Source organism: Mytilus californianus, unplaced genomic scaffold (genome assembly GCF_021869535.1).
Source record: "Mytilus californianus isolate M0D057914Y unplaced genomic scaffold, xbMytCali1.0.p SCAF_12, whole genome shotgun sequence".
In the NCBI taxonomy this organism is placed as follows: domain Eukaryota; kingdom Metazoa; phylum Mollusca; class Bivalvia; order Mytilida; family Mytilidae; genus Mytilus; species Mytilus californianus.
In genome coordinates this window covers 65,811,709-65,955,887 of record NW_026262604.1, presented here as the reverse complement: position 1 = coordinate 65,955,887, position 144,179 = coordinate 65,811,709, and the positions used below count along the sequence as shown (strand labels likewise).

The 144,179-nt window shown below is 31.8% G+C and overlaps 2 long non-coding RNA genes across 4 annotated transcripts; both read left to right on the top strand.

Moving 5' to 3' along the window:
- The first annotated feature begins 56,030 nt into the window (after window positions 1-56,030).
- On the top strand, window positions 56,031-123,539 carry LOC127722221 (uncharacterized). 2 transcript variants are annotated; one of them, XR_007991701.1, is made up of 5 exons: window positions 56,031-56,103; window positions 59,478-59,679; window positions 61,176-61,273; window positions 63,556-63,636; window positions 64,108-64,119. It is a non-coding gene; the product is annotated as an uncharacterized LOC127722221 (long non-coding RNA). The 2 variants fall into 2 exon arrangements; XR_007991702.1 differs by lacking the exons at window positions 63,556-63,636; window positions 64,108-64,119 and adding an exon at window positions 123,491-123,539.
- LOC127722220 (uncharacterized) lies at window positions 76,924-82,581 on the top strand. Of its 2 annotated transcripts, XR_007991700.1 has the most exons (3): window positions 76,924-77,304; window positions 81,422-81,499; window positions 82,118-82,581. It is a non-coding gene; the product is annotated as an uncharacterized LOC127722220 (long non-coding RNA). The 2 variants fall into 2 exon arrangements; XR_007991699.1 differs by lacking the exon at window positions 76,924-77,304 and having other exon boundaries at window positions 80,759-81,499.
- Window positions 123,540-144,179: the final 20,640 nt, after the last annotated feature.

Sequence of the window (144,179 nt, the reverse complement as noted above, 5' to 3'; positions counted from 1 at the left end):
CGCAATGAATCAGGAGGTCGTGCATATTGAATTTTGATAAGCGGTGGTTGGTGGTGGCTGTTTCCCAATATGGAATGGTTATTTTGTATCATAGTCCTTGTATTGAACTATTTAATGTGATGTTTTCATCGCTGAGTTGTTAGCAATTACTCGTTGTCTTTCGTCTTTTTCATCGACTTGTGAGTTTTGAATGTTTCCATGTTATCGTCCGCCTTTGTTTTAAAAGTGTAAGAACGGACCTTGTTATTTTTTACTGTTCGAGCATTGTCATTTCCCCCTTAAGCTCGACTAATTCTAAGATGATGAATCAAATTTAAACTGTGTTGCTCCTTCTACATTTAGGTGATCTCCCTGCCATTTTCTACCATGACGCATGTGCAAATTTGTATAAAAAAACTATCCGTGTTATTACTTCACTGGAGTTTATATCACATTCAGTGTGTTGCTTTTATACAAAATTGTACAGCATGACATCTTAAAATGATAGCCTTGTAATAAATACAGAAAAACTAAATCATTTTTATGTCCCCAACCGTAGGCGACGGGGGCACTAAGTGTTACCCTAGACCGTCCATCTTTCCGGCTTCCGTCTTTTTGTCTTTCTGTCCGTTTCCGTCCCATTTTAGTTTCCGTGCTTAAGTTTGCCTCGTGCAAATTTTATTAAACTCATACCCATTGCTGAAAACCACAACACACATTGTTCGAATATGGGGAGCGAGTTGCTTACCGTTCTAGAGTTATGCTCCTTTTTAACGTTTTAAGCTTGAGTGGGGACATTTGTGTCCTCAGACACATTCTTCTTTAATCAAAATGTATAATACCAATATATTTCAATGCTACTTATATACTATTGAATTATCCTAGGTGGTATGTTGTAACATATATACCCGTTGTATGGTTTTTATTGTATGTAAGGGTTAAAGACTAATTCTTTCATGTTATGCTCTATGCTCATTTAAACATTGAAAATCATTAAATTTGTCACTTTCTTTATACTTAGCAATAGCATGGGATAATATTTTTTTTTAATCAAATGGTAAGATTTAGAACTTTTAAACTCAAAGCGGACATGTAAAACACTTTCGAAAGGCAGTCATATTGACTTGTTGATCCCAAAACATAATAGAAAATCAACCATTTCATGATCTTAGAACAGGTACATGTAAATTTACTTTAATTTTTTTCCTAGCGAGCAACACCATCACAAATATCCAAGTGGATCTCCGGCATTATTCAAAACTCAATAGGTGTTTCAATCTTAATTGTGATGTTAATCACGGAGATCAATAGAACATGGATTTGTTTTGAAAGCAAACGAAGATACAAGTCTTAAAACACGATTTGTCTTAATTCCTCATTTAATTCTGTGCGCTGCCATTTAATTTGTGGACAAGGAAGTAATTTATAAATAATATTGAGGGTTGTAAAATGTAATACAGTCATAATGATATTGTGTAATATTACACATTTATTTCCCGTGCCTGCGGGAGATACGCAGATTTGGTCACCCAAGGAAATTCCCATTTCTCGAGGGCATCGCTCGAGGGAAATAGGACTTTTCGAGGGCGAACAAATCTTGAAAAATGCCGGAGCCAAGGGAAATGAATGTTTTATTTCACTGCCTATACTTTGCATACTTTTTTTTCTTATTTTTTTTTCGCTTGTTGTTATAACTAAACAAAGTAAAACTATTAATAAACAGTACAGATCAAAAGTTCATTACTTATTTTTTTTTTACGTCTGAATTAATTATCGTTATTTAAATCTTTCCAAATGTTATGTTCATTAACTGCGAGTAACGTCGCACGAGGCAATCCCGAAGTCCAGAGGGGAATATAATACTCAGAGTGGAATTTGAATTTTTTGTTTTAAGTCACGTGGAATGGTCCGAATCAATCAAAAGTGGATGTTATAATCAATATTTACATACTGTAGGATAATGTAATATATCAATATATCAATTACCAGAGATAACTGCTCAATTCTTGTTCACTAAGCTATCGTTGAAATCTACAGTCAGATCATCTATTCGAGATGTATGGACAAATTAAAATCCGATATGCCACAAAAGTCTTCTTTAAAACATTTAATTCAAAACTGCCTAACCTTTGGATCCACCCACCCATCCTTGAGCTGTCTAAATTCAACTATCTCAGATATAAAGAAAGGCACTGTAAAAGCACGTCTAATTCCTGGAACATATCTCTTACAAAGTTTAAAATATAAATATTCCGGAGGAAAGGAAGCACCTACTTGTACATGGTGTGGATTGAGCGATGGAGATGAGATTCATTTCTTGCTATACTGGCCGGCTCTATTTAAGCAAAGAAAAGAAGCCTTTCAAGAAATGAAAATGTATACAATAAACATAAATTTATTTACAACAATATTTATATAAAGTACTTTTGATTGCAACATAATAAGATAAGACCACATTATTTATCTCGTGGTCAGAGATTAACAACTGGACACTTGGTGTAAACAGATGATTAAGGTTAGCTCCTCCCATATGCTCTTATATGTAAAGTATTTACCATGTGCTTTTATTTACATATTTTAGTTATAAGTTAATTCCCTATTATGACATGATAATGACTCTGGGATTTTTACAAACTGTTCAGATGGATAAATACATTAAAATAATTTGATAAAAAAAAATCATTAAAAATCATTACAAGACTGTAATGTTACCTTAAATGGATAAAAAAAAGTTACTATTATAAGAATCCATAGCTATAGCCTGTAATTAAATCACAAAAAAGTGACAAGGGAGGTTACAATGTTAAATCAGGGTTAACAAATCAGGACACCATCCATCCGAGGATTTAACCATACTCTGCCACATAAGTGTTACTCCCGTCATACTTGATTAGAAGTTACTACGTTTAAGGTTGGAAATGATTATGATTAAGCTCCATTGTTTTTCTTTGTTATGAATGTTATCAGTAGGACTTAAGTAAGCCATAAAAAAAAAACAAATGGAAAGATTCAGACAATATTCAAACAATAACTACAAACTATTTAAAAATGAGGGGTCATTGCTTAATTGATTTGATAGATTGACTGATTCATTGCTTGCTGCATTAATGTATTAATTATTTAAAAAATTGTCTTGATTATGTCATCCCGCTGTGTGTTTTCATTATTATCATCATCAAAAGAAGTAGAAGTAGTAGTATGTTACCGATTTTGTCGTATCAATTTCTGAGAGATCTAAGCTCATGAAATTAACCTAAACGGAAATGTTTGCTATGTGGAAATGTTTAAACTCCACTTTGAGTTTCAAAATGGCAGCAATCAACAAGAAACCATAAGACTGTGTGAAATTAAATGTTTTTTCCTTCAATATCTTGAGGTCGATTTTTACAACCTTGAACAACTACTTTACATCGAAAATAATTGAGAATAGACTGGCAAAGAAAGTCTTTTAGGAGAAAAAAACATAAGCAGCATAATCTTTTGAAAATGATTGAAATCCAATGATATTATTTAGGTTTCTTGAATCTGTTTGCTCAGTCAAGATAGAAAAATTTAGAAGATTTAAATATTGCTACCGTTGCCATGGAATCAGCAAAAAGGGGCAAACAATTTTTTCCAAACTAGATATATAACTAAAAAGTTGTGACTGAGAAAATTGCGAAATGACTACACTTAATTTGGAAACTAAGTTCGGGGTTATTTTTTTTAAATTTTGAAGAGTTTGTTCTTCTTTTTTTTTCTTTTACCTGATCTTGTTTTGCGCAGACATCAAACAACACAAGATATCACGAAAGAATATTTGACTTATGCGTAATTTGTTACAACAACTAAGAAAAGTGCAAAACACATGTTTATGTACAAAAAGTAAGATAACAAACCTCTAAAAATATAGTCCTTAAAAGTCGAGCTATGTATTGTAGTTGTGTATCGGGGTCTTTAGAATGATACTTTAATGGGCATAAAATTATGAATGCATGGAACAAAAGTCTTGTCATAGTTTACTATTTCCGAAAATAAAAATTGTTAAATAAACTTTACGAAACTTCAAAAACCGACTAAACGTGTCAATTTTTGAAGTATTGATAAGTATGTATTTACATAATTATAGAACATTTATCAAATATCTTCATCAAGATCGAGTAGTATTGGTCACTGGACGTTATTCATCAGTTCTTATCATCTTAGATTTCAATCAAATTCTAAAGTTAACAAATCCTGCTCCCTGATGGTTTAGATTATAGATCCTTACATTAACAAACATTGAACAAAAAACTTGTAATAGAATGAATAAGTACATTTTGGGAATGAATTTATTTTGTGTAAATCCTGGGTTATTGATAGATTGCTCAGGTTTGTTTGTTAGCGTCAGGTTTCATGAGTAAATAAACAATATTCCTGTGGATTTAATTTTGATATATGAGAATTCGGAATTTCGGTCTTCAATGCTCTTCAACTTGTACTTGATCTTGCCTTTTTAACATTCTTTTATTCGGAATTCGGAATTCGAGCGTCACTAATTAGTCTTTTGAAGACGAAACGCTTGTCTGGCGTATAAAATTTTAATCCTGTCATCTGAGATGAGTTTATATTAACGCATTCGTTTTTTTTTTGAAAATTAAATCATTTAAGTGAAGTACTTTCAAACACTAAGAAAAATTAAATACACAATAATTGCATCAAACGAGTTTGATAATTTAGATATTTCATCAATAATAACGTTCATTAGTTCAGACAGAAAGCACAAAATTAAGGTTTTATATACTATTTTGATATCAGGAATACTATTAGCATAAGTCCATAAAAATTGAGAAAATTAACAGCAACAATAAAAGAACTTGAAGTAATATATCCAGTTTTGATATTGATTTTCAATAATAGTCAAACTCAGAAATGAATTTAACAAGATTATCATGGCGTGTGTCACTATTGTAACATGAAATGCTGTTTTTTAAATTTTGTTTCCTGCACCTGCTTGCTGATTGATTAAAGATGTCTTGTATCCTTTCATCGGCCAAACATCCTTTTTAAATACCTACATAACTGGGCGAGGTGTATTTACCTGATTACATAATAACTTGGGCAATCATTAACATGATGATTAAAACTGAATTACTGGAAAATTAAGCCCCGATGTGCCTTAGGGGTAGGTTTTGTTTTTGATATATATAGATAATATAGCTGATTATTTGTCTGGATTCGGAAGACTTTTTGCAATGATACGTCTATAGATTGTACTGCATCTGTTGAATCCACAGTTACACACTCATAAAAATTCTTTTCTTTTTAAGTAAGTTGTGAGAAAGAGGGTTAATGAAGTTTATTCAAATAAAACATAATAATGATATTCAGTATGACAACTTTACAATTAAGATGGTCTTACATTAGAGCCAGTTCATACGCATAAAAAAATGATGTGTCATATTTAGTAGTAATTGACAAGGGAGTAAGCATGATGATCAAATGAAAGAAAAATTTTGAAGAAGCTAAATGTTTTACTATAACTAAAATTTTGATTTAAAAAATAATATTTGGAAAACAAATTATATGACTTGTATTCTTCCAATTCCTAAGTTTTCATCAGTAGTCTGAGGTAACTGCGGGCAAGTAAATTTTGATTGGGTGGAAATATCATAATTCAGGCTGCTAGATTAACAAGTTATGATAGCCGGAACAGTATCCATACAGAGACGGGTACGGAAATTAAACGATAGGATTTTGTATCAGATACTTATTATCATACGTATGTCCAAAAAATTCCGCAATGTACTCGATGATGGAAAATAAGACTGTAGATACATTTGTCATTTTGAAAAGTAAAATATGTTTTAACTAAACTGAATTACCTTAGACATTAGAGGATTAGAGGAGATATATTTGATGGCATGTTTGTTTCACTCGTAGACAACCAGGTATACCATTGCAAAAGTGGACCAGTTCACCGGAAAATACACATTCCCAAACGGACAATGTACTTTATCGTCTATTTTTCATACTGCAAAATTATTCATCAAATAAAACACATTATAAAAATATCGAAAATTTTTTAATGTAAATAATAATTCAATTATGCGTGAATAAACATGTCGGCTCGTGAATCCTTGATGTTTTAGGTTGCACTTCTGTAAATATAGACAATGCAATTTTCCATAGGAACCCCTTTTTCGGCTAAAGCTGTGCCACTTCTACTATGAAGTTTCGTAAAAAATTATATCCTAGAACGGAAAGTTGATATGCACTATTTTTTAATCAAAGGTCAAAACGTAGGACTGTGCGGCATATTTTCAACATTTATATGCCCCGAATTTCTAAGAGTTTAAACTTATACTAAAATTCTGAACTATTCATACCTCCACTTTGGGTGTCCCTCAGAATTCAATTATCGCCGCTACCAACTGTTTTTATATTGATTAACATTCCCAAGTTATTTCTCTATGAGATGAAACATAGAGATCATATCTGGGAACCAGTACGTAAACAAAATTAAATATCTATGAATATTATATATCTCCCCAAAAGAGGCGTGGCTTGTGAAACAGCTGTATTTACAAAGTGCAACCTATACAAACATTTATTCAAATAGAAAATTCTTGGAAAACACTTTTTCTCACAACAATACTTATGTATTAGAATTATAGCCTAAAGGAAATCACTGCATATACTCTAACTTTTCTTTAACAGTACATTTTATACACCCCACCACTGTTTCAATTTTTAAAGAATGTGAAAACAACACATTAATTATTGTCAGCTTACCCTATGTGCATGTTTGCTGACATGACATGGCTAGAACCTGTTTGAAATTATTCTGATAACAAGTTGAAAGCATTTCAGAATACTATAAATGTAAAGTTTAGTAGTTAATCATTCCAACATTCAAGATTATATAAAGTATCCAATCCTGCCTCTGTGTCCAGTCCACATCTTACTGTATACCTATTTGTCAATAAAAGTTCACAATTTCTGCCTCAAATGGTCAGTTTAGAAATCTTGTCACAACAATATCATCTCTAAGGATATATATAACATAATTTAGCTAATATATGAACTATAAGTGTTTAAACAAAGCCATATTTGCAAAAAAATATTAAACCAAAGAGTTCCAAATGATGAAGTTGAAGTTATCCCTTCGTAAATTTTACGGACGCCATCACGAGTTGGTTGACCGTTATGGAATAACCGTTTCACAGATGATATCGGATATGTTCCTTATGTCGTAACTACAATACCTTCCCTTTTCACGAATGTGACCTACCGAATTAGACTATTTACGGGATTTGTAATAACATAAGCAACACGACGGGTGCCACATGTGGAGGAGGATCTGATTACCCTTCCGTAGCACCTGAGATCACCCCCAGTTTTTGTTGGGGTTCGTGTTGCTTAGTCTTTGGATTTCTATGTTGTGTCATCTGTACTAGTATTTGTTTGTTTGTCTTTTTGTTTTTGGCCATGGCGTTGTCAGTTTGTTTTCGATCTATGAGTTTGACTGTCCCTTTTGTATCTTTCGTCCCTCTTTTGTATGTATGAAGATACCAGAAGTTTTATAGAACTGACTCCTCACATCAGCTTTTTGCATAACTTCCAAGCACAGTTATTATTTTCTATACAAAAAACCTTTAAAATAGTAAAATCATAGCATTTACAGGTTAATTTTTTTTTTTATGACCCAGGGGTAGGCATTTTTCTCTGTTTTTTGCCACGGCTCAAATTTGCTAAATTATTCTGCTATTGTTGTGCATATGAAATATTTAGTACATATTTAGGTGAGAACACACTCTTGTTAGTTTTATTGACGTATTTTTGTATTTCTAGCTTGTATTTTTTTTTTGCCGCGGTCACAAAAAAACAAATTCAGGTGTTACGGCTTACTTTTGGGTTATCGACAGGAAAAAAACACCCCAACAACAATATTCATCAAGAATCTATGAGTTTTAATGACTGCGAAGAGTAAATATAAGCACTTCTAAACAATTTAAATTACATATATGGATATATTATGAATTTATTTTGCATTCAGGGCTTTAAGTACACTATGCATACTGTAAACTGTGAATTTATGCTGAGTCATCATAATTGAGGCCCAGGATTTTCTAAATATTCATGAAATATTTAAAAAAAACTTTATATTTGAGTTAATATTATTAAAATCTCTGAGATAAACCAGATTTTGGTGAAATTCTATATGTTCTCATTTTTCACCCAATATAGTGCATGCTGATGATTAAATATATAACCGCACGGATTTAAGTAGTACATAGATTTTGCCCCTCGAATGAACAAAAACATATATTTTATTGATTTCCATTTCGGGGTATTTTGTTTATTAGAAGCAACATCTAAATGTAATTTTGTAAAACGTGTATTTAATCATCTTTATTGATATTATTTTGTTAATCAACATGTTTTTATCCATTTAGTGCTAATATTTATCGATGTTTTTTTTTCTGATAACGGCCGTGGCTTATATCTAGATATGCTTGACAAGATCTCAAAATGGGGCTATTTTTACAGTTTCTGTAGTTTTACGCTTAATTGGAGGGTCTTTCAACGTGGTTTTAAGATAACGTCGTCTTTAATGGCATATATCATGAATGTTTTAACTACTTTTGTATCATTCTACACAAGAAACTTTCTAACGGAAAGACAAGACATTATTTATTTGGACCATATAAGCATTTATAAACATTCCATACGGACGTTTGACAGACCGATCAAGGTAAGGATTTTCAATGAAGCTGAAGTATTTTCTCGAGTTCCCTTAAAAAGGATTTGTTTTCTAATGAGCATTTTCACTGGATATTGATACTGAAAAGGAGAAACATGTAGACTTTTTGGCCTTTCGCTCGTTGTTTTATGTTTTTCTTTTGATTTACTTTCAAAAACATGCCATAGTAGCATGTAAGGACGATACGTTTTCATCTGTTAACCCTTTCCCTTTCAGGCATTTTAGACCTTTACTTATCGAAAAGACACTATCAAAGTTCAAATGAATACTGCATTCGCACCAATGGTCATGCACATGCCATGTTGGGCTCATATGAAAGATAATTGGTCAAATATTTCAGAAAATTACGTTTAAAAATAATTCGTCCTTTTTTGGTCACGTGGGATGTTTCGAAAAGTCACGTGACTTTTGGAGAAAATGTGGAAAAATACGAAATCCTTGGGACAAAAGTCGTGTAGAGACATATTGTTGCGCTAATAGGGTAAGGTTTTGGTGGAAACACAATGCCCCAAGTCTGTTAAAGACATACAAGTTATCAAATTGGTATTAAAAGAGGAAATACGTGCTATATGCCTTGAAATCTTGATGTCCGTAACATTCAAAATAACTGATTTCAGACGCTCTTTTCGTCCAATTACAAACTCAGACACTAGTTTTTTGTCTAAATCGTTTTCAGTCAAGCAGTAACCTAAATTTTGTTTTTCTTAGTGAAAATTCATTGTATTACGAATGATAACTTGAAGTGGCGCATCCTGGACCAAACCCGATGAAGCCAATGGGAAAAAAAAGGGGGAGGGGCAATTTGGCACACAAATTCTTTTAAAAACAAACATAAGTATTTCGTTGGTTTTTCTTTTTGAAATTGAAAGTAAAGTTAAGTTAAGTTACATTTAATATAGGAAATAATTTTTCCACCTCCGGCAGTGAGAATCGAACACGCGATCTTTCTGCCTTTGGTTTGTTCAGCATATCCCTGCACCACTGGCATCGTTAGGAATATTTTGAAATTTAAGTACTTAAGTCTACTTCTCAAGACGTGAAAAAAAAACATATGAATATCCTCACCCAGCTTGTTTTCTTTTAGAAATTATGTGTTCAGATGATATATTGTTGATGCCAAATGGCCAAATGCATGATTTTTGCGCAAATATAGCAGGAATCCAGTTCTTAGTCTGTCTTGTTTCCATTGACATATACATTTTCCTTCATTTAAACAAAAGTGTTTTCAACTTTATAATACCTAAACACTTACGAAACCATGTTTTGTTACATCTATTTCAACTTTGCTAAAAAAAAATCAGGACATTTCAGTGGTTTTTGTCTCTTTTACGAAACAATCTTTAAGAAATGACTACGGAGTTTCAGCGCATTTCAAGTTTGTGATTGCGCTGGTACACTAAAAATTACATTTTTAACTAGTGTACAAATTATAACTATTATTTTAATACCATTCCTCAAAAACTCACTGCACAGTTATTGAAAAAAATCATAATTCCCCCAAAAAGGACAGTTTTCTATGCACTTCTTTTTGAAAATATTCTTTAAAATTCGAAGAAAAAAAAGGGTTTTTACAGAAAAAATACATGTCACCGGTGTGAAAGGGAATTCCGCGAAAGGGTTAAGGTATTGGTATTTTTTTCTTTTACTCAATTTCTACATACAAAAGTGTAACACAAGAGCAACATTAACCAACGTTAGCGTAGTGGTTAAATTCAAAACATCACTTAATTTTCCTCTTTGAAACGTTATCTTATATTTTAGGAAGAAATCACTGAAATAATAAGAATGGTACTTATAGGAAGGACAGGATCAGGGAAAAGTTCAACTGGAAATACAATTATGATGGAAAAGAATTTTAAATCAGAATTTTCAGGATCGTCCATCACAAAATCATGCGAAGAAAGAAAAACACGCCGAAATGGCAATTTCGTTCAAGTTGTTGATACACCAGGGTTTTTCGATACACATTTGTCAAATGAAAGAGTTAAATTGGAAATTTTAAAATGTTTTGCCATGTTAGCACCTGGTCCACATGCAATTTTATACGTCATGAGAATGGGAAGATACACAGATGAAGAGATAGAGTCAGTTAATCATTTCCTTCATGTCTTCGGAGGGGATCCATACAAGTATACAACGATAGTGTTTACCGGCTGCGATGCTTTAAAATTTAGCAACACAACAGCTGCAGATTATTTGAAGAATATGCCAGATTCTTTCCACAGTCTGTTCAGTAAATGTGGCATGCGCGTAGCATTTCTTAATAACGTATTAGAAGAAAGGAAAGACATCGAACTTCAGCGGGATGATCTATTTGATGTTATCAACAGTTTGCTGGAGCAAAATGCTTACTCTTTTTACTCAAATGAAATTCTTGAGGAGCTGAAAGGGGATATTTTAAAATCGATTCTTAATAATTTAAAAAATAAACCAACCTATAAAACAGTATTAAAGTATGTAAAGACAGCGGGTTATTATATCATAGTATTGAGTGGAGGCGTTCTAACAGAACAGAAAGTCATTGCAATTCTCCTCTTTGGACTGGGTTGTGTGTTAGCAAATAGAAAAACAGAAACGGTAGCCGAAACCAAGGCTTCAAAAGTGGTTTCAAAGTTGCAAAAAGAAACTTCTTCTTGTTGTCTCCAATAATTTTTTAGAACGGATCAATCTTAATCACAGATATTTCACACATTTGTACACACTTGTGTTGACTAAAATGATGTGAATTTTACTGGTTCTGTAGAATAAAACAAATGTTTCAAGATTATATAACTTTATACTACATTGTACATGATAAATAAAACTGTTAATTGAGCTGTTTGCTGCCATGACAAAATTGATGGTATAGGTATTCTATCTAGTTTTTTCCTGTAGCTCGGTGAATGTGATGAACATTTTCAGCTCTACTTCTCGACGTAAACGCAGTCATGGTCATCGTCATTATACATCACCTACTCTCCATGATATCTCTATAAATGACCTGCTGCCATCTATACAAAAGCCGTTAGGTAATCATCACATTCGCTTATTGTGAGCCTAAATCCATCAATTGGAAACCCACCTCCAAATACTGACGGATTCAGACAAAGATTTTGCTAGGCAATGGGTCAAACACGGGAAAGAAGACGTAGATACTCTTTTCGAATGGATTAAGGCTGTGAGGTCGTTGATACAAATCAGAATTAAAAAACTGAATGGGACTATGAATATCCACTTTAATCTTTAAAGAACCTTTTGTTGCAAAACACATGTCCTACCTCAATGACTAAGATAGTTTTTGTGTGTAAATCACATTACAGAAAATGCTTGATAATGAACATGATGAATTAGTTATTGACAATTCACTATCAAACTCAACATGTACCCCCAGGACACTTACCAAGGAGGAAATCCTGAATAATCATAGGCCTGTTCAATGTTACTTTGGAATTTTTACCAAGGATGACAAACTGGATCCTTCTTCACTGTATTGGATACCTAAACTACAAAAGTGTCCTTCAAAACAACCTTCTATTGCTTGGTCTTCCAAGAGCTCCATGAAACCTCTTTCTAAATAATTAACATCAATTTTATCAGCAATCAAAGCCGGGTTTCAAAGTTATTGTAAAACTACCTATTCTAGAGGTGGCTTGAATCAGATGTGGATACTTAAAAATTCTAAAGAACTTCAGGAGTATATACAGTCTTGCAATTTATTAAAACTTTTGACTTGTCTACACAAGTATTCCCCATTCCAAACTAAAAAACAAATTGAGGGAGTTAGTCCTGCTTTGTTTCATAAAAAGGAATGGCTAACGTAGATACAAATATCTTGTCTAAGGGAGGGGTAAATCGTACATTGTTATAAAATTACTGATTTAAACAAAAAATTCTTTGAAAATGACATTATTCTTGTCGACTTGTTCCTTCATTCATAAGAGAATGACTCCATACAGGAACGTCTTAGCTATATAGATGATGTTCTCTTACTAAATAATTCAAAATTTGGTAACTATGTTGAACGCATCTATCCCATCAAACTTGAGATAAAGTATACAACAGATACAGTTAGGTCTGCCTCATATCTTACAATTAGAAAATGAAAATGAAGGTCGGTTGAAAACAAAACTTTACGATAAAAGGGTAGTTTCAGTTTCCCAATTGTGATCTATGTAGCAACATTCCAACAGCGCCTGCATACGGAGTATATATCTCTCAGTTGATACGAAATCTAGGGCTTGTATTTCCTATCATGATTTCCTTGATAGAGGATTGTTGCTCACAAGGATGCTATTAAATCAAGAGTTTCAAGTGGTGTACTTGAAATCATTTGTTCGTAAATTTTATGGACGCCATCACGAGTTGGTTGATCGTTCTGGAATATCTGTTTCACAGATGACGAAGGATATGTTCCAATTTTCGTTACTACAATTCCGTCCCCTTATTTAGTCAGAAATGGTGATCTATATTGCAATTTTGTAGTATCTTTTAGAAATTAGATGTTTGTTATTATTGAGTGTTTTTTCATTACAATGTAGAATAAAAAAAATAGACAACAATTTGACTAACTGGTTATTTTTTTGTTAGAAAGAAAGAACATTTTAATCGAAACATATGTTTATGTTAGTTGGCAAAAGAAAAATTGAAAGTGGTGAAACATATATTGTTTCGGCGAAAGAGGAGGCAAAAAAGAAAATTGATCCCGGGGAAACCCTGCATTCAACACTTGCGTAGATGTGTATTGTGTTATAAAAAAAGCAAATTTTTGATTTGTTAGAGTTCTTTGTTATGTTATTGAATTGAAACTGTAAATTTTTAGAACCTTAATGGGCAATTGCCTCCTCAGAAAAATATTTAATGATGAGGTAAATCTAGTGAACATGTTAGATATTGTCTCATGTCAGGTGTGATTCAATTTATACATAAGGAAAGAAAACTGGAAGACCTGGTTACTTAAACAAAGAATAGACAAACGGCCTTTTTAGAGCTTCCATGTTCTGATTTAAATCAACATATATATATGAATGCTACTTTTAAACTTAAGGAAGAGACTGTGGTTATTGTGTTTAGGATCATTCACCGGGTTTGTACTTACATGACCAACATGACGGGTGCCAATATTGGAACAGGATCTACTTACCCTTCCGGAGCACCTGACATCACACCCAGTTTTGTTGGGGTTCGTGTTGCTCAGTCTTTACTTTTTTCTATGTTGTGTCGTTTGTCTGTTTGTTTGTTGGTCTTTTTTTTTCTTTTTTAGTCATGGCGTTGTCAGTCTATTTTCGACTTATGAGTTTGAATGTCCTTTTGGTATCTGAAGCATCTCATTTGATTATTTGATAAATTGAAAATAGAACGAAACAGATACCACGAACAGAAGTCTTTGAGTATGAAATGAAACCTCAAACAATGTCAATTTAATGGCAAAGCGAGCATTTTGAACAATGTTGAAGGAGAGCATTGACGAGAGCTGGAAGCATAATTCGAAGAACAATGTGTTACTTCAAAAACCCTCTATGTATGACATGTTGAGCGCTGTCCCAGCACATGCCAAACAAAAGGTAGCTCAAGTATACCTAATCTTCAATTTATTAATTCATCGGCATGTTGAGCACTGGCACAGCCAATGCTTCCAGTGAGCTCATTTTGCAACCTGAGACGGCTAATCTTGAGCGAAGAAACCATTTGCACACTAAACCTGTATCCAAAAAGAACTTTCAAATAGACAAACAAATGATTTATTCACATCTGAAAAGGACTACCTAGATAGCCGCTTTATTCAGGACTGCCTGAGAATTTGATGCGACTGTCATACAAGTGAGAGGTTTAGCTAGCTATAAAACCAGATTCAATCCACCATTTTCTACATAAGAAAATGCCTGTACCAAGTCAGGAATATGACAGTTGTTATCCACTCGTTTGATGTGTTTGAGCTTTTGATTTTGTCATTTGATTATGACTTATATCTAGAAATTGACTATGAGGCTCGGTTGAAAACAAAACGAGTATATATATAGGTATACGACAAAAGAGATGATTTCAGATTCCCAATTGTGAATTTTCATTTTAAAACCAAGAGTTCTAAATGGTGAAGTTGAAATCATCACTTTGTAAATTTTACGGACGCCATCACGAGTTGGTTGACCGTTATGGAATACCCGTTTCACAGATGATATCGGATATGTTCCTTATGTCGTAACTATAATCCCGTTCCCTTTTCACGAATGTGACCTACCGAATTAGACTATTTACCCCTATTTGTGACATATTTTCCTAATGTTTTTGTTTGTTTTGTTCACACATCGTTGTCAATATAATGGAATTTGATGCGACTATCATACAAGTGAGAGGTTTAGCTTGCTTTAAAACCAGGTTCAATCCACCATTTTCTACATAAGAAAATGCCTGTACCAAGTCAGGAATATGACAGTTGTTATCCATTCGTTTGATGTGTTTGTTTTTTTTATTGTTATTTGATTGGGGACTTTCCTTTTTGAATTTTCCTCGGAGTTCAGTATTTTTGTGATTTTACTTTTTGAGAATGCAGATAATAATTTTGTGACAATAAAGAATGGGTAAAATCTATTATTACATGCCCGAACAAAATTATTTTAGTTACACATGATGCCCTTGTAATGCATTGAGTGTCCCCAAAATTATCACGAGATAGTGAAAGTGCGGGCAAAAATAATAATAATAAAAACAAATATATGTTTCACTGGTGATCCGATAGATAACATCTTTGGTAGAGTTGTCCCTGGTTTAGACGTACTTATAATATGATTAATTCTGTAACTGCATCCTACATTAATTTGTAAGAGCCTCTACGATAGATAATTCAGCTGATCTTTAATTTTCCATCTTCATGCCTTATATATCATGTGTTGTGTTACGACGCTAGATAAAAACTGACGACGAAAGGTAACACCCGGCCACCGAAAGCTTGATTTTTGTCGAGCCTAGGTGGTCGAGTGGTCTAGGGCGTGGGGCATAGTGCAAGGCGATTTGGTGCCACGAATCACGGCCAAGGAAGAACCCCAAATATTTTTCCGCAAAAATTCAGATCTAACATTGTTAGGCTGTTATTTAGACAAATTATGTATACAGAATGTGTTTTCAGCCTTGTATCACCATCACTGGTTATCCGATGGATAAAATCTGTTCCAGAGTTGTCACTGGTTCAGACGTACGTATAACAGAATTATTTCTGTGACTGCATCCTACATTGATTTGTAAGATCCTCTACAAAAGATAATTCAGCTGATCTGTAATATTCCATCTTCATGCCTTATATATCATGTACTGTGTTACGACGCTAGATAAAAACTGACGACGAAAGGTAACACCCGGCCACCAAAAGCTTGATTTTTGTCAAGCCTAGGTGGTCGAGTGGTCTAGCGCGTCGGGCATAGTGCAAGGCGATTCTCGAATCCCGGCCAGGATTCAACAAAAAACAGACTAAACAGTAAAAGTAATATTAATAAAGACAAACAAAAGAACACTTTAACACGTTATTAAGATGATAAACAGCGTCAGTACGCAGAATCTATATTTCAAGACCATCATGTATTATTTGTGAAGTTGAAAAGGAATATTTATCAACAAGGTCTTGGTACCTTCCGATGAACTTTTTTAGAAAAAGGCCGAGACGTTCTTTGACATACTCCTGGTTCATCAACTTTATGCTCAGACACTGGTGACGTTTTACAAAGTCTGAGTAGGAGCTGCAAGCTCTTGCATACCAAATAAGTTCGGAAATGTATATCCCATATGCAGGTGAAGTTGGTATATTGCTGCTAAGGTGGGGGAAATTAAAGTTACAATCGTCTCGTTTGTCATAGATTCTGGTACTGAGATGACTGTGTATGTCAAATTCGAGGTATAAGTCTAAAAATGAGGCGGAGGAAGCCGTGTATGTTGTTTCTTTAATTTTTAGTTCGGATTGTTAATGGAAAGACCATCATCAATATATCTGAAAGTGAAATTAAATAATCTGACTTCTTTGATCTTCTTGTTTTTGACAAGTGTCTGAAGGAACTCTGATTCATATGAAAATAAGAAGAGGCCAGCAAGGAGAGGCGCACAGTTCGTTCCCATAGGAATGCCGACAATTTGTTGAAAAAGTCTACCTCCAAATTCAACAAAAATGTTGTCGATAAGAAACTCCAGCATACTGATCACTTATTCCTCTGTGTAGCATGTTTTACCCTTTTGTTCGCTATCAACAAAATATGCCTCATGGTATCCCAAAGTAATAAATTTATAGCGTATGCTACCATTTTTATGTTGAAAGGCATAGTGGATTATTTCTTTTAGGCGATTTTTCAATTTCATATGGGGGATGGTTGTATACAGGGTTGAAAAATCAAAAGTTTTGATAGAACTAATTTCAGAAAGAGACCGAGATTTAAAATTATCCAGAAGTTCTTTAGAATTCTTAAGAATCCCCATATGATTAATACCACTACGCGAGTAAACAGTTTCACCGTATTTCTGAAGACCCTCTTTCACTGCGGACAGTATTTTAGTCAATCTAATGGACAATTCTTTGGTGGAACATGCAGATGAGCAGGAAATGTACCATTGTTTGAACGGAATTTTGTGAAGCTTAGGTATCCAATACAAACAAGGTAAGTCCTCTGATTTGTTGTTAAATGTAATGTTCATTATAGCCATGAAGGACTTACGATTCGCTAAAATCTCATCCTTGTCAAATGATATGTCTTTGTTTGTGGGATTACCTGAGTGCTCATTTATTTCTAATTCTTTTGCAAGACATTCGTAGTAATACGATTGACATACAAAGACACTATTATTTGAAGATTTGTCCGCAGGAACAACAACATACTTATCATGAAGAGATGATAGACTTTCACAACCTCTTTGTTTCTGAAAATGGACTTTGGTCGATCATTCACACAGTTTTTCAACTTATGAATGCGACGTTTTATCAGAGATGTAACTGTTTCAAAATTGGGTTGATATAAGAACCCTACACAATGGACCTTAATTCATCTTTTTCGTATTTGAATATTCAAAAAACAATCAAAGTCGCATACATGTTCATGTATACGTGCACTTGCATAAGGTCGATTTCTATCCGACGCAGCTCATTTTTTGAATAATAATTATTTTGATTTAACACTTTCTTTATTAAAAGTGTGAAAATCTAAAAAAACTGTAGATACTTTTGTTTCAAGGGTTTCTTCTTCCCTTTTAATGCCAACAGAAATGGTCTTTGTCGTCTTCAACTTAGTTTTGCATAGTACATACTTCAGCATTTTGAACACTTTGATGTTTTAAAATATTTATTATTCAAATAGATTATACTCTTTTAATTTTGTAAGATATGAATATCAACTAGTACGGAAAAAAACCCTACAACTTTACATGATACGAATACAGATCAACTAGTACGGAAAAAACCCTACAACTTTACATGATACGAATACAGATACTTCTGAGATTGTTAGTATAAAAAAAGATGTGGTATGATTGCCAATGGGACAACTCTCCACAAGAGACCAATTGACACAGAACTTAACAACTATAGGTCACACGGCCTTCAACAATGAGCAAAGCCCATACCGCATAGTCAGCTATAAAATGCCCCTAAATGATAAACGTAAAACAATTCAAACGACAAAACTAACGGCCTGATTTATGTACAAAACAATGAACGAAAAACAAATATGATATACAGCAACAAACGACAGCCACTGATTTGCAGGCTCCTGACTTGAGACAGGCACATACAGAATGTGGCGGGGTTTAACATGTTAACGGGCGCCCAACCCTCTTCCTAACCTGGCACAGTGGTGTAACAGTACGACATATGAACACACATATAAAAATCAGATGAATGTAGTGAAGCTTCGATCCACTTATAGCGATTCGCGAATCACATAAGTTAAAAGGACAAAATATAGGACAGTATGACATTTAATGTTCACACTATTACTAATATTCCGACTACATAAGTAAACTGCTTCATTTCTCTTTTAGAGAAAAATGAAGGTAAGTTGAATAGAATTTAACACTTATTGAACTAGAAAGGGAATACACTGACATTAAATAAACATATTTGATACCAGAATGGATCCTATGTCAAAATATATGTCTTCTTTCTCCTTTGAACTTCTTTGTGGTTGAATCTTTCTCCTTAAGTAATTTTAGCAACTGCTGGTCATTTTGCATTTTTGAATAATTACATTAGATGTATGTTTTTTTATTATAATACATTATTCTGATTGGCTAACTACAATCTCGCGTTATTCCTTAACCAACTTCATTACACAATGACATATATCATTCATGATGACACGAGGTCCCACAATAAAGTGCACAGGTAAATTAAATAAAAACTTGATAAAAATCGTGTTTTAATGATCCAACCTAAAAAATGTAATTATGAATATTGAATGCTTCTTTTTGTAACTTCATAGGGTTGTAAAAGCGTTGACCGTGCGCACATTTTTAGAATGAAGCGCAATACATTCAATACAAAACGTACTGCGGTCAACGCTTTTACACCCCAATGAAGTTACAAAAAGAAGCATTCAATTCTTAAATAAATATTTATATGATGGAAACCTGTTTTTTCGTAACAACAACTCGTATTTGAATTGGCATTCCAACTGTTTTAATTCGAGCGCCTCTAATGATTTTTTTTGTAGACGAAATGAACGTCTAGCGTACACAATTATAAGCTGATGAGTTTCGAGATACTAGCTCAAATATATAACCAAGATGATGTGTTTTTAATGATTTAACAGTAGGCTCCCAAGGCTTAACTCATCAGATAGATACAAAGCAAAAACAAATAATAAAGCACAGAGCGGAAATGGCAGGGTATTTATACAAGGCATTTATTAGTCAGAAATGCGGATATTTTCCTTAGTTTGCCTTAATCTTGTGGTAGTTTTCATTGAAAGTAGATACCACAACATAATTTGGATTTCAAATCAGATTATACATGTTATACAACCTCAATAATTTCTAGAACCTTTTACTAATTTGACTGTTTTCATACAATGTTTAAAGCGTTTTCTTTATAATGTTTTGTGGATTTTGTGTCTGTTTCTGTTCACACAGATGACGCTTTTAATGGATATCCTTAAGAGAATCAAGCTAAAAATAAGTAAAAGGTCAACCATTACTTTAATTATTTTGAAGTTGATTCGGACTTTTTATAATCATTCCTAATTACTATGTTACGGTCTGCAATGGATTTATAACACAATGTTGACTGCTGTACCTCTATTTTTGACATTTTTACCTATTATGTCTATTATGTTTTTTTCACATATTGTTGTCAATATAATGGAATTTTATGCGACTGTCATAATCCACTATTTTCTACATAGGAAAATGCCTGTACCAAGTCAGGAATTTGACATTTGTTTTCCATTTGTTCAATTTGTTCGAGCTTTTGATTTTACTTTAAAGGGACTTTCTGATTTGAATTTTCCTTGGAGTTCGGTATTTTTGTTATTTTACTTTTTACTTAATTTCTTATTAGCATGATTAGTAATGGTTTTCTGAGATATCAAAACATTAATTATAAAGGTATTGCCCCTTTAATACATTTGATATAGCCTATTGCGACTATTTTTGACAATATCTCACAGCTTATCACTGGATATCGGTACTGCAGATGCAATAGGTAAAATAGATCAAAAGCTAGTTGAAAATCTGCTATACACGTTAGCAAAAACAAGTGTTTTTGAGGGCAATCGAGATCAGGAATGCTATTTTATCTGTCGTCTGAGAGATAATAGGGTGTCTTTCTATGTTGTAATGTTACACTACTGTTTCAGGATAGGATAAAGGTTGGTGCCTGTAAACCCGCTGCATTTGTTTGCAACTGTCCTAAGTCAGGAGCCTGTTGTTCAGTGGTTGTCGTTTGTTGATGTGGTTCATAAGTGTTTCTCGTTTCTCGTTTTTTATACAAAAATTAGACCGTTGGTTTTTCTGTTTGAATTGTTTTACACTAATCATGTTGGGGCCCTTTATAGCTTGCTGTTCGGTGTGAGCCAAGGCTCCGTTTTGAAGACTGTACTTTGACTTATAATTGTTTACTTTTTAAACATTGTGACTTGAATGGAGAGTTGTCTCATTGTCACTCATACCACATCTTCTTATTTCTATGTTTATTAAATAATATCGTGTTTCCTAATATTATGCATTAATGCATGAATTAAACAAAACGGAATATAAAGAGAAGAAGATTTTCTTGGAAAATTTATGAACAAGTATGCGTCCACGAAGGTCTTTGGCTCTCTCCGAGAAGTCCGGATTCCTTCACAATTACAGAAAACTAGCCGCCATGCTATAGCCAAGTTTGCTAATATTTGCTTTAAACACCAGTAATCAAATAACAACAACACGCGTATGTGTTCATACCACTGATAAGTCTGAATTAAGTCTTTGAAGTTGTCCGACTCAATCAAAATGTAAATGTTATACATAAGTTCTTGCGAATTCAGAATATGTATATCTCTACTGCATTGATACCTTCTAAAATTTCCTATTCAAACTGAATACATGTAGAATTGTTCGAGTTTCTACTACCTTGTCTTTCTTTTACAGGTCTGTATCATTAGCCTGTCAACACTAAGGTTGTGAGTTCGAATCCTGCACGTGGTAATCTTTATTGACTATGAGAGTCAGGTTCTCTACAGGCACTCCGGCTTCCACTATCAATAAAAGCTGACCGCCACCAAATATCCAATTGTGCTGAAAATGGCGTAAACAGCAATCAATCAATCTTCCTTTTACATATAGTGGATTTCTTAAGCTCCAACGATATCATCGTTACGATGTAGTACATGTAGTAGCTAGACAAGTCCGAAGCATCTTATTCGTGCATTTTTTTACCTAACACATTTGTATTGCATTATATGGTATGCAATAAACCTGTTTAAAAGAAAATAATAGTATGACTCAAAAAGATTCTCCGGATTTGTTAAACAAAATTCTCATGAGACATGCCCCGATTGAAGGAAAACGATTGCAACTTGTTGTTTTGGTAGTTTGTAGAGTGTGATTGATGGAGTTCTTGTGACTTCCTCAGTTTTTGCTAATAAGAAAACTCTCAACCAGTGTCCAAATGACATAAAAGGTAACAATAATAGGTCACCGTACGACCTTTAATTTGTGAACTGCTGTATTGTTTTTCGTCGTTTTTCGTTTTTTGTTATTATATTGTCAGTTTATGTCGATTGATGAATTTGTATATCCAATTGGATACCTTTCGCATCTCTTTTACTCTATTATTTTAATGTTAGGATTTGGTTGTTTCAAAATATTATTATTTTAAAGATTTTGTATGTTGTTTTAGACTTTGGTCGATTTAGACATTGGTATATATTCTATAGCTACTTGTATATTGTTAGACTGTATCCTGTCTTTTATTAATGTCAGCGGTGTTATCTTTCATTAATGACAAATTGGTACAAAACGTTTTATTTATTCATATATTTAAATAAAATCATTATCTTCCGTTTTTTAAATAAATCATGCAAGTCCTTAAAAAAAGACTCAATTACTTTGGAATAAATGATTGACTTACTGATTTATTCTACGAACATATTATATTAAATAGGTACCAAATGTAAAAGTTATTGTACCAAATCAAAAGGTAATAGATAACTTCATATTTCTTTATCCTGTCCAGTGATCATAAACCTATACAGCAAAAGTCTTTTCGCTTCTTGTTTTTAATTATTAAATCCAATCACGTTAACTGTATACACAAACGATTACATTCATTTTAAAACCATTTATGATACTGCGTTTTTTTTTAAATTTTACATCCACGTCTTGAATTAAAGAATATAACAATGAACTATTTCTGTTTGTGATTATATATACGGTTTACTGTCTTTATACATTATCTTCCTTGTTTCCCATCAAAAGATCCATTAGGGTTTTTTATTATCTTACATGAAGAATTTATTCACAATTTTAAAATCAGAAATGAAATTATTTATTAATGTTACGTACTTTAGGCAAATTTGATTTGAATTGAACATATGTTTTTAACATCTATAAGTTCTTGTCAATCAGACAGATGTTATATATTATAGAAGGTAAAACAACAAAAATACCGAACTCCAAGGAAAATTAAAAACCGAAAATCCCTTATTAAATGGCAAAATCAAAAGCTCAAACACATCAAACGAGTGGAAAATAACTGTCATATTCCGGACTTGGTATAGGCATTAAACGATATTCATTATACCGCTTTTTATGCTTCAGTTATCATAGGTACACTAATTGTATTGATATGAAAACAAATATACAATATTTGAATGCATGCAAGATTTGATTTGTTTTTTTGTTTGTCTATTGGATAAAGTTTTAAAAACGTTGGTCCTCAATCCTTGGTTTTATGTTAAGTCTTTCGTGAATTATTGTGTGTGTGTTACTTTTGTTTGCGGTTTTGTCTCTCTCTCATTTTTCTTTTGACTTCGGTTTTGTCTCTTCTTCTCCTGTCTTCTGACTTCGGTTTTGTCTCTCGGTCTTTTGCCTTAATGATTGTGGTTTCGTCTCTTTTTTTCTTCTTTGAACAGCGGTTTTGCCTCTCCTTATGTCTTTGGCTGTGGTTTAAGTCTCTTCTTCTTTTGTCGTTTGACTGTTGTTTTGTCTCCTTTCTAACTTCTTTTGACTATGGTTTCGTCTTTCCTTCTTCGACTATGTGTTGGATTGTATCACCTTTGTCTTTTCTCCTGTTTCTCTTTAATTTCAAATTTCTACATTGTATATCCCTATCTTAAACGAAATCTGCAGAATGAGTACTTGATGAAATTAGGTGATCCTCTCCATATCTGAAGTTATCCGTCTCATATCAGGAAATAAGGGCTGATGATACCAAGGGGGTGGTCAAAAACCGGAAGTTGAAAAAAAATAATACTACGTCTAAAAACTACAACCACGAAAAGGCAAGCAACAGTCTAGTTTTGTACGCGGGTAAGCAGGTCCTGATTTTCTTTCTTTGAGGTTTAAATTATCGAGAAAAAAAATCTGTTATACATATATCAGTGCTGTTAAGTGCATTGATAAAAACAAATTACCAGTCTACAGTTTTTTACGCGGGTAAGCAGGTCCTGATTTACTTTTTTTGAGGTTTAAGCTATCGAAAAAAAAATCTGTTATACATATATTAGTGCTGTTAAGTGCATTGATTCAAACAAATTACCGATCTGTATTGCAATCGTTAATTGCGAATAATGGTAAAGAATGCCGACTTTGTTTTGGCAATTAGACCACATTAAATGCGTGTGCAACTACAAAAATAAATGCATCTGTCAAAAAGTAAAAACAAAAAAGACTTCAGTCCAATACAGAAAAGAAATGTCCTGTTCATAATAATCAATCGGAATATTTCAGTCATTCAAAAGTTTTGGAAATTTAACCCCTCCTGAATCCCTTTTTTAAAAACTTTTAATCAACACGTGATTGCCGATGATCTCAGTGGATGATTTGTTAAGTTAAAAGGTCAGAACCTTTATCAGCTCTTAGAATGAATCAAATGTGAGAGAAATTGACAACGTTCACTACCGGGAAATAGTTTCTCTTCAAAAAATGTTCATCAAGTCGTTTACTATTAGATATACATATATATTTCATTTAATGCATGTCTTGATTAAAACTGTTTTATTTACTAAGGATTTTTTTTTTTATTTTTTTTTTATGCAGATATGCTGAAAAAAGTGTTTTTGCATCAATTTCGTAAGTGGAAGAAAATTTGATTGATAATCATTAGAAAAACAGATGTTTACATAGTTACTCGTGAATTATCAGATTTCCAAAAAGTTGAAAGTTCAATTGGCAATGCTCTATCTCGATTAGATGAATCTGATAATCCACTTGTACATATGTAAGAAGCTATATTTATATGTATATAAACACAAGCTGGCTTCAAACTAAAGTTATTATATCCCATGCATATATTGAATTGGCTTTTTTTGCACAACGTTTAACAATTTTCGAATTTTATTGCTCTGCAACTTCGTATTTTGTCATTTAACTGCCACTGAGGAGTTTTTGTGCAAACGTACTGCGTCTCTTGTTCTCCATGGCATTTGTCAAGTAAATATTGGTCATGTTATTGACAAATTATAGCGCACATATCGTTCAAAGAAGGATATCATTTGCTATTGATACACAAACAATGTACCAAATTCACAAATGAATAAATGAAATACAAATAATCCTAGCTTGATTTGTATCTTGTCCTGTTATCATGTATATTGATATATAGATAATCATGAGGAAATCAGATGAAATGTTCAGACATGAATAATGTGTTGCTAAGAAAGTAGTACTGATAACTTCAACACGATATACGATATAGCGATAGACCATTTCGTTTAATGTGAACAAATCATGTAAGATCAAAGGGGTACAGAAAACCTAATGGAATTAACTTTTTAATTATCAACTGAACGTTTTAATCACAAACTTTAAGTAAAGAGAAATCAAGCTTCTCAATGATCAAATGTTTGTCTGTCAAACTGCTATATATGCAATTAAATTATTCCTGTAAATTGTGTGGTTTAAGATTCTTTAAGTTAAGTTTTTATATTTTTGTCAACAGGTCAACGTTAATATTTTGTCAATTTTTATGAAAATTAAAAGAGCCAAATCTATTGTAGTCAAAGTGTCTTGTAATTCTCAAGATAATTTATATATATACATCTTAAATAATCTTCTGACAGTTATTTCATATTCCGAACATTGTTTTCTCTAACTACAATTTCTTATTATTAGTAAATATTCATTTTTTCCCTTTCACTTTTATAAACAACAAAAAAAAAAAAGGGCAAAAATTCCTCTGCGCAAGTTTTTGTCTTTATATTGCTTTTATCTGCAAAACTATCACTTGGACTCAAACATGATTTGTTATTTATATCTCCATTGAAAAAGAAGTAATCAGTGGTGACCTTTTATCTAATGTCATGAATATAAGGGTTATTTTATTAGCAACATTTCTTTTTACTGTTTTATCGATACCCTGATCTGGTTAAAGAAATTGATTAATAAGTACCCTGATTTGGTTAAACAAATTGATTAATACATGTAATAAGCAGAAAAAAAATTTCCAAAGGAATTTAACAGAGTTACTTGATATTCGATTTAAATATCACCTCAAAGTGAGTTTAGCAAAAACTAAGTCTTTAACAAATAAAACATATAAAAAAGCAAACGAAAACAATGCTCATGATATAGAATGTTAAATCAATAATAGCTCATGATAGAGGTGCACACCGTTTGAAAGAATATTATACATATACAATTATGCATAATAAAAATATTATTTTTATTTTCAAATATATTCTTTTGGTTTGTATGTCAACATATTTTTGACTAGCCGCTTAATAAGTTTGCCTGCTATGACATTATCAACATAAGTTGAATTATAAAAAAAACTAAGGTTTCAACCCTCACAAGCAAAGTTGAACTTAGATGGATTAGGTTACTTTCATGTCTTTTTTCGTCATATAGCTCTTCAACTGTTTTGGTTCTGATACATCATTGGCTTTGATATATATGCGGTTTTGGAGCGTTTCTGATGAAGATAAATCCAGAAATGCGTTTCGGACTCATGAAATGTTTAACGTGTTGTTTTTATTTTTTTAGACTTAAATGATTGTCGAACATACTGGTTAGGGCAACAACACCTTAAGACATATGTAATTTTATATTCCTTCGTTGTTCTGTGAGGTGCCTTTACATATACAGTTCTCTCGTAACAGAGACACAAATTACTTACTTGTAAGCATCGTAGTCATGTCAATCATGCAAAAGATATATTTGCAAACAAATCCTTCCCAGGTTAGGAGAGGTTTGGCGCACCAGCAAGCATATTCAAACTCGTTCATTGTAGAAGGCCGTATGGTGACCTATAGATGTTAACTTCTACATCATTTGATTTCCGATGGAGAGTTGTTTAATTGGCAATCATATCATCTGATATTAAAATGACTGTCCTATTTAATGCATTTATTTGTTTTCATAATTTTCAATAATGTCTCTATCAATCTTTGAAACTCCATTTCATGTTGTATAATTTGATTACTAAGTCTATATTTCTAAAAATTTATCTTAGTTTAAAATCTTGTATGCTCATACTTCAAACGATGTAAAAAGCAATAGCATTTAATAATTTGAATAATTTGTTAAGATCGAATATCTTAATTAGTTGTAGCTTTTGTTGACTGGCATTTACATATCGATTAAGATTAAAGAAAATTTATCAAATAAAAAGGAAAATGAAAATAATTGTAGTGTTCTTTTCAGTCTTTGTATTTGTTTATTTTAATTTAATTTTAATTCTATTTAATTATGTATTTACTTGAACGATATGTAGCTATATATAGTAATTCGGTTTCCTCGATCTACATATTATGGGTTATACAAGTCATTTTATTTATTGGATCCGACAGAGTATGCAAATTATACATGATTCTTGGTATCTATCTAATTTGTCTTGAGTGTTAAAAATATCCCCTCTATCGATCTAATGTGATAGTGTTGTTTACTTACGAGTTACAAATTATGTCAGTCTACTATGTGTGCATTTCTCAACAGCAGTGGTCGAAAATTTAAAATTTAAAATTTGAAGTATAAGAGCAGTCAACAACAATTCAATAAAAATAAAAAGTTAAATACAAAATCAGCTGAGGAACATTTTTATTATTAGAAGAAATATAACTTTTATATTTTAAAAGTTTAGTCGTATTGAAATTATAAAGCAGCAGCAAATGTACCTGCTACCTGAGTTTTGTACAGGTGGCTGATCTTTGTGAAATCACGACCCGTGAATATTGAAAATCTAAAACAAATTCTATGTGTATTGGATTTTCCCCCAATATGAGATATGGTACTGACTGTCGATACACTGGTTTAAAAGGATGAATAACACATAACGTTTCGACTCTGATTCGGTTGATAATTATTTAGGCCTATTTAGGTTATTGCAGATAGAATTTGCTATGTAAACTGTACCTGTCCATACGTTTATGTAATGCCTGATCTGGAGCTGATTATCTGTATGTAATTCTATAATGATGACAAATTGAGTTGATATTTAGTTCTTGTTGACCTTATTTGTTCCATAAGACTTCAGTCGGAGACTATTTTTGTAGTACCCACATATTTACATTAATGTGCGATCAACCGCTTAATATAATGAGTTTAATGCTATATAACTTCAGAAAAGTCTTTATAATCTCAAACTAGCTGTTTATTTGTTATTCGTCAACCGTATGAATAAGAGGATCAAATTTTGTTTGAAACATCCTTTCATTATTGTAATACTTTGACGATGATAAGATCGCAGCTGCATATACATTTGAATTTAAAAAGTGTTTAATATTCCGTTACTTTAATAAGTACTTTAGAATCAGTTATTATAATTTGATGATTACAAGCCTTAAATCGTTTTGATCTTGATTCAGATTGGCAGTAAATGTCCTTTTATTATCAGTCAGCTTAAGTTTTGACATCGATCGAGTGTTTATTAAAAGATAATTACCTACCATATAGCCTTTTATTTTTTTTTCAGATGCAATCTCCTGTTAGTCTTTTAAAACTCTGACCCACGAATAACCCAGTCACAAAGAAAATTGACATAGTCTCTCGGGCCCAGGAGTTCATCCCCCTTCAACCGTCAGATTTTGCCAGATGCACCAAATACGCAATAAAATGTCCTGTATCATACATATGGATCCAGTAAAGCGATTACGACGTATGAGGTTTTTGTAGTGTTGTTTATATTTTAAATACGTTCGTAGAAGTATTTTACTTAATTTGTACATATTGTGTAAATGTAATTTCGTTTTACTATACTGTATATACTATCTACTGCAAACATTTTGTTTTATGTATGTGATGTATGTTGAAACAGTTTTGGCTACTGCATCCCAATAATAGTCAATTTAATTAAATATTTGTAGGGTCATTCACCAAAACGTGTCAATGTAACGGAACTAAAAATTAAAAATTTAATTAGCTATAAAACCAGGTTTAACCCATTGTTTATCATTTGTTCCGTTGGTTGATATAGTCGAGCGTTTGCTTTTGTGAGGTATTATGGAATTCCCCCTTTTCTACCTTGGGGTTCAGTTATTCTATTAGGCCCATCCGGAGCTAAGCCTGGGTCAACATATTACATAATTCTTTATGTTACATTTAACAGTCACATTTCCCCCTTTTGTGCACCATGCTCTTTCCAAGTTAATTTTATAACATTCGTTGCAAAAAATCATCTAGCTAGGAGTCTGAACTCTAGTAGATCCATTAGTTGCTGTCTTAGATGATTGTTTTTCGTTTGATTTTATTAGCTTTAAGATTGTCGTTAGTTTTCTTAAAATATACCTTTTCCCCGTGGCCATTTATACCGTATTGTAAGATATATTTTTTGCTCATTGGTGACGGTCATGCTATGCCTTTGTATTCGTAAAATTCATAATTTATAAGATTTATTGTCAACAAAATCAAATGTTAAACAAGAGCCTAAATGTAATATTCAGACATCAAGAAGCCAGTTAGGGTTGTTGTCTGAAATTTTTCCTCCGCGACAGTAATCAAAGGTTATCTTAGCTAGTTATGTTGACGTCAGCACATTTTGACCCTGACTTTAATATCTGATAGCTTTTTCATCTCTTTGTTCACTTAAGTTTTTTATTATTTAGGTCGCTGTACATGCATAAGTTATTGTTTGTTGTACTTCTACGACTTATGGTTTAGATATACAAAGAGGAAGATTTGTGTGCACGTAAAATTGATTTTAACCGAACACATTTTGTGCCAGAGACCAATTAAACTATCTGGCCTATGTATTGTTCGTTTCTTTTTGGTAAGTATTTTTTGGAGGTGTTTGTGTTAGTGGTTGGTGTGGTCCGTTATACTGTTTATTATCTTTAGTAATTCCTGTTATCTGTTCAATGTAATATACAACTCCATCCAAACTGTGGAATCTCAGTACAATATAGACACAAACTAAGATGGATTTCATACTGCTATAAATTAAAATTCTAACATAAAAGACTGCATGAATACTGTTATCCAAAGTTGGTTATATGCATGTCCTTGCATGGTCTGTGAAGGAAAAGTGTCTCATTGGCAATTATGCCAACTCTCCTTATTTTTCATTTTATATTAAAATGCAGGCATAATACAGAAATAAGCTGCAGTTGTTATCAAAGAGAGGCGAAAGATACCAAATGGACGTTCAAACTCGAACACTAACTGACAACGCCATAGCAAAACAGGAAAAAAAAAGACCAAAAGACAAACAAAAGTATACAAAACACAAAAGACTGAGCAACACAAACCGTACCAAAACCGAGATGGTCTCAGGTGCTCCGGAAGGGTAAGCAAATCCTCCAAATGTAGCATCCGTCGTGTTGGTCATGTAAGTATAAATGTCAGACAAAACAATAACAACAGAAAAATGCTGAAAGTGTATTCAATAGTTGTTAATTTTACTTCCACTTGAACTGATCCATTTAATCAAGTTGTACGTAATGCAGATTAAGTGCTGCAGCGTTGGCCATCGTCATTACCTTTGGAACTCTCACAGGCGTCACACTGTGTCTGGGTAACGTTGTTAGTTACTGGACATATAGTTGGTAGCGCACATCCACAGACTGAAAAATACAGCAAAGTGATTAAATGTAGCTGAACATGTTTGGACATGATAGAAGGAAAACATTACGAAAGATGAAAACAGATTTCCTACCTGACAAAGGCAATTACATTTTGAAATGATGCTAAAAGATTAAACTATTTACAGGATATAATTCAGACCTTTGTTATAATTGTATGATAATTTGAAAAAAAAGAAACATAAACAAAAACAAAAACACACATCAGAATATCCAATGTTTCATGACCTACATCTTTATTTAGTTCAGGAAGTATAAAAAAAATGTATAATGTATTGAAGGCAAAACAAATGTTAAGTCTTACAATTTGAACCTCACAAGAACAAAAAATATCAATAAAAACACTAGTAATAAAATTAATGAAAATAGTTAAAAATAAATTCAGGGAAGTAAAATTACAGCCGGATTCGAGGAGAACTGAAACATAACATATTTTATATTTTACCATATTTTAAAATCAGTGTCATTTTACTGACAACAGAAATTTAAAAGCAAGATGAAACATAACAAATTTGATTTTTATACTATATTGAAATGTGACTGTCATGTTACTAACCATCGACATTAAATAGCAACATACAACATTAATTTTTTTTTTTTACCATGCTGTAAAGTCAGTGCCATGTTACTAGCAAAAAAAAAAATAATAGCAACATAAAAGTTAATAGCTTTGGTTTTTTACGATATTGAAATGTCGGTTTTGATTTTAAACATATTTTATTCATTAAGATATGGAAAGGATTGAGCAACAGGCACAGCCTATCAAAGCTCTCTCCATATTACATGTACAAGGTATAATTCAGTTATAACAACTGTATTTAAAATAATTTAATATAGTGGAACATGCATGCTACTTATGAGCACACACGAGCAAATATATGTTTACAGTGTTACTTACTAAATGTAAAGTATAGTTAAGTATATAGGCAATTACTCATCATTTATTCAAGTACCTTGAAACATGCAAATATCCTTTATAAGTCATTAGAAATATATATGTATGGCTTGAAAGAGACACTAAGCTTACTTAGTGGAATACATGAATTACTGTTGAAGTGGAGGAGAAAAAAATAAAAAATAAAACTAAATAAAACATAAATTTCAAACAAAACGTTGAGTGTCACTGATATATTTTCTGAATAGATTTATAAATAGCAATATTCATATCATATGAAAATAATCTGTTTCCAAAAAGTAATAATTCAATATTTATGTCAACATTATCAGCAATCGAGTAAATGGAATCAAGTAGGATCTGTCTTACATCATTGTACTTAGGGCAAATAAAAAAGAAATGTTGGTTATCCTCAACAGGGTGATTACAGTTTGCACAAACAGTGTTCTCGGATAAGAACTGATTAAACAAATGAGATTTTAGGTTGCTAGCATTATTTCTGAGTTGACAATGACTTATATTAAGTTTCCTTATCCCATAGTTGAAAGGTTTAAATATATCATCAGTCATATAAAACTTGTCCAATCCACTTCTAAATATACCCAAACTTGGGGATTTTTGTAAACTCAGAAAGACTATTCCAAAGTCTTATAGTGGAAGGAATAAAACTATTAAAATAAGAGCTAGTTCTAGCAAGAGGCGGGTGAAAAGTGTTATTTTCATTCCTCAAAGTATAAGGGGTCTGTCTGGGAAGATATGGCTGGACTAACTCATATAAGTATACAGGTGTCATCCCATTTATCATTTTATAGAATACTATAAGCTTATGATTCTCCAGAGTTTCTAAACCTAATTCAATATACAGTTTTTGTCTTGAGGAATTACGTCGTAATCGTGTAAAAATTCTAGCTGCTTCTATTTGGATATTTTCAAGAAGCTCAGACTCGTGCTGGGAGCAATTGCCCCAAACAACATCACCAGACTCTAATATAGGTCTAATAAAAGCATAATAAATACGTATAAGTGAACTCCTATCTAATAAATGTTTAACTTGACGAAGCACAGATAGACGAGAGCATGCTTTATTATAAATAATATCAATATGTGTGTTCCATGAAGCTGATGACTGAAATGTTATCCCAAGATGACAGTGAATATTTATTTTCTAAACCTCTTCGCCATTTATCCCACAAAATACAGGTGGATGCTCCCTTTCCCTTCTAGTAAATACAATATTTTTAGTTTTCTGAGAGTTAAATTGAACAGCCCATGATTTTGCCCAACTTCAGATAACATCCAAGTCATCAGTCAAAGAAGCAGCTGCTACAGCATGATCATCATCTACTATAACAAATAAAGAGGTGTCATCTGCAAAAAGTCTAATATCATTAGCAATGTCATTTACTATATCATTTATATAAATAAGAAAAAGAAAGGGTCCCAAACTGATCCCTGAGGGACACCTGCATATATACTTCTTAGAGTTGACGAAAAGCCTTCTGAAACTACCTTTTGTTGACGATCTGAAAGATAACTTTCTATCTAAGATAAGAGCTGATCATTTAAGCCAGATTGTTCAAGTTTAAATTAAAGTCCTTTATGCCAAACTTTATCAAAAGCTCTAGATACATCACAAAATACAAACCTTACATCCCTCCTACTATCCATATTACTAATAATTTTATGATATATTTTAATTAACTGATTAACAGTAGAGTCACCTGAGTGGAATCCAGATTGAAACTTTGACAAAAGGTTATTACTCCTCATATAACTATACAAATGTTTAAATAGAATTTTTTCCATAATCGTACAAACAATACTAGTAACAGATATTGGACGATAGTTTAGAGCTGAATGTGGACTACCTTTCCCTTTAAAAATAGGATTAACATGTGCAATTTTCCATAACAATGGAACCTGTTTAACTGATAGAGACATATTAAATAACTTAGTTAATGGTTTAGAAATAAAGCTAGCAACCTCTTTTAAAATTCTAGGACTGATTCCATCAGGTCCAGCTGGTTTGTTAACATTCAAGATCTTTAACTGGTCTAAAATTTCTTTCTCAGTGATGACAAATTTGTTTAAATTACATGGAGGAGGCTCATTATCATCAGGACTTTCTGGTTACGTATCAATATTAGCTATATTAGCAAAATGATTGTTCAGGATCTCTGATCTGTCCAAAGGATGAATAGAAATTTGGCCATCATGTTCCAAAAAAGGGGGGGGGGGAATCTCTGTTTTTTGTAAAATTTTATACAGGCTTGGCAATGCGCCACCATTTACCAGGGGGAATATTTTTGTCAATAAGTTGTGATGTCAGTTTGCACTTATAGTCATCTTTTGCCTTTCTAACTAAACTGATAATTTCATTACGAATTTCTCTAAATTTTTTCCAGTGATCTGGATTATTTGAAGTTTTCGCTTTGTGGTGAATTCTATTACGATGTCTTATCTTGTTTCTTATCAAGTTGTTCATAAATGGTTTATCATTTGGTCTTACTGTAATAGTTTTAGTAGGTATATATCTATTGACAGTACTTTCAAATGTTTTAACAAAGTTCATATAAACATCATTTATATTATTTGAATTAAAAACAACATCATCCCAGTCAGTATCATTCAACTGGTTTTTAAGACCTTCATAATCTGCACGCTTAAAATCACGAATTTGTCTTTTAAACGAGTGTTGTTTAAAAGTTTTAAATGAAATTTCGACTGAAACAGGAGAATGAGAACTGCATATCGGTGTAAGTACAGTTACTGATTTGATTAAGTTTTTGCGATTAGTCACACATAAATCAATACAAGTTCCAGTTTGGGTTGTAAAGTTGATAGACTCTCAAACAACATTTTCTAAGTTTAAACGATTAAGTAACTTTTTAAAAGAGTTACTTGTGTTTGACATTATATCGCAATTAAAATCACCACAAAGGAAAATTGGCAAATTACAATCAAGTGCTTTATCTACTGACTCACTAAATAAGTCCCATATATTAGAATTTGAGTTTGGAGGCCGGTATAAAACACCAACTAAAAATTTTTCATTACTACAATTCCTCACTTCAACCCAAAGTAATTGAAATGTCGGTGCCATTTTACTTACAAATACACTTAATAGCAGCATAAAACATAACAGATTCAATTTTTTAACATATTGAAATGTTAGTGTCATGTTACTGACAAAAGAAATTTAATAGCAAGATGAAACAGAACATATTTTTATTATTACCATATTGAAATGTCAATGTCATGTTTCTCACCATAGACATTTAAAAGCAAAATAAAACATAACAGAATTGACTGTTTACCATATTGAAATGTCGGTGTCGTGTTACTGAGAAAGGAATTCTATAGCAACATAAAACGTAACATATTATATTTTTACTATATTGTAATGTCAGTGTCATGTTACTGAAAAAACAAATTTGATAGCAACATAAAACAGAAAAAAATTTGATGTTTTACTTTATTGAAATGTCAGTACCATGTTACTTACCAAAGACACTTAAAAGCTACATTGCATAATCTTTATTCTTAATTCTGTATGGATACAGATATTGTAGTGATCGATTAAATACATCCTTCGGATCTTAGTGTTTTCTAGCAGATGATCGAATAAGTTTTTAATTGATATGAAAATGCACGTCTATATACATCAAACCTCAAGTATTAAAACAAATTTATTAGTTTTATACCGAATGATTAATTTTACAAATTTGCGAAAATGACAAGACAATATCTTGTTTTCCTTTTTAAAGAAGTGAAATCCTTTAAAGCTAAACATGATAGCCTTAGGCTTGGGATTGATGGTATAGTAGCAAAGATGTACTTCAGACTCTTCTAAAATACATTATTCTATCAAAATCATCACTCACAGTTTTTGATGAATACACTTTATCCTGATAAATTTTGTTTACGGAAAATGATAAAGCACAAAGGCTCCGTGAAAAATATTGAAGAAAAGTATAACACAAAAACTGACCAATTAAAACGATATCAATCAACGGAATAAGTGAAAAACAACTACCATATTCCTGATTTTTATACAGAACATTTGAGTAGAAAAGGGAAAGCTACATAATGAACAAGTTATACTTACTAACTCCACATTCTACAAAATAACAATTTAATAAATCGTTTTTATATCTATGCAATAAATGATGGTCTAGATGTTATGGGGGTCATTTCTATCTTATTTATTTTATGGCATTTTTATCTTTTCTTCGGTTTATTTACTCATTATTTTTCATATTTTAGCGCAAGGTTATTGTCCAATCTTTTCGTTTGCGCATATTTTTCTTTCATTGCTTAGCCTATAATTCTCTATGCTGTAAATTTCATCGAGTTCTTTTTAATACATGCATATAACAGTTGTATGCTAGTATACACTACATGGGAGCCTACTGTTAAATCATTAAAAACACATTATCTTGGTTATATATTTGAGATAGTATCTCGAAACTCTTCAGCTTATAATTGTGTACGCTAGACGTTCGTTTCGTCTACATAAAACTCATTAGTGGCGCTCGAATTAAATCAGTTGGAATGCCAAATCAAATACGAATTGTTGTTACGAGAAAAACAGGTTTCCATCATGTAAATATTGTTAAGAATTGAATGCTTCTTTTTGTAACTTCATTGGGGTGTAAAAGCGTTGACCGAAGTACATTTTGTATTGAATGTATTGCGCTTCATTCTAAAAATGTGCGCACGGTCAACGCTTTTACAACCCTATGAAGTTACAAAAAGAAGCATTCAATACTCATAATTACATTTTTTAGGTAGGATCATGAAAACACGATTTGTATCAAGTTTTTATTTAATTTACCTGTGCACTTTATTGAGGGACCTCGTGTCATCATGAATGATATATGTCATTGTGTAATGAAGTTGGTTAAGGAATAACGCGAGATTGTAGTTAGCCAATCAGAATAACGTATTATAATGAAACATATATCTAATGTAATTATTCAAGAATGAAAAATGACCAGCAGTTGCTAAAATTACTTTAGGAGAAAGATTCAACCACAAAGAATTTCAAAGGAGAAAGAAGACATATATTTTGACATAGGATCCATTCTGGTATCAATTATGTTTATTTAATGTCAGTGTATTCCTTTTCTAGTTCAATAAGTGTTAAATTCTATTCAACTTACCTTCACTTTGCTCTAAAAGAGAAATGAAGCAGTTTACTTATGTAGTCGGAATATTAGTAATAGTGTGAACATTAAATGTCATACTGTCCTATTTTTTGTCCTTTTAACTTATGTGATTCGCGAATCGCTATAAGTGTATCGAAGCTACACTACATTCATGCGCTTATGACAGAATAGAGGAAATATATCATTTGCAATCATACAAGAGAGTCTTGATTTGTGGTCCTCCATTTCTATATTTTCTATATTTTATAATGTCTTAGACTATTGTTCTCTATTCTTAATTAATTTGGCCAATTATTCACTTTCTTTAATAATTTAGCACCCTATTTGTCTATTGTTTTCTATTCTTCTTACCTTTTCTGCCTACTTTTCTCTTTTTGTATTTTTTGTGTCCTCTATTTTGCACTTCTATAAACACTATCCTGACCCTTATTCACTATTTTCTTATTTTTATATTAACCTTTGATAATCAAACGCTTGTCCTGATCAAATGTCGATCCATCACAGACATCACACAGAGACGGATTACTTTCAAATGATGCTAAAAAAAAAACGCATAACATTTTAAAATCGTGTACAAATATACTTATACATTTTATCTCGAGCATAACGGGTTTCTTATTCTTTTCATTACGGTCGATGCTTTAGTTTGGAATGAGGTCTTTTGTTTTAGTGTCTCCAAATGTTGTTTGTATTATACATGATTGTGTGAACTGTTGTCAACCTTTCAAACATTAGAGCTTTTGTAATATGAATATAGTCTGAACAACAAAATTATTTTCATTTACCTGTGTTTAAAGTAATTGGAAATGGCTGATATTTTTGTTCAAGAATATTGTTTTTCTTAAATTGTTTAACATTTCACAGCTGTATAACATGTTACTTTTATTATTTTTCCTTTAGCTTATTTATTTTGTATTTACATTGTATCATAGATCAAATGTATGTGTTCAGTGTATGCTCACTGGTGTTAATATGTCTTTTGATTGAGTTAAGCCATTTCAATTGATATTTTATAGTGTGTCTTTCTATGTTGTGATGTTACACTATTGTTTCAGTTAAGGGTGAAGGTTTGGTACCATTAAAACGTTTAAACCCGCTGCTGCAATTGTTTGCACCTGTCCTAAGTCAGGAATCTGATGTTCAGTAGTTGTCGTTTGTTGATGTGGTTCATAAGTGTTACTCGTTTCTCGTTTTTTATATAGATTAGACCGTTGGTTTTCCCGTTTGAATGGTTTTACACTAGTAATTTTTTGGGCCCTTTATAGCTTGCTGTTCGGTGTGAGCCAAGGCTCCGTGTTAAAGACCGTACTTTGACCTATAATGGTTAACTTTTATAAATTTTGACTTGGATGGAGAGTTGTCTCATTGACTCCCATACCACATCTTCTTATATCTATTGAATATAAATGTTCAGATTTTAAAATTAAAGTACAGAATCAATTTGATTCATTTTTGATCTGCGATATTTAATGTTAAAAAAATCTATAAAAACAAGTAGGATATTTAAGTCTACGCATTCCGTTCAATTTCAATCAGAGTGCAAACGCCATGCCTAATTTTTTTTTTTATGTAACAACTTTATTGAATTCTGAGGCCACATTAATTTCGTGAATATTTTTGGAAGAATTGAGGGTTTAATGATAACAGAATGAAAGTTTGCACAATTGAAAACACATGTCTGGTTGTCAATTTAAACTATGGGCCCTACTCTGCAAAATTTGATATGGCGGCCAATTTCAAGATGGCGTCCAATCAGTCTAAATTACAAAACCATGTATAAAACAATTGAAATAATATTCAAACCGAATCTTTTTAACGCAAATAAAATGTAATTCAACGTATCTACTAAGTCAAGATGTATATTAGATTTTGAAATATTTTTCATGATGGCGGAAAATTTCAAAATGGCCGCCTAAAAAAGAAAACGATCAACACTGAGACACGACTTTTTTATATTTATTTTTTCTATTGAATCGCACTTTGAAGTTGATACGTTATTCTAGGGATTGCTAGTATATGATATACGGTTGCTGCTAACAAGAAAGCAATTATATCAAGGATTTCATGCCCGGATATTGGTTTATTTCGTGTTGCTTAGTCTAAAGTTTTTTATGTTGTGATTTGTAAAGTCTTGTATCTCTTTTCGTAGTTTTTCATTTTTTGCCATGGCGTTGTCAGTTTGTAGTCAACTTGTAAGTTTTTGATGAATACACTTTATCCTGATAAATTTTGTTTACGAAAAATGATAGAGCACAAAGGCTTCGTGAAGAATATTGAAGAAAAGTATAATACAAATACTGAACTCCGAGGCAAAGTTCATAAAACTGACCAATTAAAACGCTATCAATCAACGGAACAAGTGAAAAACAGCTGCCATATTCCTGATTTTGTACAGACATTTGAGTAGAAAAGGGAAAGCAGAATAATGAACAAGTTATACTTACTAATTCCACATTCTACAACATAACACATTTAATAAATCGTTTTTATAGCCATGCAATAAATGAGAGTCTAGATGTTGTTTCGGTTTATTTTCTCATTATTTTTCATATTTTAGCGCAAGGTTATTGTCCAATCCTTTCATTTGCGCATTTTTTTCTTTTCATTGCTTCATTAAGGGTGACTAGGGAAAAGAAATATGGTCACTACAGGTCTTCTGCCGACTGGCAGTAAAACCCTTGCAAAAGTGGGGCGTCCGTTTGGCTGTGCGGGATGTATCAAGTACGCAACCAAGTCCGGTCGGAATGGGGATGTTAAATCCGATGCCTCGTGTGGAGAGAATACCACGCTCTTTGCACGTTAAAAACCCTTGCATCAGATTTTAAAATTAAAGTACAAATTCAATCTGATTCGTTTTTGATCTGCGATACTTATTGTTCAAAAAATCTATAAAAACAAGTAGGACATTAAAGTCAACGTTTTCCATTCAATTTCAATCAGAGTGCAAACGCAATGCTGTGCTTTGAAAACGGCAATACTAACCCAGTGCATAACACATTTAAAATAAGACAGAATCATGTGCCTTATACAGATCTTTAGAAACCAATTAACCAAAATGTAATTGGCGATGTTAGTTTCACTCCATTAACGTAATGTTCAAACTTAATAAATTCAGTTAAATTATATCTTTACTTTGTTTTTTGTTGATTGTTGCTTTTAGGAAATAAAAATCCTAATTTAAAAAAAAAAAAAAAATTATATGACAACTATTTTGAATTCTGAGGCCACAGTAAATATTTTTGGAAGAATTGAGGGTTTGATGATAAAAGAATAAAAGTTTGCACAATTGAAAACATATGTCTTGTTGTCAATTTAAACTGTGGTCCCCGCTCCGGAAAATTCGATATGGCAGCCAATTTCAAGATGGCGTCCAATAGGTCTAAATTACAAAACCATGTATAAAAGAACGGAAATAATATTCAAACCGAATTTTTTTAAAGCAAATAAAATGTAATTCAACGTATCTACCAATTCAAGATGTATATTTGACTTTGAAATATTTTTCATAATGGCGGAAAATTTCAAAATGGCCGCCAAAAAAAAAAAAGAAAATGATCAACACTGATACACAACTTTTTTGATATTTATTTTTTCTATTGAATCGCACTTTGAAGTTGATACGTTAGGGATTGCTAGTATATGATATACGGTTGCTGCTTACAAGAAAGCAATTATATCAAGGATTTCATGACCGGATGTTGGTTTATTTCGTGTTGCTTAGTCTTAAGTTTTCATATTTTGTTGTTTGTAAAGTCTTGTATCTATTTTGGTGGTTTTTGCGATGGCGTTGTCAGTTTGTAGTCTAGATGTACGTTTGAATACCACTTTGGTATCTTCCGCCTGTCTTTTCCAAAGGATAAAAGTCATCCATTTCAGCATTTTAGTTTGTTGATGTTCAAATTCCCCACGCATATATAAATCCAGGTGAGAAAAAAACCCGAGGGATTCGTGTAAACTCTAGATGTGATCGTAGGGTAAGCATCTCCTTCTTTGCAAGCATCACCCACCTTACGAATTCATATTTAATAAAAATGTCAAGATCGGGAATGGAACAAAGTCCGTAAATTTTTGGATCAAATGGCATTTCTGGTATTTAAAGATCTTAGACCGCAAAAACATGCCGCTTTTGAGTTGTGACACAGACCCACCGTCATTGTGATGGTGACATTAAAACCGTAAAGACCGGAACAATATAGTGTCGACTGAAATCATTTTTTCTTATAACTCTTTTGGGCAGTTTTTGTGTTAGGAGCACACACCGAATGAAGTTTTAACTGAGATACGTGAAAGCTATACGACGGTGGAGAGGATTCCTACGGTTGCGAAACGGAAAGTTGAACCTCGGAATTTTGAAATAATCATGTTTTGAATAGATAGGCAAACCTTTGTTTAAGTAGTATTCTTAATCTCACTGGGATATGTGAATTGCAAGCACTCTATGAAATGTTTGTTATTGAGTGACATGCCATTATCAATATATATGAAGGTGAAATTAAGAAACCTAGCGACATGATTCTTTTTTGTCTTTAGTTAAGAAGATTTTGTATGAACTATGCTTCATATAAGCGTATCCTTTTATCTACTTAACAGGCAAAACAAAACCTTGATGAATGTTTTAATAATTGAACAATGTTGTTAAATTGATTATTCATCTGTATTAAGGTCGGTGTATTCTTTATTTTTTTAATTTTACATTTATGAAACAATTCTTTCATACATGACTCTATGCTTATTTTAACATGAACAGGCATTTAACCTGTCAATATCGTTACCCCGAACGTTATTTCGATTCTTATAAACAATTTTAGAACTTTTTGACTTCGAAACGAACATAAATAAACACATTAGAAAGGCGACCCTTTTGAAATCTAGAAAAAAAAAACAATCATTAAACGAATAAAATTGAACAGATACGTGTAAACTTACTTTACAATGAATTTATTTCAAAATCAACACAAATGTCATTTTTGATCTCTGGCGTTGTTCAGAAAACAACTAAAGTTACAATTTTGATTATGATGTCACGCACGCGCACCCCTCTTCTGTTGGAATTAGAACATGGCTTTGTTTACAAAGTGAAAGAAGAGCGTTATATTATAATTAATATTTAACACTTACCCAATTCTAATATACAATATACTCTTATATCTTTATTAGTATTGTACATTATATCCCTCATACAACGGTATTCGAATACATAATTAGTAACACGTTGTCTGAAAGTAGAATTAAAACATAGACTATCCGCGCAGTCATGTACATTCACCTGCTGATATTTTGCATATGATTTGAATATAATCAAATTTTTTAATGGGAATGGTCCGTTATATTGTTATTTTTTCGTAGTTCACCCCTGATGGTTCTGAAACAACTTTCGTAACCTATGTTAAAGGCATGTCGATTCCATTGTGATATATGCATGTGTGAAAAACATGAATTGAATCCTTGTGTTCTATGAAAGTTAAAATTGAAGGAAAACATAGCAAATACTTTGGCTGAAAGATTTAAGAATAAAAAACTTTTTTACTATAAGTTATGGATGTGAAAATACATAGAATGACTAACACACTGTAAAAAAAGTCCTTTTGGACTTGTATTCAATCTGAGGGTAAATCGAGAGAAAATACACATGATTAACCTCTTGAAAATATGTTTATGCCTTTAAGAAAATAATTTGATATATAGTGTCAATGCAGACTAGGCTTTTGAAGTGGTTACTTCTAAATTTGTAGGAACATTTAAAGTAATAATTCTATAAAAATAAAGACATGCATTCAACAAAAGAATCGAACTTCAATGTAAATTCAAAAAGGGGAAGTTCATAAAAACTAACAAAATCAAACGTAAGACTGAACGAATTGAAAACAGCTATCATATTCTTGACTTGGTACAGACAAATGAATAAATGTTTACTCACCGTACTACATAAAACCGTCCATTTCTAACATTCCCAATCCGTTTTCTTTTCACCACCGATATTTTCCGTAAACACAGTAGTATCACTACTTTCTACTCTTGTTTTTGGTTTACATTGTCTACGTCTCAAGAGCAAAGGTTATAGGTTTTATTATGAAGCGTACATGGAAAGCCGCAAAATCCGTGAGGACCGCTGTCTGTCAAATTCAGAAAGGTTTACCGAAGGTTATTGAAAAATGTTCAACGTTTGTCGAATTATGTAATTGTTTGAAAGAGCAATTGTTATAAAACTTGAAATGTTTTAAATGTTATAATTAACGTTTAAAATGAAAAATGTCCATTGCTTTTGAAATTTAAAAATATTTGTTCTTTCATATAATTTCATACTGCATCTCATAGTTACTAGGTCACGATGACCTATCTTGCTTAACTGAAAGGCAGTTTCATCTATCGAAAAGTAACTCAATAATCAGAACATTTTTACTGAGGCCTTTATTATTGTAATCAAGTAATGGAAAAAACATACGTGAAAGTTACATAGTCATTGTCTGTAACCTTGTAATCTTGTTTATTTATTAAACTTATTTTTTCAAAACGTTCTAAGTAAAATTAAAAGTAAAAAATTAATCGTAAACTAAATGATCAGCTATCTTTTCTAAGTGTTAACGACGGAGCTCTTGAAAAGGAAAATATTACTATTTACATTTGGTGCATATGAGCACATTTCTGGATTTATCGCCATAAAAAAAAAACCACTCACACCGTAATCAAATTCATGGGGTACCCACATACTTTGACTAAAATACAATTTGATCGTTTAATTGTCATACAATTTTCACGATTTATTAAAGAAGAGGGACAAGATACCAGAGGGACAGTCAAACTTTTAGATCGAAAACAAACTGACAACGCCATGGCCAAAAATAAAAAGACAAACAGACAAATATTAGTACAGATGACACAACATAGAAAACTAAAGACTAAGCAACACGAACCCCACCAAAAACTGGGGGTGATCTCAGGTTTTCCGGAAGGGTAACCAGATCCTGCTCCACATGTGGCACCCGTTGTGTTGCTAATGTTATTACAAATCCGGTAAATAGTCTAATTCGGTAAGTCACATTATGTTGACCTGTTGACAATGACATGAAAATTTCAAGAAATTTGAACTACACAATTAACAGGAATAATTTCATTGGATATATAGCAGTTTCATGAATTTGACAAACACTAATTTTGATCATTGAGAAGTTTGATTTCTTTTTACTAATAGTATGTGAGTTTTTAAGAGTTTACTTCTCTAGGTCTTCTGTACTCCCTCAAAAGCCAAGGATGTATAACTAAATATACTGGAAAAGAATAATCATACACACTTGAAAATTCCCTGAATTTGCTGTATTTACAACAATATTGGCGAAAGGATATTTCAATGTAGGTTAAATGAGTATACACTACAAACTTCGAACTTTGATAAACTATTTCAACTTTGAAACGGAATACAGTGGACACAATGACATTTTTCAATAAAACAAAATCCAAAAGCAATAAAAAATTACCCAATAGTTCGGGTATATAATGATCACATAAATTGTACTGGCAAATACATATGATTAAACAAATCCTCGTTATTAGTAGTATCTGATTCAATTGTGCAAAGAATTTGAGATTTTTTTTTTATTTCTTGGGTCTTATTCCTCTTAGCAAAATGTTCAAACGTGTCTAGAATTTTAGACGTAAAACTTATATATTGACTTGTTTCAAATTTAAAAAAAAAAGTTGTTTATGGCTAACTGTACGATATTTGTTTTTCCCTCATTTTTTATGACCATAGTCAACGATGATCTCCAGTTGGTTACATCATTTTACGGTATTGATTTATTCTTGATTATTAACATATCCTTATCTAATGTGTCGTAAAATAACAAATAATGTTTGTTTTTGGTATATGTTTAAGTCGTTGGGACATCAAACAAGCAATACAGACACTAAAAATACTTCTAGAAATACGGAAATTGGATTTCCTTAAACATTAAAATATTGTTTCATAGAAAAAAGGCAAAGTATTCATTCCCCCCCCCCCCTTTTTTCACCCTTTGTGCATATTGCACTAACTACACCATCTAAAATTGATCAGAAGACATTAAAATTCCCTACATGGAAGGCATTTTGGTTTCCAGATGCGATAGCTTGTGATAGGGACCCGTTAATATTGTTTCCGACACCCATAGACTAGACTTTTGTTGGATTGCCAACGCTTTTAGCGTCAGTTATAGCAAATCTATTGTCCACTGCACATGGTCGTCCTGCACCATTGTCCACAGTTCCATCCACGTTAAACAAGTTATTCTCTAAGTACTAACAAACAAAAAAATGTGAGAGACATAAATCAAAACAAACAAAGTTATCAGACATAAACATATATTATTCAAGCATATTCATTGTTGATAGTTTAAATAGATTATACCTTATGTAATGTTTCCTAAATGTTTTTACTAATGGTTAATTCAGAAAGAACGGCAATTATGCAAAATAGAGATGATCGTAATTGTCTTAGTATATGACTGCTATATTATGTAAAAATCCTTATTTCCGTTTTCAAAGACATCAACAGCCGCCAATAAACGTTTTTATATGATCGACTTAAGACTACGGAGTATATACTTTTTTGACAGGTTAACTTCTATCATGTGGTAGGACACACTGGTATGACATCCAGTAAAAGAAACTAATAGAGGTACAATCGGTGTAATTAATCCTGAACGCTCTTCAACTTAGTACCTTATTTGGCCGTTTTACCTTCTTTTTGAGCGTAATCATGAGTTTTTCGTAGACGAAACGCACGTCTAGTGTACAAATTTTTTATCTATGATGGGTTTATTTACTTCTTTTTGCTCGAACTCGAAAGAATACCAGAATGTCCTACCAAAGAATAGGTAACCTGTTCAAAAACTGTATGCGAGTACTTTGGAGTTGAAAGAAGGTAATATGAAAATAGTCAATTCATTACATGTTCAGTGAAAATAGTTCGAAATAGCAAATTTTTGAAGCAACTAATCCACACTTAATAACACCTAAAAACATGGTCAATAAACCCATCAAAAATACCAGGCTTATGACTTTGTAAGCTAGAAGCGCGTTTCGTCATCAAACAACTTATCCGTGACGCTTGAATGAAATAGTTAAAAGCTGAAATGATGCACGAATTTGAAAAACATCAAGGGCCCAAAATTCGAAAGATATTGCTAAATACAGTTAATGAAATATATGCTTAAGACTACCGATTTGATATATTGTTACATATTCCTTTTTTGAAGTATCTTTTTACAAAGCGTTTTTTGTCAGCACTATTTGCTATAACAATGATATTGTGTCCTAAAGATATCATCGTACAAATGGGTGTGTTTGTTACCACTTTTATCGTTTTACATGTTTTACCAAAACTTTATATGTGAAACAAAATTAAAGTGATATTTCCCTTTATCGAAGTCAACCACCTTATTTTTGAATATTTTACCTCAATTGCTGGTCGCAGATGACTTCCACCATTTGAAAGGAATCTATAGCATTAAGAATATCAGCAGCACTACTAATACAACGGTGGACATTCTGAATTCATAATTCGAAGACAAACTGACAACACACTGAAAAAGAAAGAAAAAACAACAAATAACGATGAGAAGAAAAAACAAATCACTATCCCTCAACAAACTACCCTGTTCAACCACGAGTTGAACAGCCATTACTATATAACTCGATAATTAATAGATGATATTTAAAAAAAAACTTTCTGATTATGTTTACGCATTATTTTGAAGATTCTTATCTGTAAATGGTTCACATTACACAATCTGAGTTATTCTGTTAACAACCAACTTTTGTCTGTGTTGTTCTAAATATTCAGTTGTCACGCTGAAAAATAACAACAACACGTTTTTACTTCTTTAATGTCCACAAGCTCATAAACTGTTTTTGTAATTTGCAAAACAAAAATTGCAATGCGTGTAGCTTTTAGATATTTCAGATGTGAGTTCTTTTAGAGATATCTAGATTTCATTCAAGAACATGCAATTGTATGTATATATCAATAAAATATGACCAGGCAGAAGGGACCAAATAACAAAAGCTAAAAACTTCTAAGGTCAATTTTTCCTGAGGGAGTTGAAACAATCGATTATAATTAACGTCTTAATTTATCAACGGTGAACTTATGCATTTAGTGCGCCCGAAACGGTTTATAATCAGAATCGCAACAGCCAAAACATATGAGTGCTCATTAAAGATACTAGGCTTGTAGTTTGGTACGCCAGATGAGCGTTTCTTCGAAAGCAGGAATGTATAAATACGTAGAAACTTTAAGAGCAATATGACAAAATGTGTCCTAGAATGAGAAGCCAGAATCATCTAAGGTCAACTTTGCCTGAAGGAGTTGACATAATCAATTATAATTAGAATAAATAAATTTCTTGCAATTTCATTTGTTTATTGTTTTAAAGTTAACATTCATAGATGTTGGAAGCCGCACTGTGACTTATATCTCTTCACATCCTCGTCTTTTCGTCTGTATGGATAGTTGTCTCATTTGCGGTCAAACATTACGTCCGTGTTATGGTATTACTTTGTCTTCAGAAAGAAAATTAAAGAATATTGATTAGGTCATAAAATGTTTATCCAAATGTTATCATGTTATAATTAGAAATCCTCACATTTATATTTAAATCTCAAAAATCTCTTATGAGACTGTTGTTATGATTATGCTTAATAAAGTGAAATGCGGAAGATATTAAAGGGATTCTCAAACTCATAGGTCGAGGACAAAATGAAAATGTCACGGTAAAACACGAAAAAAAGGTTTTAGTTTTTGATAAGAAATAGAATGCTTGTCAAAACGCTTATTAAACTTATTGCAATATGTATTTCACTAAGAGCTTTTCTTTTTGTAGGACTTGTATCACTTATTTCAAAGGAAAATGAAAGAATTTGCAAGAATAATAGCTTTTGGCAGCGTTCAGGTGGTATTTAATTTCTTTAGATAGATCTTTTGACGACAAAATTAAAGTTACCCTACATATGTTTTAAAACGGGAATATAGATCAATCAATCACTATGATCAGAAGAAAACTGTTTTCTCTTTTGTATTGTTTCGTATTTTGTGATGCTAAGGGTTGAAGAGCTTATTTTAAAGTTTTGGTTTTCCTTAATGTTGAAGCCGTACGGTGAATTATACTACTTTACAGTTGTTGTCCATTCGTTTGATGTGTTTTGTCATTTGATTTTGCCTTGTGATTAGGGACTTTCCGATTGAATTTTCCTCGGAGTTCAGTATTTTTGTGATTTTACTTTTTACATCCTAGTCTTTTTGTCTGTACGGATAGTTCTCTCATTGGAAATCATACAGTATGTCCTTTTATTATGTTACATTTGTCTTTGAAATAAAATACGGATTATTAATAAGGACGACATCAAATGACTGATTTTAAGCAGTATGCATAGAATAAATAGAAAACTTTACATTTATTTCAAAAACATGTGTTCCAAAAATAAAAAAACTGAACATGCATCTTAAATATACTAATAAAGAGAGACGTGCAAACACTAAAGGGTCGAGCCCAAACTGACAACGCCATGGCAAAACACAAAAAGAAAAAAACAGGTTTCGTTTTGATAAAAAAAAAAATGATGATCAGCACGCTTCATAAACTTATTCCAATCATGTATATTAATACAATCATGTTTTACTACTCCTGTTTGGCAATGCATTACCAGTTACACAGAATTAAACAAGAATATGCAATAAGAATAGCTGTTTGCAGCTTTCTGATGGGCGTAATTTTCTTTAAAAGATCAAGATTTAAGCCCAGAACGTGCAATTGGAGACACCAAGTGTTTCCTTACTGCATAATGTCACCATAACGGGAATAAGAATCAATTCATCACTTTTAAAGCTATTTCAACTCGAATAATAAAAATAACGTCACGGCTATAAACTGCACAAGCACGGTTATAATGTCAAATAAACTACAAAGAGACAGTGAGGCACTGCACGATTAACCAATTGAAGTTGATTATGCAAGTAAATACACATAATGCCAGTTCTTGTAATTCTTTCAGAATGACCTCAATGTCGCACTGCCTTATTTGTTAACGTTAACAAATCAAGAGTCTTTTAGTTTTCTTAATTAGGAAAGCTCGAACCTGTATATTTGAAAGCCAGACTTATTATAATCATATTATACATTTATTGCAATCATATATATTACAATGATTAGGCACGTTGTAGGAAAGGCATTCTTCTGATTGACCTCAAGTTTCCAGAGTTTGAGTTATTGAGGTTCATTCATCATGCATACGTTTGCTGATTTTTCTGAACATGCTCATGGCTGCAATCTGTGAATGTTTCATCTTACATAGCCTCTGCTATTTTCACTTATGGTATGTGCACAGATGTTGTGCAATAAAGATATTTAGAAAACTATTGCGGTCTTCTGTAGTGAGGTGTGAGCTTTTGACCAACGTTGAAGACCTCACTATAACTTTGGAATTACGAACAGTAAAACCAGTCCTAGTTATTTGGATTTGGTTTGGTAACTGGCAATTTTTTATAACTCATTGGTTATAATTGTACATGTATATACATAAATTATAAATTATGGAATTTTTAAGATTAGATTAACATCAGTTTTGACCTAATGACGTTTGCATAACGACCATTATTTGTCTCTGTAGTTCAAGTTTTTTAGTTGATCCTCTGAAAAATATCAATAAAACGTTTTTTTTTTAATGATTCACAACTTCAAAAAGTGGTTTTGTAAAAATTGAGTGATTCATTAACAAAACAAAAATTGCAATGAGTATAGCTATTTTTAAATTTCAGGTGTGAGTTATGTACTTTAGATATATCTAAAGAACGTGCAATAGAATATACACATTAATCAATTAAACAAACATATGTCGCCAGAGCGAAAAGTATAAACAAATCATTGACCTTCCGTTTAAACATACGAATAACAATCAATACAAAGAGACTAGACAATTTGTCGATTATTTCAAAAAGTGCACGTTTGTCGAGACATGAAATATAAATCAAGTCATTAACCCTCTAAAAACTTCCTTGTTGAAACTTATGTTTAACAAATGAAAATAACGTTTTATCAATTTTAGCCTCTAAAGTACTTTTCTAGATTTACATTTATAAAGAACTCTCAGGTCCAAACATTGCAGAGACAGGGGTGTATAATTACGTAAAACGTTATGAGCTATATGATCAGAAGGGCCCAAAGAAGAGTACGTGTAGCTAAAACATTGAAGGTCAAATTTTCCCTGAGAAGAATAAAACCTGATGTTCTTCGCTATTTCTTACTGTATCAACGGGAACATTAAGAACATATGTTATAAATCATGTCAGTACCGAAGCACTGACTACTCAGATGATGATACCATAGGGGTTCTACAATGCATCTGCAGTGTTTCGACCCAGCGCTAGTAAATGAAAACAATACATCTTAAATGTTATATGTGCCCGAAACACTCTCTGGCTTTATCATCATAATCGTTCAAAACCGAACATCTGAAAGTGATGAACGTAGAAACTTTAGGAGCAATAACACGAAAAAGGACCTAGCAATAACAGCCAGATTCATCTAAGGTCATCTTTGCCTAAGGAAGTTAAAACAATCGAAACAATTGTAAATTATATATTTGTTTAAAAGGCTGATAATATTGGTTTAGTTTTAGAACTAATCAGGCATTTAGTTTTCTCTTTTAAATTTTTGAATTGTTTCACGTTGTGTCTTGCCGAAAGTTGTGAGCTTACTATATGGTTTGGGTTTTCCTGAATTTTCAGCCCTAACCGAGATTTATACTTGTTAACATCCTCGTTCATGGTTTGTGTATTGTATGAATAGTTGTCTTTTTGGCAATTAAACATTCCGACCATGTTATCATGGTGTATTTGTCTATAAAAGAAATAATTATTTATTTACACATCAGATGACTGATTGTAAATAATTAGCATAGTATAAATTGAAATATTTATATTTAACTACATGTATTCCAAAATCATAGATTTAGTTGGAATGATAAATATGAAAGAGAGAGATGCGGAAGATACTTAAGGGTTAAACAAACTCACAGGTCGATGTCAAACTGACAACGCCATGGCAAAAAAAAAACGACAAAAAGGATTTGAGAAATAGACTGCTGGTCAACACACTTAAACTTAAAAAAACTGTTACGACTTTGAAGTGCAAAAAACGGTGAAGATGTCAAATGATCTGCAAGTTGGGACAATGAAGCACTGATCACATTCATGTTGATGATACATGTAAATATACATAGTTCCAATTCTGGAAGTTTTCTTATATGGGCCTCACTGTCGCTCTGCATCACTTTTAAACGTTTTCAAATCTGTGATGTCGTATAGACGTTAAATAATGACAGGAAACAGTCTATTTTTCATCTTAGACAACAAAAGATTAAGCATACATATTGATAAAATGTAGCTATAGGGTATGACGAAATTTTGGAAGGGAATTCGATGTTCCTTAGGCAATGTTGACCTTAGATGAAATTTGACTATTCTTTATTTAGGTCCTTTATATCATATAGTTCCTCAAGTTGCAGCGTATTTACGTTCCCATGGCTGTCTTTTTTTTTTAGGTTTCAGCGCACCTAGTGAAGTAAAGTGTATATTTCATTTACTAGCACTGGGTCGATACCGTTGCTGGTTGACTGTTAGTCCCCGGGGGTAACATCAGAACAGTTGTTAGTGATTTGGTGCTGACATGATGTCACATATACCATTAAGGTTTGAGCTTCCCTAATAAAGGTCAATCAAGAAAAAAAATGGAAGTTAATAAATGTTTCATTTGCTATATGACTGGTCTTACCATGACACTTATCGGAATGAGTTTTTGGAGGAGTATGTTACGACAAGATTTTGGTATGAATTGGTGTATACTTAGTTAACAAGTTCAGTTTAAATACAGCGAATTTTCTGAAAAAAATCCATATTGCGGTTGACTTTAATAGCCCAAATCTACTATTTAATTTGTTACGCAAATAAGTGACCAGAACAAGCCAGTGCAGGCATCGAGGGATAACTACTTCATGCAAGACTTTTGGTTACAATATACATGTACCTATACTGATTATTTATCATATTTCAAAACATTTTCTGATTAGGACTAAGAATTTTCTCAAGATTTCCATTACCTTGAATATATAAATGTTTTATATTACATTGCTTCTTTGATAATCAATGAACATGTATAGTGTTATCTCGATAGAGAGCAAAGGTTTCCTCTGATTTGTAGTAAGGTAGGAGCTTTTGTCCCTGTCTCATAAAATAAAATAATATTAAAAGTATATACATTTCTTACCTATGAATTGATTTACCTGCATCGGGAATGCTCAAAACAAAACATTTTAGCCAATAATGTATAAATACCAAAGTACATGAGAGATATATGATCAAACAAAAAAAAAACGAACAGCCAAATTCATCGACGGTCAACTTTGCCTGAGAGAGTTGAAACGTTAGTTTCTAATTAATTTATTAATTCACTAATTAATAATTAGAAGAAAAGATAGATATTTAATAAATCATGTCAGCTGGTGAGATACTCGATTACAAACAGTTCACCAGGAGTTCTAGAAACTAAAAATGACACTTTGTAAATTGCCTCTCTATGCCTTTGAGTTTGAGAACAACAATAGGCCCGATGAAATTACTGTCCTCCTGTGATATACGTTAAAAATATAGATCTCCGGTGTAATACTTGAAAGGATAATCAAACACCTTCCCAATTTATTGTAAAAATGGGTAAAGATTTTTAAGGTTGGTCCAGTTGAAACAGGTCAAAAAGACCTTCTCCCCATAAAATTGTCAATAATTTAAGTAAGAGCTGATATTATTTTTTACTTTTGATATAATAAAACCCCTAGTAGTACACTGTACAGTAAACGTTTTATTCCGAAATTTTAACCATTTATTATTTATTATAAAAATGTACTAAAATTAATTGTGTTATCGAGTGTAAGAGATGCTTTCGGTAAATACAGAATCTGTATCCGATAACTTCCCTATATGGTTTAATGAGACTAATTGGTCAGTCTCCATGAAATTAGAGGATTTTTACTTATCTTCGATAGACTTTAAGTAACTTTGTAGAATAAATTACTGCATTATTTTAAATGTTGAAAATCTAAATCTTAATAGTTGAAATTTTTAGATTTAAACGTCAAAATTATAAAAAAATCAAGAATAAAAATGGCTACACATATCATGTAGAAATGAAAGTTAGGAAACTGTATTAGAATATTTTTTGCACAGGTTCTAGCACGTTGTATTAAAATTGGTATAATTTAGTGTTCTCTGTTAAAACCGATACCACAATTAATGCCCTTTGATTTTCGTTATCTACGAATATAAAGTCCTTAGCATGGATAGTGTACTACTCTCTCCATGTTGTATGCAAAGAATAGCAATCAGGGGGATTTAATTACACTGCAAAAACATGGGATCATGAATTTTAAGGTAACGTTGTGATTTTGACCAGTAGATAAAGCTCTAAACTGAGTTCGTCTGAAACTGTTAAATTCTATGATTTTGATTTGAAGCCAATAAAGATTTCTATAATTTTGACTTAATTTGTCTCAAAACTAGTATATTAAACTGTGGAAATATAATTGACAAATAGCAGCTTGAAGTGTTTCTAATTGGCATTTGTAGTTACAAGAAAAAGGAATACAAATTAATTGGTTTATCGGGCCACTATATAGCTACTGTTACTGATCTTTTGGTTGTGGTTTCTTCACGTTTCAGGGGATTATGTCTCATTAATATTTAAACTATATAACTCCTTTACCATTGAACATTTCGTTTTGAAAAACAAATTATTCAAAACTTTATCTTTTAACATTCAAAGATTTTCGAATTTTTCTTCACCAGGAAAGCGCCAACCTATCAATTTCAAAGCCAATAATGTTTAAACCAGCAACACGAGAAGAGCTTTTTAACCAAAAGGGACTTAAAATAATTAAACAAATTCATCGAAGGTTAACTTTACCTGAGGGAGTTGGAACCTTTGTTTCTTACTGAATTGTACAAATATTTAAGATATTCAATAACGAAGTATGCGTCTACATGTGTTCAAAATATAAAAACTTACTAGTAAATTTTGATTCTGATTTTTGTTTGATTTTAGAGGTAAACATTATTTTGCATTTGTTATACTGTCAATGAAGCTGTTGATATTTTACATGTTGTTAGTTTAATGTATCTGCTGGTTACTATCTCATTCAGGTACAAGAGGCCGAGAGGTTTAACTAGTTCGTCTACTGTATCACTAGCCTGTATACACTGAGGTTGTTAGTTTATTGTATCAGCTGGTTACTATCTCATTCAGGTACAAGGGGCCGAGAGGTTTAAATAGTTCGTCTACTGTATCACTATCCTGTATACACTGAGGTTGTTAGTTTATTGTATCAGCTGGTTACTATCTCATTCAGGTACAAGGGGCCGAGAAGTTTAAGTAGATCGTCTACTGTATCACCAGCCTGTATACACTGAGGTTAGTTTATTGTATCTGCTGGTTACTATCTCAGTCAGGTACAAGAGGCCGAGAGGTTTAAGTAGTTCGTCTACTGTATCACTCGCCAGTATACACTGAGGTTGTTAGTTTATTGTATCTGCTGGTTACTACCTCATTCAGGTACAAGAGGCCTAGAGGTTTAAGTAGTTCGTCTACTGTATCACTAGCCTGTATACACTGAAGTTGTTAGTTTATTGTATCAGCTGGTTACTATCTCATTCAGGTACAAGGGGCCGAGATGTTTAAGTAGTTCGTCTACTGTATCACTAGCCTGTTTACACTGAGGTTGTTAGTTTAATGTATCAGCTGGTTACTATCTCATTTAGGTACAAGGGGCCGAGAGGTTTAAGTAGTTCGTCTACTGTATCACTAGCCTGTAAACACTGAGGTTGTTAGTTTATTGTATCAGCTGGTAACTATCTCATTCAGGTACAAGGGGCCGAGAAGTTTAAGTAGTTCGTCTACTGTATCACCAGCCTGTATACACTGAGGTTGTTAGTTTATTGTATCTGCTGGTTACTATCTCATTCAGGTACAAGGGGCCGAGAGGTTTAAGTAGTTCGTCTACTGTATCACTAGCCTGTATACACTGAGGTTGTTAGTTTATTGTATCAGCTGGTTACTATCTCATTCAGGTACAAGAGGCCGAGAGGTTTAAGTAGTTCGTTTACTGTATCACTAGCCTGTATACACTGAGGTTGTTAGTTTATTGTATCTGCTGGTTACTATCTCAGTCAGGTACAAGAGGCCGAGAGGTTTAAGTAGTTCGTCTACTGTATCACTAGCCTGTATACACTGAGGTTGTTAGTTTATTGTATCTGCTGGTTACTATCTCATTCAGGTACAAGGGGCCGAGAGGTTTAAGTAGTTCGTCTACTGTATCACTAGCCTGTATACACTGAGGTTGTTAGTTTAATGTATCAGCTGGTTACTATCTCATTCAGGTACAAGGGGCCGAGAGGTTTAAGTAGTTCGTCTACTGTATCACTAGCTTGTAAACACTGAGGTTGTTAGTTTATTGTATCAGCTGGTTACTATCTCATTCAGGTACAAGGGGCCGAGAGGTTAAAGTAGATCGTCTACTGTATCACTAGCCTGTATACACTGAGGTTGTTAGTTTATTGTATCTGCTGGTTACTATCTCATTCAGGTACAAGAGGCTGTAAGGTTTAAGTAGTTCGTCTACTGTATCACTAGCCTGTATACACTGAGGTTGTTAGTTAGAACCATGCACGTGACAGTTGCGTTCGACTCCAATCTTAATTGAGTAGGATTGTCAGTTGTTCTGCCGTAGGTCGGTGGCTCTCTCCCAGCATTCCGATTTCCGCAATCAATAATTAACTGACCCCCACAGTATAACAAACAGTGATGAATGTGGCGTTAAATACCAATTATCAATCAAATAATCACGTACACATATATATTATTTGGGACATTTGATAAATTTTGATGAATAAATAAATTTATTTCATTCGTAAACAATATTTTAATTAACCATGATAGTTAATCGGTTAGAAATGAACAAAATGAAAATTACTCGATAATACTCGTTTTAGACAGGATGTGTTAATTATTAGGAGTTTAATATTTATATCCCAGGAAACGTTCACAGGCAAAATAATTAAAACGTAAAACTTAAAGAGAAAACACACAAAATCAGACACAATTCTTGAACTGGACAGTATTTGTTACATTCTAAATTCTTCATTAAAATATTTTTTTTATCAACTCAGGCAATTTGGCATCATAAAGGTACACATGTCGTTAAATAATAATAAAACGTAAAATTAATATCACTTTCTATATCTATGTGCGGAAAAGGAAATATCCATAAGCATGTGAATAATATTTCATTACATGTTTGAAAACCTACACAACGAAAAATGTGTTTGGTGTAGCCTTTTTATTTATTTAACAACAACCACTAAACATAAGATAGATAAGATATGCATTTTTTAAAACATAGACATTCTGTGTAATTAAAATTGATTTTATACAATGCAATACATCAGGTTTAGCCATGTGTATCTTTTATCATTGATTTTGAAATCGGTTACATGCAAACTTCTACCTGTTACACAGAGTTAGTTTGCAACAAGTAAAACAACGAAGAAGATGTGGACAGAAATTATGGTGGCTGTGTTGGTCAGCTTTCTTGGAAAGACTGAAGGTAATGTTAAATAATTAAACTATACACTGCTTTTGTTTTAATATTTATATCCTTTTAGAAGAAATTCAGAAAAAATACCGTACAGTTCTTTTGAATAAAAAATTTATGACACTTTCCATGAAGGGATATTTTAACAATTGAATTACACTATAAATTCAAAATCATTATTCCCTCATTTTAATGTCAAACAAGCCTGTAAAGCACAAATAGATAGTATCAGGAATAGGCGCCATGTTTTTAAAATACGTCTTGCAGTTTGTATTATGTTATTTTCAGAAAATTTTCTTTTTTTATTTGTTTTGATTCAACTGCTTCATATTTGTGACGTGATAAAGATAAATATATGTAACATTTGAAACTTTTTCATTCGATAAAAACACTTGGACTCCAATTATCAAATAAAGTTGTTACATCTAGTAGTTGCTCCAATGCTTTTTGTAAATCTTTTGAGAGTCCAAAACGTTTTTCTTTTGATCAGGCACGCTCAAGACCCCAAAATGTAGACAGTAAAAATAATCAATATATTGTTTTGCCACATTTCTCAAATTGTTTTTTTTTTCGCATTCGTGTGATCTTCTCTTCAGGTTTTTATGACAGAAATGAATTATGATAAAAACTCAATGTAATTATGTGGCAAATTGACACGTACATCTAACAACACGTTTTACTTAAGATTCCTTTTTGTTGAAAATGTATTTAATAATTCCAGGTCGAGTTGTATCTCATAACTTATTTTTATACTCAGTCTGATTATTTGTAAACGTTGTTCGAAATATCTCCTATTTCTATTACTAAATTTGATGTATATTATCAAAAATTGTATTTAATGGCTGTTCAAAAAATATAAAAACAAAAAGATTTCAAATTGAGTTATACTAACTCTTCTTATGCCGTCATGGACGATTTGAGTAATGAAAGTCTTTCTCTCTTCGTTTGTGTGCGTCTTCTCAATCGATTGATGCGATTTGAACATCGGTAGATTTCTGTTGCCTACATTTCTTCCTGACACAGGGAAAGCTTATTTCCGATGCAAATTTGTCAATAATTATATGTCTACATACCAGGACTACCTGAAAGTTTACTGGTTCGTATTGAAATCACGTATCAATGACCCCTTAATTCATTATTGAAATGACATGATAGACGCAACATATTTGTGGTTCGTATTATTGTATGGTAAAAGGCAGTAGAATGATATAAATGGTAAACCATTCCAACTTTGTTATCCATTTACAATAATTCGTGCGTTACCAACTTTTGTGTCATTTATAGGGAATGAAAATCATTTTAATGTTTGCGTCAATACGTGCTGCATAGTTATGTGTATTTTGTGATTGAAAAAGTACATTTTAGAGCTAATTTGTCCCCGCGGATTCATTTAAATCAAAAATTTCTCATCTATACCGACATCACTCGTGACAGGTTTTAAACGTATGAATACTGTAAACTACTCATTTTTTTAGAGCGATAAATGTTTCCTGAGTAGCAAATTACACGAATATAAATAATTGCGAATACGTAAAACTTGGATCTTTTCTCATTTGACTACATTACGTAATTTAAAAATCGCGAAATCCAACCAACTATTCGCGAAAATCTTATTTTACAGTATTAGCAATTTAGACAGTATAATTAAATGGCTGAACTGTTTTGAATAATGTATTCGCAATAAGAACGATTTCTATATATATATAAAAATAAAAGTACAACCAAAAACCAACCACGGCATACTGTAGTACCACTGTTTACAAAATTACTTTTGACAAAGCTGTTTTGGAAGTTGCCTAGTATGTTCTCTTTGAAAAATAATGTTAGTTAGTTGGTTGCTTAACATGTCACATGCATGTAGTAAAACAAAACTTAAATATGCCAATTATCCACGACACATTTCACCGCTCATGTAAGCGGAGAATCATTATACAACGACAGTCCAGAAACAAAAATACATTTAGAACAAATACTGTAAAAATTTTATTTCAGAGACCGATTTATTTTCGAGGAGAACACTTATTGCTTAAATGTGAGTGAGTCAATCAAATATATATAATGGCTCGTATTGACTTTTACAGGGCATACACAAAGGAATGACACATTATGATTCCAAGAATAAATGTCTGAATGTAATACAATTCGTCGTGTCGTTTATGACACATTGACTGTGCATGTGACATTTAGTTTAAGTGTCACTGTATGCTACATGTCCAGTGGGTTACATATACGTTTCTGTCAATCTGTTTAAATTAAAGGCGGTTTAAACTGTATTTAATTCAAATATTGGTGGTTAATTGAAGTGAATCAAAGTTAATAAAAAAACAGCGTTTGGTCAATATTTAGGCTAACAAAACGAAGTTCCTTTGAATGTCGTAAATAAAGTTTAAAACACAAGATTTGCACACAAGCAACAGTAATTCCATACAAAGAAACTGGGTGAGACTTAAAGCATCGATAAAGTTGTAGCTCATGCGTGAAGTGCAGCACCTTATAACATATCTTTTTATTTTATTTAATTAGATTGATTATGATAATTTGTAAAAATAAAAAAAAAAAGCTGTTAGCACTCTCAGATGTTTATTTTGTGTCTGAAGTTCTAGTTGCTAGTTGTTTTGTGTTCATTTGAAGCATTAAACCTTTTTCAACAGATTTTTATAATTTTATATATCCAATGAAATTATTCCTGTTAATTGTGTACATGTAGTTCAAATTTCTTGAAATTTTCATGTCATTGTTAACAGGTCAACGTTAATAAATTGTCAAAATTTTATGAAAATTAAACCAGCAAAATTTATTTTAGTCAAAGTGTTGGGTACCCCATGAATTTGATTTCGGTGTGAGTGTTTTTTTGATGGCGATAAATCCAGAAATGCGCTCATATGCACCAAATGTAAAAAGTAATATTTTCCTATAACACTTGGAAAAGATAGCTGATCATTTAGTTTACAGTTAAATTGTTACTTTAAATTTTACTTAGAACGTATTGAAAAAATTAATTTAACAAATAAACAAGATTACAAGGTTACAGACAATGACTTTGTAACTTTCACGTATGTTTTTTCCATTACTTGATTACAATAATAAAGACCTCAGTAAAAATGTTCTGATTATTGAGTTACTTTTCGATAGATGAAACTGCCTTTTGGCTAAGCAAGATAGGTCATCGTGACCTAGTAACTATGAGATGCAGTATAAAATTATATGAAAGAACAGATATTTTAAAATTTGACAAGCAATGAACATTCTTCATTTTAAACTTTAATTATACACATTTAAAACATTTAAAGTTTTATTACAATTATTGCTCTTTCCAACAATTGCATATTTTGACAAAAGTTGATCATTTTTCAATCACCTTCAGTAAACCTTTCTGAATTTGACAGACAGCGGTCCTCACGGATTTTGCGGCTTTCCATGTACGCTTCATAATAAAACCTATGACCTTTGCTCTTGTGACGTAGACAATGTAAACCAAACATATAGTGTAGGAGGTAATGATACTACTGTGTTTACGGAAAATTTCGGTGGTGAAAAGAAAACTGACTGGGAATGTTATACAAGAAGTGGACGGTTTTATGTAGTACGGTGAGTAAACATTTATTCATTTGTCTGTACCAAGTCAGGAATATGATAGTTGTTTTCAATTCGTTCAGTCTAACGTTTGATTTTTTTAGTTTTATGGACTTCTCCTTTTTGAATTTACATTGAAGTTTGGTTCTTTTGTTGAATACTTCTTTACAAACCTTATATTGATTGATTGTTGGTTGTTTCACGTCCAGTAGCAAATATTTCATGCATGTTCAGGACGAGAACAAATTAACAATAAATCCAATAGTTAGGTCCTGAAATAGAGGCCGTCCGCGATGAAGGTTGGGAAAATTTGGACTGCCACGGGAAAATGAGGGTATATTGGATAGGGACAGAAATTTAGCCATGCAACAGGCCACCTACGGACCCCTGGAAAAGTTGTTGCAAAGGTTCTTGATGTTCAATGAGCATGGCACTCTCTTAACACGAGGCAAAGGATTTAACGTCCCCAATCTGACCGGACGTGGCTGCGAACTTGTACATCCTGCACAGCCAAACGGACACCCCATTTTGGCGAGGGTTTTACTGCCGGTCGGAAGAAGAGCAATGGTGACCATATTTCTATTCCTCAGTCACTCTTGGGGGCACAAAATGTAGACGTGAATATATTATTCTGCAACATAATTGGTCAACTTCACTCAACAAATACGTGTTATGAGAAACATAGCGTTCTACTTAACCGTGATTGCTTTTGTCCGAAAAACACTGTCAGCTTGATGGAAAAGGTATTCAGTATATTATAAAGTGATTATTATAAGATGATAATAATAAATTCGTTATTGCATTTAATTGCACGTTTCGCAGAATGAAACCGCCGAAATCACGCAAAAGCAGGTCTAATCAACTAAATAAGATATTAGTCATAAGTCCTGACAATAATTTGTAAGTTTTAACCTACAATTACTAATATAAGAAGGTGCATATCTCTCTAAAAGGCATGTCTTTATTTTTATAGAATTATTACTTTAACTGTTCCTACATACACATTTAGAAGTAACTACTTCAAAAGCCTAGTATGCATTTGCACTATATCAAATTATTTTCTTAAAGACATACACTCATTTTCAAGAGGTTATTCATGTGTATGTTCTCTCGATTTACCCTCAGATTGAATAGAAGTCCAAAAGGACTTTTATTTACAGTATGTTAGTCATTATGTGTGCTTTCACATCCATAACTTATAGTAAAAATGTGTTTAATCCTTATATCTTTAACCCAAAATCTTTGCTATTTTTCCTTCATTTTGAACTTTCGTAGAACACAAGGATTCAATTCATGTTTTTCACACATGCATATATCACAATGGAATAGACATGCCTTTAACATAGGATACACAAGTAGTTTCGGAAACATCTAGTGTTAACTATGAAAAAATAACAATATAACGGACAATTCCCATTAAAAAATTTGAATATATTCAAATCATATGCAAAATATCAGCAGGTGAATGTACATGACTGAGCGTTTAGTCCATATTTCAATTCTACTTTCAGACGACGTATTGATTATGATGTATTCGCATACCGTTGTATGAGGGACATAATGTACAATACCGATAAAGATATAAGAGTATATTGTATGTCAGAATGGGGTAAGTGTTAAATATAAATAATAGTATGACGCTCTTCTTTCACTTTGTAAACAAAGCCATGTTTGAATTCCAACAGAACAGGCGTGCGCGTGCGTGACATCATAATCAAAATTGTAACTTTATTTGTTATTTGAACAACGACAGAGATCGAAAATGACATTTGTGTTGATTTTGAAACAAATTCATTGTGAAGTAAGTTTACACGTATCTGTTCAATTTTATTCGATAAAAAGGATAGGCTTATATGAACCATAATTCATACAAAATCTTATTAAAGACAAAAAATAAATCATGTCGCTAGGTTTTTTAATTTCACTTACAGATATATTGATGATATCATGTCACTCAAAAACAAACATTTCATAGAGTGCTTGCAATTCCTTTATCGCAGTGAGATTAAGAATACTACTTATTCAAAGGTTTGCCTTTAATCCTGATCGTTTTCTCTTTACTGACACAGGTAGAAAACATCAAGTATCTACAAAATTCCGAGGTTCAACTTTCCATTTCTCAGCCGTAAGAATCCTCTACACCGTCGTATAGCTTTCACGTATCTCAATTAAAACTTCATTCGGTGTGTGCTCCTAACACAAAAACTGCCCAAAAGAGGTATAAGAAAGAATGATTTAAGTCGACACTATATCGTTCCGGTTTTTTTACGGTTTTACTGTCACCATCACAATGACGACGGGTCTATGTCTCAACTCAAAAGCGGCATTTTTATGCGGTCTAAGATTTTTAAATACCAGAAATGTCATCTGATCAAAAAATTTACGGCCTTTGTCCAATTCCCGATCTCGACATTTTTATTAAGTATGAATTCGCATGGCAGGTGAAGCTTGCAGAGAAGGAGACGCTTACCCTGTGGTCACATCTGGTTTCTCCTTTGGAGTTCATTCGAATCCCTAAGTTTTTTTTCCCGTATTTTTATATACGTGGGTAATTTATAAGATTTGAACATCGGTAAACTACAATGTTCAAATAAATGACTTTTATCCTTTTGAAAAAGAGAGGCGGGAGATACCAAAATGGTATTTATACAAGTTGACTACAAACTGACAACGCAATGGCAAAAAGGAAAAACTACCAGAAGAGATACAACACTTTACAAATCACAACAAGAAAACTAAAGAATGTGTAACTCGAAACAGACGAAAAAACTGGGCATGAAATCTCTGATATAACTGCCTTCTTGTTACCAGCAACCGTATATCATATACTAGCAATCCCTTGAATAACGTTTCAACTTCAAAGTGTGATTCAATAGAAAAAATAAATATAAAAAAGCAGTGTCTCAGTGTTGATGATTTTCTTTTTTATGACGGCCATTTTGAAATTTTCCGCCATTTTGAAAAATATTTCAAAGTATAATATACATCTTTACTTAGTAGATACGTTGAATTATATTTTATTTGCTTTTAAAAGATTGGGTTTGAATATTATTTCCGTTGTTTTATACATGGTTTTGCAATTTAGACCTATTGGACGCCATCTTGAAATTGGCCGCCATATCGATTTTTCAGAGTGGGGACCATATTTTAAATTGACAGCTAGACATATATTTTCAATTGTGAAAACTTTTATTCTTTTATCATCAAACCCATAATTCTTCCGAAAATATCCACGAAACTACTTTAGCCTCTGATTCAATATAATTGTCATATTAAAACAAAATTAAAAATTTAGGTTTTTTATTTCCTAAAAGCAACAATCAACAAAGGAGCTACTATAAATACAATTTAACTGAATTTATTAAGTTCGTATATTACGTTAATGTAGTGAAACTAACATCGCCAATTAAATTTTGATTAATTGGTTTCCAAAGATCTGTATAAGGCACATGATTATGTCTTATTTTATAGTGTTATGCACTGGGTTAGTATTGCCGTTTTCATGGCGTTTGCATTCTGATTGAAATTGGATGGAATGCGTTGACTTTAATGTTCAACTTGTTTTTATAGACTTTTTTTAACAATTAATATCGCAGATCAAAAACGAATAAGATTGATTTTGCATTTTAATATTAAAATCTGAACATTTATATTCAAGACTATATTTATATTACAAAAGCTCTAAGCCGCATCCCGTTTGAAAGGTTGAAAACAGTTAACGTAATTATATATAATACAAACAACAGTTAGAGACACTAAAACAATGACCTCATTCCAAACTAAAGCATCGACCATAATGAAAAAAATAAAAAAAAACCCTTTATGCTCGAGATAAAATGTGTGAGTATATTTGTACACGATTTAAAATGTTATGCGCGTTTTATTTTTTAGCATCATTTGAAGGTAATCCTTCTCTGTGTGATGTCTGTGATGGATCGGCATTTGATAAGGACAAACGTTTGATTATCAAAGGTAAATATAAAAATAAGGAAATAGTGAATAAGGGGCAGGATTGTGTTTATAGAATTGCATAAAAAAGAACAAAACCAAAAAAAAAAAGTAAAAATACAAAAAAAAAAAAAGAAAAGTAGGCAGACAAAATAAGAAAAAAAGAGAACAATAGATATATTGGGTGCTAAATTTTCAAAAAAAAAAAAAAAGAAAAGAGATTAATGGGCAAAATTAATAAAAAATAAAGAACAATAGTCTAAGATATTATAAAAGATAGAAATGAAGGACCTCACATCAAGACCCTCTAGTATGATTGCAAATGATATATTTCCCCTATTCTAGTGCATGATTGTAGTGTAGCTTCGATACACCTACAGCGATTCGCGAATAACATAATTTAAAAGAACAAAAAATAGGACAATATGACATTTTATGTTCACACTATTAATAATATTCCAACCACACAGGTAAACTGCTTCATTTCTCTTTTAGAGCAAAGTGAAGGTAAGTTGAATAGAATTTAATACTTATTGAACTAGAAAGGGAATATACTGACATTAAGTAAACATAATTGATAACAGAATGGATCCTTTGTCAGAATATATGTCTTCGTTCTCCTTTGAAATTCTGTGGTTGAATTTTTCTCCTAAAGTAATTTAAGCAAATGCTGGTCTTTGTTTTTTCTTGAATAAATATTCATATGATGGAAACCTGATTTCTCGTAAAAAAAATTTGGCATTCCAACTAATTTAATTCGAGCACCACTAATGAGTCTTATGAAGACGAAACAAACGTCTGGCGTACACAATTATAAGCTGGTATATTTGATGAGTTTCGAGATACTATCTCAAATATATAACCAAGATAATGTGGGTTTTTTATAAGATTTAACTGAAGGTTCTTCCTAACTGATATATAAAAAGAACTTGATGGAATTTGCAGAATAGAGAATTATGGGCCAAGCAATGAAAAGATTGATTGATTGATTGATTGTTGGTTGCTTAACGTCCAGTGGCAAATATTTCATGCATTTTTAGGCCGAGAACAAGTTAATAATTAATACAATAGGAAGGTCTTACAATAGGGGCCGTCCGGGATGAAGTGCGGGAAATTTGGACTGCCACGGGAAAAAGAGAGTAAATTGGATAGGGACAGGAATTTGGCCATGCAACAGGCCACCTACGGACCCCTCAAAGAGTTGTTGCAAGGGTTCTTAACGTACAAAGAGCGTGACATTCTCTCCACACGAGGCAAATGATTTAACGTCCCCATTCTGACCGGACTCAGCTGCGTACTTGATACATCCCGCACAGCCAAACTGACGCCCCACTTTTGCAAGGGTTTTACTGCCGGTCGGAGGAAGACCTGTAATGAGAATATTTATATTCCCCAGTCACCTTTGGTGAAGCAATGAAAAGAAAAAAATGCGCAAACGAAAAGATTGGACAATAACCTTGCGCTAAAATATGAAAAATAATGAGTAAATAAACCAAAGAATAGATAAAAATGCCATAAAATAAATAATATAGAAATGACCTCAACAACATCTAACCCCTCATTCATTGCACAGATAAAAAAAAATATTAAATTGTTATTTTGTAGAATGTGGAGTTAGTAAGTACAACTTGTTCATTATTTTGCTTTCCTTTTTCTACTCAAATGTCTGTACAAAATCAGGAATATGGAAGTTGTTTTTCACTTGTTACGTTGATTGATAGCGTTTTAATTGGTCAGTTTTATGAACTTTGCCTCGGAGTTCAGTATTTGTGTTATACTTTTATTTAATATTCCTCACGGAGAATTTGTGCTTTATCATTTTCCGTAAACAAAATTAATCAGGATAAAGTGTATTCATCAAAAACTGTAAGGAATGATTTTGATAGAATAGTTTATTTAGAAGAGTCTGAAGTACATTTCTTCAAATATGCCATCAATCCCAAGACTTTGGCTATCATGTTTAGCATTAAAGGATTTCACTTCTTTAAAAAAAAAACAAAAAACAAGATATTGTCTTGTTTTTTTTCGCAAATTTGTAAAATTAATCATTCGGTATAAAACTAATAAATTTGTTTTAAGACCCGAAGGATGTATTTAAGCCATCACTTCACTATTTGTATCCATACAGAATTAAGAATAAAGATTATGCAATGTTGCTTTTAAGCGTCTTTGGTAAGTAACATGGTACTAACATTTCAATAAGGTAAAAAATCAACTCTGTTCTGTTTTATGTTGCTATCAATTTTTTTTTCAGTAACATGACACTGACATTAGAATATTGTAAAAATCAAATATGTTATGTTCTATCTTGCTTTTAAATTTCTTTTGTCAGTAACACGACATTGACATTTCAATATGGTACAACATTAAATATCTTATGTTTTATGTTGCTATTAAGTGTATTTGTAAGTAAAATGGCACTGATATTTCAATATCGTAAAACATCAAAGCTATTAATTTTTCTGTTGCCTATAAATTTTTTCTGCCAGTAACATGGCACTGACTTTACAATATGGTAAAACATAAATATGTTAATGTTTCATGTTGCTATTTAATGTCTATGGTAAGTAACATGACAGTCACATTTCAATATGGTATAAAAATCAAATTTGTTATGTTTCATGTTGCTTTTAAATTTCTGTTGTTAGTATAATGACACTGACTTTACAATATGGTAAAAAATCAAATATGTTATGTTTCAGTTATCCTCGAATCCGGCTGTAAGTTTACTTCACTGAATTTATTTTAACTATTTTCATTAATTTTATTACTAGTGTTTTTAATGATTTTTATTTTTTCTTTTGAGGATCAAACTTTGTTTTGCCTTCAATACCTTATACATTTTTTTTATACTTCCTGGACCAAATCAAGTTGTAGGTCATGAAACATTGGATATTTTGATGTGTGTTTTAGTTTTAGTTTATGTTTCTTTTTTCAAATTAGCATACAATTATAACAAAGATCTGAATTATATCTTGTAAATAGTTTAATCTTTTAGCATCATTTCAAAATGTTATTGCCTTTGTCAAATATGAAATCTGTTTTCATCTTTCGTAATGTTTTCCTGCTATCATGTCCAAACATGTTCAGCTACAGTTAATCACTTTGCTATATTTTTCAGTCTGTGGATGTGCTCTACCAACTATATGTCCAGTAACTAACAACGTTACCCAGACACAGTGTGATGCCTGTGAGAGTTCTGAAGGTAATGACGATGGTCTATGCTGCAGCACCTAATCTGCATAACGTACAACTTGATTAAATGGATCAGTCCAAGTGGAAGTAAAATTAACAACTATTGAATAAACATTCAGCATTTGTCTGTTGTTATTGTTTTGTCTGACATTTATACTTACATGACCAACACGATGGGTGCTACAGTTGGAGCAAGATTTGCCTACCCTTCCGGAGCACCTGCGACCTTCCTGGTTTTGGTAGGGTTTGTGTTGCTCAGTTTGTTGTGTGTTGTATACAATTGTTTGTCTTTTGGTCTTTTTTCTTGTTTTGTTATGGCGTTTTCAGTTGGAGTTCGAGTTTGAACGTCCCTTTGGTATCTTTCGCCTCTCTTTCATAACAACTGCAGCTTATTACTGTATTATGTCTTCATTTTAATATAAAATGAAAAATAAGGAGAGTTGGAATAATTGCCAATGAGACACTTTTACTTCACAGACCATGCAAGGACATGCATATAAATAAAAGCAATAGTATTATACCGCTGTTCAATAGTCATAAATCGATTTAACTGAAACAAATCCGGATCACAAACCAAAACTGAGGGTAACACATAAACTAAAAGAAGAAACAAAACGAAACAACAGAAACACTGAGCTGCTACAAAAACAAACGCCAACATACATAGAAACGGACTATGTGATAACAACTGCTATATTCCTGACTTGGTACAGGACATTTTAAGAAAAAATAGTGGGTTGAACCTGATTTTATGGCTAGCCAAACCTTCCGCTTATATGGCAATGTTAAAGATACCGCTAAAATGACCAACATAAGGTAACAGTTTTCATGTAGTCTTTTTTGTTCGCATTTTACTTTATAGCAGTATAAAATCCATCTTAGTTTGTGTCTATCTTGTACTAAGAATCCACAGTTTGGATGGAGTTGTATATTACATTAAACAGATAACAGGAATTACCAAAGATAATAAACAGTATAACGGACCACACCAACCACTAACACATACACCTCCAAAAAATACGTACCAAAAAAAAAAAACGAACAATACAAAGGCCAGATAGTTTAATTTGTCTCTGGCACAAAGTGTGGTGGGTTAAAATCAATTTTACGTGCTCACAAATCGTCCTCTTTGTATATCTAAACCATAAGTCGTAGAAGTAAAACAAACAATAACCTATGCATGTACAGCGACCATAATAATAAAAAAACTTAAGTGAATAAGGAGATGAAAAAGCTATCAGATGTTGAAATCAGGGTCAAAGTGTGCTCGCTTCAAAATAACTAGCTAAGATAACCTTTGATTACTGTCGCGGAGGAAAAATATCAGACATCAACCCTAACTGGCTTCTTGATGTCCAAATATTACATTTAGGCTCTTGTTTTACATTTCATTTTGTTGACAATTTCATAAATTATGAATTTTACGACTACAAATGCATCGCATGACCTTCACCAATGAGGACAAAATATATCTTACATTACGGTATAAATGGCCACGGGGAAAAGGTTTTTTTTTTTGAAAACTAACGACTAATATAATCAAACGAAAAACAATTATGTATGACAGCAATTAATGGATCTACTAGAGTACAGACTCTTGGCTAGATGTATGTTTGCAACGAATGTTATAAAATTAACTTGGAATCAAAAGAGCATGGAGCACAAAAGGGGGAAATATGAAGAATTATGTAATATTTGGATTCAGGTTTAACTCATGATGGGCCGAATGGAATAACTTAACTCCAAGGTATATTAGAAAAGGGGGAAGTCCATAATTCCTCAAAAAAGCAAACGCTCGACTATATCAACCAACGGAACAAATGATAAACAATTGCCGTGTTCCTGGCTTAGAACAGGCTATTTCCGAAGAAAGTTTTGTGTTAAACCTGGTTTTATAGCTAGCTAAATTTCTAGTTTTTAGTTCCGTTACATTGACACGTTTGGTGAATGACCCAACAAATAATTGGTTAATTTGACTATTATTGGGATACAGCAGCCAAAACTGTTTTACATACATCACATGCATAAAACAAAATGTTTGCAGAAGATAGTACAAACAGTATAGTAAAACGAAATTACATTTACACAATATGTACAGATTAAGTAAAATACTTCTACGAACGTATTCAAAATAAAACCAACACTATAAAAACATCATGCGTCCGAATCGCTTTACTGGATCCACATGGACGATACAGGATATTTTATTGCGTGTTTGGTGCATCTGGCAAAATATGACAGTTGAAGGGGGATGAACTCCTGGGCCCGAGAGACTATGTCAATTTTCTTTTGTGTCGGGGTTACTCGTGAGTCAGAGTTTTAAAAGACTAACAAGAGATTACATCTGAAAAAAAAATAAAAGGCTAAATGGTAGATAATTATCTTTGAATAAGTACTCGATCGATGTCAAAATCTAAGCTGGCTGATAATAAAACGACATTTCCTGCCAATCCGATTACAGATCAAAACGATTTAAGGCTTGTAATCATCAAATTATAATAGCTTATTCTTAAGTACTTGTTAAAGTAACGGAATATTAAACACTTTTTAAATTCAAATGTATATGCAGCTGCGATCTTATCATCGTTAAAGTATTACACAAATGAAAGGATATTTTAAAACAAAATTTGATCCTCTTATTCATACGGTTGACGAATAACAAACAAACAACTATTGAGATTACAAAGACTTTAATGAAGTTATGTATCATTAAACTCATTATATTAAGCAGTTGATCGTACATTAATGTAAATATGTGGGAACTACAAAAGTAGTCTCCGACTGAAGTCTTATACAACAAATAAGGTCAACCAGAACTAAATATCAACTCAATGTGTCATCATTATAGAAGTACCCACAGACAATCAACTGCAGATCGGGCATTACATAAACGTATGGACAAGTACAGTTTATATTGCAATTTCTATCTGCAATAACCTAAATGGTCCTAAATAATTATCAACCGAATCGGAGATGAAACGTGATGTCTTATTCATCCTTTTAAACCAGTGTAACGACAGTCAGTACCATATCTGTTCACATTGGGGGAAAATTCCATACACATAGAATTTGTTTAGATTTTCAATATTCACGGGTCGTGATTTCACAAAGATCGGCCACCTGTATAAAACTCAGGTAGCAGGTACATTTGCTGCTACTTTATAATTTCAATACGACTAAAAATTTTTAATTTGAAAGTGATATTTCTTCTGAGAACAAAAATGTTCCTCCGCTGATTTTGTATTTAACTTTTTATTTTTATTTAATTTTTGTTGACTGCTCTTATACTTCGAATTTTCAACTTTAAATTTTCGAACACTCTGTTGAGAAATGCACACATAGTAGACTGACACATTTTGTAACTCATAAGTAAACACCACTAACATTTTAGATCGATAGAGGGGATATTTTTAACAGTCAAGACTAATTTAGATAATTTCCAAGAATCATGTATAATCTGCATGCTCTGTCGGATCACTGAATTACTATATATAGCTATATATCGTTCAAGTAAATACATAATTGTTAAATTAAAATAAACAAATACAAAGACCGAAAAGAACACAATTATTTTCATTTTCTTCATTTTTTTGATAAATTTTCTTTAATTTTAATCGATATGTAAATGTCAGTCAACAAAAGCTACAACTAATTAAGATATTCAATCTTAACAAACTTTTCAAATTATTAAATGCTATTGCTTTTTACACCGTTTGAGGTATGAGCATACCAGACTTTAAACTAAGATAAATGAGTACATTTTTTCAAATTTAGAAATATAGACTTAGTAATCAAATGATACAACATGAAATGGAGTTTCAAAGATTGATGGATACATTATTGAAAATGATGAAAACAAATAAATGCATGTAATAGGGCAGTCATTTCAATATCAAATAGTATGATTGCCAATGAGACAATTATCCACCGGAAACCAAATGATGTAGAAAGGCTAACAACTATAGGCCGTCATACGGCCTTCTATAATGAACAAATTCCGAACCACATAGCAAGCTATAAAAGGCCCTGAATTGTAGCAAAGTTTGACAGAAGGTTTGCTTTAGGCCTTTTTAATATAGAATTTTACTGCACCAGATGCTACTTTCAACAATTAATTAAGGCCAAAGTATTTTATAAATCTACAACTTAATACAAACATTGAGTATTTAAGTATAAAAAATGAAATTAGCAAATAATCAAATTATGCTTGTACTTTGTGTAATAAACTAAAAGAAATTTAATGGACTAATTGTCTTCCAAAGTAAAAACTCTTTGTACAATACAATAAAATACAATTTTAGAAATCTACTGTAATACTCGAAGCTCAGTTCATTGAGGACCCACTTTCATCTGTTTATGCTAGCAGTGAGCAGATGAAACATTAAGTATCCCATCCTTTTCATATATCATAAACATTAACAAAAATACCATTGTGTATATTTTTCACAACAAATAAAACCATACTGTGGTTAATGCAAACTGATTGTTTTTATAATATTCATATGTATATTATTAAGGGAAACAGGATTTATCTCAATTTTATCAATAAACCATTACTGTTGACGTGAATCTTTTTTTTAACTATATCAATCGTATTGTAATTGAATTGCTGCCCAAGTGTGTACTATGAAAACGATAAAATATGCAGACGTAATTCTGTAAAGTATGTCAACACTTAAACACAGAAACAGAGGTTTAATCAGTACGTTGGTCCCTCGCATTACATTTGCCACTTTAATATACATTATCAGATGTAAACAGTTTTATAGATAAACCAATAACCAGATGTCAAGAACTTTCAAAAAAGACATTCACTAAAACACAAGCATAAACAATAAAAAAAAATCATCTTTTTATTATTCAAATTTAAATATATAATTTTATCCTATTAATATTCTATTTGGAGGGCAAAGTAATTAAAATTATTTTCAATAACCTGTTGAGTATATTTACATTTTGCCATGGCGTTGACAGTTTATGTTCGAATTTTGGTTTAAATGTCTCTTTGGTATCTTTCGCTTCTCTTTTACAGTTTTGCGCTGTCAAACAACCAATGTTATTTATTATGAATTAATCTAGTTAATCAAACGCAAAACAAGTATTATAAAGTAACGACTTTTTATGTAAACAAGAAGATGTGGTATCATTACCAAAGAGACATCTTCCCACCTGAGATAAAATGACCAAGAAGTTAGCAATTATGACCTCGCTTACACTTGCACGCAATTGAACTGACTTTTATTTGAATCAATCTTTAAAAAGACCACTTTGCGTTTATATTTGCATAAGCAAAATCGATCTCATCCAATCTAGAGCGTTTAAACAACAATATAAACTTTAAAAATGTTACAACTTTAATAATAGAATATAATCATGCAATATAATAAGAACTGTTCTGACCTAATCACCTTACTTTTCGATAACAAACTATCGTAAAAATAGGATATGATAACGTTTGCATTTCGCACACACTGCAAAAGTATACATTTTCACTATTTTGCGGGTTGAGGGCTGCAGGTTGAGGATTATTTTTATGACACTTCGTTCAGTAAAATATGAATAAAATTATATAGTTTCTTCCTGAAAAGTTTTATTTCGTTCACTTTAGATAGTGTCATTGCTTTGTTCGATTTTTCGAAACACCTGACCTAGTTGGTAAACAATTTCTGCTATATATTAATTTTGAAATTTGAAATTTGATCGGACACTTTGAATAAAAGTGACACCTAACATCTTTTAAACAAAATTTAAAAATTCAAGTATTTGTGTTTAGTATTTAATTTTCTGTACAAAAGCATATATCTAAGATAAGTAAGATAAATATGATTTAGATATGACTGCTTTTAAAGAATTAACATATTTTCGAAATTTTTTTTATTGTGTACTGGAAAATGAAACTGTCAAGAAGATATCAGATGCAATGTTCTCGTATCAACGTCAACTACATTACTCGTCCAAATCCATACTGGACATCTAATAACGAGGACTTATGTGCATGTGAGTAGTGTGATGTGCACAAACAATCCAATTAAGTATGTAGCTCCAGTGATTAAAAATATAACAACTATGTACACTATACAAATGTTCAGCTCATTAGTTGATGTTGGTTTTCCTTGGTTGATGCTCCTGGATGGATGATTTGAAGGCTTCCAATGATGGTGCGAGCACAACCGATTTTGACAGAGTTTTCTAGACGGTCACTGTTCTAGGAAAATATTAGTGTTGATAAATGATGATTCTGCAGTGGTATGGCAAGAATTTCAAACTGTGGCTGTTTCTAGTTCTGTTAACAGTAGCTATTATTGGAACATAGAGTACTGGTATAGGTATTAGTTGGTGGACTACCTTGTTAGGGTGACATCTGTCATGTTTCTCCTTTGTTCCAGCGTGTTCCAGTTGAAGTTATGAACCATTGATGTTACACTGATTGGCCTCTCTTGATTGTATGATTTGTTCGTTATAAATCTGGCAACATTCCGCTGTACCTGTTCTATTTGTTTAATCTGATTTTTCTGTTGTGGATTCCAAATAGGTGTGGCATACTCCACTTTCGGCAGGACTAGACTTTGGTCTGCCCTTTTCTTTACCTTTGGATGACAATGTCTTAGGTTCCGCTTCAAAAATCCCAATATACTTGAAGCCTTCTTGCAGATATTGTCAATGTGCAGATGATACTTTAAGGTGTCACTGAGCTCAACGCCTAGGTCCGGATGGTGATGTACAATTTCTAATGGCTCATCGTTCATGGTGGACTGATACAGTCTCTTCTTCGTTGATGTTTTAAACTGCATGATGGCAAATTTCTTGACGTTAAAGTCCAATTGCCACATTTCACTCCATTGCACTAGTGTGTCCAGGTCTTTTGAATTAATATGTGTTCTTCATTGGACTCTATGGATCTATAGATGACACAGTCATCTGTGAACAGTCTGATAGTTGATGTTACACCATCAGGGATGTCGTTGATGTAACTCAAGAAAAGTGTGGGTCCAAGCACAATCCCCTGTAGAACACTGGATGTTACAGGCGCTGTTAAGGATGTTGCGTTATCTACTACAACCTGTAGTTGTTGGTCTTTCAGGAAACTGTCTATCCATCTACGTGCGTTACCCTGGATTCCGTTATGATGGAGTTTAATTGACAATCTAGTGTGAGGAACTTTACGAGAAGTCTAATCTTCCGATATCCATCTGTTTTCCCTGGTTTATGTGTTTTGCTATGTCGTATGTTGTTACTAGTAGCTGCATTTTATATGAACTCTTTACACGGAAAGCATGTTGATTGTCATGTAGGATATTCTGTCCATCTAGGTGGACCATTATCTTGGATACTACGATGTGTTCTGGCATCGTTGATGTGACTGCTGCTAAAGATACTGGTCGGTAGTTTGCAGGCTTATATCTGTCACCTGTCTTGAAAATTGGAACAATGTTTGCATTTTGCCAGTCTTTCGGTATATCTCCAGTATCTAGTGACTGTTGGAATTTATAGGATAGTATTGATGTTAAAGTGTCAAGTGCATACTTTGAAAATTTATTCTCTAAACAATGATGTCTAAAATCCGACATGAGTTTTAAAAATTTATAAAGTAATTTTATCATTACACCAAATGAAAAAAAAATCTGACATTCGAAATATATTTTACAATTTACTATTTTTCTAGTCTGTTACTTAAGTCCCCAAAGCTAGACATAGCAATTTTTCTCTCTCATGTCGTCAACATTTAGATTCATTCGTTGGTTTGGTTTTTTTTTAAACATCAATGACTTTATCAAATCTTCCTGCAATTTTGCTTAAATGACAGACGCTTCTTCTATACAATGACAACATCCAAAGATTTTTTTTTCTTTATTCAATATTTTACAGATAAAAACACCTTTTTTTTTTTGCACTAACATTGTTTATAAAACTTAGAATTTATCGAAATCATAAGGATGTTTTATTCTAAATTTAACAAATTACTTTATTAGTATTTGACAAAACCTTTTGGTATTTTGGGTCCCAGTGCTTTTCAACTTCGTACTTTATTTGGCTTTTTAACTTATTTGATTCTAGTGTCACTGACGAGTATTTTGTAGATGGAATCCACGTCTGGCGTACACATTGTAACACTGTTATCTATGATGTGTTGATTTGAATACAATATTATGGTTAAGTGTTTTTAGGCAAGAATATCTTTGTAGAGGCATCGTGGAATGATATATTGATTGATTGGTGTTTAACGCCAGTTTCAGCACCTTGTGCTATTTCTTGGCGGTCAGGTTTTATCTATTGGGAAGCCGCAGTGCCCGGAGAGAACCACCGACCTTTGGTAGGACAATTGACAAACCTAGTCAATTTTGATTAAAGTCGAGCGCACGTGCGGGATCCGAACTCACAACCTCAGTGTTGACAGAACAATGATAAAGTAGTTCGACTACTTAGACCACTTAGCCACTGAGGCATCTGGAATGATATAAGAAGCTTCCTAAAGAGTAGAATTTAAAAATATCTGTTTCAATTGTTTTTTTACTTTGCTAATGAATGGCATTTTTGAAGTTATTTTTTCGATAGTCTTGGGTTAAAGTTTCAAGACATCAATAACTTTTTATAATTAGAACAAAAAGAACATGGACAAGCAGTTCCAAATGAAGAAAAAAGTGGGATTTTTTTTTTTTTTTGTTTTTTTTTAAACTGTTTTGTATTTTACTGATGATTAGACTTATGTTTGATAAAAAAAACATTTAGATACAGCCTAGGGTTAAAGTTAACAAACTCAAACCTTCAAGGATTTTCACGAAACTTTTTTAGAATATTATTCATACTGGATAAATATCTGATATGTAGAGTAACATTTTGAATTTTTCACCCATTCTTCCGTAATTTACAAATAAATAATTTGTTGGTAGTCAACATTTAGGTACAATAGCCTGTTGTGAAAGATTCTTAATAATTTTGTCAAACCTACAAAACTTTTCAGAAGCTTCCTCATAATCAAGAGATGGAAATTTGAGCATATTTTGATTTATTTTTTTAAATAAAGATGTAAATAAAACATATCTTCCAATAACTTAATTTCAAGAATTAATCAGGGCAATATGCAGATGTGGGTTTAGGGGTGTCGGCTCCGCCTTATAGAGCGACATACATATACATGGTTAATGCATAGACTCTTAACAAGTCCCGCTCCTAACGTGCCTTGCCCCCTTTCAAAATACTGAAATCGCAACAGATATGCTTGTGTTACTTTCAGTAATTCATTTCTGAAACTAATTATTTCACTACAAATATAAAATAAAATCAGATGAGGTTAGATTGCCAATGAGACAAGTCTCCAACAGACACCAAATGACATTGAAGTTTACAGCCATAGGTCACCGTACGGCCTTCAAAAATGAACAAAACCCATACCGCATAGTCATCTATAAAAAGCCCCGAAATGACAAATGTAAAACAATTCAAACGAAAAAAGTAACGGTCTAGTTTATGTTCAAAACAATGAACGAAAAGCAAACAAACGACTGAATCACAGGCTCCTGATTTGGGAGAAGCACATACAGAATGGGGCGAGGTTTTTTGTTGCCGAACCCTTCCTTAAACCTTGGACAGTGCTGTAACAGTCAACATAAGAACAAACCACAAAAATCAGTTGAAAAACGCATCAAATCGATAGAAAGCAGAAACACATATAAAAATACACAGACGGACGTGGCTGGGTATTTACAGTCGGGGTACTTAGCGAACTCCACAATATTATGCAATTCCCTAATTTTAGCTGTATCATAAAAATCCATAATAGTATGAGATTGAATAATATTTCTAGTAATATTATGCAAACCCATAATTTTGAAAAATTATTGAACTGCATTATAATGACAGAAAAAAACGAAATTTGATATATCTGGAAAACGATCTTTTAGGCACTGATCAGCAGTTTTGAAATTTATTAATTCTGAAATGCTATTTTTATGACCCGCTAATGCTAATAGTCACCCGACAACTGTCGTTTTGTCCACGTCCTTCCTTTAAATGCTTAAGTCTTAACGATATAACTGTTTCACAGAATGTTCTACAAGAAAGACTCGTGTCGTCTTATATGCAATATGTTTTCTAACTTTGTTATCGTTCCTTTTTTTTTTTAATTAATCAATTTTATTGCACCTTTGCTGTTAACAATTTACTCAATCTACAGCTTCAATTAAGTATCCCTTTAAATTAGTTATTGAATATCTAGGGAAAGATATTCAATAAAGTATATCTATAAAGTAAGTTATATTAATACAGATCAATACATTAGAACAATTCTACATAATTTTTGTTTTTTTACCGGAATACGGTACGTTTCTTAACCTATACTGTATATGATTTTTTTATCAAAGCTTCACTGAACCGCGAAATTGATGATGTATTGATCTTTGATACTGATAGCATGACTCTTCAGTCGACAATAGAATTTGAACTTAAAACTTTTTGTTTTGTTTACAACACTGAATTATATAAGAAGTCTTGGATGATGAGGTAAAAATGTTTTTTTTTCACACATTATTTTTTAACAGTAAATGTTGATTTCTATATATATATATGATAAAGCCGAAGATCGAAAGTTGATCGAAAGTACACGTGGTCTTCAAATTATACATGTATGCAGTAACGCTGCATTGTGTTGTGTATTCTGCTCGCTCTCCTGCTGATTATAATTTTGCATTGTGAACAGGAATAAACATATTTAATAACAATTCTAATTCAGTGTAGCTGTAATAAATTATAAAAGAGTAAAATTGCGAATTTCAGTTAATGCACACCAATTGACTGGACACATGTGGTTAATGAGGTCACAGCTAAGACTTGTATCTAATAATTGTCATTTCATTTAAAGGAATTCGAAATATTCCCTTGTTTTAAGTATTATTTTCTTGTTTTTTTTGCTTCTGATTTTATTTATGTTAATAATGTCCCAGATTTCATTTTTGAAGATTTTGAAGATATCAATGACCTTATCTTTCTTGTCAGACATATAATATGCTTTATAGATGGAAAAGAAAATTATAGTTAATAGATAGTTCATATCAAAATAAGCTTCATCATCAATTTTATAGCCAGTTACTAAACTTTCAAGACTAAGTATATGCTTATCAATTTTTAAAAATGCTAATAGCTGGTCAACTTTATGCCAATAATGAACATTATATGAACAGGAAAAAAAGAAGTGTTTATAATCATCATGTTGCTTACAATAGAAGCACAAACCACTTGGTACTATTTTCCATTTATAAAGTAATTCATTACAGGCTAATATATAATGTATTATTTTCCATTTAAACATTTTAAATTTGTTGTTTTCAAGGTAGTTAAAAATAAAGTTAAATGTGGACTTCAATTTTGTAGTCATTTTTTTATGAAGAATTCTTTCCCACATTAAAACTCCTGTCGGTTTATCATGTGTAAATTGACTTTGCAAGAAAGTATATACTTCTTTGTTACTCATATCTGGTGAAATTTCATGTTTTAGTAGTATATTTAACTTCACTGATGTTTTTATATTGACAACAGTTTTGTAAGAGCTTTCTTGTTTTAAAATATTTTGCCAGTGCTTTGGTATAGCTTTTTTAACTAATGAAAATTCTCTAATCCAATCTTGTTTATTCTTTAAATTTTTTAGTACAGTTTCTGATGAGATGTATCCGTTTTCATCTAATATATTATTGATGTACAAAATATTACTATTAATCCAGTTTTGAAAGAACAAACATTTCCCATTTTCTTTGATAAGATGATTTCCCCATATAAGTTGTTTTCTAACCTGAAGAAAGTTTCTTGGTATGATTGTTTGACCTCCTTTTATTTCTACCCATGTTTTAATTAATTGTTTATAGAATTCAGGTAAAGATTTATAATCTATTTTATTAAGCAAATTAACATTTGTTAAATTCATTCTGAATAAAAGAAAATCTTTCCCAAATTTATCAAGGTAAAATCTTGGAATAATTTTCCAGTTATCATTTTCCTTTTTGATTAGTTTTAAAACCCATCTGATTTGTAATGATTTAAGATAGCAGTCTAAATCAATCATTTGTAATCCTCCCTCAAGATATGGTTTACATAATATAGTACGTTTAACTTTATCTTTTTTTCCACTCCATATAAAATTATATATTAAATTCTTGAACTTTTGCTTTATTTCCTGTGTTATTATCATACTTGATGCAATGTATGTTAGGTTTGGTAAAATTAAAGACTTAACTACAGTTATCTTTCCTATTAATGTTAAGTTTCGTTTGTTCCATCCTTGAATTAATTTTTCACATTTGTCTATTTGCTTTTCTGTATTTAATTTATGACATTCTTGATAATTGTATCCAAAATATATTCCTAGACTTTTAATGTGGTCTTGTTTCCAGTTTATATTTTCAAATTTATCTTTTGAATGTTTAAGTTTCCCAAGCCACAAACCTTCTGTTTTATTTCTATTCAATTTAAGTCCAGAAAGGCTTCCAAAAGTTTCAATAATGTTAAGGGCTATACTTATTTCTTTGCGTGTTTTTAAAATCAATTGAGTATCGTCTGCCAACTGACATATTTTTAGCGAGCAAGATTTTCCATCTAATTTGATTTCAAATCCTTTTAGTTTGTTATTTTCCCTTAATTTAATTGCCATTATTTCAACAGATAAAACGAAAATTAACGAGGATAACGGACACCCTTGTCTAATCCCACGGAATGTATTAAAGGGGGCAGACACCCATCCATTATTTAAAATACACCCTTTTATATCTGTATACATAGTTTCAACCCATTTAATGAATTCCTTTTTAAAACCAAATTTTTTTAAAGATTCAAACATAAAAATCCACTCCAGTGAGTCGAAAGCTTTAGTAAAGTCTAAAAATAAAATTGCACCATCTACTTTAAATTTTTCAGAATAATCAATGATGTCTTGGATTTGTCTAATATTAAATCCTATGTATCTGTTTTTTATGTAACCTTTTTGATCAGAGTGAATTATTTTTGGAAGTACTGATTTTAATCTTTGCGCTAAGGCATAGGCTAATAATTTAACATCATAATTTAATAATGTGATAGGTCTATAGTTATCAAGGGAGAGTGGATCATTTTTTTTATACAAAAGAGATATAGCTCCAATTTTTTGGGAGTTGGTTAATTCACCTTTTTTAAAGCAATAATTGAAAACGGGTACTATCAAATCTTTAATTTGTTCCCAGAATTTTCTATAAAACTCAACATTTAGTCCGTCCAAACCTGGGGCTTTGTTCAGTTTCATTTTAAATATAGCCTCTGTGCATTCACTTATAGTAATTTTTCCTTCACATATATTGCTTTCATTTTCATCAATTTTTTTACATTCTTTAATAGTTTCAAAGTACTTTCTTACCTCTTCTGTGTCAGGTTTTGTTGAAGTATATAATTTAGTATAATAATTAACTTCTAGATTTATTATTTTGTTTTGGTCATATGTTACCTGTTTATTTTCATCATACAGTTGAGTTATAGTTTTTTTACTTTGCCTTGTTTTTTCTAGGCCAAGAAAAAAGGATGTGTTTTTCTCCCCTTCTTCTAGCCATTTCACACGTGATCTTATTTGATTTCCTTTAATTTTTTCATTATATAAGCTTGCTAATTGTTTTTCTATATTTTCTTTTAGGTTAATTTTCCTCTCATGTGTATTGCTGTCACAATCTATTTCAGCAGATAATGTTTTTAATGTGTTTTCTAAAATTTCAATATTATCTTTTTTAATATTTGCTTTTAATTTACAGTATTGAATGGTATAATCCCTTACCTCAACTTTAAAATTATCCCATAAAATATCTAGGTTAAGAGATGTTTCTGCTTTTGTTTTATATGTATTAATCAACTTTGAAATAATTTTTTGATACTGTTTATCATCTAGGATGCTACTGTTTAATTTCCAGTAACCTCGCCCTTTTGAGTTTCTATTTATGTTGATTTTTTAATGAAACAGCGTAATGATCAGTGTGTTGAAGTACTATTGGTCTTATGTCGCATGAAATGCAATTTTTATTAACTTCATCACTTACTAAAAAATAATCAATTCTTGTAGATTCTGAAAAGTTTTTTCTTCTCCAGGTAAATTGGGTTTTATTTATGTTTTTGCCTCTCCAGACATCGGTTAGTTTTAGATTCTTAATCAATGTCTTGAGGTTATGAACTGGTTTATCAAATTTTTTATTTCCTAATTTTTTCTTGGTATCTTTTATAGATAATATGTCATTGAAGTCACCCCCAATTATTAACTGGCCAATACTATGATCTTCAATTAATTGTTTTACTGATTTAAAAAAAATATTTCTTGTTTTACAATTATTAGGTGCATATAGGTTCACTAAGGTGTATATATTGTCATCTATTTCTATATTAACTAGTATGAATCTACCTTCTGAGTCTTTATATTGGTCAATAAGCTTGTAGTTTAATCTGCTTTTTATCCATATAGCCACCCCTCTTGCATTACTTAACCCATTATTTAAAATTAATTCACCTTTGAATTCTTGTTTTAACTTTGATTCTAAGGTGTAAGTAAAATGAGTTTCTTGTAGGAATACTATATTACATTTTTGTTGATTAGCCCATTCAATAATTCTGTTTCTTTTTTCAGATTTTTGTAACCCGTTGGTATTTACGGTGCAGACATGGATACAGTTTTTATGTATCATATTGTATTATTATTAAGAAGGTGAGCTAGTATAATTAAGGAGTTCTGTTAAGTTTGAAAGTAAGTTGAACCTGTAAATCCACATGAATTTGAATTTAAGATTTTATCTTTATCCTTGCTTTGTTGGTTTTTTTTGTATGACATTTTTATCAATATTAAATTCTTTATATATGTACATCTATATACAACCATAATTATCATGATTATTAATGTGCAAACATTACACAACATATCAGTTACTGACCTCAATATATAGGTCGTGAATTGGGTCAACAATGTGACTTGAAATACAGACCCCTTTGTGTCCAAACAAAAATATTTTGGACTCATTAAGTTTGTATACATACATGCAAATACAATCAATAGAAAAATATATACAAAGATGATTAATAGAAAAAAACATAACTTTAAACTAAACACTATATAAACAATATTGTTAAATGTTTTTACATGTACTATAAAAATACATACTGGACTATTATTTACATGGTATTTACAGAGCCAATGTTGCATAGTATTGTTGGCTACTTGATAAGCTAAGTGAAATACTAGTATGTTTATGATCAATGTTTGTATTATATGACTTATGAATGTTTTAGTGTCAATTATAATAATCGATCTATGTTTTGATTTTTGTAGGTGTACTTTATCCTTTTGAGGTTTGGTGTATGGATTCACAGATGATAATCCCATATCCGCTTTAACCAAAACTATTGAAGGATTTATTACAATTATATAGGAAAGAGTTAGTTTCCGACAAGCTTTTTGAAAACATATATGTGAAGTGAATGTACATATGCAGCTTTGCAATAAGTGATAAAAAAAGACACAAAGAATTTTAATAATAAAGAAAAGATCTAAAGATGTTGAGATTGTGCACACGCTGCTTACCACTGGATGTGAGAAATTGTACATAGTTACAAAAGGATTGTAAATTACTAATAAGAGAGGAGATATTTAGTTGTGATTATATAGACTGATAATTGAGTGATATAGAATTAAATGATGACTTATAGTTTTATGGTCTATTAATTTTTGAATTGTGGTTAAATGATACCTGTAATGATAATAAAATATTAATTTAATACATCATTATATTCATATTGTTGTGTTTTTGATTCTTGGTAAATTAGCTACATGTATGTATATAATTAGGTATCAGTTGTTTTGGACCTCTTGGCAGTAGAATCACTCTCTTTGTCGTGAAGCTTCTCAGTTGGTGTTACTGGGGACTTCAGAAATGTAATACTAACAGGTTGTTTTGATGGAGTTTGAGATTTTTTGGTTGATTCTTGTGTGCTCTGATTACCGGACATGAATGAGGTTATTTGAGCTTGACTGGGATTACCCTTTTTATTACTGTTCTTTTTTTTTTTTATTTTCTTTCGTTTTTGTGGATCAGCTGCAGGATTGATAATAGATTGCGACTGTCCATTGTCATCTTCACATCCAGTAGTTGATGCACCTTCACGTTCAGTAGATGATGGGCCTTCATGACCGCTCACTCCTGTAGCTGATGCACTTTCACATGTTACCTCATTGTTGGTTTGGACGGATATTTGTGTTGCATCAGTGCCAGTTTCAGATTCAGAAGTTTCATCATCCGCATCACTTGTTTCATTGTTTTCTTTATCTGATTGTTCGGGGACGTCTGAGAAAGTATCCTTGGTACAGGCATTTTGTTTGTGTCCTTCTTGTCCACATGATCTGCATACCCAATCATTGGTACAATCTTTTGTTTGGTGACCTTCTTTCAGACATTTCGAACATTTTTTATTTTGAAAGTTGTTTTTAGGCTGATCACGATAGAGGATGGTGGCTCTATATTTGCCAATGAGAATGGATCTTGGGATGTGCTCTGTTAGCGGTCCATCACAAATGATGATCCTGTCTCCGGTTAGGCAGTTGGTCAGTTTGTAGTTATATCGTAATCGTTCTCTAAAGTTGCTCAAAATTGAGCAACCATATTTTTCCAACTCCCTAATAATTTGTCCGTCGTCTGCTGAAAGAGGTACGTCTTTTACTCTTATTCGTACATTGTTGATGTTTTCATGTGCAGTCACACGTGGATTTCTTGAGTAAGTCCAGACTGATTTACCACGAACTGTGATGCATTTGGATATAAGGATATCTCTTTCAGATTCGTCATCAAGGTAAATTCTCCATAAGCCTCGGATTCTTTGAAGGCCAATAATTGTTCTATCGGGTACAACTTCGCTGACAGCTTTGTACATTTCAGTGTGTGTCAGGTATAATTTTTTCAGAGTCTCTCCTTCAGATATTGATCCAAAGACATCTGATTCCAATGTAAATACTGGTTTAACACTAACCATGTCTGAGGGTTCAATTGTTTTAGGGTCTTTTTTAATTTTTTCTGCATAGGACGCCATTTTGGGTTCACTTTCTTCATTAGATTTTGCCATAACTTGCTTGAATTCAGCTATTCTAAAGTTTTTTTTTCTACAATTAGTCACTTAAAGACTAGAACTACATACAAGCAAGCAGCTATAATACTATGAAGTGATTGTCGATGAGAAAACAAAGTAAATTACGATTTTTGTCTTTAAGTAGTTACACACCCGATACCTTAGTCAAGGGCCGTAACTCCATCTCTTGTTATCGTTCCTTAGATATAGAACTATTCGTCTTGCAGGAATTATTTGGGTCAGCCTCGTCTACAATCCATGAGCATTGTGTCATGTTGAGGTAAATTTCATTGATGAAGGATATTATTATTATTGATTGATACAATTTAATTTTTATTTTTCATTTAGCTACATCTATTTCGAATAAAAGTATTTTACTACATGCACAGAACTTGTTAGTTAATTCTAAATTCAAATGTTACATTTTTCTTCTTAATCAGCATCTGAAGCATTTAACCAGAGGTGGATCCAGGGGGGGGGGGGGGGGGGGGGGGTAGAGAGCGAACACCCCCCCCCCCCCTTTCCCTTTTTATAATCGCCGAAAAAATAATAACTTCTTTTGAGTGTTCACAATAAAGTAATATATTCCTACTAAGTACGACATTGATAACATATGTATACCATGAATATGTATTCATGCCAGTAAGAGAGTACGTATAACAGCATACACGTCTGTGTTGAAAGAGGGTTTGTATTTTCGATGAAGCTTTTTTCATCGACTAGAAGCTCAAAATTGCTTTAAGTTTAAATGAAAAGTTGAGAATAAATCTAATCGAGAAAGAAATATACTAATCACTACTTGTTTGAACAAAAACTTTCCTTGAAACAAAGGCAAGTAAGAATACAATTTATATATTGATAAATAACAAGTAAATATGTATAACTCATGTATTTCAAAGTCAGCAAATATTTAATAACAAATATCCATGAGTATGATTTAATCATGTTTTTTTCTATACACAACATGTCGGAAAACAAAATGTATTTATATTGATTTGGGAAAATCGCAACCTCATGATATATAAAATTGGACAACAGAAAGTATAGATTTTAATAGTTATATATGCACCAAGGTCAGTAATACTATACTAATAAGTATGACAGTGTGTAAAAGAATTAAGAAACAGCTGACAGAACTTTCTTTTAAAATCACAATGCATACGCATAGCAGAATGAACTCAAAATATGAACTTGTTGTTGCTTGTAGCTTAATATCTGAGTGCAAACTGTCAATATAAGTTTGACATTGTGCATGATGTTTAAATTGAATTTAAAACAAGTATATTTGACTTTTAGATGTTTTGGTTATAATTGCCACACATGTTAGCTTGTTTATATTTTCCAAAACAAAATATTGTTATCTTAGTTCAATTCAAATTGTTTCATGGTCTACCTTTACATAGAACTATATTCAAAAATGTGTAAGAAAAAGGATAATACATGATAAAAATAATAAAAACGTTATTCACTAAACAAATAAAAAAACAGTTGATACTCGTCTGATCGAATATAGAAAAAACGCTACAAAACGTTTTACATAAAAGACGAACAAGTGTGTCATTACATAAACTGACTGCCTTAATTATGAAGTTGATGTTGTGCATGTTTGGCACTCCGGATATTTGCTTCAAATGTACCTTAAAAGTGTTTTTTTTTAATAGACCAAATACACACAAAATACTTTAACCAATAAATCAAGATTTATTTTACAGTTTAAAAGGTATTAAATGCTTGAATTGAATTTAAGAAGTGTCACCGTGTCTCGTTTGTATTGATTTATTTTTTGATTTTTTTTTTACAGATCGATACCTTTTTGCAAAGATGTTGAATGTGAGAAAGTACCTAACAGCCACGTTCGCCTATTCTCCAGGACCCAACACATCGTGTTTCTGCAGTACAGAATAGAACAAGTTCTATGATGTCAAGTGGCTCATATGAAGGTTGGGTGCTTCTTCAGGGGTCCTGACCCAGTCCTTTATGCTGTACTAAGGTTTGACTACCGAGTAGTCAGTATTTCTTTTAATTTCCGATGTCTCCTATACGCAACCATTGGTGGTTTTGGAATTAGTCCCCTACATTTGGCATTGCGAAGTAGCTTTTTTATAATGTTTACGCAAAGCTTTATTTATATTTCCTAATTAAAAGTGATATTTGGTTACAAATACTAATGGTATCTGCTTGTCAGATTCTTGTTTAAAGAGGTGTAACTCTGATCGTTCGATATTGAGAGCCGATTCATAGTTACGATATATTTCATGCTCCTTATATCCTCTGTGCTTAAGATGACCTTTGAATTTACAAATTGTATCTTTTAAATTCTGTGTGTTACTGTTGTTTCGATGGTGGCGAATAGCGTCCCCTTTAATAAATCCAGAGAAGACTGTTGGGTTATGCATAGACGTCCTATTTAAATACTGAAATGTATTAGTAGGTTTGGTGTAGCTCTTTATATCGAGCATACCGGTGTTCTTGAACCTCCATACTAGCGCCTATTTTCTGTACAAAGTGTCGGTCATTAAATTCAAAATAATTGTTCCTCAACACTGTGGCTACTAACGATTTAATAGTTTCACAGCTAGGTAATTTTATCGGATAATCATCTTTTACTGTCATGCGACTGTCATACAAATGTGAAGTTTAGCTAGCTATATAACCAGGTTTAATCCACCATTTTCTACATAGGAAAATGCCTGTACCAAGTCAGGAATATGACAGTTGTTATCCATTCGTTTGATGTGTTTGAGCGTTTGATTTTGACATTTGCTTAGGGACTTTCCGTTTAGAATTATCCTCGGAGTATTTTTGTTATTTTACTTTTTACTGAACTGCTATAAACCCGTCCAACAGATTGAATGAGTTCATTGAACTCCATGTTGGTATACATGCTGGTGCAGTCAAAAGAGATTAAAAGGCAATCCCAATCAGGACTTAAATTTTCTATTTTATTTATGGAATCACCACTATCTCTAATATAACTGGTTTGTATTTTAACTATGGGTATCAAAAAGTAATCAATAAATTTGCTAACCCTTTTTGTGACAGAGTTGCATTTAGAAATAATTGGTCTGCATGGGGGCAATTAATTTACTGCCATCGTTTGGTTTTATAATCCCTTGAATAAGGTTGTCACTTAATTTGTGAAGTTTAGGAAGAAGGTCCCTCTTTTGATGAGCTAAGGAGAAAATCAAGAGTTACCCCATCAATCTCACAATTGTCAAACATCCTGCTGATTTGTGTTTGTATATTATTTCTAATCAGTAATAGATAAGGTTCTTGTATCTCCGTGTAATGGATAGAGTTTAACTGCCTTAACCCTTCTTTAATGTAGTGTTTCTTTTTAGATATTACAATTGCGCCTCCTTTGTTGCTCTTAGAGAAAGCAATTCATGCATGTTTTTCATATATCGTAAGCCTAACTATTGTTCTTTAGTGAAATTGTAGTAGTTATTTTGTAAATCTAGATTAGAAAATTCAAATTTTGTGAGATCTTTATAGTTGTCAAATTCAAAAAAAGCAGGTGTTGGTTCATAAAATGATTTTTGTCGGAACGGATGCATTTCCCGCCTTCTGTATTACCAAAATGATAACAAGATATAAGTTTTCTGGCAAATTCATTGAAGTCTGTCATCATAGTTCTGCCTATTTTATATTTCTTAACCATAGGTATAAATCTTAAACCCTTACCTAGAATTATATATTGTTCGTCTGTCAGTTGACAGTTAGCTAAGTTATGTACATACTGTTTAGCTTTATATACCTGTGCTTGTTTTTTGTCTTCTTTCTAAAAACTCGATCGAGTTTTCTTAATTTTTGTTTAACACTTTTAACTTTCTTTTTAAATCTGCGAGCCATTCTATAGAGTGACAACTGCAATGCTGATACTTTTTTTGCATCTTTAGCACTAGATTTTAAATATTCAGCGCTGGCTTTTCAATCTGTAGTGCAAAATTGCCCTTGCCTTTGATTCACTAGATTGATTTATATTAAATAATATTGAGTGTTTGACAGCGCAAAACTGTAAAAGAGACGTGAATAATACCAAAGAGAATTTAAAATCATAAGTCGAAGATAAACTGAACAGTTTATTGAAAATAATTCTAATTACTTTGCCCTCCTCAAATAGAATATTAATAGTATAACATTACATATTTAAAAAAAAGATGATTTTTTATATTGTTTATGTTTGTTTATTCTTTTATGTCTTTTATTGAAAGTTATTGACAACTGGTTATTGATTTATCTATTAAAACTGTTTACATCTGATAATGTCTATTAAATTGGCAAATGCAATGCGAGGGATCAACGTACCGATTGAACCTCTGTGTTTGTGTTTGAGTTTTGACATACTTAACATAATTACTTCTGAATATTTTATCGTCTTCATACGTACCACACACCTGGAAAACAAATCAATGTGTTGCATTTTTTTCTTTTTCGTATTCTAATAATTATCCCATTCAATAAAAATGACAATTGATATAGTTAAAAAAAAAGGAAATGACTCATGCAACATATAATGGTTTATTTATTAAACAAGGTCTGTCAATTTCTCTAAATAATATTATAAATATGAATATTATGAAAACAATCAGTTCGCATTAACCATACTAAGGTTTCATTTTTTTAAGAAAAATACAAACAAAGATTTTTTTGATAATTTTTATGATATATAAAAAGGGTAGAAGACTTGATGTCTCATTTGCTCACTGCAAGCATAAACAGATGACAGTGGGCAGTCACTCCACCGAGCTTCAGGTATTACAGTAGACTTCTAAAATTTTATTGTATCGTATTGTACAAAGAGTGTTATCTTTGCGAGACAATCTTTCCATTAAATTTCTTTTAGTTTATTACACAAAGAACTAGTATTATTTGATTATTTACTAATATCATTTTTCATACTTAAATACTCTTTAATGTTTGTAGTAAGCTTTAGGTTTTAAAATATTTTTGCCTTAATTAACAGTTGAAATTTGCATCTGGTGCAGTAAAATTTGTACCATTATTGGAATTGAATATCAATATCAGTTTTCATATTCAAAATCTATTTAAAAACACCTAAAACAAACCTTGTGTCAAATTTTGCTATAAACGAATTTGTTGACACCAATATAAATGACGCTTTAAATCAATGTTCAATTTTAGGATCATCTTACGGTGACGATATTCATGTTGCCATATTAGTAGTTGTCTTTTGAGAAGGAATAAGCCGTCAAAAACAAGATAATAAATTCCATTTGTCTCTCTTTTTTTTTGAAAATCGTGTTTAAAAATATAATTAACTCCCATAGCTAATTCAGCTTATAAGTCAACGCTTAAGGGAAATAACTATAATTTTTTTTAAATTTCTATAAAAATTACGCAGTTCCATAATATTATGGAGTTCGATTAGTACCCTGACTGTTTATGCATCCCCTGGAGAAAAAAAAAGAACAGATATCACTCTATAAGGTCCACAATAGTGTTCTTCTACACAAATTTTGAATTACACACGGATAATTGTTTGCAAATTAATCTATTTTTCTCTAATGTCAGTGGTCTGATTACCATGGTAACAGAAAAAGTTTCACACCCATTCTTTCGAATTTCTCATCTCTACCAAGGTGTCTTGTAATAGGTTGTAATATGTTGAATGAATTAATAAACACAAATACATTGTGCAATTTGATATCTACTAAATTTTAAGCTGAAATTTGGGGTGTGTCCCGAAACTGGCTTTGGGAAGATTTTGAATCAAAGGGTTGTCCTACATAAAATTGCTATCATTTTTCCGATATCGGAAATTTCACAATTTCACGTATCTAGAACAAGTCATAGAATAGATAGATTTAATTAGTACTCTCTGAAAAGTTAAAATATAATATGATCAGCACCAAAATGAAAATATAATCCTTTACATAGCCACCGATTGAGCACACCTCTAATAATGTTCATGCTTAAGCCAGAACACGACAGAAACATCGCACAAATTTGAGTAATAAATAAACCGTATCAGCATAACAAAATTAATGCGAATTAACAACCAGGCAGAATATATTTGGGACAATAATTGTTTTTTTTACTTTTATATCAAAAATCATGTTGTTTAAATAACTAGCCATTTTATAGAAACAAATCAATATTGATATTTTACGTATTCCATTGGATCTTGAACTAGAAATTGTTGTTATTTACATATATGCACATTGTATTTGTGTTGTCTTGAAACCGTAAATTCTTACTATCATCATCTGTAATCAGTTTTTAGATGATGATAGTAAAGTCGTTGTTGTTGAACAGTTCTTGGTTATTTGTTTTAATGAGCTGTCGCACACATTCGGAATGACCGTTACATTTAGTATAAGATGCTTTTTGGTGTGACAAAGTATCGAAGGCCGCCCTTAACTGAATATAAAAGTACGTGAATGTTAATATGCGGTGGAGTAAAGTTTAAATACAAGTAGTTATTGCAAATGGAAATGTATCTGCTTGACCTTGTAATTATATTCATTTGATTTTGATCATTTTTTTTAAAACTAGTACGTATACCCGTGTTTTAGAATATCATTCGTCTTTTTATTTAGGAAGATTATTTGTACGAATGCACAAGACAATCCATGCACTTAAATTATCCCATAATATTATGGTATTCCATAATCTAAGTTATATTATGAGATTCAATAATACTATAAGATAGCATAATATGTGAATTAATATTTGCAATCCCATAATTTTGGAAATGCATAATAATGCATGAAATATAAAAATCGAACACATCGTGATAACGATCTTATTGGAATATATTTTTATTTAGAAAGATATTCGTAGAATTGTTAAAGGTTTTCTATGTTGTGTTTTGTGTACTGTTGTTAGTCTGTCTTTTGTTTTTCTTTTTTAGCCTTGGCGTTGTCATTTTTTTTTCGACTTATGAGTTTGAATGTCTTTTTGGTATCCTCGACTCTCTTTTAGTTATCAAAACATTCCCAATGATTTTTTTTAATTAGATAAAAATACAAACAAAGAAGCAGTTTTTTCAAATGTAAAGACAATTATGTAGTTAGATCATACTTTTGCTACAATAAAGAAGATAATGCAAATGTTTTACAAAAAAACGCCGATGTTTATCTTATGAAACAAAAATGATTGGTATGTCTGCCAAAAGGATAGGAATGTAAAAAAAACCGAACCATTTTGACCTTATCCATCACTAAATGCAGCTGATAAAGGTATATTTATAATTGCAAATTTGAATAAGCTAGGCAACAAATAGCTTGTTTGGACATCTTCGTTAAAATATCATTGCGGGATCAAAACAGTATGGTATCCCCTTAAGATTGATATTAATGATTTTGAAAATATTACATTACATTCAGTTTGATTGAAATATAGATACTGTCTCTACGCCTGGCTTAAATAAGTTGTCTTGTATTTTACAAAAAAAGTATCAATCTGTTTTATAATGATTCATTCTTAGAGCTGATAAAGGTTCTGACCCTTTAACTTAACAAATCATCCACTGAGATCATCGGCAACCACATGTTGATTAAAAGTTTATAAACAAGGGGTTCAGGAGGGGTTACATTTCAAAGGAATTAGAGAAAAATATTTATATTATATGAAAGCTGTTTAAAAAGAAATTCACAAACGAACATCTTCACTTTCTGAATGACTGAAATATTCCGATTGAATATTATGAACAGGACATTTCTTTTCTGTATGGAACTTTACCCAAGTCTTTTTTTTCACTTTTTGACAGATGCATTACTTTTTCGAGTTGCATACGTTACAGATGTGATCTAATTGCAAAAACAAAGTCGACATTCTTTACCATTATTCGCAATTAACGATTGCAATATAGATTGGTAATTTGTGTTAATCAAAGCAATTAAAAGCACTGATATATGTATTACAGATTGTTTTTTTTTTTCGTTAACTTAAACCTAAAAGAAAGTAAATCAGGACCTGCTTACCCGTGTAAAATAATGTAGACTGTGGCTTGCCTTTTCGTTGTTGGAGTTTTTAGACGTTGTACTATGTTTTTTTTCAACTTCCGGTTTTTGACCACCACCTTGGTATCATCAGCCCTTATTTCCTGATATAAGATGGATAACTTCAGATATGGAGAGGATCACCTAATTTCATCAAGTTCTCATTCTGCAGGTTTCGATTAAGATAGAGATATGCAATGTAGAAATTTGAAATTAAAGAGCAGAAGGAGAAAAGACAAAGGGGAAACAATTTAACACATAGTCGAAGAAGAAAAGACGAAACCAAAGTCAAAAGAAGAAGGAAAGGAGACAAAACAACAGTCAAACGACAAAAGAATGGGAGACTTAAACCACAGTCAAAGACAAAAAGAGAGACAAAACCTCTGTCCAAAGACAAAAAAAGGAGAGACAAAATCACAATCAAAAAGACAAAAGAAGAAGAGACAAAACCGAAGTCAGAAGACAAGAGAAGGAGAGACAAAACCGAAGTCAATAGAAAAGAGAGAGAGAGAGAGAGAGAGAGAGAGAGAGAGAGAGAGAGAGAGAGAGACAAAACCACAGCCAAAAGACAAAAGACAAAAGACAAAAGTAGCACACAGACACAATAGTTCACAAAAGAATTAACATAAAACCAAGGATTTAGGACCAACGTTTTTAAAACTCAATCCAATAGACAAATATAATCTTGCATTCAAATGTTGTATATCTGTTTTCATATCATATGTAACCATGATTACTGAAGCATAAAAAACGGTATGCCAAGTCAGAAATATGACAGTTGTTTTCCATTCGTTTGAATTGTTTGAGCTTTTGATTTTGCCATTTGATAAGAGACTTTCGGTTTTTAATTTTCTTTGGAGTTCTGTATTGTTGTTGTTTTGCTTAGAAATGTTAAAAACAAATTTTCAATTCTAATTAAATTTGCATAAAGTACACAACATTAAGAAATAATTTCATATCTGATTTTAAAATCGTGAATAAAATCTTCATGTAAAATAATACGAAACCCTCATGGATCTTCTGATGTGAAAGAAGGGAGATAATGTATAAAGACACTTAACCGCATATAATCACATTACCGAAATAGTTCATTGTTATATTCTTTGATTCAAGACGTTGATGTAAAACTAAAAAAAAAAAAAACCGCAGTATCATAAATGGTATTAAAATGACTGTAATCGTTAGTGTATACAGTTAACGTGATTGGTTGACGTATTTAATATAATATGTTCGTAGAATAATTCAGTAATTCAATCATTGATTCGAAAGCAGTTACGTCTTTTTTATGGACTTGCATGATTTATTTAAAACAAGGCAGATAATGATTTTATTTATATATATGAATAAATAAAACGTTTTGTACCAATCTGTCATAAATGAAAGATAACACCGCTGACATCAATAAAAGACAGAATATAGTGTAACAATATACAAGTAGCTATAGAATATAAATCAATGCCTAAGTCGACCAGAGTCTGAAACAACATACAAAATTTTTAAAATAATAATATTTTGAAACAAACAAATCCTAACATTAAAATAACAGAGTAAAAGAGATGCGAAAGGTATCCAATTGGATATACAAATTCATCAATCGAAATAAACTGACAATGTAATGACAAAAAACAGAAAACGACGAAAAAACAATACAACAGTTCACAAACCATTACAAAGAAAACTAAAAACTGAGAAATACGAATACAACCAAAAACCGGGGGTGATCTCAGGTGCTCCGGATTATAAGCTGTGCTGTTCAACTAACCCTTTTGTGATAAAGTATCGTAAATTCGTATTAGTATTACACACTTAACTTCCATTACTTTCCATATTTTTTCTAGAAATTTTAAAACGAGTAACCTTAATATATTCTATAGCGAATATCTGAATTAAAGCGACAGTAGTTTACAGATGACCATATTTGGTAAATCGATTAAGAACAGACAAATCAAGGTAACAAACAAAAAAATTTACTTATACTTTCATAGATACAGAGATTTGGTTTGGAAGTTTTAATGAAGATGTAGAAAACGTATTACAAACGGGATGTCTCATTCTTGTTTACGGTGATGTTGTTTGCAGAGCCTGTTAATTACTTTTTTTTCATCTTAAAATATCTTTATTGCACTTTTCTTTGCTGTTATGACAAAATACTCGACCTACAGCAGTTGGCCAAGTATCCCTGTGAATTAGTCACTGAGCCTGTTAATTTCTATGAACTTATCGAACCTTTAAATAAACTTTACCAAAAGGTTACCAATTTAACACTGTAATTAGATTTTTGAATATTGTGTCTTTTGGTACCACTATTGATTGTGTTATCAATAAATTGAAACATAACTTAATATTATTTCTTTACAGCTAAGGTCATTAACGATTCTACATTCTGTCGATAGCTTGATACCTTTTTTCTATGTTTATGACGTGTTTATGACGTATTTGCACTAAATCCATAAGATGAGTATTGATTATTATTTTAGTCTTTGTGTTCCTTTGTGTACGCTGTACCGATATGATGAGTTTAGCCCTTTTTCAACTAATTTGTATTGGGTAATTTTATATTTAATCACTGGCGAGGATTATGGGGAGTGTTGGACGCCCGCAAAAAACCTCGCGACATTCTTAATGTACCTGTCTTAAGTCTGGATCCTGTACTTCAGTGGTTGTTGTTTGCTGCTGTCTATCATAAATGTTTTATTGAACATCAATCAGATAGTAAGCTTTTTCGTTTTACTTGTTATAGATTTGTCATGTCGGAGACCTTTATAGCTTTACTGCATGGGCTTTACTCATTGTTGAAGGTCGTACGATGACCTATAATTGTTTACTTTTATGTCATTTGGACACTGGTGGAGAGGTTTCTCATTAGCAACCATACCACGGGTTTTCATTTTTATAGCAAAAACTGAGGAGGTCGCAAGAACTCCATCAATTACACTCTACAAATTACCAAAACAACAAGATGCACTTGTTTTCCCCCAATCGGGGCATGATAATTTTTGTTTAACAAATCCGGAGAATCTTTTTGAGTCATACTATTATTTTCTTTTATAAACAGGTTTATTGCACAGCATATAATGCAATACAAATGTGTTATGTAAAAAAATGCACGAATAAGATGCTTCGGACTTGTCTAGCTACTACATGTACTACATCGTAACGATGATATCGTTGGAGCTTAAGAAATCCACTATATGTAAAAGGAAGATTGATTGATTGCTGTTTACGCCATTTTCAGCACAATTAGATATTTTATGGCGGTCAGCTTTTATTGATACAGGAAGCCGGAGTGGCTGCAGAGAACCTGACTATCATAGTTATTAAAGATAAAAGTCGAACGCACCTGCCACGTGCAGGATTCGAACTCACAACCTTAGTGTTGACAGGCCGATGATACAGTAGTTGAACTACTTAGACTACTTGATCAAAGCCCTGTTAAAGGAAGATACGGTAGTGAAAATTCTACATGTATTCAGTTTGAATAGGAAATTTTAGAAGGTATCAATGCATTGAAGAGATACATATTCTGAATTCGAATCAAAAACTTATGTATAACATTTACATTTTGATTAAGTCGGACAACTTCAAAGGCTCAATTCAGACATTTCAGTGGTATGGACACATACGTGTGTTGTTGTGATTTGATAACTGATGTTTAATGCCACTATTAGCAAACTTGGCTATTTCATGGCGGCTAGTTTTCTGTATTTGTGAAGGAATCCTGAGTGCTCAGAGAGAGCCAAAGACCTTCGTGGACGCATACTTCTTCTTTTCTGTATTTTCCGTTTTGTTTAATTCATGCATTAATGCATAACATTTAAGAAACACGATATTTTTTGATAAACATGAATATAAGAAGATGTGGTATGAGTGACAATGAGAAAACTCTCCGTCCTAGTCAAAATGTGTAAAAAGTAAACAATTATAGATCAAAGTACGACCTTCAACACGGAACATTGGCTCACACCGAAGAGCAAGCTATAAAGGGCTCCAAAATGACTAGTGTAAAACAATTCAAACAGGAAAACCAACGGTCTAATCTATTTAAAAAACGAGAAACGAGAAAGACTTATGAACCACATCAACAAACGACAACCACTGAACAACAGGCTCATAAATTAGGACAGGTGCAAACAAATGCAGCAGGTTTAAACGTTTTAACAGGGGTCAACCTTCACCCTAACCTGAAAAAGGAGTGTAACATTACAACATAGAAAGACACCCTATTACCGGCTTTCAGACGACAGATAAAATAGCATTCCTGATCAAAAACGACTGCCCTCGAAAACACTTGTTTTAACTAACGTGTATAGCAGATTTTTAACTAGCTTTTGATCTATTTTACCAATTGCATCTGCAGTACCGATATTCGTGATAAGCTGTGAGAAATTGTCAAAAAAAGTCGCACTAGGCTATATCAAATGTATTAAAGGGGCAATACCTATATAACTGATGTTTTGATATCTCAGAAAACCTTTATTAATAAGAAATTAATTAAAAAGTAAAATAACAAAAATACCAAACTCCACGATAAATTCAAATCGGAAAGTCCCTTATCAAATGGTAAAATCAAAAGCTCAAACACATTAAACGAATGGAAAACAAATGTCAAATTCCTGACTTAGTACAGCCATTTTCTTATGTAGAAAATGGTGGATTAAACCTTGTTTTATAGCTAGCTAAACCGCTCACTTTTATGACAGTCGCATAAAATTCCATCATATTGACAACAATGTATGAAAAAAACAAATAGACATAATAGGTAAAAATGTCAAAATTAGGGGTACAGCTGTCAACATTGTGTTATAAATCCATTGCAGACCGTAACATAGTAATTAGGAATGATTATAAAAATTCCGCATCAACTTCAAAATGATTAAAGAAATGGTTGACCTTTCACTTATCTTTAGCTTGATTCTGTTAAGGATATCCAACAAAAGCGTCACCTGTGTGAACATTATAAAGAAAACGCTTTAAACATTGTATGAAAACAGTCAAATTTGTAAAAGGTTCTAGAAATTATTGAGGTTGTATAATTTGAAACCCAAATTATGTATTGGTATCTACTTTCAATGAAAATTACTATAAGAGTTTGATTAAGACAAATCCAAATTATGTATTGGTATCTACTTTTAATGAAAATTACTATAAGAGTTTGATTAAGACAAACTAATGAAAATATACGCTTTTCTGACTAATAAATGCCTTGTATTAATACCCTTTCACTCCACTCTGTGTTTTTGATTACTTGTTTTTGCTTTGTATCTATCTGATGAGTTAAGCTTTTTTTCAACTGATTTTTATTGTTTGTTCATATGTTGTACAGTTACACCACTGTGCCAGGTTGGGCGGAGGGTTGGGTGCCCGTTAACATGTATAACCCCGCCACATTCTGTATGTGCCTGTCCCAAGTCAGGAGCCTGTAATTCAGTGGCTGTCGTTTGTTGCTGTATATCATATTTGTTTTTCATTAATTATTGTACATAAATCAGGCCGTTAGTTTTCTCGTTTGTATTGTTTTTCATTTGTCATTTAGGGGCATTTTATAGCTGACTATGCGGTATGGGTTTTGCTCATTGTTGAAGTCCGTACGGTGCCCTATAGTTGTTAATTTCTGTGTCAATTGGTCTCTTGTGGATAGTTGTCTCATTGGCAATCATGCTACATCTTTTTTTATACTAACAATCTCTGAAGTATCTGTATTCGTATCATCTAAAGTTGTAGGTTTTATTTCCGTACTAGTTGATATTAATATCTTACAAAATTAAAAGAATATAATCTATTAGAATAATAAATATTTCAAAAACATTAAAGTGTTCAAAATGCTGAAGTATGTACTATGCAAAACTAAGTTGAAGACAACGAAGACCAGTTTAGTTGGCATTGTCAAACATATAAAATGGAAGAAGAAACCCTTGAAACAAAAGTATCCACAGTTTATTTAGATTTTCAAACTTATATTAAAGGAAGTGTTAAATCAAAATTATTATTCAACAAATGAGCTGCGTCGGATAGAAATCGACCTTATGCAATTGCACGTATACATGTACATTTAAAAGACTTTGATTCTTTTTTTAACATTCAAATACAAGATAAAATATGAATTTAGGTCAGTTGTGTAGGGTTCTAATATCAACTCAATTTTGAAACAGTTACAGAAATTTCCTAGAATATTTTCAATCTGAAGTAAGTTAACAGATGCATTGATATTCATTTGCATAAGGTAAACTTGTATAAAAGTGACACCTAACATCCACGCGTTCCAACATCAATCCAAATTCCGATAGCAAAAAATCTTATTCGGGAGACTCATACATACTATAAGTATTTTATTGTAATTATATTACAAAATATTGATCACATGATGCTAGTATTACTAGACATGCAATTGCTTTACATCAATTCGACACTAATTTAGTGTTTCGGCGATTTTGTATTATATGCTAATGATAAATGTATAACATTTATGAATGGGTTTAAGCATTGTAGGCCCGCCATCATCAGGGATTTACCTATCAGTTTATTTTAATCTTGTTGTTGTCAATAGATCTGCTATATTTGTATGCTTTTTTTAAGCTACAGCCCTTGGATGGTGTAAACTTCCCAAAAAAACGTGTATGGTGTAATGGTGTATGGTATATGGTGCAATGGTAGAAGGTGTATGGTGCTATGGTGTATGGTGTAAGGGGAATGGTGTAATGGTGTATGAGGAATGGTGTGATTGTGTAACGTGCGATCGGGAATGATGTGAATGAATGGTGTACGGCATTTCATTGGTTGAAACCGAAGTTCATTTCATTTTAATTGTTCGGATTGTAAACATAAACAATAATAATAATCTTATTGTTCTTTTTTCCCAGTAAAGCAAATTACTTTACTCGTTAGACACTATGTTATAGATATTATACACATATCAAAAAATCTTTTTTTTCATATTCTTATTTACATTAAACAATGGCTATAAACTTACACACTTGTGACCTGCAGTCATCATAAAAGAAAGGATCGATTTTTTTTAAACTAGAAGGCGGATAGAAAGGTTATCCATGCATCGAAACAATATTTTCATATCATGGGTTATCAACATTATTTTTAACGTTGCTTCGTTCCCCATTTTTGACAGTCTCTTTATAAATATTTCATCGTAATTCACCTTTGTTTGTCTTGGATTGACGATTCTTTGTTCCAAAAAATGTTCAAAGGAAAATTGTACTGTTTTATTGCACATAAGGTGTTGTATAATTACATACATAATATACTAACAGTATACTTTTACTAGAAGAAAACTTCTCATACTTTTCATTATAAAGTACAAATGAAATCTGTCATGTCAGTCACAGTGTTGGATGATGTGGTGGGCTAGTTTTATTATACAAACCATCCTGAATTACTGAGTTTAAATTATCACACCTCAGCAAGCACGACTAATTTATGCGCAGTCCAACCCATCACACAATAGCCCAAAAGGAATCTGTGACGTACCCATCCATATTCAGAAGTGGGAAATATAGGTACTGATATTGACTTTAGTGACAGTTTTATATTAGGAATAGGGAGATGAAATGCTGGCATTCTAAATTAAAGCGGACACGATTTTGTAGTCATTGTTTTCCAATATTTCTGTCATATGTCAGTATGTATTCAAATATAAGCCATCCTAACATCAAAATATTATTGAATTATAATGCGGTATATATATTTACATAATAAAGTGTAAATATGGTCAGTTTTGTTTGGTTCTGTTGAATAATTTTGTTATACCAGTCAGTCTGAGGTATTAAAATTATTGAAATTTTGTTGTGAGACAATATTTTGAAAAACAAAAGGACATGCTATATATCTAGATTGATGGGGACAAATTTTTGTTTTCATTGTATTGCAATGTTGCTGTCATTTGTATTATACAATCCATCCTGACATCAAAATATTGCTGATTTACTATGCGGCTATATAGATTTAGATAAAAAAGTGCAAATATGGTCAGTTTTGGTTGATGCTTTAAAATCATTTTGTTATACTAGTCAGCCTGAGGTATCAAAACAACTAAAATTTTCTTGCTAGGCAATATTTTGAATAAAAATAGGATATGCTGGCTATTTAGATTGATGGGGACAAATTTTTGTTGTCATTGTATCGCACTGTTGCTGTCATTTGTATTATACAATCCATCCTGACATCAAGATATTGCTGATTTACTATGTTGCTATATAGATATACATAATAAAGTGCAAATATGGTCAGTTTTTAAATAATTTTGTTATATGTCAGCCTTAGGTATCAAAATTACTGACATTTGTTGCGAGACAATATTTTGAATAAAAAGAGGACATGCTGGCAATCTAGATTGATGGGAATATTTTTTGTTGTCATTGTGTTGCAATGTTATTGTTATTTGTATTATACAGTCCATTCTGACAATAAAATATAGCTGATTTACTATGTGGCTATATAGATATACATAATACTAAAAGTGCAAATATGGTCAGTTTTGGTTGATGTTTTAAAATCATTTTGTAATACAAGTGCGCCTGAGGTATCAAAAGTACTGAAATTTTCTTGCGAGACAATATTTTGAATAAGAAGAGGACATGCTGGCAATCTAGATTGATGGGGATAATATCTGTTGTCATTGTGTTGCAATGTTGCTGTCATTTGTATTATACATGTTATACAATCCATTCTGACAATAAAATATAGCTGATTTACTATGTGGCTATATATATATACATAATATTAAAAGTGAAAATATGGTCAGTTTTGGGTGATGCTTTAAAAGAATTTTGTTATACAAGTCTGAGCTAGCCTGAGGTTTCAAAACTACTGAATTTTTCTTGCGAGACAATATTCTGAATAAAAAGAGGACATGATGGCTATCTTGATTGATAGGGACAAATTTTTGTTGTCATTGTATTGCAATGTTGCTGTCATTTGTATTATACAATCCATCCTGACATCAAAATATTGCTGATTTACTATGCGGCTGTATAGATTTACATAATAAAGTGCAAATATGGTCAGTTTTGGTTGATGTTTTAAAATCATTTTGTTATACGAGTCAGCCTGAGGTATCAAAACATCTGAAATTTTCTAGCGAGACAATATTTTGAATAAAAATAGGACACAATGGCTATCTAGATTGATCGGGACTAACTTTTGTTGTCATTGTATTGCACTGTTGCTGTCATTTGTTTTATACAATCCATCCTGACATCAAGATATTGCTGATTTACTATGACATAATGTAGCTATATAGATATACATAATAAAGTGCAAAAATGGTCAGTTTTTGTTGATGCATTAAAATAATTTTGTTATACTAGTCAGCCTGAGGTATAAAAATTACTGAAATTTTGTTGCGAGTCAATATTTTGAATAAAGAGGACATGCTGGCAATCTAGATTGATGGGGACAATTTTTTGTTGTCATTGTGTTGCAATGTTGCTGTCATTTCTATTTTACAATCCATTCTGACATCAAAATATTGCTGATTTACTATGCGGTTATATAGATTTACATAATAAAGTGCAAATATGGTCAGTTTTTGTTGATGCATTTAAATAATTTTGTTATACGAGTCAGCCTGAGGTATCAAAACATCTGAAATTTTCTTGCTAGGCAATATTTTGAATAAAAAGAGGACATAATGGCTATCTAGATTGATCGGAACAATTACTGAAATTTTGTTGCGAGACAATATTTTTAATAAAAAGAGGACAAAATATTTCAAAATTTTTTAACCCTACATATTGACACATTCCCCATTTCCATTCTCAATTTTATAATTAAGTACAAATATGGTCAGTTTTGTTTGATGCGTTAAAATAACTTTGCTGTACATGTACCAGTTAGCCTGAACAGAGACATATATACACATATGTGTATAAAGTCTCTGGCCTGAAGTATCAAAACTGCAGATAATATATATATATATGTTCCTGAGACAGTAAAACAAAATGTTATATTGGAGCCAGTCTGAGATGTGAAAACTACTGATTTTTTGTGATGATTCAATTATTTGAATAAAAAAAGGACATGCTTACTTGCACTGTTGATTGGTGCAGAAAAAGAAATATTATTAATATTACGCTGGCCATAAGCATGATTAACTGTACACCAATATTGCTTACATTTATCATGATTGTTTTATATGATCTAAGTACTATTCGTTTTTGGCATTGTTTGTCGATTTTATCTGAAAACCAAGTTTATAAGATTTACGCTACATTTTAAAACCGATGATAATAGCATTGTAACCAATATCGTTTATAATTTATAAATGCTCATCCGGAAATATTTCCAATGAGTAGATGTTCCACAATTGGAAGTTAATACGTATAGAAGAAGAAGAAGAAGAAGAAGAAGAAGAAGAAGAAGAAGAAGAAGAAGAAGAAGAAGAAGAAGAAGAAGAAGAAGAAGAAGAAGAAGAAGAAGAAGAAGATAGGCAGATCGCGGATAAAGTTTGATTTACAAGCAAAGTTTTATGCGTACTTTTTTCACAAATACATGTATATTTATTTTATCTGTATTGTTTTATAACCATTATAGGCATGACCACGGAGGTTTCAATTTTATACATTAATTTACAATATTGTGATCAAAATTCGTTTTTTAAAACAAATAAATAAATTTGTAGTCGCACGCTTTCTTTGAAATTTAATTGCATTATGGGTAATTTCGGATCGTGTAGATAGAATGGAGAATGGTGTATGGTGTAATGTGTAAGGTGTATGGTGCAAAGGTGTAAAGTGTATGGTGTAATGGCACAAGGTGTATGGTGTAATGGTGTATGGTGAATGGTGTAATGGTGTCTTGTGTAAGTGGGAAGTTTACACCATCCAAGGAATGTATTATTGGTTTGCTTGAAAATATTTCGTTGCATACCGTATCCTGTTTTAGCAGATCCCAATGTTTATTAATGCATTGTTTTTATTTATGAATGCATGGATTGAATTTCGTTGCCAATACTAAAGGAATTTCCATGGTGTGTTTTTTGGCCTTTTATCTGATTAAATCAGATCTATCACATGATCATGCCTCATTTATGTACTGTTCGATTTCAATCTCCTTGTATCCTCTTTATATTAAGTTCAATCTGAACTGTAACAAAATATGTTGTAAATCATCATCATTATTTGTTGTTCTAATGTATCTAATAACTTCGCCCTTGAGAAAACCTGCAAACACGGGTCGACTGTGACAGCTTTTACGATGTAGATAAGTTGGTTTAAAGTGTGTTTTCATATCCAAGATATTTTCATTAGAAAACCTTGTTCCTTTGAAAATATTAACATCAAGAAGTATTATATCTTTAGATGAAACTTCTAGTGTGAATTTTAGGAACGGATGATGATTATTTGCTAACTCTAACAAATCCTTTATTCCTTCATGTCGCCGTGATATATTAATGTAATATCATCACGATACCTACCATAGAAAAAGGTCTTTTTTATGTTCAAATTGCAAAAGAGTATATCACAGATTTCCGGGCTTGGCACTGCTCCTATCGCGGCGTCTATTTTATGCTTATAAAGCTGTCCATTAAAATTAAAAATGTTGTTCTCTAAAATTGATCTGAGGACATAGATTAAATCATCCGTAGGTGGGCATTTGATTTTGTAATCTGATTTATCAAACTGATCACACGAAATTCTAACTGCCGATAATAATTCATTAATCGGGCAATTAGTGTACATTGATACTACATCAAAGCTACACAGCCAGCAATCTGCAATAGGCTTAACCCTTTCCAACTTGTACATTAGATCAGATATATCTTTTATATAAATGTGTTGTTTTCTGTACTATAGGTACTAGAAAATAATCTATATAGCGTCCTATAAATTCTGTGACAGGACCAATCTGAGATATGATTGGCCGACATTGTGGCATTATGTTATCAATGTTGAACCCATATTTATTGATTTTTACTAATTCCGATTCATTTAATCGGTGTATTTAAGGCAAGATATGCATATACCTAGGCCCATAATTCATTTAATCGGTGTATTTAAGGCAAGATATGCATATACCTAGGCCCATAATTCATTTAATCGGTGTATTTAAGGCAAGATATGCATATACCTAGGCCCATAATTCATTTAATCGGTGTATTTAAGGCAAGATATGCATATACCTAGGCCCATAATTCATTTAATCGGTGTATTTAAGGCAAGATATGCATATACCTAGGCCCATAATTCATTTAATCGGTGTATTTAAGGCAAGATATGCATATACCTAGGCCCATAATTCATTTGATTACCACTACTAAGGTAATTAAACGTGGAGTAATCTATAACACCTTTGGTGTACATGCCTTTGACATATGCATTGATATAACATCTAAGTGCTTTTAGGTCAAAATTTTCCAATTTGGTGTAATGTTGTGTATTTAATTGCCGATCGCCTTCAAGTAGGTAATTGACCTTATTTAAAATAGCAACATTATTACTTTTATCGGCTTTCTTAATGATAAATGATTCATCATTTAACAGAGAAGAAATGCCGGACCTCTGTGAAACACTTAAATTGTTTCTCGAAATTTTCGAATTTGCTTTTAAGATAATTTATACTTTATATTAAACAGGTAATTTTCAAGGGTGTTGCTGGTTTAAGGTGGTGTGTGTTCAGATTTAACTCTGAAGGGATGAATTTCATCCAAGTTGCCATGATATAAGTGACGACAACACATTTTCCTGGTTAATGCATCGAAATCATGTAATAAATCCTGTTTTGCCTTTTTTGACTGACGGTGAAGGAATGAATTTCAAACCTCTGGATAAAACCAAATACTCGTCATCAGTTAATTTTCTATGCGTAAGATTAACAACCTGTTTTCTAGCTTGTGATAGCATAAATTTTAGCTTACTTTGCTGCATTGCAGCTTTATTTTTCAGCCTTCGTTTATGTTTATTCCTTATAGCATATTTCTTATAATGTCTAGCCATTTCTGTGATCACAGAGACTAGCAGCTCAAATATTAAAGACGAGTTCTTCTTATATCTGACTTGTCTTAAATTACAGTTGATGAGTACTAAACTATAAATTATATTACATATACATATCTTGCATGCAACATGTTAAAATTTAGTTTTTAATTATATATTTGATGTTTTTTAATACAATGTACTTTATATCGAGCCTTTACCAATTGCTTTTTTGCTAATACTGGATATCTTTTACAAGGCTTAAATTCAGATTAAATGAGATATTTGGTGCAAGTCTATGAGAAAGCTAATAACGACATAAACCTCAGATTATTTTTCAATCCTTCAGATGCGTGGTTGTCATATCATTCTTTTCTGTATCTATGTACTTATAAGTCAAGGAGCAATACATTGTTTTAAAATAAAAGTGCAGTTGCTTTCGATAGTACCCTTTGTTGTGCCGTTTTTAATGACAGTACTTTATATCTAATTATATATGTACACCTTTTCGATATTTTTCAAGTATTAATAAAAAGAAGAAAGAAAATACTATGTGAATAAGTCAGGTGTCGCAAAATCTGGATTTAATATTGCAAATGTGCTATCTAAAAGATAAGTTATATGATATTTATTCTTATTTACATGAATCGCCAAACATGTATATAAAGTTATTCTTGAGACAAAAGAACATTACCGAATAAGAGAGCTAACAGAGAGGCGAAAGATATCAAAGGGACATTCAAATTCATAAGCTGAAAATAAACTGACAATGCCATAGCCAAAAAAGAAAAGACAAACAGACAAACAACAGTACACAAATCACAACATAGAAAACCAAAGACTTGGCAGCACGAACCCCACAAAAATCTAGGGGTGATCTCAGGTGCTCCGTAAGGGTAAGCAGATCCTGCTTCACATGTGGCACCCGTCGTGTTACTCATGTTAGAAAACCGGTAACAAGTCCAATCCGTCAGGTCACACTCAGTGCAAAGGGGACGGGATTGTAGTTACAATATTTGAAACATATCCGCTATTATCTATGAAACGGATATTCCATAACGGTCAACCAACTCGTGATGGCGTCTGTAAAATTTACGAAAGAATGACTTCAACATCACCACTTGGAATTTCTGGTTTAATAGCTTTCTTGTGAGCAGCAACCTTTTATTAAGGAAAACATAATAGGAAATACAAGCCCTGGAATATCGTATCAACTGGGAGATATACACTCCGTATGCAGGCGCTGCTGGAATGTTGCTACATAGAAATGGGGTGTTCACAATTGGGAACCTTAGAATCGAGATTCAAGTTGCATAATTATGTAGCCCTGAAATATCGTATTAATTCGGAGATATTTACTCCGTATGCAAGCGCTGCTGGAATGACGCTACATAGAAATAGAAAGTTCACGATTGGGAACCTTTGAATCGAGGTTCCGATTGCATAATTATATATAACTATAAGATGATGGTAACCTGACAAGACAGATTTTTGCTTAATGAACTTGACCTTTATATCAGGTTTGACTGTATAATGTTGATGTCATAGACACTTTTCCATATTTTACTTTAAAAGGTGCATGGTTATTGATTACTTTAGGAGATATATACTCCGTATGCAGGCGCTGCTTGAATGTTGCTACATAGAAATGGAAAGTTCACACTTCGGAAGCTGAAACTATCTCTCTTGTAGTAAAGTTTTGTTTTTCAACAGACCATCATTGTCAATTTCTAGAGATATACATCATCACATGTTGCATTATCCTTATTTTTTGCAGAAGACTTTTATAAATAACAAAAATGCATTTCGTAAAGGAAAATTCAAGCCGTTTTGTATCAGTCAATCTAGAAAATTTCTTTGTACATCTATCTAATTAAAAACTCAGTACCATGACAACACTTGCCCACCATAGATTTCATGTGTTACCCACTGTATTGTATAACTTTTACTCACTTGCCAATGTAAATTTTTTACCAAACGTTGTTATAATAAAGAGAAATATCTGTGCACAAAAAGAGTTTTAATATTTTCCGCAATTATCAAGCTTTCAAGGACATTATTTAAGCTCATTATTATCAATATTTTGGAACAGTTCAAATCAAGTACCGTTTCCTTTCATTCCAAGTTAGGTTAATTGTAACATTATTTTGAGAAATACAAAAAGATTCAGTGATATTTAACTTTTTATTCTTAAAAAATATAAGTCAAATAAGCTCGTCAATCGTCGTGTATGATTTGGAAATATTTGGTCTCAGACATTTCTGAAGAGGAGAAAATGCGTATATGCTGCAGTACAATTGGCGCCATTAAATGTAATTTATATCTACTGTTCCAATACCTCGACTGATTGACTGTCAATCCCTGAGGATATCACAAGCTCAGGATCTTTATTACCCACAGTATTATTGGTATCGTTAAAAGCTATTTGAAAAATACTATGATAGTAACAAATCTTATACTTTCCAGAAACCAGAGAGATTATATGATTTGTTTGACTTGTTCTGTTTTCACTAGCCAATGATAGCTTTTTTCACTCCAAATAAACTTTATTTCAACAAATTCAAATTAAAAATGTTGCCTGATATTTTTTTTTATTCTTATGATATAAGTTAAATAAGCTCGTCAATCGTCGTTTTTGTGAGGTTTTAGATTTGAAAATACTTGGTCTAGAACATCAGTGAACAGACAAAAAAATGTACATCTGCTGTCGTACAATTGGCGTCATTAAATGTCATTTATAACTACTGTTGCAATACCTCGACTGATTGACTGTCAATCCTTAAGGATATCACCAAATCAGGATCTTAGTAATGTATTACCCACAGTATTATTGGTATCGTTAAAAGCTATTTGAAATATATTATGATACTAACAGAAATCTTTTCAAATACCAGAGAGATTATATGATTTGTTTGACTTTTTCACTAGCCAATGATAGTTATTTTACCAAACGTTGTGATGTTATCAAGAAAGATAAATGCACGAACAGAGTTTTCAGTAACTACCAAGGCTTTCAAAGGCATTATTTTAGGTCATAGAATATCAATATTTAGAAACATTTCAAATCAAACACCGTTTTTTTTTTATTCCAAGTAAACTAAATTTTAACATTATTTCAACATATTCAAAAATATTTTACCTAATATTTAATTTTTTAATTGCAATATAACTCAAATTTTTTGAAACAAAGACATCGAATCAAAGCAGTTCTTACTTTTTATTATTTCAGCGCACATATCCGGTCATTACTGCAGCTTGAAATCAACTTACGGTAACATGTCGTTACTACGGACAACCTCGCATCGGTATACATTTTTATATCAGAACCAAAAAATGTGAACTTAAAGTTGGAGGCCAGCTGATTGAGAAAAATGCAAACAGTGAATGGATGTTTTATACGAAATGCTTACAGGGAAGTAAGATGTGTTTAGCTGTCACAAACTGAACGATGTGGACGTTTTATCAAAGATTTTAGTAGACAGGTTTTCTTGCTAAGTTTGATTTATCCTGTAGAATATATGATAGACAATATTGTATTGGACTGTATTAGTTAGACTTTAAAAACCTCATTAAAATCAATGTTTTAACTACTAACACCATTTACAATCATAAGGGTAAATCAATTTTAGGTTCCATTTCTATCAGCAACTTTTTGTGTGGAAAAAGAAATATCTTTAAGAATGTGAATAATTGAGAAGACAAAACAATTTCACGTTTGAAAATCTACGCAACGAAAAAGTTGTTTGTTGTTGTCTTTTTATTCGTTAAACAATAACTATTAAACATTAGTGAATTCATATATATATTTGTTGAAACATAGACAATTTTTTTTGTAATTAAAATTGATTTTATACAATGCAACATGTCAGATTTAGCCATGTGCATCAATGATTTTAAAATCTGTTACATACACACTATCCCTGTTATACAAAGTTAGTTTGCAACAAGTTAAACAACGAAGAAGATGTGGAAAGAAATTATAGTGGCCATATTGGTGAGCTTTCTCGGAAAGACCGAAGGTATTGTTAAATAATTATATTTTAGACTGTTTTTGTTTAATAATTATGTCCTTTTAGAAGAATATCAGAAAGAATACTATAAAATTCTTCTGATTGAAAAATTGTTGACACTTTATATATAGGGATATTTTAATCATTCTATTTCACAATATATTCAAGTCATTAATTCATCTTTATAATGTCAAATAAACCTCTAAAAATCAAATAGATGATATCAGGAATTGGCAACATATATTGAAAACACACGTCTTTCAGTTTGTATTAAGTTATTTGCAGGAAAGTTTTTTTTGACTGAAACAATGGACACATTTTTGGTTTCGGTTCGACTGCTTCATATTTGTTACGTGATACAGTTAAATATATGTAACAATTGAAAATTATCAATCCGATAATAAGACTTGGACTCAAATCATCAATTAAGGTTCACCCCTATGCTATTTCAAACCACCAACGCTTTTATCCACTGTATTGCCGTGAAATAAAAATAATCTTTCGTGAGTCCGAAACGCTTTTCATTTGATCAGGCACGTTCAAACCCCAAAATGTACACAGTGATAATAATCAGTATATTGTTTTGGCATCTTCAAATTGTTTTTTTTTTCGCGTTCGTTTTGTCTTCTCTTTAGATCGATGTGTTTTGTATGATAAAAATGAATTATAATAAAAACAAATTGTAGAAATGTCGCATATTGACACGTCTTTGTAACGACACGTGTTACTTATTCTATTCTTTGAAAATATCTTTGATAATTCCAGGTCGAATGGTATAACTTATTTTTATACTCAGTCTGATGATTTTTAAATCTTGTTCGAAGTAATTCCTCTTTCTTTTGCTAAATTGAAGTACATTATCAGAAATTGTATTTTATGGCTGTTAGCAAAATACGAAAACAAAAATATTTCAAATTGAGGTATACGAACTCAGTTTTTAGCCGTCATAGACGATTTTGAGTAATGGAAGGTTTTATTTTCAAATTTGTTTGTTACCCTGATGTTTTTCTTCTCAATTATTTTCGGTTGATGCGATTTGAACATCGGCAGACTTCTTTTGCCTAAATTACTTCTTGACAAAGGGAAAGCTTTTTACCCATGCAAGTATGTCAATAATCATATATCTGCAGGTCAATGCTACTTGGAAATTCACTGGTTCGTATGGGAAATCACGTATCAATGACCTCTTGATTTATTATTGAAACGACATGATTAAAGCAACATATTTGTGGTTCGTATCATTTTATGGTAAGGAGGTAATAGAATGATTGAACTGGTAAACCAATCCAACTTTGTTATCCATTGACAAAAATGGGTGCGTTACCAATTTGTTGTCATTTATGGGCAATGAACATCATTTTGATGTTTGCGTCAACACGTGCTGCATCGCTATGTGTATTTTGTGTATGAAGAGAAAACTTTGAGAGATAATATGACTGTGCGAATTCATTAAAATCAAACAATTCAAATCAATACAGACATCACTCGTTACACGTTTTAATCGTAAAAATACTGTTAACCAACAATTTTGTGCGAGGGAGTAATTTTCCTGACTTTCGAGAGTAGAAAAATAACGCGAATAGAAATCATTGCGAATTTGTAAAACTTTGATCTTTTCTAAATTGACTACATTACGTAAATTTCAAAAATCGCGAAATGAAATCGTCCCGAAGTAGACTAGAAATGGCTTAACGCGAAATGTAATATAATAATAATAATAATAATATCTTTATTTAAAGAGAGTAACTCATTTGGATAAAACCAATTTTCAATAAAGTTCTCTACATACAATATCAACTACATGAATAAAACATAATCAATCTACTATTACACACATATAAACAATAGATGTATATATACACAAATATAACAACAACAACAACGAATATACACCTAAAGTAAACATTGTGAAAAACGTATTAAAAATTGTATTTCACATCCTAAATTTTACGGTAATATTGTACTTAAAGCGCGGAAATCACTATGTGATCCGTGTAAACTCATCGAACCTTTAAACAAACTTATTAGTAAGGGTTATCGTACTAATGTTGTAATAGACCTCTGAATATAGTTTACATTGGCAATAATATCGATTTTGTCATTAGCAAATTAAAACATAACTAAATTTGTATTTTCTTTTCTAACGGGATGTATAGAGACACACACACGTTCATTTTTATCTATAAAGAAGTCACTCCTAACTATCTTACTACCTGTCGATACATATATTTTTGGCATTGCACAAGTCATGTCTTCTTTGACTGTTCATGACGTTAAAATACTAAATCCCTGGGATGTGTTTTAGTTGATTTCAGTCTCTGATGCATGATTTTTTTTATTATTAATTGGTTTGGTTTTTAACTAGCTGTCAGTAACTACGAGTACTTTCAAATCGTACTTTCTTTTTAATTTGACCTGTTGATACTATTTGTAATGCTCTTTTGTTATTTAATGTTAACATGGATCTGGTCTATATACCAGCTTTGATTATTTGGTATTAGTACAAATTTTCACATCTTCGTACTATGAACATCAAAATTATTTCATTTCTCCTTAAAACTGTTCTTGCACCTGTACAGGAAGTTTTATGTAGCACTTATTGTATAGTTTTATTGTTGAAATTCACCCCATATGTACCTAGTGTTAGATTAGTTTTATTGATATTAAAGAATTTCTTGGTATTCCTATACGGAAGATTTTATACACACAGAGGAAGAAGTATACTTAACAACAAAATTATTTTCATTTACCTGTGAATAATATGACGCAGGTTTTTTTTCAAAAGTGATTGTTTTCTAAATATTGTTTAACATTTCAGAATGGTATTATACTTTAACTGTGTTAAAACCTGTTTATTTACTTTTGATCTTAATAATGTATCCCTTATAATTTTTATTAACTATGTATTTGCATTCGGGTATCACAGATCAAATGTATTCGTTCATTGTGTGTTAATTTACGTTTTTTGATTGAGTTAAGCCTTCCAATTGATATTTTATAGTGTGTCTTTCTATGTTGTGATGTTATACTATTGTTTCAGAAAAGGGAGAAGGTTTGGTACCATTAAAACGTTTAATCCCGCTGCAAATGTTTGCACCTGTCCTTAGTCAGGAATCTGATGTACAGTAATTGTCGTATGTTTATGTAGTTCATATGTGTTTCTCGTTTCACGTTTTTATATAGATTAGACCGTTGGTTTTCTCGTTTGAATGATTTTACACTAGTAATTTTGTGGACCCTTTATAGCTTGCTGTTCGGTGTGAGCCAATGCTCCGTGTTGGACAGTACCTTGACCTTTAATGGTTTACTTTTATAAATTGTTACTTGGTTTGAAAGTTGTCTCATTGGCACTCATACCACATCTTCCTATATCTATTGTGGTTTAACTTATAAATTTCACACTGTTAAAAATATAATGACTTGTAAGAGTATTTGAATGCTGATACAGTTTTCGAATTTTTAATTTCACTGGATAGTCAATTCCACACGTTTGGACCACTATATAAAAGAAAAAATTGATTTGTATAATTCTGTATTTGATTTAGGCGACTGTAAAATTATCTGATTATGAAGGTCGAGTATTGTACGATTGTTTACTATTTGTAGGCACAATAAGATTTGATAAATGTTTTGGTGCCAATTCATGTTTTCATTGATACATTAATAATGACTTGTGGTAAAGTATTCTCTTAGTAACGGGAATAATTCCAGAATCCTTAAATAATTCAATAGATGGATTACAAATATCGTGTTCGTTTGAAAAAATTCTAGCTGCCCCTTTTTTGCAATTCTAGTAAACTGTCGATTACATTTAGAACAAATATTGGAAGTTGCATAGTACATTCTCTGTGAAAACAAATTTCAGTTGATTGCTTAACATGTACTAAAACAAACCTTGACTTTGTCAATTATCTTTGTCACAGTTCACCGCCCATGTAATCAGAGAATCGTTATACTACGAAAGTCCAGAGCAAGAATACATTTAGAACAAATACTGTTAAAAGTACAGAGAGCGATTTATTTTCTCAGCTATCGCGTGTTGAAAAAAAAATGGAAAATACAAATATTGCCTACATGTGAGTGAGTTAATTTAATATATATATGGCTCGTATTTTTACAGGGTACACCAAATGTATCATATAGTAAAACCTGAAGACAGTCTTTTATTTTTTTAAACAGATATTTTAAATCAAACCAGAGTTTAATTATCATACACAGAGGAATGACACGTTATAATTTCAAGAATAATTGTCTGAATGTTATACTATTCATCGTGTTGTTTATCGTTTTATGACAACGTGTACTTTGCATGCGACATTTGGTTTTAAGTTTCAATGTATGATATATATCCAGTTGGGTAACATATACGTTTCTGTCAATCTGTTAAAATCAAAGGCAGTTTATATTGAAGTTACTTCAAATTTCGGCGGTTAATGGAAGTGACATAAAATTTAATGATAAACAGTGTTTGATCACTATTAAAGCTACAAAAACTAAGTTCTTCTGAATCTTATCAGTAAAGTTTTAAACACAAGATACGTACGCAAGCAGCAGCCTTATCATCAAACTGAAGGAGACTCATATCATTGCAAGTGTAAATAGCTCATGTGTGAAGTGCAGCACCTTATAATATATCTTTCTATTTTCTTAACTTAGACTGATTTTAATTATGTGTAACTAAAAAAACATAACTAGTTTCATTACGCACAGATATGTACTTTGTGACTGAAGTTCTTTTTGTTAATTATTTTTTATTTGCTTGTTTTATGTCGATTTGATGCGTTAAGCCTTTTTAAACTGATTCTTGAAGTTTGTTCTTATTTTGTATTGTTTTATTACTATTTAAGGTGAAAGGGGGGGGGGGGGGCTCCAACAAACATGTTGTCCAAAGTCAGGAGCCTGTAATTCAGAGGTCTTCGTTTGTTGTTGTATATCATATTATTGTTCGTTTTGTACATAAATCATGCTGTTATTTTCTCGTTTAAATTATTGACAACTGTCATGTCGGAACCTTTTATAGCTTCCTATGCGATATGAGTTTTGTCCATTGTTTAAGGCCGTACTGCATTTGGTTCCTGGTGGAAAGTCGTCTCATTGGCAATCAGATCACATCTTTTTATTTATAATTCAACATACATACAAGACTACTATTTGTCTTTTATCTTTTATTAGATTAAATATGACATACATGTCACAGCTGTGAAACACCAACCGTTTTGCCTCGACGCACATTGTCTTTAACAATTTTGCTATTAACATAATAACTGATCTGGAAGAATTGATTATAAAAAACAATAAGAATTATTTTATTTTTTATGTTCTTTTAATAGATTTTAAAAGGCAGAGTACAGTGATTCATCTGTACTTGAGTAAACGAATTACACTATATAAAACAAATATCTATTAAATGACATTGACCTAATATTGTTTTTATACTCCAGCTAAAAATATCTAAAACTATATTAATTTTATGAAAATGTTAACACAAAAATAAAACACACTTTCCATCTCTAAACGAACCCCAATGTGTAAAGAATTGTGACGTGACATGCAATCAACATGGCTCGAAATAACCTTTGTTACTAGATTTGGTAGATAAAGACTACAGAAAGTGTTCTAGTTGCGGTATAAAGGCATATAGCTCGGGATACCAAGTTTGTTACAGCTGCATCTTTCGGCCAAGCTATAGTCTTTCTTTTAAAAAAACTTAACAATAAAACAAAATGGTTATTCTCTTTGAACGCTAAAAAATGATGTTTCGTTATCAAAATTTATGCTATATATAGGAATGTATTTTTATTGATAAATGAAACAAGGTCTGTTTTGTGAACTGGATAAATTAATTAAATTGGTTGATTCAAATTTTTTGAAATTTTTATATTTTTGTCAAAGGGTCAAAGTAAACATTTTGTCAAAATTTTAGGAAAATTAAACGAGCCAAATTAATGTTAGTCAAGGTGTTTGGTACCACCTTAAACAAGTAAGATTTGTACTGGGGACACGTTGAATTTACAACTGTAAGTGATAACTATCTTTGAGTGCGTAAGCAGAATGAAAGGTAAAATTTTTAGAGTTAAACAGTATTGTCATGAATTTCAATAACGGCCGGGTACCAGTCTAAACAGTAATGAAATGAGTTACATTTTTAATTTATCTCTGTGTGCTATTGCTTCTCTTCTAAAACCTATTAGTTTTTTTAAGCAAATTTTTAACACATATAAGTTGACTTGGGCATGTCATTACATATCCTACATTTCTTTGAAAAATGAGCCAAATGATGATAAAAATCATAAACCAAACACGTACGGTCCAACATCTTGTCGATATTTATACTTTGGGATAACACATGGTTATGTTATGACGTCTTTACGTAAACAATTAGATGTGTCACACGTTAGCGTCAAATGTAGCTGGTTTCCTATTCTAAAAAAAAACCAGAAAACGTAAATATATCATATTGAGTGCATCGTGCTTATGTAACATTCAATAAATTTCGCAAACAACATTGTTCAATTCAGATACAATACATTTTGGAATTGTCGATAACAATAGCTTCAAATCTTACTTTATCATAATTTACGACGACGTGAATTGTAAATCAGCTGATCTCGTTTTTACAGATGAGAGTGTTAACTTTGCGGATTTGGTCGGATAAACGACATGCTAAACAAACGAATAATACGAAACCATAAAGTATATATTAACAACATTTCGAATGTCAATCAGTTGAAACATTCAATCGTTGTCCATTCGTGTTCGTATCATCGACAAGACACACATTGTACCCATCATCTGGATTGTGGTATATTCCGTCTTGGCCAGTCTTTCGTTTGATCTTAATGGTTTGTTGACTGTTCGTTTTTCTTTCGTGGTTTTCTAATCTTTCTAAATTTTTCCATTTTTAGATCAAAATTAACTTTCAATAAGCATGATAAGTAGTGTTGAATATATTCCGAGGTAGAAGCAATGGCAAAAAAGCAAACAGGATGTTTGACAACCAAAAATGATGAAGACCGATATGACAAAAACAGGACCTACAATAATAGCCAATTATATATTTACGGTCAACTTTTCCTGAGGTAGCTGAAAATTAAGTTTTTTGATAAAAGTAATGATAACGGTAATGAGTCCCTTTGTGTTTGATCAATAACACGAAAATCAAAGCGGCCTATTGTTTCAATCCCCGAATAATAAGAGCCCTTCAAATTATTCAAAGTGAGGCTGTATCTTAATTTAAAAAATGCGTAATACACCCGAAGGTTAGCTAACCCAATTCAATATACAACATTTCTATTCCAAATTGATCCAAAGAAAAACCGCCTGACAGGTTCAGGCCTGAGATCAAGAAAGATAAGACTTAAGGTAATATGTAGCAGGACAAGCACAACAAGTCACCACAATTGTGCATGTAACTCTCTAGATAAATAGACTGCTCTTCTTTCTGAAAGTGATAGTGTACTTTAGTCATCATACTACATTTAATTATACATTAATATAAACAATGTTCAATGGATACAATTATGGTAATATTTTTTTTTCTAGTTTCAAGTGTAGAAAACTGTGTTATTTGCTCTGATATTGTCTTCCTGATTGATGAATCTGGTAGCATAAGTGACGCAGAATATCTCCAGACAAAAACTTTTATAAAAAGGGTGGTCCAATCATTTCCAAATGTTGGACTGAATGGAGCACAGTTTGGAGCAGTTTCTTTTTCTGGTAAACATGACCAAACAACGGAATTTGATTTAAACGACCACAGTAATGCTACTAGTGTTCTTGGTGCTATAGATTCCATAGACAATAATGGAGGTAGCACTAATCTTGGAGCAGCACTTAAGGTAAAATGAAGGAGGTTGAGTTAGATAAATGGAAATATCACTATGAATGCTTTGTACAAAATGAAGATGTAAAGGTATTACCAAATGTTAACTGAATCCCACGTAGTCAGAAGCATACATTACATGAGTTGTATTTGGCAAAATCTTTCGTTATTTTGGGTCCTCAATGCTCCTCATCTTCGTACATTATTTGTTCTTTAAACTGTTTTGCATCGAACGTCAGTTATAAGTCTTTCGGAGACGAAACACGCGTCTTGAGTACAAAATTATAAGAACTTTTAAAAAATGAATATGCTTGAATAATATATGTTTATGTTTGATAACTTTCTTTGTTTTGATTTATTTCATTCACGTTTTCTTTTTTTTTTTGTTAGTACTTAAAGAATAACTTGTTTAACGTGGATGGAACTGTGGACAATGGTGCAGGACGACAATGTGCAGTCGACAATAGATTTGCCATTGTTATAACTGACGGTAAAACCTCAAACGGCGCAGTTCGGAAAGCGAAAAGCTTGAAGAATGCAAATGTCAAGATCATAGCTGTGGGTGTCGGAGATGATGTTAAGACAAGACTGTTACAAGCTATTGCATCCGGAAACCAAAATGTCTTCCATGTACGAGATTTTAGTACATTCCCATCAATTTTAGATGGTCTTATAAGTTCAATATGTACACAAGGTATGTGAATATTTTGCCTTTTCTCATTAAAACATCATTTTAATGCCTGGCTATTATTTTTAACGAAATCTAATTTTTGCATTTTTTGAAGTAATTTTAGTTTCTGTGTTGTTTGTTTGCTATCTCAACGACGTAGACATACGTAATTCCTACATCTACAAAACAATAAATATATATGGTAAGAATGTTAACTATAGACTGCTGTAAAATGATGTAATCAACTGAAGGTCATCGTTGACTATGGTCATTAAAAAAGAGGAAAAGTCCATACCGTAAAGAAAGCTTTCAAAACATTTGTAAAATTTAAATAAATCAATATTTAAATTTTACATCTAAAATTTTAAAAGCGTTTGAAGTTTATCCTAAGAGGTGTAAGCCACCAGAAATAAGGGAAATCCTTTAGAAATTGTTCAAAATGTTTGCATTATTGAAACACACACTAATGTTTATTAGGATTTGTTGAATCATAGTCATTTGCCAGTAAAATGTATGTGATCATATTTTAATATACTCGATCTCTAGGATCATTTTTGGATTGCTTTTGGATTCTATATTATTTGTTAGCCTAAAAATGCGAAATTTCATCTGCACTTTTATTTGAAATAAAATGTTTTAAACTGAGTAAGTATTTTTTTTTTTTTTTGGAAATATCAGTTTTTTTTTTGTTTTTGTTTTTTTGCATTAAAAGATACGTTAAACAAGATATATATACATATATATATATATATATATATAAGTACGTCTGAACCAGTGACAACTCTAGGACAGATTTTATCTATCGGATCACCAGTGATGGTGATACAAGGCTGAAAACACATTCAGCATACATATATATGTGTGTGTGTGTGTGCCCTGTAACTGATAAATATTGAAAAAAGTCATTTTGTCCACCGTATTCCGTTTCAAAGTTGAAATAGTTTACCCAAGTGCAAAGCTTGTGATGTAGAATTATTTAACATACAGTACACCAAAACTTTAAATATACCAACTTTAGGGAAATTTTCAGTTGTGTTTAATTATTACTTTCCAGTAAATATACACCCTTGGCTTTCAAATTGGTTTTGGTGAGTGTTTCTGATGGAGATAAATCCCGAAATGCGCTTCATATGCACCAAATGTTTACAGAAATTTTGTCCTTTGTAAAAACCCGTCGTGAAAGCTGCATGTGGACTGCTAGTCCACTGGTATACCATCGGCTAAGTTTTCAATGAGGTGGTACTTACATGATTTATAATAAAATTTCTTAAATTCTCTGTTTTAAATTTAGAATTTATCAAGAAACTACCATTACAGTCCATAATAGTTGACTGTAGATAGATTGACCTTTTCTTTCAAGAATCCTTTTAGTCATATAGATCCTCATGTTACAATCCCTAATAGTTGAATGTAGATAGATTTGACTTTTCTTTCAAGATTCCGTTTGGCCATATAGCTCCTCATGTTACGATCCCTAATAGTTGACTGTAGATATATTTGACTTTTCTACTATTACAATCCCTAATAGTTGACTGTAGATTGATTTGATGTTTCATTCAAGATTCCTGTTAGCCATATATATCCTCACGTTACAATCCCTAATAGCTGACTGAAGATAGATTTGACTTTTCTTTCAAGATTCCTTTTAGTCATATAGATCCTCGTGTTAAAAACATAATAGTTGCCTGTAGATAGATTTGAATTTTCTAATATTACAATCCCTAATAGCTGACTGTAGGTATATTTGACTTTTTTTCAAGATTCCCTTTAGTTATATAGCTCCTCATGTTACAATCTATAATAGTTGACTGTTGATAGATTTGGCTTTTCTTTCAGGATTCTTTTAAGTCATATAGATCCTCATGTTACAATCCATAATAGTTGACTGTAGATAGATTTGACTTTTCTACCATAACAATCCCTAATAGTAAGAATTACATAATGTCGAAATGAGAAATTTCCAGGCATCTCTAGTATTGCATGTATTGCTAAGATATATATACCTCATGTTAAAAATCTGTAATGGATGACTGTAGATAGATTTGACTTTTCTACAATTACAATCTCTAATAGTTGACTGTAGATGCATTTGACTTTTCTTTCAAGATTCCTTTTAGTCATATACATCTTCATGTTACAATCCTTAGTAGTTGACTGTAGATAGATTTGACTTTTCTTTCAAGATTCCTTTTAGTCATATAGATCCTCATGTAACAATCCCTAAAAGTTGACTGTAGGTAGATGTGACTTTTCTTTCAAGATTCCTTTTAGTCATATAGATCATCGTGTTAAAAACCCTAATAGTTGACTGTAGATAGATTTGACTTTTTTAACATTACAAACCCCAATAGTGGAATGTAGATATTTTGACTTTTCTTTCAAGGTTGTCTTTATTCATATAGCTCCTCATGTTTTAATCCCAAGTAGTTGAATGTAGATAGACTTGGCTTTTCTTTCAAGATTTCTTTTAGTCATATAGATCCTCATTCTACAATCCCTAATAGTTGACTGTAGATAGATTTCACTTTTATACCATTACAATCCCTAATAGATGACTGTAGATAAATTTGACTTTTTTTTCAAGATTCCTCTTAGTCCTATAGCTCTTTATGTTACAATCCTTAGTAGTTCACTGTAGATAGATTTGACTTTTCTTTCAAGATTCTTTTTTGTCATATAGATCCTCATGTTACAATCCCTAATAGTTGACTGTAGATAAATTTGACTTTTCTTTCAAGATTCCTTTTAGTCATATTGATCCTCATGTTACAATCATTAATAGTTGACTGTAGATAGATTTGACTTTTCTTTCAAGATTCCTTTTACTCATATAGCTGCTCAAGTATCTGACAAATTAGACATCATTGGCTTTAACTTTTTGGGGTTTCAAAATTTCTAAAGAAGGTATGAATGATGCAGAGAAAACATTTCTGAAACGCAAAATTAATAAAATGTTATGTTCATTGTTGACAATCTCGAAGATTAAATGATCTCATCTCAGGCTCAAATAAAAAACGTAATGCCAAAATAATTCTATATTTCATAGAATACAAAAGAACACTATTATTTGATTTGTTTGTGAATTAGTTCTATGAGAAATTTCACATATATCAGTGCAAAAATGTAACTTCTTGATTTATTGTCTGCAACAATATAGGCCTCATTCAAAATGTTCTAATTGTTAAGTTATTTTTCGATTATTGATATTGACTTTCAGCCATCAGCAAAATAGGCCATCGTGAGCGATTTACTATGACATGCAGTATGGAATTATCGTTTAAAGATGTTTTTAGATGTGAACAGTAATGAACATTCTTCATTTTGCACCTTAATTATTCACATTTGAAACATTTCAAGTTTTATTACAATTGCTCGTTCAAACAATTTCATAATTTGACAAATGTTGAACACTTTTCAATAACATGCAATAAATCTTTTTGAATTTGCCAGGTAGTGTCCCTCACGGATTTTGCGGCTTTCCATGTACTCTTCATAACAAAACCTATAACCTTTGCCCTTGTGACGAAGACAATGTTAACCAAACATATAGTGTAGGAGTTAATGATACTACTGTGTTTACGGAGAATTTTGGTGATGAAAAAAAATCGGACTGGGAATGCTATACTAGAAGTGGACGGTTTTATGTAGTACGGTGAGTAATCATTTTTTTGCATTCGGTTGTAAGAAGTCCGGATTTTTGACAGTTGTTATTCGATCGTTTCGTTGTTACATAAAGTCTAACGTTTTTTTTGTTAGTTTTTACGGACTTCCCCTTTTTGAATTTTACATTGGAGTTCGTACTTTTGTTAATTGCTTCAGTACTTAATTTTTAAATGATAATATTCTTCTGCATCACATTTGGTTTACGTCACTCAACATAAACATTTTATGAGAAAAATAGTGGTCTACTTAACCGCCATGATTGCTTTTTTCCGTAAAATCACTGCCAGGTTGTATGGAAAGGTATTCAATATGTTATATAGTTAAATGAATATGATGATAATAATCATTACTGCATTTTTTTAAATTGAATATTCCGCAGCATGCCACCAACCGCTGAAATCACGCGCTAGCTGGATTTATCAACTAAATAAAATATTAGTCTTAAGTCCTGACAATAACTTGTCAATTTTACCCTGCAATTCACATTCAAGAATAGAAGAAGTTGTATATCCCCCCTAAAAAGTAAAATAACAAAAATACCGAACTCCAAGGAAAATTCAAAACAAAAAGTCCTATATCAAATGACAAAATCAAAAGCTCAAACACATCAAACGAATGGAAAACAACTGTCATATTCCTGATATGGTACAGGCATTTCCTTATGTAGAAATGGGGTATTAAACCTAGTTTCATAGCTAGCTAAACCTCTCACTTGTATGACAGTCGCATAGAATTCCACTATATTGACAACCATGTGTGAGCAAAACAAACAGGCATGTCTTTATTTTAGAGCAATATTACTTTAATTGTTCCTAAATACAAATTTAGAAGTAATCACTTCAAAAGCCTAGTAAGTGTTGACACTATATCAATTTTTTCTCTGAAAGGCATAAACACATTTTCATTTTTTGTAATCGCGCCCGTTTTACCCTCAAACTGAATAAATGTTTATCGCACGTGAATATAATCCATATAAATCGACATGATTTTAACATGTTTAACATATGTTACGAAAGTAGTGTCGACAACAATCGAAATAAAAACGACAAATTATTAAGATATAACGGACCATTCCCATTCAAATATTTGAAGATATACAAATCATATAAAAGTATCAGCAGGTGAATGTACATGACTGAGAGTATATTCCATGTTTCAATTCTACTTTCAGACGATGTGTTGCTCATGATGTATTCGAATACCGTTGTATGAGGGACATAATGTATAATACCGATAATGATATAAGAGTATATTGTATGTCAGAATGGGGTAATTATTAATTATTAAATATGATATGACGCTTTTCTTCCACTTTTTAAACAAAGCCATGTTCTAACTCTAACAGAACACGTGCGTGACATCATTATCAAAATTGCAACGTGAAAAGTGTTTTTAACAATTCCAGAGATCAAAATTGACATTTGTGTTGGTGTTAAAATAAATTCACTATAAAATAAGTTAACATGCATGTGTTCAGTTTTTTTTTCGTTTAATGGTTGGATTTTTAAAACTCAAAAGGGTCATTCGAACTCCGAGGAAGTAAAGTTCTAAATTTGTTTATAAGAACTGAAATAGCGCTTTGTGTAAAAATTACAAATGTAATGCCTATGTCGTCTGATCCGAAAATGTACGGACTCTGTCCTATTCCCTCACGTGACATTTTTACTGAACATGAATTCGCATGACGGGTGATGCATGCAGAGAAGGAGACGCTTATCCTATCGACGCATCCGGTCACTCCTTTGGTGGTCATGAGAATCCCAATTTTTTTTTTTTACCTGAATTTGTATTTTCTTCGTGAATTTATAAGATTTTAACGTCGATAAATTACTGTAGCCTCAGAATTCAATAAAGTTGTGATATTAAAAACAGCAAGTTTAGGATTTTTATTTTCAAAACCACAATCAACAAAGAAGCTGGTATAAATATATTGTAACTTAATTTGTTTAGTTCGTACATTACGTGAATGTTGTAAAACTTACATCGCAAATTAAATTTTGATTAATTGGTGTCTATAGATCTGTATAAGGCATATGATTCTTAGTAATTGGTTTCTATATACCTGTTTAGGGCATATTATTTTTTTTTATTTTAAATGTGTTATGCACTGGCTTAGCATTGCCGTTTTGTGTTAAACATATTTTTTTGTAAGCACGACATTGCGTTTGCACTCTGATTGAAATTGAATGGACTTTGTCTTATATGTTTGGTTTTTTTTTTAAGATTTATTGAACAGTGAACACATGTTATATTCATATATAAACATTCTGAACATTTATATTCAAGACAATATTTATACAAAAACTCTGAGCAGCACTCCAGTCGAAATGTCGAAATATAGAAAATAGTTAACCTAATCATTTATATTACACACAACGGCTATGAACACTAAAATAATAAACCTCAGCATGACCTAAAGCATCGATCAAGCTTATAATTTAAATACAAATAAGAAACACATTATGCTCAAGATGATATATGTGAGTATATTTTCACACGATTTAAAATGTTATGCGCGTTTTATTTTTTAGCATCATTTGAAGGTAATCCTTCTCTGTGTGATGTCTGTGATGGATCGGCATTTGACAAAGACAAAGCTTTGGTTATCAAAGGTAAATATAAAAATAAGAACAGAGTGAATGAGTGTCAGTACGGGGTTCACAAAATATAGAATATTGGGCAATAAGTGCAGAATAGACGGCAAAAAAAAAATACAAAAAAAAAGAAGTAGGCAAAAAAATAAAGAATAGAAGATAATTAAGTGTTAAATTATAAAGAACAGAGAATAATAGGTCAAATAAATTAAAAATAGAGAAAAATGGTCCATGACATTTTAAGAAATAGAAATGAGTGACACCTCATCCAGATCTTCTGGTAGGATTGCAAATGATGCATTTCCTCTATTGTGTCACCGGTTCATGATTATAGTGTACCTTCGATACACGGATAAACTAAATCTGCAGCGATTTGCAAATCAAGAAATACATAATTTGAAGGAACAAAAAAAAAGACAATATGACATTTTATGTTCACACTATTACTAATATTCCGACAAAATAAGTAAACTGCTTCAATTCTCTTTTAGAGCAAAGTGAAGGTAAGTTGAATTGAGTTTAATACTTATTTAACTAGAAAGGGAATACACTGATATTAAGTAAACATTTTTACACAATTAGGCCGTTAGTCTTCTCGTTTTATTTGTGTTAAAATTGTCATTTCTGGCTTTTTATAGCTGACTATGCAGTATGGGTTTAACTTATTGTTGAAGACCGTACGTTGATGTCATTTGGTCTCTGGTGGAGAGCTGTCTCGTTGGCAATTATACCACATCTTCTTATTTATATATAACTGATACCATAAGGAATACTCTGTCAGAATATATGTCTTCGTTCTCCTTTGAAATTCTTTATGGTTGAATCTTTCTTCCAAAGTAAATTTAGCAACTGCTGGGCATTGTTCTTTTCAAGAATAAATATTTATATGATGGAAACCTGATTTCTCGTAACAATAATTCGTATTTGATTTAATTCCAACTGTTTTAATTCGAGCGCTACGGATGAGTCTGATGTAGATGAAACGAACGTCTGGCGTACAAAATTATAAGCTGGTATCTTTTATGAGTTTCGAAATACTATCTAAAATATATAACCAAGACAATGTAGGTTTTTATCAGATTTAACTGTAGGTTCCAATGTATTATATACAAATATACGACTGCTTATATGCATGCATCAAAAAAAAGTTTACAGAATAGAGAATTATGGGCCAAGCAATAAAATGGGAAAAATGCGCAAACGAAAGAATTAGACAATAACCTTGCGCTAAAATATAAAGAACAATGTGTAAATAAACCGAAGAAAATATGAAAATGCCATAAAAGTATATAAGATAGAAGTGACCCCCAACAACATCTATATCCTCATAAATAGCATAGATAATTTAAAAATGATTCATTAAATTGTTATTTTATAGAATGTGGAATTAGTAAGTATGCTTTTTTCTTTTGTACTGAGTATAAGTAAATCATTTATAGTTGCTCTTCTAATCAAATGTCTGTACCAAGTCAGGCAGATGGCAATTTTGTTTTCATGTGTTCCGTTGATTGATAGCGTTTGATTTTGACAGTTTTTCTGGACTTCTCCTATTTGAATTTGCCTTGGAGTTCGATATTTTTGTTATACGTTTCTACTATATTCTTCACGGAGCCTATGTGCTTTACTATTTTTCGTAAACAAAATTTATCGGGATAAATGATTCATCAAAAACTGTGGAAGATGATTTTGATGGAATAATGTATTTAAGAAGACTCTGAAGTATTCTCTGCTAAAATATCATAAAACCAAAGCCCATTCACTTCGTTAAAAAAAACAAGATATTGTATAGTTATTTTCGAAAATTTGTTAAATTAATCATTCGTTCCAGAACTAATAAATTTGTTTTAGTACTTGACATTGATACAACTAAACGTGCATTTTCATATGAATTAGAAACCGTATTCGATCATCTGCAAGAAAACACTAAAATCCGAAAGATGTATTTAAGCGATCAATTGAATAACTGTATCTATACAGAATTAAGATTAAAGAATTTCTAATGCTGCTATTGGTAAGTAACATGGTATTGACATTTCAATAGTGTAAACAATCAATTCTGTTATGTTGCTATTAAATATCTATGGTATGTAACTTAACACTGGTATTTCAATATTGTAAACAGGCAATTCTGCCATGATTCATTTATGTATATAGTAAGTAACATGACATTGACATTACAATATCATAAACATTCTCTTCTCGTATACCTTATGTTGCTTTTAAATGTTTTTGGTAAGAATCATGACACTGACATTTCAATATCGTAGAAAAATCAGTTGCTATCAAATTTTGTTTTCAGGAACATCACACTGACATTTTAATATGGTAAAAAATCAAATCTGTTATGTTTTATGTTGCTACTTAGTGTTTTTATAATATAAAAGGCACTGACATTTCAATATCGTAAAAAATCAAATTAGCCTATGTTTATTTTTTTTTAAATGTCTATGGTAAGAAACATGACACTAACATTTTAAAATGGTAAAAATTCAAAAATGTTATGTTTTATGATGTTATTAAATTTCTTTTGTCAGCAACATGACACTGACATTTCAATATGGTAAATATCAAACCTGCTATGTTTTATGATGCTATGATGTGTCCTTGTAAGTAAAATGACACTGACATTTTGTTAATGTTTTATGTTGCTATTTAATGTATATGGTAAGTAACATGTCAGTCAAATTTCAATGTGGTATAAAAAACAATAGATATAAGAAGAAGTGCCAATGACACAACTCTCCATCCAAGTCAAAATTTATAAAAGTAAACCATTAAAGGTCAAAGTACGGTCTTTTACACGGAACCATAGCTCACAACAAACAGCAAGCTATAAGGGGCCCCAAAAATTACCAGTGCAAAACCATTCAAACGGGAAAACCAAAGGCCTAATCCATATAAAAAACGAGAAACGAGAAACACTTATGAACCACATCAACGAACTTCAACCACTGAGCATCAGATTCCTGACGTAGGACATGTGCAAACAATTGCAGCGGGTTTAAACGTTTTAATGGTACCAAGCCTTCACCCTTATCTGAAAATTTGTTTAGTTTCATGTTGCTTTTTAATTTCTTTTGTCAGTTACATGCCACTGACTTTACAACATGGTACAACATCACAAATGTTATATTTCAGTTGTCCTCGACTCTGGTTGTAAGTATAATTCTCTGACTTTATTTTTAATTGATATTTTTTTTTCTTGTGAGGTTCTTATTGTAAATCTTAACATTTGTTTTGCCTTCTATACTTGATCTATTTTTTTATACTTCCTGGACCAAATCAAGATGCATGTCATGAACATTGGATTTTGTGATGTGTGTTTTAGTTTATGTTTTTTTTAATAAGCATACAATTATGATAAAGATAGATATAAGAAGATGTGGTATGAGTGCCAATGAGACAACTCTCCATTCAAGTCATAATTTGTAAAAGTAAACCATTATAGGTCAAAGTACGGCCTTCAACACGGAGGTCTGAATCATCTCCTGTAAATATTTTAATCTTTGAGCATCATTTCAAAATAATCTAATTTTGGGTGTAACACGTCTTCTGGTTCGCTGAAAGTTTTTGGTCTATCAGCTCATATACACAATTCGACGTTTTTTTATAATTTATTCTCTGAATTATATCCTGAGAATAGTTTAATCATTTCAAAATGTTATTGACTTTGTCAAATAGGAAATCTGTTTTCATCTTTCATAATGTTTTCCTGATATCATGTCCAAACATGTTCAGCTACAGTTAATCACTTTGCTATATTTTTCAGTCTGTGGATGTGCATTACCAACTATATGTCCAGTAACTAACAACGTTACCCAGACACAGTGTGACGCCTGTGAGAGTTCCGAAGGTAATGACGATGGCCTTTGCTGCAGCACTTAATCTGCATCACGCACAACTTGATTAAACGGATCAGTCCAAGTGGAAGTAAAATTAACAACTATTGAATAAACATTCAGCATGTATCTCTTGTTATTGTTTTGTCTGTCATTCATACTTACATGAGCACGACGGATGCTACATTTGGAGCAGGATCTGCCTTCCCTTTTGGAGCACCTGATATCACCCCGGTTTTGGTAGGGTTCGTGTTGCTCAGTATTTTGTGTTGTGTATACTGTTGTGTATACTGTTGTTTTTGGATCTTTTTCTTGTTTTGCTATGGCTTTGTCAGTTAATTTTTCAAGTTTGAACGTCCCTTTGGTATCTTTCGCCTCTATTTTATAAGAAGCTCATTTTTGTATCATGTCTGCATTTTGATATAAAATGAAAATTAAGAAGAGTTGGCATAATTGCCTTTGAGACACTTTTCATTCACAGACCATGCAAGCAACGTGCATGTAACCAACATTAGGTTACAGTTTTCATGCATTCTTTTATGTTAGAATTTTACTTTATAGCAGTTTAAAATTCATCTAAGTTTTTGTCTGTCTTGTACTAATATTCCACAGTATGGATGGAGTTGTATATTACATTAAACAGATAACAGGAATTACCATAGATAATAAATAGTATAACAAACCACACCAATCACCTACACAAACACCTGCAAAAATGTAAGGTACAAAAAAAGAAACGAACAATACATAGGCTAGATAGTTTAATTTGTCTCGGGCACAAAATGTGGTGGGTTGAAATCAATTTTACGTGCACACACATCTTCCTCGTGGCATATTTAACCCATAAGTCGTAGAAGTAAAAAAAAAACAACAATAACACATGCATGTGCAGCGATGAATATAATAAAAACATAAGTGAACAAGGAAATGAAAAGCTACCAAATATGGAAAGCAGGATAAAAATCTGCTCGCTGCAACATAACCAGCTAAGATAACCGTTGATTATTGCCGCAGAGAAAAATATAAAACAACACTCCTAGCAGGTTTCACGATGTCTTATCATTACATTAACGCTCTTGTTTTATATTTAATTTTGTTGACAATGAATTTCATAAAGTATGTATAAAATAATTGACGTTTGCATCTTGAATAGGTTGAATCATTTCAACATAATTAAACGGTGCACAAGATGCGTCTTTTGACAACGTTTCTTCAGTGAAAACAAAAATATGAGGCAAACATATTTGAAAATCAAAAAGCTAATAACTTTGTACGAGCTGATTTAAATGAAAGAACAAACAAATGAAGCCAAATCCCTGAAAGAATAAAAATGCAATTAAGGAAACAAATTTCTTCACAACAGGTGCTGTGGAGCAGGATCTGCTTAGCCTACTGCGATCACTCTTGGTTTTTGATGAGGTGCGTGTTGCTCAGTCTTTAGTTTTCATTATTGGGTTGTATGTAGTGTTTGTCTTTTCGTCCTTTACTCGTTTCTTGCCATGGCATTATCAGCTTGTTTTCGACTTGAGTTTGAATATCCATTTTGTATCTTTCTCCTCTCTTAGTGTCAACTGACTTGCAAAGTTTTATATCTCCAAATAAAAATTCTCTATCCGTTTTTTCATTCCAGCACTGAAGTACTAATCTAAAACTGTTTTAATATTGTTATTCTAACTTCAATAACATTACGGAAGCATACACGTTAAATACTTTCTACCCTTGATGATTGTTGTGACATACCATACATTATGTATTTTTCACAGATGTTGCAATTTTGATCTCTCCTTAAATATTCTAAATCAATGACATTTAGTATAGATAGGGCTTAGTACGTTAACATCTAGACAAATGTCGGAGAGTGCATATAAAATTAATTACTTGAAAATATGCAGAAAATGAAAATTAAATAATGTCAAGACTAATAGTTTTAAGACTTTACGAGAAAATTATATATCTAGAAAATGTTCACATGATCTTCAAAACGGTGGATTGAAATATATGTCAGATTTTACAATTGCATTATAATTTTACATATTCTCTTCTCAAAAATAGAGGCCAAAGATACCAAGGGGATATTTCAACTCATTAGTCGAAAAAAACTAACAATGCCATAGTAAAAAACAATAAAACGATAAAAAAAAAACCAACCAACATTCAACATTGATTGGAAACATATGTTGCGTTCGGAGGACGAGTGTTTTAACAAAAACTCGGCATTTCTATGGTTAACATCTATGCTCGTCTTTCTGGTATCCAGCTTGTTCCTTTATTCATATGAGGGAAATATCACTCGGGAGTTTCTAAGGAAGAATGGATAGAAGCTAGCAATATCCTGTAACTTCTCCTTCCATTATGAAGTCGATATCCTCACAGTAAATACATAAAAGTTTGATGACTATGAAGAACGCATCGGGTGCATCGAACTTGAAATAAAGGATATCACAGATACGGTTAAGTTACCATAATATCCTGACTTACATCTAGAAATTGACAATGAGGGTCTGTTAAGAACAAAACTTAAATTAAAGCGGCGCCAAAATAACCCAACAAATAATTAGTTAACTTGACCATAATTGGGATCTAGCAACGAAAACTGTATAAACATACATCACATCACATAGATAAAACACAACTGACATTAAAATATAAACAAACATACAAATAATTCTCACAAAGAAGCCAGCAAGGACGCCAATGTTTGCAGTTGATAGTTCATACAGTATAGGAAAAAATAATTACATATACACAATATGTACAAATTAAGTGAAACATAACTACAAACGTATTGAAAATAAAACCAACACTATACAAAATCTCACGTTTCCAATCGCACTTCTGGATCAAAATGAATGATATAGGATATTTATTTGTGTATTTGATGCAGCTGGCAAAATTTTAGATGTTTGAAGGGGGTTGTACCCATGACTTAGAGAGACTAGGTCCAATTTCTTTGTGCCGTGGTTACTCGTGGAATCAGTCAGCTTAAGTTTCTGTCGCTTCTTTTTTATTTGTTTTTTGGTTGTCTGTTTGTTGTGATTGTTGTTGCGTTAAAGGTTTTTTGTTCTAAGCTAAATTTATTAGTTTGAACTCACTAAAGACATGTTTTCGTGGCTTGAGATATTTAGATACAAGAGTAGTTGATCTTACTGGTTTTGTTTTATTCCCGATCGTAAAATGTTGACTGGGTGTGGTTTCACATGGCAGGTGATGTAAGCACGTAAGAGACGCTTTACCTGTCGACAAACCTGGTTAAGCTATTCATTTGAGTTGCGACTCCCTCAGCTTGTTTTCTTTTTAATTTACATTGATTTGTATCTACTTTACGATTTAGAGATTTTTACATCGGTTAACTGCTGTAACATAAACAATGCACATTATTTGTAGAACAGCGCAGAACGAAGACGAAATAAATATAATATTAAAAATGAAGATCGTAGAATACGGATAAATATATTTCAAACTTTATTCAGCAAAATCGTAGACGAGTCAGAGTTCAAAAAAACCAACAAGAGGATACAACTGAAAATGAAAAAAAAGGTATCCTGTAGATAATTATCTTTGAAAGTGCACTCGATCGATATTAAAACTTAAGCTGGCTGATGTTAATACGATAATGCCTGCCAATCCAGATGAAGATTAAAACGATGTAAGGCTTGTAATTACAAATTACAACCACTTTTTTTTTATTAATGTATTTTTAAAGCAGTTATTAAAGTTACGGAATATTAAAAGCTTTTTTTTAGATTTAAATGTATATGCAACTACGATCTTATTATATCATCGTCAAAGTAATACAATCATGAAAGGATGTTTGATCCTCTTTTTCATACGTTTGAGTCGTAACGGATAACAAATAAACAATCATTTTAAGATTATAAAGACTTTTTCCGAAGCTGCCTTATATCAAGGCATATATTATTAAACTCATTAAATTACGCGGTAAATCGTACATCAATATAGATATATCGATACACAAAGTATCCGACTGAAGTCTTATCGCAAAACAAATAAGGTCAACTAGAACTAAATGTCATCTCAACATGATATCATTATAGACTAACATACAAATAATCAGCTTTAGATCTGTAGGCATTACATAAACTTACAGTTGCTATGTCAATTCATATTTACAAGTCCTGAATTTGCCTAAATAACGGTCAACTGAAACGGATACGAAACGTGATCTGTAATTCATCCTTTTAAACCATTGTACCGAAAATCAGTACCATATCTATACGCCTTGATACATACCATTTGTATTTAATTTTCAATATTGACGCGTCGTAATTTTACAAAGAATTGGCCACCTGAACAAAATGCTTCCCCGATCTGTAATTCTTTCTTTATACACCAAAGTACCCAAATCAGTTGTACAGCAAAGAGCAAAACATCAAAGATGGCCGGACAATTTTTCTATTTTATTATGTCAAAAGAAAAGACTGGTTACACTAAATGTATATGCACCGATCCCTTAATATGTTTAAAGTAATTGTTAGAGCTATTTTTCCTATTTCAGTGGAGGAGTCTATTAGTTGAAATAAAAATACAAAATAAAGTTTGTAACGCATGGAGCAATTCAAATGTTGTTAAATTATTACAGTACAACATAGTGTTGTCGTTAAGGTTTAACTGTTTATGCTTATACATTGCCGTTTAATATGAATTAAATAAAAAATGCAATACTGAGATCTTTCTATACTAGTTGTTGTTTTAATGCTTCATCCTTGACCAAGTTTTGATAATTGCCATTTATGTTTGACTAAGGAAAGGTTATTCCACATATGAACATCAGTCTTCATTTGATTTGAAAATCGCTGTATTTCATTTCAAACGATATGGATAGATGTATTTAGCATGGTGCCATTAACACGAGCTTATCCTACATTTTTGGTGGAAATCAAAGGAATTCTTGCATGTCGAACTTTTGTAATTTAACATTAACTTGTTGATGGAAGTTTGCAATTATATGTCGCAATATGGCTTTCAACAACGAGAAAAATGCATATTATATATCCAGCTATAAAATGCCCAGAGAAGAAAAATGTGAAAAAATTAAAATGAGAAAGCTATCAGCCTAACATATGTTATTTGTAATTCAATTGTTCCTACCTCAAAATGATTTAAGATGCACATTGTTTTTGTTAAATGTCCATATTTGATGACGTTTCTTACCAATTACAAACGTTATGTTGTATGCTTTATAAATTTTTATGCGACTGAGTGCAAATATGTTTTATTTCGCTAATTTTGTTTTCCACTTATCCTGAATGCTCTTACACTTCGAATTTTTATCTTTAAGTTTTCGACCCTCACTTTTGAAAAATGGAATTTTTAAATGCAAACATAATAGAATGACCTAGTTTTGGCATTTTCTTATGCTCAACTTGTAAGTAGACAACACTGTCGTTTTAGATCGATGCAGGTGATATTTTCAACATTCAAGACTTATTCAAGTAAGATATGTATGCTCTGTCGTATCCAGTACATACAATGACTTGCATTACCCATAATAGAGCACGTAAACCCAATTACTTTATATCTTTAAAGTACATATATAATAGTTAACTTGAAATTAACAATCACAAAGCTCGGGAATATATTATTATTTTCTTTATTTATTTGATAGATTTAATATTTGTTTAATTTTTATCGATATGTATCTGTCAGTCAATATAAGTTCCAATTAAATAAGAGCAAACAAAAGTTTCCTATTCGATCTGAACAAATTATTCAAATTAGGAAATGCTTATTGCTTTTCCAATCGTTTGAAGTATTTTTATACCAGACTTTTTACTAAGAGCAATGAGTACATTTGTCCAAATTAAGAAATAAAGACATGGTTATTAAATCATACAACATGAAATGAAGTTCCAAAGATTAAAAGAGGCATTATTGCAAATCAGGGGAAAAATAAATATATTTAATAGGACAGTCATTTTAATATAAAAGGGTATGATTGCAAATGAGACAACTCTCCACTAGAAACCAAATGACGAAGAAGGCTAGCAACTATCAACTCCATACCGCCTAGCTAGCTATTAAAGGCATCAAATTGACAAATTTAAAACAATTCAAACGAAAAAGCCTGATTTATGTATAAATCTTCTGACTTGGGACAAACACATTCAGAATATGACAGGGTTATTCATGTGTGTGAGGGCGCGCCAACCATCCCTGACCTTGGACGGCGGAGGAAGTTTATTTGTTTATATATCTTCCGCTTGATTGACATGATTACGATACTTACAAATAAGTAAAATACGTCTCAGTCACGAGAGAACTGTATAAGCACCTCACAAAGAAGCAATACACAAATACATATTTCTTAAAGTTTTATTACCCTAACCAGTGTGTTCGGCAATCTTCTAAGAATAACTTATGCTGATAAAAGCATTGAAGAAAAACTTGATTAGCGACAAGTCCTTACTCTATTGACATTCAAACCAAAATAATATCTTTAAAAATGAAAATAATATTTTTATTATAAAGATTAATTCTAAACGCATATTAGTCGTGCAGTTTCAAACGGTCTGCACGTCTATCGTGGGGTATTCTTGATTTAACATTTTATATCATGAGCATTGTTTTCGCTTGCTTTTTAATATTTATTCTTTGTTAACGATTTAGTTATTGCTAGTCTCATTTTGAGGTGATATCTTAACCAAATGTCAATTAACTGTGTTGGTTTCCTCTGTTGATTGTTTTTCTGTCTATTAATCAGTTAATTTAACCTAATCAGGGTTTCGATAAAACAGTAAATAGAAATACTGATATTATAAAAATAAGTAGATGTGGTATGATTGCCAACAAAACAACTCTCCACAAGAGACCAAATGACTACATTAACAACTATAGGTCATCGTACGGCCTTCATCAACGAGTAAAACCAATACCGCATAGTCAGGTATAAAAGGCCCCGAAATGAGAAATGTAAAATAATTCAAACGAGAAAACTAACGGCCTGATTTATATACAAAATAATGAACGAAAAACAAATATGTATTACAGCAACAAACGACAAATACTGAACTACAGGCTCCTGACTTGAGACATGCAGATACAGAATGTGTCAAGGTTAAACTAGTTTGAAGGCGCCAACCCTCCCCCTAACCTAGGACAGCGATGTAAAAGTACAACATAACAACGAACTATAGTAATCAGTTGAAAAGGGCTTTAATCATCAGATGGATACAAAGCATAAATACACATAACAAAACTCAGGCTGGACGTGGCAGGGTACTTATACATCCCCACAATAGTCTTAATTTTCTGTTAAATGTTCCATAGACTGTGACTTGTATTTTCGTCGTTCTATTCTTTAGTGGTAGTATTATTTTTTTTTTTTTTTTCAATTACGGTTTTTGATCACCATCTTTGTATCAATTGCGTTATTTCTTGATATTAGACTGTTTACTTCTGATATGGAGAGGTTCACATGGATTTGCTTAGTTCTTAAAGAACAAAAGAAGGGGAGATAAAAACCGCAGTCAAAAGAAAAAAGAAGGAGAAACAAAACCACAGTTCAAAGACAAAAGAAGGAAGGCAAAACATAAGCAAAAGACAACAGAAGAAAAGACGAAACCACAGTCAAAAGACAACTGAAGGAGAGATAAAACTTTTCTCCAAAGACAAAAGAAGGAGAGACAAAACCATAGTCAAAAGAAAAGGAGAGACAAAACAACATTCAAAAGACATAAGAAGGAGTGACAAAACCACAATCCAAAGACAATAGAAGGAGAGACAAAACCATAGTCAAAAGAAAAAAAGGAAAGACAAAACAACATTCAAAAGACATAAGAAGGAGTGACAAAACCACAATCCAAAGACAATAAAAGGAGAGACAAAACCATAGTCAAAAGAAAAAAGAAGGAGTGAGAATTCACAGTCAAAAAACAAAAGAAAGAGAGACAAAACCACAATCCAAGACAAAAGAAGGAAATACAAAACCACAATCCAAGTTAAGACAAAAGAAGGAAAGACAAAACCATAGTCAAAAGAAAAAAAGGAGAGACAAAACCACAGTCTAAAGACAAAAGAAGGAGAGCCAAGACCACACTCAAAATGTCAAAAGAAGGAGAGGCTTATAAAAATTAAAAAAAACGGAGAGACAAACCACAGTCAAAAGATATAATGAATATCGTCCATGATAGGTAACATTTGTCCGATTGAAACTAACTTATAATTGGTAAATACATATTGCCAATTATAATTAAATTTGCCTAAAGTACATAACATTAAGACGTAATTTTATATTTGATTTTATGAAATCGTGAATACATTATTCATTGTAAGATAATAAGGAACCCTTATGGATCTTTTAATGTGACAACAAGTGAGAAAATGTATGACGACTACTAATCCGTATCTATAATCTCACACACAACAATAGTGCATTGTTTTATCTTTTAATTTAAGACGTCGATGTTATACCAAAACAACAAACCGCAATATCATAAAAGGTATTAAAATGACTGTTATAGGTCTTGTGTACATTTAACGTGATTGGTTAGCGTTTGATGATTAAAAACAAGTAGTGGAAAGAATCTTATAGCATAGGTTTAGATGCATTGGACGGGATAAAGAAATATGAAGTTATCTAGTACCTTCTTATTTGTGGCAATAACTTATACTTTTGGTAAGTATCTAATATAATATGTTCTAAGAATAATTCAGTAATTTAATCATTGATTCAAAAGTAGACTAATTTATGGACTTACTTGATTTAGTAAAGCACAGAACATAATGATTCTATCAAAATGTATGAATAAGTAAAAAGTTTTTTACAAATTTGTCATCAATGGAAGACAACACCGACGACATTAACAAAAGAATGGATACAGTCTATCAATATACAAGTAACTATACAATATACCAATTTATGAATCGTCCAGAGTCTTAAACAACATACAAAATCTTTGAAATAATAGTATTTTGAAACAAATCCTGACATTGAAATAACTGTGTAAAAGAGACGCGAAAGATACCAATTGGATATACAAATTCATAAATCGAAATAAATTGACTATGTAATGACAAAAAACGAAAAACAATACAACAGTTTACAAACCACTTCATAGAAAACTAAAACCTGAACAACACAAACCCCACCAAAAACCAGGGGTGAATTCAGGTGCTCCGGTTTGTAAGATGTGCTGTTTGAACTCAAGTGGTTTAACTAACCCTTTTGTTATAAAGTGTCGTAAAGTTGTAAAGTATTTAACAATTTCCTTTCGTTATCTTCAAGTTTTTTTTTTCTCGAAATTCTTTAACGAGTAAAATTCCCTAGCATAAATCAAAGACACAGTAGATTACCAATGACCATATTTGGTAAATCTCTTAAGAACAGACAAATCAAGGTAATAACAAAGACCTTTACCTAACCTTGTATTGATACACATATTTTATTTGGAAGTTAGAATGTAGCTGAAGAAAAGTATGACAAACGGGATATCACATCCTTTTTATGGTGATATTGTTTGCAGAGCCTGTAAATTTGTATGAACTTATCGACTCTTTGAATAAACTTATTCAAAAGGTTACCAATTTACCATTGCAATTAGATCTTTGAATTTTGTCTCTATAGGTACGACTTTTGAAGGTGTTATCAATAAATTTAAACATAACTAAATATTATTTCTGTTCCGCTAAGGTCATTAACGATCATACATTCTGTCGATACTTATATTTGTTTCTTTGAATGATTATTACGTATTTACACTAAATCCATAGGATGAGTATTGATTGTTATTTTAGTCTTAGTCTTTAGTCGTTGTTATTGGGTTTGAACTAGCTTTCATTTACAATGACTTCTCTTAGATCTACGCATTGTGTCTTTTGTGTTTTTGTTTAGTGTTTGTGTACTTTGTATCGATATGATTAGTTAAGCCCATTTCAACTGATTTTTATTTTGTATCCTTATGTTGTTTTGTTTCATCACTTTCGTGGTTGTTAGGGAGTGCCAGACGCCCGCAAACATCTCGCCATTATGTGTGTACCTGTCCCACGTCTGGAGTCTGTTAATCAGTGGTAGTTGTTTGGTGCTGTTTATCTTTTTTTTTTCTTTTTTTTTTTCATGTATTGAACATCAATCAAGTACTTTGTTTACCCATTTGAATTGTTACACATTTGTCATTTCAGGGACCTTTATAGTTTTAATGCAGTATGGGTTTTACTGTTTGCTGAAGGCCGTACTGTGACAGATAGTTGCTATCTTTTACGTCATTTGGACGTGAAGAGTAGTCTCATTTGCATTCCTACATCGTCTTCTTATTTTTATAGTAAAAAATTAGGAAGTCGCAGTAACTCCATAAATCACATTTTACAAATTACAAAAATATGAGTTGCACTTGTTTTCCTGAAATAAGGGCATGTTTCGTAAGAGTTTTTGTTGAACAAATCCGGAAAATGCTTTTCATTCATTCTATAATTTTCTTTTAAACAAGTGTTTTGCAGAGCATATGATACAATAAATTTGTCTAGGTGAAGAAAACATTGCACTATTAAGATGCTTCAGAATTTGCATTTTAATTAAGTCAGGAAGCCACAAAGAATAAATGTAGACTTGTGAACGGTATTTTCACAAAGACTTTGAAGGGGGAAAATGGGACTTCAATTTTTGACCGCAATGGACAGAATGCCGGTTTATTCAGGGTCCGGTCTACCCAGGTTTGTCTGTATATTAATCATAATACACATACTTATCTTGCATACAACATATTGAAATTTTAGTTGTCAGTTATATAAATGATGAATTTTAATGCAATGTACTTTGTATTGAGTCTGTACCGATAGTTATAATTGTGTTTATGCTAATACTGGATTTTGAAGGTTTAAATGTAGGTTGAAGGATATGAGCGGTACAAAGAAAGCAATTAACCACACAACCCTTTAATTATATGGTTGTCATATCATCATTTTCTCCATCTATGTACATATTAGTCAAGAACGATACTTTCTTTCAAAACATAAGTGCAGTTGCTTTCGATAGTACCCTTCATTATGCCGTTTTAAATGACAGTGTGCTATATCTAACCATATATGTACACCTTATGTCTATTTTTCAAGTATTAATATAAAACAAAACAATGCAGGACCTAAACTGTTCTACCTCACAGTGCTAAAGTCAATGTTATATTACGTCAATGAGACACGTGGTGCCAAATCTGGATTCAATATTGCAAATGTGCTTTTTAAAAGAAAAGTTATATGATATTTATTCTTGTAAATTACAAGTACCGTCACACATATGTATGAAAATACCCTTTGGACAAGAGAAAAAAAGACCTAATAAGAGACTTACCTTTGAATCGAGGTCACAATTGCTTAATTATATTTTACTACAACAAGACAAGTAGAGGATGATCTGACAAGATAGAGTTTTGTTTAATAGAGGTGACCTTTATACCAGGTTTGGTTGTATGATGTTTATGTGAAAGCCTTCTTTTGATCCACATTTCACTTTAAGTGCATACTTAATGATTGTTTTTAATTTTATGATTCACAGGACAACCTCTTGACAACTTGTGGATTAAAACATTGAATAGTGGAACATTCAACTCATGGAATGTTCCAGATATATATAATTATTATACAAAATTGTCAGCGTACGATTTTCCAGAAATTACGAACAGAAATTTAATGTTTAGTGTTAAAGCATGTGAAAACGTCTTTTTGTTACTATCAGAAACATACACATTAACATCAACAAAGTTTCTAGAGATTGTTTTAGGTGGAAATTCAAATACGTGGTGGTATGTTTGGTTGACTAGGACTCCTGGAGATATAATTAGTGCACCGCCCTATTCTGCTCCGAATTTACTGAGTTGTACCGCATTTCGAAGTTTCAATTTATCATGGCCTTCAGACGATCGGTTCGTGCTTCTGACGGATTCTGGAAACCCAGTGTTTGACTGGACGAGTAGTGTTACACTTGACATAAAAGGTATCGGTGTCCGATCAGGTTGGGGGAATGACGCTACATGGATTATGAATCATAATGGTATGAATAATATTTTAAGGATGTTCGCTTATCTTGTTTTTGACATTTTGTCAGATATTTAGAATCCTCTGGTTTTATCAATGTGATGCCATTTAAAAATTGTGCCCGCTTACTCCATGTACTCCTGCTATTGTTTTCATAGTTACAAAAAATGTATATTACATATAGTTTTAAAAACATTATGGAAAATCTTATACAATTCTTGTTATTTTTTCATAGTTTTTGAAAGAAAGTGTTAGATATATGAAAAACCCAGAATGAATCATTTCCTCGCAAATTTTTAATGGCATATTCTCAATACCAAGGACATCGATCTTGCCTTTTTTAATTTAGTTCCATTTATTCATCTATATACTATCAATCTGGGAACAGTATATATATATATATATATATGTTCCTGTATCAATTATTAATACTCTTTTAATCGTTTTTCTAATTATAATCAAATAGTCTAATATGTTTAAACTAAAATATTAAACACTGATATATATATATATATATATTTGTACGTAGATCGACTCAACAAAATATCTAGGAAACTGTTAGTTGCTTAATATTCAGCAGCAAGTATTTCACTAACGTTCAGGACAATGCAAAAGGTTCTATGACTGCGATATAAATCATAAAATTTTGCATTACAATGTTTTTGCCAAATACATTTATAAACAACTAAAAGATATTTTGTAAAAGAAAATTCCAGCCGTTTGTATCAGCCGATATAGAAAGTTAATTTATTTCTTAGTACATCTAACTAATGCATAAACTCAATCAAATGTTTCATATCATGGCAACACTTGACCACCGTAGAACATCCATAATTGTATTTGTTACCCATTGTATTGTCAGACTATTTTCCTATTTCACTAACCAATGATAGCTTTTAGACCAAAAGTTGTGATGTTACAAAGAAATATAAATGCACGAAATTAGTTTTTTTTATTTTCAGTAATTACCAAGACTTTCAAAGGAATTATTTCAGCTCATAAAATATATATATTTAGAAACAGTTGAAATCAAATACCGTTTTCTTTCATTCCAAGTAAACCAAATTTGAACAAATTCAAAAAGGTAGCCTTTTATTTAATTTTTCATTCTAGAAATATAAATTGAATAAGCTCGTCAATCGTTGTTTTTTAACGGTTTTATATTTGCAAATATTTGGTCTCAAACGTCACTGAAGAGAAGACAATACGCATCTGCTACAGCACAAAAAGAAAGTAAAATCACAAAAATACTGAACTCAGAGGAAATTAAAAAAGGAAAGTCCCTAATTAAATGGCAGAATTAAAAGCTCAAACACATCAAACGAATGAATAACAACTGTCATATTCTTGACTTGGTACAGGCATTTTCTTATGTAGAAAATGGTGGATTGAACCTGGTTTTATAGCTAGCTAAACCTCTCACTTGTATGACAGTCGCATCAAATTTCATTATATTGACAACGATGCATGAACAAAACAAATAGACACAATAGGTAAAAATATCAAAAATAGGGGTACAGCAGTCAAGATTGTGTTATTATCTACATCACTATAAAAACAAACAAATGTACAATTGGCGACATTAAATGTAATTCATAATTACTGATCCGTAACCTCTAATGATTGACTGTCAATCTCTTAGGATATCACCAGCTCAGGATCTTAGTACTTGATTACCAACAGTAGTATTGGTACAGTTAAATGCTACTATTTGAAGTATAAGCTGCGTCGAATAGAAATCGACCTTATGCAAATGAATTTCGATACATCTGTTATCCTAAATCTCTACTGAAGGTCTGTAAATGTTTGAAAGTTGAGTTGGTATAAAAACCCTACAAAACAGACCAAAAGTCATCTATTATTTCGTATTTGAATGTTCCCTAAATCAATCAACGTCTTATACATGTACATGTATACGTGCACTTGGATACTGTCAATCTCTATCCGACGCAACTCATATATTTTGATAATAACAGAAATCTTATATTTTCCACATACCAGAGAGATAAGTTGAAGTAAAGAAATCAAATCCAAACAGATTTTACTTTTGTTTATTTCAGCGCACATATCCGGTCATTATCGCGGCCTGAAAACAACTTACGGGAACATGACGTTACTACGGACAACCTCTACAAATAGCTCAATACTATGTACCCTGGTTTGCAATAGGGATAACAACTGCATCGGTATAAATTTTCATATTAACACAAAGAAATGTGAACTTATAGTTGGAGGCCAGCTGATTAAGAAAAATGTAAACAGTGAATGGATGTTTTATACGAAATGCTTACAGAGAAGTAAAATGTGTTTAGCTGTCACAAACTAAACAAAATAGATGTATAGTCAAAGATTTGAGTACATACGTTTCCATGTGAAGTTTAATTGATCCTGTCGAATATATGTTAAATCATTAAAACACATTTAAGATGTAAATATATATACTTGGTCATTAAATGAAAGAAAATGTTAATCTAGTTTGCAGATAAAGGCAGTGGAATAAACTTCTAGTTTGTATGCTTTTAAATGGATACATTAGCACCTTTGATCTAGAAAATTATATAAATCTACTCTAAAATCTTACAGATATTGTTTATAAACAATTGGGCATGTCTGGGTTTCCCATGCATGTACAGCGAAAACATCATTTTTGCATTAACTTATCGTTTGCTCTATCATAATTGTCTATAGTCACATAATTAGTTAAGGTTTTATTGATAAATATTTTTTCATAGTTCGTTATGCTTTTTATGTCCTTAAATCGGCTGTGTGAATTTCAATACATATATAAGAACACCGGCAGTATGAAATACAGTAATATATCGAATAAGATTACACCTAGTGGTAACCTAGTTTGGTATCTTCTCTAATTAGTTTGATTCGCCAGTCATGTGTACTACAGCGTTGTTGTTTTCAAAGATATCCATTACCAAGCAGTTGTCAGTCAAGTTTAGAAATACAGTTTTCCTGAATTCAAATAAATAAATTATTGAATGCAACGTTTATCGCATCATGTAATGAATATGAATACTAAAATGGGATAAATCTAAAAAAAGGTAAAGACAATAAAGAGATGTAGTACACTGTAGGACTTTCAATTGCACAACAGTCCGAGTATAGAAACATTTCGAAAGAGAAAACCAACTGTCTAAGAGAACAACTAATATGGAGACAGCAAATAACGACTAACAAGGTATTACAAATTCCTGGCTGAGTACAGGTTTTATCATGTTTGTACATCACACCATTGGACGTGTACTGACTGATTCGTGATTTTTTTTATTAGTTGTTACGAGAGTCGTGGATGGGTTTACAGAATAGAGAATACTGGCAAAAATAATAAAAAGACAAAAATGAGCAAAAATGAGCAAAAATAAAAATAAGAAAAAAGAACAATAGGGTGCAAAAGTATGACGAATTACTGTGCATAACTATGACAAGTATTAGGTAATGAAATACCAATAACAGAAATGGATGAAATAAAGAAATCATAGAAGTACAGATAAATTTCATAGAAAATTAATTTACATGAAAAATTTACAGAATAAACGTCATTTTTATAGATGAAGAAAAATGTTTTATTTTTTTTTTAAATACAGAAATAAAGTACCTCCCACCACACCCTTTGTTATTGGCTTAGTAGCTGTGGGTAATTTCAGGGCAGTACTTTGGTCTCAAGTCAAGAACATGTAATTCAGTGGTTATTGTTTCTTGCTGCTGAATATATTTGTGTTTCGTTTCTTGATTTGTACATAATTCAGAGCGTTGGTTTTATCGTCTCCGATTTTTTACCCCTTGTCATGTCAGGGCATTTATGGCTTGCTCTGCGGTATTTTTCAAATAGTCGCATGACATAATGTTAATATATATAAGTTGATAAATTAAGTATGCCATCTTTTTTTGTAGAAAATTATAATACATTCAAGTAAACTTTTTTTTCAACATTCTAAACTACGTAATAAGACGAATCAGCTAATATATGTGTTCCTTTCACGCACACATATAAGGATTGATTATATATGGGAGAGAATTAGAAAATGTGTACGATGTACCTTATGGACCATAAGAGAGTTCTTTTTACATATGTAAAAAAAAGTATTAACAAACCTTTCTAACTTCAAGGTAAAATAACAAAAGGGTGAAATCCATAAAACGTAACAAAATCAACCAACAAAATGTATGGGAACAATTGTTTTATTTCTGACTAGGTACATCTATTTTATCAAGAAAATGTTGTAAAAGAACGACTCGGAGCATCGTTCATCATTCTCCCCATATTCTTCAGTAAACCTCTGTCCAAAATTATCTCCGTCTTGTGCATGATTGGGCTGTACTACATTCCAATTTACGTATGAACGGTTATATTAATAAATATGTTTTGACGAGTCACAACTCCTGTGAAACTCCAAAAGGGCATTGTTCATTGTGTATAAGATTTCTGCAAGAGAAGAGATGCATACACTTTTGCGCGTGTTACTTTCGAATTTGAAAAAGAACAAAAAGGTATATTTATCAAACAATATTGGACTAAAAGAATGGTTATAGACTTTAAATATACTTCCTTAATTTTTTAAAGGGAACTAACTATTAGTACATTTAATTCCAAAAGCAATAGCTACACTATCCTAGATTTAGATATTACAGTTTTACACGGATAACTCTATACTACGATGTACTAAAAAAGGAACACAGTTTTGTTCCCTATTATGAATTTTCCTTTTTTGAACGCCAATGTTCCCTTGGTCCCATCCTACAGTGTTTATATATCCATAGTCGTTAGATGTGTATACGTAATCTATGTGTTGCTG